General features: G+C 40.1%; 2 protein-coding genes, 1 non-coding gene and 1 pseudogene across 5 annotated transcripts; all 4 read left to right on the top strand.

The window, feature by feature from the left end:
- The first annotated feature begins 61,276 nt into the window (after nt 1-61,276).
- Nucleotides 61,277-61,378, top strand: LOC148036293 (U6 spliceosomal RNA). The gene has a single exon (XR_015691046.1). It is a non-coding gene; the product is annotated as a U6 spliceosomal RNA (small nuclear RNA).
- A 2,916-nt stretch (nt 61,379-64,294) lies between these two features.
- Nucleotides 64,295-140,307, top strand: LOC148036290 (DNA glycosylase/AP lyase ROS1-like). 3 transcript variants are annotated; one of them, XM_087678296.1, is made up of 19 exons: nt 64,295-64,528; nt 64,839-65,995; nt 66,196-67,551; nt 67,654-67,744; nt 67,866-68,961; nt 70,365-70,444; nt 70,540-70,624; nt 70,927-71,018; nt 71,224-71,292; nt 71,379-71,415; nt 81,212-81,294; nt 81,485-82,321; nt 82,454-82,490; nt 82,585-82,642; nt 88,398-88,507; nt 91,181-91,246; nt 93,837-93,941; nt 94,129-94,167; nt 139,629-140,307. In XM_087678296.1, the coding sequence occupies exons 2-18, from the start codon at nt 65,389-65,391 to the stop codon at nt 94,147-94,149; spliced, it is 4,830 nt and encodes a 1,609-aa protein (XP_087534422.1). In that variant the 5' UTR covers nt 64,295-64,528; nt 64,839-65,388; the 3' UTR covers nt 94,150-94,167; nt 139,629-140,307. The 3 variants fall into 3 exon arrangements, with proteins under 3 accessions (XP_087534422.1, XP_087534420.1, XP_087534421.1); XM_087678294.1 differs by having other exon boundaries at nt 64,298-64,528; nt 93,827-93,941; nt 139,629-140,304; XM_087678295.1 differs by having other exon boundaries at nt 64,298-65,995; nt 93,827-93,941; nt 139,629-140,304.
- LOC148036292 (uncharacterized) lies at nt 127,221-128,075 on the top strand. Its single transcript, XM_087678297.1, has one exon. The coding sequence runs from the start codon at nt 127,221-127,223 to the stop codon at nt 128,073-128,075; it is 855 nt and encodes a 284-aa protein (XP_087534423.1).
- Nucleotides 128,208-130,295, top strand: LOC148036291 (kinesin-like protein KIN-13A pseudogene; annotated as a pseudogene).
- Nucleotides 140,308-144,179: the final 3,872 nt, after the last annotated feature.

Below are 144,179 nucleotides of genomic sequence, written 5' to 3'. Positions count from 1 at the left end.
TTTGTATACAAGCCCTTGCTAAGAATGGTGTTGGATGGATCTATCCTTTGAAATTGACGATGGTGTTGGAGATCCTTCTTGGATAATGGGATAGATGGACGAGCCTGTCCTTGAAATTGACGATGGGGTTGGGCGGATCTCTCCTCGTGCCCTCTGAGGGTCGATACGATGCCTACAAGACATGTTGAGATGACAAGCTCAACACATGCGGACATTGATGATGGATCGCCTGGTTAGATGGGTCCACACGTCTACACTTAGCACGTCAGTGGTCATTATGACTCTCACATGGCCACTGACTCATTACTTATTATATTTAGGTTGTTACATCTATTTACAGCTGGCATAGTTATAGCGCCAGTCGACTAGTGTAGTTGGTTATGCATTGTTTGACTTAGTAGGCCACTTTCCTTTTATGTTGTATCTTATCTATACTTTGTGTACATTGAAAAGTGTGTAGAAGAAGAAGAAGAAATCAGCAAGAAAACGTTTTGGCCTCCATCTCTCTTCTTGTCTTTTGAGTGAGATTCTCCTTGTGCATTCTGTGTGTGTTCGGCGTAGCATCTTGAGCAACCCCCTCCACCACGCAATTCTTGACATGGTATCAGAGCTTCATCATTGAGAGAGGCTGATTGCAAAGGTTGAAGACAGCAGTTATTTTGGGCATCTGAGGCCGTTTCAGGGCCCGTTTTAGAGCCGCAAGGTTGAGGACAGCAGTTTCAGGGTACGCTGTGACTTCGGTTGTATCGACCGAAAGTGGGTGCACAGGTTACAGATTTCAGATCTGTAAGATCAAAGGTGTTTACCAGTGAGTAAACACAAGGTTTATCTGCAAGCTGGTTGCAGATTGCATGTATTGTTGAGCAGACAGTGAAAAAGGCTGTCTGGTGTATTGCTGTGCACTACAGGTCAAGGGTTGCAGAAGATTTGCTTGCTGTTTGGTATTATTCTTGTGATAATGGCAGAGAATAGTGGAAGCCCCATCATTGAGAAGCTCGACAAGAATAACTACCCTTCATGGAAGTTCCGTGTCACGCCCTTTCTTATTGGAAAAGGCCTCTACGAGTTCGTTTCAGGTGAAGAAAAGGAGGCGGAGGTGAGTGATCCTCCAACTGCAGAAGAGACAAAGGCACGAAAGGAATGGAATGCAAAAGACAAGAAGGTCATGTATTGGTTGTCTGCAGTAATTAACAATAATATATTGGGACACATTAGAAATGCAGAGAATTCATATGCAGCTTGGACCATACTTGAAAGTATGTTTTCTGTAAATACAAAGGCACGAAAGATTCAACTCAAGCAAGAGTTGAATACATTAAAGAAAGGGAAGATGTCTATCAATGAGTATGCACTGAAGGTAAGAAGCATTGCAGATGCATTGGCAACGATTGATGCAATGCCCGATGATGATGATTTGGTGTCGTCTACCTTGGGTGGACTTAACAATGAAAAGGCTTGGAAGTATTTTGTAACTTCCGTATATGTCAGAAAGCCATTTCCAGATTTCGATGAATTGGTCTCCCTTATGATCACTGAAGAGATCAACATGCAGAGTGAGACATCTGAAAGAAGTGGTGAACAGGTCCAAGCTTTCTACTCCAGTTCTGGAAGGGGACGTGGCAGGTTCTCTTTAAGAGGCCGTGGTACAGGACGTGGTAGTAACAACCAGCAAAACAGATTGAATCAGCAATTTGGCGATATGCAGGTTTCAGGAGGTCGTGGTAACTTTAGAGGCAGGGGGAGCTTTAGAGGAAGAGGTGGATGGCAGAACAGAGGTTCTAACAACTCTGGTATTGTGTGCCACTACTGTGGCAAAACAGGTCATATTGCAGCCCAATGTTATGCTAAGAGAGATGATATCTGCAGTGGTAAGTTGTAGCAAGGAAACTATGCATCGTCTTCACGACAGAATGAAGACAAAAATGAACGTTTGTTTGTTATGCAGTATATGGTGAATGCTGTTACAGGAAAGGGAACACATGAAGATGTTTGGTATGTTGATTCAGGTGCATCCAATCATATGACCAGCCATGCAGAATGGTTTGGAGAGATGCAGGATTTGCAGAATGCAGGTTATGTGCAGACGGGTGATGACTCATGCCACCCAATTTCACACATTGGAAAAGTTCCATTGTCCTTGCATGATGGTAAGACAAAGAGTCTTTCAACTGTATTACATGTACCATATATTACAAAGAACTTGGTGTCAGTCGGTCAAATGGTAGAGCAAGGGTTGCAAGTCAGATTTAATGCAAAGGGCTGCTTTGTAGAAGACTTCAATGACAAGTGCAGGTTGGTAGCAAAGGGAAGTAGAGTTGGACGTATGTTCACTCTAGATGCTAGAATTCCTACTATGAATGCGACTATGTATGCCAAAGGAAAAGGTGTTGTTGCAGACATTGAAATTTGGCACAAATGCATTGGACATGCAAATGTACAAAGGCTGAAATTAATGCAGTCCAAAGGGTTGGTTACAGGTTTGCCTACATTTAAAGTTGCAGAATTTCAGAAGGTATGTGAAGCATGTCAGTTTGGTAAGCAGGCAAGACAACCCTTTTCACATGACAGAGATGTAAGCAGAAATATCCTTGATGTTGTGCATACAGGCATTTGGGGGCCTACACAAAATGTATCTCTTGGAGGTAGTTCATACTTCGTCACATTCATTGATGATTGTTCTAGAAAGCTGTGGGTATATTTTATGAAGGAAAAGAGTGAAGCGTTTGAGCACTTTAGAACTTTCAAGGCTGCAGTTGAAAGAGAAACAGGCTTGAAAGTAAAGTACCTGAGGTCAGATGGAGGGGGAGAATACCTCTCAAATGAGTTCAGTGATTTTCTGAGGTCTCATGGGATAAAGAGACAGTTCACATGCAGGTATACCCCACAGCAAAATGGGGTTGCAGAAAGGAAAAACAGGCATATTGCAGAAGTTGCACGCGCCTTGATGGCTGAAAAGAATATGCCTAAGCATTTTTGGTCTGAGGCTGTTCATACTGCTGTTTATATTATGAACAGAACTCCCACAACTGTAGTTCATGGTATGACCCCCGAAGAATGTTTTACAGGTAAGAAGCCTGATGTTTCACACTTGAAAGTATTTGGCTGCATTGCGTATGTTCATGTGCCAGATGAGTTGCGGAAGAAACTGGATCCAAAGGCTGAAAAGTGTGTCTTTATTGGATACTCTTTAGAGCAAAAAGGGTATCACTGTTACAACCCTGTCACATGTAAGTTCAGAGTGAGCAGGGATGTCATCTTTGATGAAATGAGCAGTTGGTATGCATCTAGTGGTGATGCATTGGATGATGATGATGATCATGATACTCATGTGCAGGCTGAAAAGCAAGAATCACGAACTCTTAGTGGACCAAAGACATCATCTGGTAGTCCTTGGTCTGGGAGACTAAGGAGTACCTCTACATCTTCGGGTGCATCTAGTAGCACTACAGGTAAAGACAAAGGAAAGAATAAAGTGTCAGAAGGCATTGATGTAGTTCTTGATGGAGACTCTAGTGGCTCAGAGAGCTTAGATGATGAGCTTGGCATTCCTTCAGTGAGGACTCCAGGTGTGCAGAGAGCACGCGTTAATGCAAAGGCTCCATTGAGTGATCCAGTGATACGCAGGTCTAGCAGGGTGAGATACCCTGTTAAAAGATTTGGTTTTGAAGGTTATGCAGCTCACCATTATGCTTATATGGTGAAACTAGTTGAGGATATTGAGCCCACATGTTTTGAGGAGGCTGTTGGTCATGCTCATTGGGATGCAGCAATGGATGAGGAGATGGCTACATTAGAGGCCAATAAGACTTGGGATCTAGTATCATTGCCGAAGGGAAAGAAAGCTATTGGATGTAAGTGGGTTTATAAGATTAAGCACAATGCAGATGGTTCTATTAGCAGGTACAAAGCTAGGCTGGTTGCAAAAGGCTATGCCCAAACATATGGCATAGATTATGATGAAATCTTCAGTCCAGTTGCTAGGATGGCAACTGTCAGATGTGTGATTGCTTTGGCAGCAGCCAAAGGTTGGAGGTTGCAGCAAATGGATGTAAAGAATGCCTTCTTGCATGGTGATTTGCAGGAAGAAGTGTATATGGATCAGCCAGCAGGTTATGAAGATTTAGAGCATCCCACGTATGTGTGCAGGTTGAAGAAGGCGCTCTATGGGCTCAAGCAAGCACCTAGAGCATGGTCTGACAAGATCAGATAGTATCTTGTCAATATTGGCTTTTATGTTTCTGATCCTGATCACTCACTTTATGTGAGAAAGGGAGAAGCAGATTTGGTCATCATAGTCATCTATGTGGATGACTTGATTATTACAGGTGATAGTGATAGTGGGATTGCTTAAGTCAAGGGTTGTTTGAAGATGAAGTTTGAGATGAAGGATCTAGGTGAGCTAAGGTACTTCCTTGGCATTGAGGTGATTAGATGTGATGATGGTATATGGCTGTCCCAAAGACAGTATGGCTTGGATATGTTGTCCAAGTATGGTATGACAGCATGCAAACCACTTTCAGTTCCGTTGGAGCAGAATGTAAAGTTGAGTGCTGATGTTGGGGATGAGATAGAAGACCCTACTATGTTCAGGAGGATAGTGGGGAGTTTGATCTACATGACCATTACAAGGCCAGACTTGAGCTACGCTGTTGATCTTGTGAGTCAGTTTATGCAAGTACCTAGAAAGCCACACTTGGATGCAGTCAGACGCATATTGAGATATGTGAAGTCCACATTACATTATGGACTTTTCTATGAGGCAGGTACAGATGTACAGGTGTTTGGATACACAGATGCAGATTGGGCTGGTAGTATGTCTGATAGAAGATCTACCAGTGGATACATGTTCTCTCTTGGTAGTGCAGCAATTGCATGGAGCAGCAAAAAGCAATCTACAGTTGCTTTATCGAGTACAGAGGCTGAGTATAGAGGTGTTGCTGTTGCAGCATGTGAGGTAGTATGGCTACAAAAGCTATTGGCTGATTTGGATGTCCAGGTGGAAGGTCCAGTTGTCATTTATTGTGACAACATGAGCAGTATACAGTTGGCTAGGAACCCTGTGTTCCATGCCAGGACAAAACATATTGAGGTACACTACCACTTTGTGAGAGAGAAGGTACTAGCAGGTGAGATTGACTTGGTGTATGTCAGCACACAGGATCAGATAGCTGACATCTTCACGAAGGCATTGGGTACAGAGAAGCTTCAAAAGTTTCGAAGCTTACTTGGAGTTACAGAGATGCAGTTGAGCTTGAGGGGGAGTGTTGAGATGACAAGCTCAACACATGCGGACATTGATGATGGACCACCTGGTTAGATGGGTCCACACGTCTACACTTAGCACATCGGTGGTCATTATGACTCTCACATGGCCACTGACTCATTACTTATTATATTCAGGTTGTTACACCTATTTACAGCTGGCATAGTTATAGCGCCAGTCGACTAGTGTAGTCGGTTATGCATTGTTTGACTTAGTAGGCCACTTTCCTTTTATGTTGTATCTTATCTATACTTTGTGTACATTGAAAAGTGTGTAAAAGAAGAAGAAGAAATCAGCAAGAAAACGTTTTGGCCTCCATCTCTCTTCTTGTCTTTTGAGTGAGCTTCTCCTTGTGCATTCTGTGTGTGTTTGGCACAGCATCTTGAGCAACCCCCTCCACCACGCGATTCTTGACAAGACAAAGTTGTGCACTTACTAATGGGTGGATCTACCTCTCCGTATAGTGCACATGGTGCAGATGTTAGTGGAATTGTGACAGATGATTTTTTATGTCGCGAAGTACTTAAAAATAGCTAAAATTTTTGAATTTCAAGGGGGAAATAGACTTTGTCGAAGGCGGCGGTTGCAATCAGTATGATTTTAAGCAACAAGGCTCGAAAGTGCTTAAAAGACCCACTGGACGACAATTGGTGAATTTTCATAATTCTTTGGTGTGTCAATAGCCAAAAATTTCAAATTTCAAGGGAAAAATAAACTTCCTCGAAGGCAGCGGTTGCAATCAGTATGATTTTAAGCGGCAATGTCCAAAAGTGCTAAAAAGATCTACTAGACGACAGTTGGTGAATTTTCATAATTCTTTGGCATGTGAGATGAGACCCTAGGAGATGCCCGACAGTGAAGGACTTCAAGATGGACGCCCGAGATTTTTCAGACTATGATTTGGACACCGGATGCGAGAATGGGAGTGCCCGGGAGGCCAAGGCCAAGGCCAAATGTGAAAGGACTTTAAGGGAGCCAAAGGGCATGACTTTTGGAACTGAAAAAATGAAAATTGTGAGGAAGGGGGGGCCGTTTTTTTCCGCGCCATGATTAGGAAGGCGCCATTCTTCTTCACGCTTGATGGAGGGGCTATGGGCGCTGAAAGCAACCCCCCCAACCGACGACTGGATGCTTGAGATACACTTAATCTTCACTCCCCATCACTCCAAACCACGTGTCAATTGGCTGCCTAGTTGTGGAGATCAAAAACTAGTCTTTCTCTCTCCTCCCTCTCTCTCCTGCATAGAGGCACTTCATGTGGCAAGAATCAAGAAGAGAATCGGGTGATGGATGCTTGTCTAGGAGGCACCAGATTGTTCCAAGAGGCTGAGGAGGCTGAAGGCTAAAGATCTATGCTGAAATCCATGGCTGGTGGATCGATACAAAGTCCCAATTAAATATTCAAAAAAACTTGAAATACGCAAAAAGGCGGTATGCTCTATTTTATGAAAGAATTTTGCTTGTTTTTTATCGTACAAAGTCTAACTGGTGTGCGCATGGGCTGAAATTTTATTTGAATGTTCCTTGCATTATGTTTGAGGGCTGCAATCACTGTTATGCAGAACCTGTATTGATTTATAGCAAGTATAAATTTTCAAAATCCGAAAAAACACTAATTTTGATGAAATTTGATAGTTTCTTTGTTTTTGAGTGGGAAAAAAAGAGTGGACATGGGGTAAAATAAGGGAAAATGTTGAGTTTTTTTTCCAATGATCCGTCATCAGAAAAAAACCATAAAATGCCTATTTTCTATTAAAAATCAATAGAAACAATAGAGAAAAAATGAAAAAATGGGTTTTTTGCATTCGAAAAAAATAAAAAAATGAGAACTATGTATGTGAATGTCTGACGGGGCTGAACCATGAGGTTAAGCCTCAGTTTCGCCCTTGTCCTTTTGTGTTAAAGTGCATATTTATTGCTTTTACATACAAAAAATGAAATAAAAGAACCTCTACACCTATGCACCGTAGCAAAATTTAAACGCTGAGGGGGAGGATTATGTTATACAATAGTTTAAACGCTAAAATAATAAAAAGTCTGATTGTTCTCTTTATGCATAACATTTACAATACCGTTTATTTGAAAATTTAAACACTGAGGGGGCTTAGCATGAGGTTAGCCTTGGTGCTAGGTTCCTACAACGAAGCATTGCGTATTAGTGGAAATTTATTAAAAGGGCTGTTTTGCACAACACCTAGGCTGATTTCAAACCCTAATTGGTTGTGCACAAAATAAATCATTCACCATTGCATGAATCATATACACATGGTATCAATTCCTGGTATGCATAGCACTTGGTTGAAGTATAAATGGCCCACACTGGAGAGAGTGAGGCACCCAAGCTATAAGTCTAGACGGTGGATCCAAGGGGACAAGTAAGTGAGGACTGATACATTCCTAGAATGATATAATATTGGTACCAAGAGTGGAGTCTGTTTCGTATGTGTTATATGTGTTAGCGACGCCTCGAGGGGCCAATACCCAAGGTGTAGGAGGGTCGCAGTGGGGCCGCAGCAATCAGCTAAGGGGTGCCTCCTATGTTATTCTATGTGGTAAATTACACCAAAATGTGTAGGGTATCCCTCTGAGGAGTCTAAGGAGATTAAGGGTTGGACTACAAAACACAATACAAATGTAAAATGTATGTACCATGGTAGGGCAATGTGTCCTATAGTCACTCCTGACTGCGAGGCCGTGGGGTTGTCTTGTGCATGTTAGAGGTCTGGCTAATGCTATAGCCAGTGCCATGCCATTTTAGGTCCCATCAAATTGGGAGTTGGGTCAAAGACTACGGTGTTGTCCAACACTTGAGGACTCAGTTCATGCACCATTGTAGATGCAGTGCATGGCTTAGGAAAACAGGCCTGGAAGTCTTGGGGTGCCCTAAGCTGAAGTGGGGAATGGGGCTAGGTAAAAAATCCTAGGCACAATGATTGTGGCACTCGAATGATTAGTCTTTCCTTTTCTTTTCTTTTTTTAAAACTTGCATAAATATGATGAGAATCTAGTCTTCATCATCCAAGTTGTGAGAGGGTGGTTCTCGGGGCTTAAGAGATTTTTTAAGGAATTTTCAGCTCTGCATGTACCCTTTGAGGTTCAGATGTACTTGGAGAGTGGTGATGAAAAGAAATGGATGATTGCAGTGGGTGAAGCGACTATCATTTATATCTTCTAGGAGGGCTAAGCAAAAAGAGGGGAGTAGAGCAACTCACATCATTAATCTAGCCATAGCGCAGCAGTCTATGCCCTTGGGATTAAAAAATAGTGCTGGGAGGGGGTGCTCTTGCAGTATCGGGTCTTGCCTTAGTAGTATCCTAAGAAATCTAAGATAGTTACACATGGTGATGAAGGTGGGATCAGGGCAAGAAGAGAATTCATCAATGAAGCGGACTATTGAGGCATATAGGTCCTTTGACTTGAAGACTAGGGCTTGTTCGGGTTTAGTAGCATTCACATTATAGATCCATGGAAAGTCATATTTGCCATGGATACTTGGGTTAAAATCCACTCCTACCCTTCTTGGATATGACATGAAAGTTAGGTTATTCCTTTCGAATGGTAGGGTGTTACAAAATGCCATCTAGATGACCATGTTTACATCCAAAATGCACCTTCTCCATGTTGGTTAGCATTCACAGTCCTTTACTGCTCTAGGTATGTCAAAAACTTTTTTTTGCCTAAAATTTGCATCCTCTATCCCCCATAAGGTAGGGTTTTGTCCCCTCTCACATATCCATTTGTCTCCCAGCCTCCTTCCGACATTAATTACCTCTTCCACCACCTTGACTAGTAGTACTTTGCATAAGTTGGTGAGAAATCGAAAAGTAAAGTCGAAGGGCTTACAAGCAATCTCTTGTTATTCCCAGACTATGAGTTCAACATTAAATCTTGTTGGTAAGTCATCTTGGCTTGGTGGGATAGGTATTGTTGGCACTAGTGTTGGTTGAGCATTCAGCTTCATGCGTGATTGTTCTACCATCTATTCTGTCTTCCTTTTAAGTGCAGCTTTCCTTTCTACAAAGATGTCCACTTGTTTCTACTCTTCTAATCGAGGAGAAGGGGGCAGTGGGATGAGCTCTTCCTCTTGAGGACCCACCTGAAAACTTGTTCCTACCTCTTCCTCTTGTCTATTCTCCTATTGTACCTTCTCAGCGAACCCTAGGGCATCCACTTCTTGTGGAGTCAACCTTGCCCTTAGTAAATGACTCCTCTATTCTTCGAGACTAAGGTTGGCATCCACTAGTTACGCGGCATATGCAATCCTGCTCTCAGAGCCCTATGAGCAATACCCAGCATCCTCTTCAATGGTTCAATGGCCTCCCCTTCTTTTGTTTGAGTGATATCCAGGGTTGTGTTAAGGAAGGCACATTGTTGAGTCTCTAGGCTCACTTGAGCGGCCTCTGCCTTGCTCTCTGCTAACACTTCATCTCCTTCTGCACGGGCTGCTAGATGGCAGCGTGCCAAGTCCTTGACTCTTCTTTGATTATGATTAGCCCAATCTTCTGCTCTTCTTTTCATTTCATCAAGACTCTCCCCTTGCCTTTGGGCCAAGACCATCAGTCTTTACTCTTGATCTTCAATCTCTCTCTCCAATCTCTTTTGCTTCTACTATCCCAAGGCTACCTCCATTTTCAAATTTTCTATCTCTTTTTTATATTTTCATGTCCTTTCCTCTCTTGATGCCTCTAGTATCTCTTTGGCATCTTGGACATTCTTCATTTCCTCTTGCAGCTTTTTATACAAACTTTCCATCTCGTTGATACGTTGCTGCAACCTCACTAGGTTTTGTTTCTCCCTCATCAGCCTTGATTGCCACTTTCCTTCTTCTCCTTCCTTAGCTTTGAGCTTTACCTTCAACTCATCTATTTCTTTTTGGCACATAGCTACTTGGCGGGTCTTCTCTAATCAGAATGCTACAATAGACTCCTTTTGGGCTTCCAACTCAACCATTGCTTCCTTCTTATCTTCCTTTGCTTTCTCTAACTACAAGAGAAGCTCTTAGACATACTCATCATAGTTTGTAGGTGGCATCATCGTTGTGGGAATGGAGATCATGGAGGTCTCCACCCTCTACCTCTTAGGGTCATATGTCAACTCGACGTCTGCTAGCTGCTATCGGTCTCTTAGTTCCTGCCTTGGGAGTCCCCTCACCTACTCCTTAGGCCATTTCCTTATTCACCAAGAATTGCACCCAGGTCAAGGCGTTGCTAGCATTGATTTTAGGAGTGGAGCCTTGGGTGATTGTGGTTGTAGGGGTGGTGGTGGGCACTAACAATGGCATCAAATTGGTAGATATATATCCCTTTTTGGTCATCTTTCCAAGCATGCTATATACATCCCTTTTTGGTCATCTTTCCACCTTGTTGGCTAGCCTCTCCACCAACTCTAGGGTTAGCTCGACTTCCACCTAGCTAGCGTCTTCTCGTTGGTAGTGCCACAATTCCTGTCGAAGGTTTGGAGGAATTCCATGCACTTCTCGTAGTCCACAGCTTGGCCCACCTTGTCCACATACTTCTGTAGCTTACACTGCTTCACGAGTTGCTTGATGTGATGCCAGGAGGCATATTTCACGGTGGATTCCGTGAGGTTTTACGGTGGATTTCGTAAACTTTGATGACCGGGGCTCATACACAACATGGATTCTTTGTGCGAGAAGTTGATGGGGACGCCTGTCCTTTTCGGGCATTTCATTAATTTAGTGTGTACATGGGTGATTCCATAGCGGTTGATTCCCAAAATGCATATTAAATTAATAAACGTTTATGAGTTTAGAGTGCGCACTCGTAATAAATTAAGGTTAGGATTTATTTCTAACCAGTTGATTTATTTATGTAGCTGAAGACTGGTAGGTATTCACTTTTGTCGGTTTAATTGTATTATTTTACTAAAGATTGTGAATGCTTCAGTTGATGTGTAGAGATAGCAGCAATGGCGGAGGAAAGCATTGGAGTCTAGCGAGTATTCGACCTATGGATTATATTTTGATAGGCGCCACGCCTATATTTTATCATGTCTATTGAGGCATCGATTATTTATTATTATTTTGTATGCGCCTATGCGCACGGATATGTTATTTCTATTTGGGACATTGTGTTGGGCTTGCCAGACTCTATGGGCACCGTCCATTAGCTTTATTCCTATTTTTGTAAAAGCAAACTCAAAAGCTAAAAGCTTGTCATATTTTTGTAAATTGGGCTATTATTGATCATGAAGATGGAAATATACATAAAATACATGCTTTGTGAAGCGCTCACACAAGGCATGGGGGGAGATTGAACCCAATTGGTCTCTTGCTCTTGTCGTTCATGCTTTTTACATTGTAATTTGTGCAAAAATGTAGAGTTCATTGTTCTTGGGGACCCTCCGGGATTCACTACGTGAGCATACAGCGACCGATCTGCGCACCAGTGGTATCAAAGCGGAGCTAAGATCAAGAGCTTCCAATCGCTACCCATCTCGTGCGAAGACGGAGCTCCTGGAACGATCGGGCTCTACGGTCAATCTCGTCGCAAACCGTTGATACAGGCAGACTTCTGGCGATCAAGAACCCCTATTTCTGTCATCAGATCGCAAAGGACCGGGCTGTACAGGCGGAGGACCACTCTCTCATCTCTATCAACAAGTCGTGGATAAACAAAGTAATTTCTTCTCATCAAGCTTCAAAGCTTAAGATTAATAATCAATAAGCTTGGTTATAAGCTTAATAGCCACAAAATCGGCCCGTGAGGTCTCAGAATATCTCCGTGATTTTTGGTGACGGATCAAAACGCCCCCCCCCCACGACTGCGCCGTTTTTCATCAATTAAGCCCCCCCACTAAGCTTAATCCATTAAGCTTATCCCAATCAAGTCAGACAAGTTATATCTTAACTCTACAAGTCAGCAACTCGAGGTCCCATGCCTCATAGATCAAATTCTGCAAGTCAATTGTGATCAAGTTCTGCAAGTTCACTAAGTAGGCTAAGTTCTGCAAGTCTGCAACTCTGCAAGTCACATAAGTCTGCAACTCTGCAAGTCAGACTAGTCAATTGGAGTCAGAACTGACTTGTGCTCAAAACTCCTAGAAGGGTTGTTCCTGCGTAGAAATTCCAAACTGCAAAGTTGTTCGTTGGAAGGTATTGTACCTATACGCAGGTTTGCTGAAGTATTTTCAGCATACGAAGAAGGAAAAAACGCAGATTTTCTAAAGATTGAGAAAAAAATACCCAAAAACACATAAGCCTTGTAACCCCGAATTTGAGCTACGCTCATCCCGCTAACCTGATTTTGAGTGAGAAAGGTCTTTTGAGTTTTACAGGATGACGGAACCACATATGGATGATTCTATGGCTGAAGACGACTTACCTAAGCCTACGATAGAGCAAAAGCTGGACTTAATCATGATGCAATTGGAAGAAGAACGAAAGGCTAGGCAAGCATTGCAAGCGCAATTGGCAAAATTACAAAGAGCGTCTACCGACAAAGAAGAACCTCAAGCTGAAGATTTGATTCGACGTACCATCGACGCCACCCTTGAAGCTCAAACCATTCGCAAGGAATCAAAGATAAGTAAACAAAGTTTCAAATTTCGCACTTTCAAATGCATATGAGAAGGAAAGACTGTTCTAGCATTTATTAGTCAGTTTGATGACTATTTCCATGAAGAAACTTATCCAGAAAAAGATAAAATCAAGTGTGTTACTAATCATTTGGTAGACAGAGCATCACTTTGGTGGACTGTAGTACGCAAGAGCATAGAATGTCTTGCTACTTGGGAAGATTTCAAGAAGAAGTTCATGCAGAATTTCCTTCCACCGCAATTTCATGAGAAGGCTATCAAGCAATGGGATCTACTCCAACAACGGGATCGTGAGCCTATACCTCAGTATACAGAACGTTTTTGGAATGCACTCCTCCAGCTACGCATGCTTGAAGACGTACCAGAGACGACACATAAGCGGAAGTATATGTCTGGACTTCTTGGACATTACTATGGTGAAGTGAACATGTTCAAGCCTGCTACTCTTGAAGATGCCATTTCACTAGCTCATGACACTGAAGATAAGCTACGAGGTAGAGACAGACGACCATAGCAATTCCAAGCCAATGGTAATTATGGATCTAAACAATTCAATTTCAATTTTCGAAGATTTAATCCAGGTCGTTTCTCTTCATCATCTTTCCGCAAGAATTGGGCTAAACCACCTGCATTACCATCCAATGTCAATCCAAATCCTAAGCCTATTCCACAAGCAAATCCAAATGTACCTAGACTTCCTGCCATTGCAAATAATGTAACCAAAGCCAAGCCAATAGTATGCTATAAATGCCACCAGCCTAGACATCTCGCAGCAAATTGTCAATCAAAGAAGCCACCAGCTCATATCAACTATCTTGGAACCATGGACGAAGACGAACATGAGGATATGCCTGATTTCACTGAAGATGAGGACGACGCTACTACTACTTCCGATACTTTACCAGGTATGCCTACTCCACATTCATTATTGACTATGAAATGTTTGGTGCATGGAAAGGAAAAGACTATTTTGCATGATGACGATAGTACTCATGATTTTATTTCAGCAAAATTAGTAAAGGAATTGAAATTACAGACTGTACCTACGCATTATCGCATAAAAACTGCATTTTTAGGCACTAGGTATAATGGTACACAGGAAGTGCAAGACTCAGAGATTCAAATTGGCCAATACACTGAAAGAAGAAATTTCTTAGTTGTTCCATTACAGTCGAGTGACATTATTTTTTGTATGCCTTGGCGACACCAGCATAACCCAGATATAGATTATTCCACACACACAATGAATATTAATTTTCAAGGAAAAATCTATTACATTATATGGTATGCATGCATCTAATGTTTTTCCACTACTTTTGCATACTCAAGCTAAACGTGCATTACGCAAGAGTAGTAAATCCTATCTCATTTGGGTGAATGAATTGCAAGTAAAGAAAAATCATATGCACCCTAGGCATAAAGAATTTCGTGCATATTTTAAGGACTATTTTGCAGAAGACCTACCACCAGGTTTACCTCCTTCACGTTCAAAAGACCATAAGATAGATTTGATCCCTAGCACACAACCACCTTGCAAAGCACCATATAGGCACAACCAGATAGAGCAAAAAGAAATCCAGAGTCAAGTTGAGGAATTACTAAATAGAGGTTTGATTCGACCAAGCAGTTCTCCATTTGGTGCACCTGTATTGTTAGTCAAGAAAAAGAATAATACCTATCGTATGTGTATTGACTACCGAGCTTTAAATAAGATCACTGTAAAGAATAGGTATCCTATTCCTAGAGTTGATGACCTTATGGACAAACTGCAAGGATCTTCTATATTTAGTAAAATTGACCTTAAGTCTGGTTATCATCAGGTGAGGCTAGATAAATATTCAAGACTGCATTCAGAACACAGTTTGGTCATTACGAATTTCTAGTCATGCCATTCGGATTGACTAATGCACCTGCTACCTTTAATAGAATGATGAACCGTATCTTTTTGAAATATCAATATTGTGTAATTGTTTTCTTTGATGATATTTTGGTGTTTAGTCAAAATGAGAAAGAACATTATGAGCATTTGTCATTGGTTTTTCAATTATTGAAAGAAAATCAACTGTATGCAAATCCTGACAAGAGTGAATTCTTTAAGACAGAAATTGAGTATTTAGGTCATATTGTATCATTTGATGGAATTAAAGTTGATCCTAAGAAAATTGATGCAATATTGAATTGGTCTGTTCCTAAAAACGTGCATGAGTTACGCTCATTCCTTGGTCTTGCTAGTTTCTATAGGAAGTTTGTACGTAATTTTTCATTACTTGCTTTACCATTAACCAAACTTCTGAAGAAAGGAATTGTTTATCAATGGACCGAAAATCAACAGAAATCCTTTGACTTACTGAAACATGCATTAACCAATGCCCCTGTTTTATAGTTGCCTGACTTTAATAGACCATTCTTTCTAGTAGTGACCGATGTTAGTGGATCAAGAATAGGAGCCGTACTAATGCAAGACAATTATCCTATAGCATATTCTAGTTGTAAGCTGAAACCCTCTGAGCTGAAATATTCCACATATGACAAAGAACTATTAGCAGTTGTACAAGCATTAAGAAAGTGGAAACACTGCTTAATGGGTTCAGAATTTATGATAAAGACCGATCAGCAAAGTATTAGACATTTACTTAGCCAACCCCAAATCTCTGACCGTCATATCAAATGGGCTTCCTTCATTCAAAGTTTTCATCCTATCATTCAATACCAACCTAGAAAAGAAAATGTAGTGGCTGATGCATTGAGTAGAAGACCTGCCATTCATAATATTTCTGTCATATCTTTTGATTCTTTGATTGCTATGAAAGATACATATCACCAGGATATTACTTTTCATTCTGATTGGAATAAATTAGTTCAAAATAATTTCATTCCTATTGATTCATTGTCATATAATGATGGATTTATGTTTTATGAAAAGAGACTGTGTGTTACCATTCCATTTCGATCTTTTGTTTTGAATGAAATTCATTGTCCCCCATATCAAGGTCATAGAGGTATCATATCTACATTACGTATGTTAACTGAAGATTTTTATTGGCCGCATATGGATGCAGATGTATCTAACTTCGTTTCTGAATGTTTGATTTGTCAAAGAGTTAAGAGACATCATGGTAAACAGTATGGATTACTTATGCCTTTGTCTATTCCATCTAAACCTTGGGAACAAATTTCTATGGATTTCATTACTGGTTTACCAAATACTAAATCTAACCATGATATGATTTGGATAGTTGTAGATAGATTTAGTAAACAAGCATATTTCATTCCATGTAAGAAAACTTTAACAGCATCACAAGCAGCACAATTGTTTTTGAAAACTGCTTTTACTAACCATGGATTGCCCAAAGTTATCATTTCAGATCGTGATTCTAGATTTTGTAACAATTTTTGGATTACCATGTTTGCTAATCTAGGCACAAAGATTGATTTCTCCTCTGCATTTCATCCAGAAACTAATGGACAAATAGAAGCCACAAACAACACTATTTTAGATCTTTTACGTGCATATACTATCTCTAAACCTCAGACATGGGACAATCATTTGCATTTATTACAGTTTGCATATAACAATACACCGCACACATCTACAAAGAAAGCACCGTTTGAAGTCATTTATGGATATAGATTATCTACACATGTTGCATCTTTGTCTAATAGAATTCAGAGTGCTGATGATATTGCTAGTATGCATAACAGTGTTTTTGATGAGGTTAAGGATATGATTGTTAAAGCCCAGCAATCATATACCAAACAAGCCAACAAGAAAAGACAAGCCATGAATTTCAAAGTTGATGATTATGTTTGGCTGAGAATAGAAAAACGTAGACTGCAAAGTGTAGATAGACATCCAGTTGTTAAACTAGCTCCTAGATTCTATGGACCATTTAGAATCATTCATAAAATTAATGATAATGCATTCAAGTTAGAATTACCATCTCATTGGAAAATTCACAATACATTTCACATTAGTTTATTGAGACCATTTAGAGGCCAATTATCTGTCCACCCTGTTTATGAAAACCCACCTTTATTAGAGGAAGAGACTGAAATACTTGAACCAGAAGCTATCATAAACACTGACTTTATGACCACTAGAACTGGCCGAAGGTATTCTAGATATCTAGTTAAATTTAAGAACCATCCTGTAGAGGAAGCACAATGGATGCACGCTAGAGACTTAAATGCTTTCCCCACTCTGTTAGCTCCACATTGAGCTAATAGCAATTGAGATCAATTGCTATCCCACCCCGGGGGTATGATGCCAGGAGGCATATTTCACGGTGGATTCCGTGAGGTTTTACGGTGGATTCCATAAACTTTGATGACTGGGGCTCATACACACAGTGGATTCTTTGTGCGAGAAGTGGTGATTCCATAGCGGGTGATTCCGCAAAATGCATATTAAATTAATAAACATTTATGAGTTTAGAGTGCGCACTCGTAATAAATTAAGGTTAGGATTTATTTCTAACCAGTTGATTTATTTATGTAGCTGAAGACTGCTAGGTATTCACTTTTGTCGGTTTAATTGTATTATTTTACTAACGATTGTGAATGCTTCAGTTGATGTGTAGAGATAGCAGCAGTGGCAGAGGAAAGCATTGGAGTCTAGCGAGTATTCGACCTATGGATTATATTTTGATAGGCGCCACGCCTATATTTTGTCATGTCTATTGAGGCATCGATTATTTATTATTATTTTGTATGCGCCTATGCGCACGGATATGTTATTTCTATTTGGGACATTGTGTTGGGCGTGCCAGACTCTATGGGCACCGTCCATTAGCTTTATTCCTATTTTTGTAAAAGCAAACTCAAAAGCTAAAAGCTTGTCATATTTTTGTAAATTGGGCTATTATTGAGCATGAAGATGGAAATATACATAAAATACATGCTTTGTGAAGCGCTCACACAAGGCATGGGGGGAGATTGAACCCAATTGGTCTCTTGCTCTTGTCGTTCATGCTTTTTACATTGTAATTTGTGCAAAAAGGTAGAGTTCATTGTTCTTGGGGACCTTCCAGGATTCACTACGTGAGCATACAGCGACCGATCTGCACACCATGATGGCTGTCTCTTCCATTACTAAGTCTTTTAAATTCAGGATGTGCGTGAATTTGAATCGGCTATAGGCCCTTGTTTCCACTAAGAGGTTGTACTTTGCCTGCTCCTCCTTCAAGAACAGTAGCTTACTAGTTTTCTCATGTCCTGCCATTGTAGGTGCCTGTCATGAAGCCATGCTCCTGATTAGTTATCTTATAACCCTTATGGAAAGAAAAAGACTATGTGCTTATGGACAATTGAAATGCTTAAGAATAAAAAGAGACTTTTCCTTCAAGTTTCTCATTCCTTCCAAAAAAACCATGACACTTTTCCTCAATCACAAGTTGATTTTCATCCACTCTTTCCTGCTTTTGGACATTGATTGAGGCTTTTTTTCCTTGCATATCTCATTCACCTTACATGTTTGATTCACCTTACATGTTTGATTCACCTTACCCTCTCCCCTTTGGAATTGAGAAGAATCCTTCCTAGGATTAAGGTTTGAGAGGTGTTAAGGGCATTCAGCACATGCTCGCGGTGTTTTACTTTCACATGAGCCAAGGATAGAAGTTCGGATTGTATTCTAGCTTAGCATAGTAGTCCAAGTCAAAAGGAAAAGAGCCTATTTAAGTGATGTAGGTAAAAACATCCATGTGAGAAAGTCACCAGAGTTGATCTTGCTAGCAATGTGTAGCTCTTCTTCAATAAGGACTCAATCTAGGTGAGCGTGGCTCATGATATAATCTTCCAATGATCGATTGCGAGTGATGGCCAATATCCTAAAAGAGGTAGGAGCTACATAAGTGGGATCATATTTGGAGGTCCTAATGGTGCATCATTGCTCAACATTGGTCATGATTTGGCAACCTTCTTGTTCCCATTGGAGTCGGAGAGCATACTACTTGCATAAGAAGGATGAGTCGTTATCGGCTAGATTGCGGAGTTCATCCAACTTTTGGCTCGTGGCAGTAACTTTGCTCTTGTTATAGGAGGTGATCAGCCATTTTTTAAGGGCTTAGTCTCAAGATATCTCAGCATTGGCAATCAATTCCTCTATTGTCGCGACCGTGGGGGTTTTTACCGTCATGAATTCGTATTCCTCCCAATTGTATGGCATGGAGCAGACATCTGACGCTAAGGATGGATCAAGTAGACCTAATTCTAAACGCTCATAGCTCTTAGTAAGTAGGGTGAAAGTGGCATTTGAGTGCTTGATGTAGGTGACCAAGTCATCTCCTGTGTTTTTAGTTAGGTCTTTAGCCAACATGAGGATTGATCATCATTCATAGGATTGCTTAAGACCTGTTGGCGAGTAGGGTTGAGATGAGCTAGAAAAGGGAGCTTCTAGTGGTCGACTCTCAAGTCCTTAGGAGTACTGGTATCCTTAGGGGCCATGGGTTGGGCTTGCGGTTCAGAGGATGTGCTACACTCAGCTTGAAAAGTAGCTAGGTTACTAGGCTCCTTAGGGGTGGTCAAGTCAATGGGAATCAATTGAAGTTTTGGTCAATGGACTTGCTGTAGTGATGGTGCCTTAGTGATCTTAGGCTCTATAGGTTTAGTAGCTCTGGGCTCTACAGGCTTGGGTATGAGGGTCTCTTGGGGCCTTCTCTCCTTAATTGATGTTCAATCTTGCATGGATGAGTTTGAGGATGGCACTTGAGTAGTGCTCTTGACAGTTTTGGCTTTAGGCACCCATATCCAGGCATTGCCCTCGTAATAGCCCTATGCTTGCAACAAGGTTTTGGGAACCCATCACAGCTTGACCGTTTTTCTTTGCCTATATCACCTGTTTTGCAGCCTCCTAGCTCTTGGGTGTGAGTTTCTAGTGTTGCAAGGTCATGTGTGCCTACTTCTAAGAGGTGGGCCTTTGTGCTTAGGCACCCATTTGAACTCTGGTGCGTGGGCTTGAGCTTTGATTTCAGTGGTCTGCTGGCTTTGAGGTTTGGTAGGTTGTGATGAGTTACAATTCCCCTCCTTAGGCAAGGTGTTGGGTTGCTCTATTGGTGTCTTTATAGGCCTTTGATGGAGCCTCGATGCCCTTGCTAAAAGCCATGATTATCCGTACATTGCCAATGGCTAGATGGATAACTTGTGACCGATAGTATCTGGACATTGCACACATTGGCTGCTTCTTAAATGTACAATCTTAACAACAATTTTGTACATGCATCCTTCATATTTGGCAACTTATAAAAGATCATGGGCAAGCTTTCAGACTTGATAGAGATAGCAACCTTACACTTTCCCAAAAGTGTGTATGATTGGCCCCCATATGGGTTGAGTTTGGCATTAGTGGGTTGTAACTGTGGTCTATCAATTTGAATCCAATGATCCTAAGTCAAGATATTAAAATCATCTCCCTCATTGATCAATGCATCAAATGTATGTGTTTGTTGGGTAGTGATAGTCATGCGCAGGGAGGCCGAAGCTACGGCTTCCTCATCTTCATCTTCAATTTTTGTGATAATGGCCACTCGTACATTGACAAGGTTGGTTTGTCTATGCAAACTCCTAGCCATCATGCAGACTAGTAGTGAGGATGTGTCACTAGGCTTACCAATTGCCGTAGTAGCTTGCTCATACTCCTCCTTATCCAAGAATAGCATATTGATTGTAGCTAGCACATGTATCCAATCTCGCTCATCCTCAGGACAAGGGATATACTTGGTGAGCAGCTTGTACGATTTTCTAACTTGCGCATCACCCTTTAGCATGGTTGAGATGGTATCTAAGTCGACTAAAGTGGTCTTCCAAGTGTCCATCTCCAGTCTCACTACCTTCGTCCAATTTCCTAAGAAGATCAAATCGTTGCCCTAGTCCTCTATGACTCTTGCGCATTCCTCATCTAGGGTCAGCCTAACAAGATGTCATAGTCCACTCCCTTCATAACTATGAAGTCTACGAAGAACTGGACTCCCGCGATCTTCAGTGGCCAATCCTTTAGTACTATGAAAGGCTTTACTTTCATTCCGTTAGCCAAAGTGACATTGAATCTAGCATTCTTGACTGGCAGGTTATCCCAAGCCTGGAGCACTGCATGGCTAAGCACATTGACTCCTACTCCCGTGTCCATGATTCCCCTTCTTGTGGTATTGAGCTAGGACCGGTAAGACTACATGCATTTTAGTGCCTTCCCAAAAAGCATTAACATGCAAGGACTCGGGCACTAAGTGTAGTGTCAAAATCGATAACTATTTTACTGTGTCATACTTGTGTAAGTCAGTTTCACCTTGCTCCATTGGTCCTTCAACGCATTGCTCCAACCTTTGCCATAGTGTTGGATGCTGCCTAAGTAGATCTCCCAAGGGAAAAGTCACAGGGGTTGTCACTAATGTAGTGAGGAGGTTATCAGCTGCTTGCATCTCTCCTAATTCAACACTCCTTGGCCATTGGCCCTGGCTCGTTTGCTAGTCCATATAGCATCTAAGCTCCATCTCTACGGTACTGCCTGTGGTGCTGACACATCTCTCGATTTTACCCTTGCAGAGGTGAAATCGGTGTGCTCACACTAGAGAGCTCATCGATTTCATCCTCTCGGATGGGCTTAGCGTCTTTCAAGTGTTCTTGGGCCTCTTTCACCCACTCCTTGGCCTTCTCTATGGCTTTGAGCTAGCACTTTGGGTTGGGGTACTCCCCTACCTTGCCACTCCCCTTCCTTGCCATCTTTGGGGTGGATGCCACTGCCTCTACATCAGTGACTTTCTTTCCTATGGGCAGTGTCGTAGCACTCTCCATTTTAAGTGTGACCTTGGCCTTCGTCCTCTTCTTCCTTCACCTACGGCTCTTTTTCTTTATCAAGGCTACGTCTAGATTGCTAGGTCCAAGCAATGATATGCTAGCCTACTTCATTTGTGCATGAGTCATGATGTGTAATGGGATAGGTGTGTCATCTCTATCAAATGCCTCAACTCCAACAAGCCCCAATGGTACTAATGGCTCAATCGCTGGACTAGAGGATGGATTCTATTTAGGGAATTTGGCAAGCAAGTCAATGATTCCACACTCTGGGCACCTAAGATCGGCCTTTTCTCGATTAGCTTGCTTTTGTTCGGGGCAACGCAAGGAGATATGCCCTGGGTGATCGCAAGTCCAACAAGAAATCGATTCTCATGTCTACCCCCCTAAGCCTCTACCCCTACCTCTTCCTAACGCCATCACCAACACTAGTTGGTAGTCCATTAGGATTAGATTCCCCTCCTCATTGTATGAGACATAAGGGTTCATGTACACATCCTCATAATTTGGCTCCTCCATGTAGTGGACTAAAGCTTTGGTGCGCAGATCGGACGCAGGTAGCTCACGTAGTGAATTCCCAAAGGTCCCCAAGAACAAAGCACTCTACTTTTTAGCACAAAAACCAATGTAAAAACAAGCACGACATGAGACAAGAGACAAATTGGGTTCAATCTCCCCCATGCCTTGTGTGAGCGCTTCACAAAGCATGTATTTAATGTATATTTCCAATCTTTATGCTCAAAAATAGCCCAATTACAAAAATATGACAAGCTTTTAGCTTTTGAGTTTGCTTTCTACCAAAAATAGGAAAATAAAGCTAATGGACGGTGCCCAAAGAGTCTGGCACGCCCAATCTCAATGTCCAAATAAAAATAACATATCCAGGCGCATAAGCGCATACAAAATAATAATAAATAATCAATGTCTCTATAGACATAACAAAATATAGGCGTGGCACCTATCAAAATATAGTCCAAAGGTCAAAAACCCGCTAGACTCCAATGCTTTCCTCCGCCACTGCTGCTATCTCTACACATCAACTGAAGCATTCACAATCGTTAGTAAAATAACACAATTAAACCGACAAAGGTGAATACCTAGCAGTCTTCAGCTACATAAATAAATCAACTAGTTAGAAATAAATCCTAACCTTAATTTATTACGAGTGCGCACTCTAAACTCATAAACGCTTATTAATTTAATATGCATTTTGCGGAATCACCCGCTATGGAATCACCCATGTACACACTAAATTAATGAAACGCTCGAAAAGGACAGGCGTCCCCATCAACTTCTCGCACAAAGAATCCTCTTTGCGTATGAGCCCCGGTCATCTAAGTTTACGGAATCCACCGTAAAACCTCACGGAATCCACCGTGGAATATGCCTCCTGGCATCATACCCCCTGGGGTGGGATAGCAATTGACCTCAATTGCTATTAGCTCAATGTGGAGCTAACAGAGTGGGGAAAGCATTTAGGTCTCTAGCGTGCATCCATTGTGCTTCCTCTACAGGATGGTTCTTAAATTTCACGAGATATCTAGAGTACCTTCGGCCAGTTCTAGTGGTCATGTAATCAGTGTTTATAATGGCTTCTGGTTCAAGTATTTCAGTCTCTTCTTCTAGTAAAGGTGGGTTTTCATAGACAGGGTGGATAGGTAATTGTCCTCTAAATGGTCTCAATAAACTAATATGAAAGGTATTATGAATTTTCCAATGAGATGGCAATTCTAATTTGAATGCATTGTCATTAATCTTATGAATGATTCTAAGTGGTCCGTAGAATCTAGGGGCTAATTTAACAACTGGATGTCTATCTACACTTTGCAGTCTACGCTTTTCTATTCTAAGCCAGACATAATCATCAATTTTGAAATTCATGGCTTGTCTTTTCTTGTTGGCTTGTTTGGTATATGATTGTTGGGCTTTAGCAATCATATCCTTTACTTCATCAAAAATAGTGTTATGCATAACAGCAATATCATCGGCACTTTGTATTCTATTAGACAAAGAAGCAACAGGTGTAGATAATCTATATCCATAAATAACTTCAAAAGGTGCTTTCTTTGTAGATGTGTGCGGTGTATTGTTGTATGCAAACTGTAATAAATGTAAGTGAGTATCCCATGTCTGAGGTTTAGAGATAGTGTATACACGTAAAAGATCTAAAATAGTGCTATTTGTGGCTTCTGTTTGTCCATTTGTTTCTGGATGAAATGCAGATGAAAAATCAATCTTTGTGCCTAGATTTGCAAACAGTGTAATCCAGAAATTATTACAAAATCTAGAATCTCTATTTGAAATAATCACTTTCGGCAATCCATGGTTAGTAAAAATAGTTTTCAAAAATAACTGTGCTGCTTGTGATGCTGTTAAAGTTTTCTTACATGCAATGAAATATGCTTGCTTACTAAATCTATCTACAATTGTCCAAATCATGTCATGGTTAGATTTAGTATTTGGTAAGCCAGTAATGAAATCCATAGATATATGTTCCCAAGGTTTAGATGGAATAGATAAAGGCATTAATAACCCATACTGTTTACCATGATGTCTCTTTATTCTTTGACAAATCAAACATTAAGAGACAAAATTAGATACATCTGCATCCATATGCGGCCAATAAAAATCTTCAGTTAACATGCGTAATGTAGAAATGATACCTCTATGACCTTGATATGGGGGACAATGAATTTCATTCAAAACAAAAGATCGGAATGGAATAGTAACACACAGTCTCTTTTCAAAGAACATAAATCCATCATTATATGACAATGAATCAACAGGAATGAAATTATTTGGAACTAATTTTTGCCAATCAGAATGAAAAGTAATATCCTCGTGATATGTGTCTTTCATAGCAATTAAAGAATCAAAAGATATGATAGAAATGTTATGAATTGCAGGTCTTCTACTTAATGCATCAGCAACTACATTTTCTTTTCCAGGTTGGTATTGAATGATAGGATGGAAACTTTGAATGAATGAAGCCCATTTGATATGGCGGTCAGAAATTTGGGGTTGGCTAAGTAGATGTCTAATGCTTTGCTGGTCGGTCTTTATCATGAATTCTGAACCCATTAAATAATGTTTCCATTGTTTCAATGCTTGTACAACTGCTAAGAGTTCCTTGTCATAAGTGGAATATTTAAGCTCAGAGGGTTTCAGCTTAGAACTAGAATATGCTATTGGATGGTTGTCTTGCATTAGCACGGCTCCTATTCCTGATCCGCTAGCATCAGTCACAACTAAAAAGAATGGTCTATTAAAGTCAGGCAATTGTAGGATAGGGGCATTGGTCAATGCACGTTTAAGTAAATCAAAGGATTTCTGCTGGTTTTCAGTCCATTGATAAACAATGCCTTTCTTAAGAAGTTTGGTCAGTGGTAAAGCAAGTAATGAGAAATTACGTACAAACTTCCTATAGAAACTAGCAAGACCAAGGAATGAGCGTAATTCATGTACATTTTTAGGAATAGGCCAATGCAATATTGCGTCAATTTTCTTAGGATCAACTTTTATTCCTTCTTCTGATACAATATGACCTAGATATTCTATTTCTGTCTTAAAGAATTCACTCTTGTCAGGATTTGCAAACAATTGATTTTCTTTTAGTAATTGAAAAACTATTGATAAATGCTCATAATGCTCTTTTTTACTTTGACTGAACACTAAAATATCATCAAAGAAAACAATCACACAATATTGATATTTTAGAAAAATACGATTCATCATTCTACTGAAAGTAGCAGGTGCATTAGTTAATCCGAATGGCATAACTAAGAATTCGTAATGGCCAAACTGTGTCCTGAATGCAGTCTTAAATATGTCGGATCTATCTAACCTCACCTGATGATATCCAGATTTAAGGTCAATTTTACTAAATATAGAAGATCCTTGCAGTTTATCCATAAGGTCATCAACTCTAGGTATAGGATACCTATTCTTTACAATGATCTTGTTTAATGCTCGGTAGTCAATACACATCCGATAAGTATTATTCTTTTTCTTGACTAAGAGCACAGGTGCACCGAATGGGGAACTGCTAGGTCGAATTAAACCTCTATTTAGTAATTCTTCTACTTGACTCTGGATTTCTTTTTGCTCTATTTGATTGTGCCTATATGGGGCTTTGCACGGTGGTTGTGTGCCAGGTATTAGGTCAATCTTATGGTCTTCTGGACGTGATGGAGGTAAACCTGGTGGTAGGTCTTCTGCAAAACAATCCTTAAAATATGCAAGAAATTCCTTATGTCTAGGGTGCATATGATTTTCTTTTGTGTGCAATTCATTCACCCAAATGAGATATGATTTAGTGTTCTTGCGTAGTGCACGTTTTGCTTGAGTATGCGAAAGCAGTGGAAACATATGAGATGCATGCATACCAAATAATGTAATAGATTTTCCTTGAAAATTTATATTCATTGTGTGTGTGGAATAATCTATATTGGGATTATGTTGGTGTCTCCATGGCATTCCTAGAATAATGTCGCTAGACTGTAATGGGACAACTAAGAAATTTCTTCTTTCAATATATGGACCAATTTGAATTTCTAAATTTTGAACTTCTTGTGTGCCATTGTACCTAGTACCTAAAAATGCAGCTTTTATGCGATAATGCGTAGGTACTATATGCAATTTCAATTCTTTTACCAATTTTGCTGAAATAAAGTCATGCGTACTACCGTCATCATGCAATATAATTCTTTCTTTTCCATGTACCATACATTTCATAGTCAACAATGAATGTAAAGTAGGCATACCTGGTAAAGTGTCGGAAGTAGTAGTAGGATCATCCTCTTCTTCAGTGAAATCCGGCATATCCTCATGCTCATCTTCGTCCATAGCTCCAAGGTAGTTGATATGTGCTGACGGCTTCTTTGAATGACAATTTGCTGCGAGATGGCCTGGCTGGTGACACTTGTAGCATACGATGGGCTTGGCTTTGGTTACATTATTTGCAATGGCTGGGAGTCTGGGTATATTTGGATTTGCTTGTTGGATAGGCTTAGGATTTGGATTGATAGTGGATGGTAATGCAGGTGGTTTAGGCCAATTCTTGCGGAAAGATGGTGATGAGAAACGACCTGGATTAAACCTTCTGAAATTTGAATTGAATTGTTTAGATCCATAATTACCGTTTGCTTGGAATGGCTGTGGTCGTCGATCTCTTCCACGTAACTTATCTTCAGTGTCGTGAGCTAAGGAGATGGCATCTTCAAGGGTAGCAGGCTTGAACATATTCACCTCAGCGTAGTAATGTCCAAGAAGTCCAGACATGTACTTTCGCTTATGTGTTGTCTCTGGTACGTCTTCAAGCATGCGTAGCTGTAGGAGTGCATTCCAAAAACGCTCTGTGTACTGTGGAATAGGCTCACGATCGCGCTGTTGAAGTAAATCCCATTGCTTGATAGCCTTCTCATGAAATTGCGGTGGAAGGAAATTTTGCATGAACTTCTTCTTGAAATCTTCCCATGTAGCAGGACATTCTATGCTCTTGCGGACTACAGTCCACCAAAGTGATGCTCTATCTATCAGATGATTAGTAACACACTTGATTTTATCTTTCTCAGGATAAGTTTCCTCATGGAAATAGTCATCAAACTGGCTAATGAATGATAAAACAGTCTTTCCTTCTCTTATGCCATTGAAAGTGCGAAACTTGAAACTTCGTTTACTTATCTTGGATTCCTTGCGAATGGTTTGTGCTTCAAGAGTGGCGTCGATGGTACGGCGAATCAGATCTTCAGTTTGGGATTCTTCTTTATCAGTGGATGCTCCTTGTAGCTTTGTCAATTGCGCTTGCAAGGCTTGCCTAGCTCTTCGCTCTTCATCCAATTGTAGCATGATAAGATCCAGCTTTTGTTCCATGGTAGGCTCAGGTAGGTCGTCTTCAGCCATAGGATCATCCATATGTGGGGTAGTCATCCTGTAAAACTCAACAAACCTTTCTCACTCAAAATCAGTTAGCGGGATGAGCGTAGCTCAAATTTGGGGTTACAAGGCTATGTATTTTTGGGTATTTTCTTCTTCAATTTTCAGAAATTCTGAAATATTTCTGTCTCCGTTTGCTGAAAGTACTTCAACGAACTTGCAGATAGGTAAAACAGCTTGCTGCGAACAACTTTCCAGTTCTGAGTTTTTGCATACGAACAAGTCTTCTAGGAGTTTTAGGCAATAGTCAGTTCTGATTTAGTCTGACTTGCAGAGTTGCAGACTTAACAGACTTGCAGGGTTTTTGACTTGCTGAACTTAGCCGATTTGCAGAACTTGTAGGACTTGATTCCAAGTGACTTACTGAACTTGTCTTCTGGTGTGCGTGACCCGGAGTTTGCAGACTTATTGGCCTTCACTGACTTGCAGAGTATGGTGTGTCTTAACCTTAATTGAACTTAGTAATTAAGCTTAATAGCTTAATTGTTCACCACAGAAGCCGCCGTTTTTTATCGTGAAGGGGGGGGGGGCCGTTTTTTCTTCACACGGATTTTTCGGGACCCTCCTCTTGGCAACGATTTGACGATTTGAAGCTAATAAGCTTCTTTAATACCCTTAAGCTTTATAATTAAGCTTTTGATTAATAGGATTAAGAGCTTTTCTCACAGTTTCTTCACGACTTGTTCATGGAGTTGAGGGAGTGGTCCTCCGCCGACAGAGAGTGGTCCTTCGCGATCTGACAGTGGAAATAGGGGTTCTTGATCGCCAGAAGTCTGCCTGTATCGACGGTTCGCGACGAGATTGACTGTAGAGGCCGTTTGTTCCTGGAGCTCCGCCTTCGCCCGAGATTGGTAGCGATTGGAAGCCCTTGATCTCTGCTCCGCTCTGATACCACTGGTGCGCAGATCGGACGCAGGTAGCTCACGTAGTGAATTCCCAAAGGTCCCCAAGAACAAAGCACTCTACTTTTTAGCACAAAAACCAATGTAAAAACAAGCACGACATGAGACAAGAGACAAATTGGGTTCAATCTCCCCCATGCCTTGTGTGAGCGCTTCACAAAGCATGTATTTAATGTATATTTCCAATCTTTATGCTCAAAAATAGCCCAATTACAAAAATATGACAAGCTTTTAGCTTTTGAGTTTGCTTTCTACCAAAAATAGGAAAATAAAGCTAATGGACGATGCCCAAAGAGTCTGGCACGCCCAATCTCAATGTCCAAATAAAAATAACATATCCAGGCGCATAAGCGCATACAAAATAATAATAAATAATCAATGTCTCTATAGACATAACAAAATATAGGCGTGGCACCTATCAAAATATAGTCCAAAGGTCAAAAACCCGCTAGACTCCAATGCTTTCCTCCGCCACTGCTGCTATCTATACACATCAACTGAAGCATTCACAATCGTTAGTAAAATAACACAATTAAACCGACAAAAGTGAATACCTAGCAGTCTTCAGCTACATAAATAAATCAACTAGTTAGAAATAAATCCTAACCTTAATTTATTACGAGTGCGCACTCTAAACTCATAAACGCTTATTAATTTAATATGCATTTTGCGGAATCACCCGCTATGGAATCACCCATGTACACACTAAATTAATGAAACGCTCGAAAAGGACAGGCGTCCCCATCAACTTCTCGCACAAAGAATCCTCTTTGCGTATGAGCCCCGGTCATCTAAGTTTACGGAATCCACCGTAAAACCTCACGGAATCCACCGTGGAATATGCCTCCTGGCATCAAGCTTCGTTGTGGCTAGGTGGGTTATGAAGGGTCCCAGTGGTCTAGTTATGCCTATTAGGTTGATTTCCATCCTAGGAATAGCTGGTTTTGCATCATTGGGCATTGGGAGAGCTAATGGTCTCCCCTTCCAAAGAAATTCAATGGCTTATTCCCTAGGTAAGGTTGGTTGAAGGGTTGTGATTATGGGAGTCATCTCAGTAGTGTGCAATGCATGGCATCATGACGGCAATTCACATTAGGTCGGGACCCAGGGTCTTGACACTCAGTTGGTAGGTGGTTTCCACTATACACATTGGATGTGTGCATGCATTGGTCTCCTCACCATTTCTTGTAGCCTTTCTATCTCCATCTTCATCTTTGCTAGCTCATGGTTTTGGTTGGTGCTCTTTCCCTTATCTTGGCTACTTGGGACTGACCATTCCCTAGATGTGGTTGCCCTTTTTGAGGTTCTAGAGCTAGCCTTGTCTTGGTTTGTGAGCTCATAGAGCTCCTCTCCTTGAACTGGTCATCCACTCAAATGGCCTCTTTAAAGGCCCTAGTTAGCGCATCTTGCTACAAGCTTGAGTTGCCTACCAAGGCCTTGTAGAGTTCCTCACTTAGTATCCTGTTTTATGAGAAGACCGTGGACACCGCTCTTTTCATGGGTCATTCGTTTATTGGGATTCTCTTAAAGAAACTCCTCACATGGTCACATAATCCCTGATATCTTCCTTATCTCTTTGGTTCACGTTCATGAGCCATACGATCAGATTGTCCGAGTACCCAACCTTGGAGAATCTTTTAATGAAGAGGTTCTTGAGATGGTTGAAGTTGTTATGTTCTGCACATCCAAGCTGGTATACCAAGTCCTTCCCTTATCGCCTAAGCATAGGCCGAAGGCTTATGAGTGTTGTGTGAGATCAGTGAGGCCGTTGGCCTCACAGACCTGCTTGAACTACTCTACAAATCTGTAGGGATCATCATTTGGATGGTACTTGTCTAACTCCTTACCAACAACATGGATTTTTGATTGGCTCTTTGAGCCCTGGTTGACTCCTAGCCTTGTGAGCAACGAGATCACAAGTGCTATTGTGCTCTACTATGTGGATGTATTGTCTAATAGTCTCTTTTCATAAGAAGCTTCAGCATAAGATCTCCTTCTAGTGCTCTCTCTCTCTCTCTCTCTCTCTCTCTCTCTCTCTCTCTCTCTCTCTCTCTCTCTCTCTCTCTCTCTCTCTCTCTCTCTCTCTCTCTCTCTCTCTCTCTCTCTCTCTCTCTCTCTCTCTCTATGTTAGGTCCTAATCGATTTTTGTTTGCTAAGGCTAACACTCGCTAGATCTCTCGCATTTATACGTTCTGTTGCAAGCTTCTAGCTTGCTATTCCTAATTATAGGCCACTATGCCTTGCAAAGCTTCCCATGCTAGTCTCCTCTCCTCTTCAAGGTCTGCTATGATATCCTCGGATGGCCTACCCTGGTGGTCCATCTAGGTTTACAAGTTGTACTTCCTCACCATCTTTTAGATTTCATCTAGGAAATCCCTTAGATCAAGCTCTTTGTTGTGTCTACGGTTCGTGTTGGTCTTTGCCATATCTACAGTCTCTTATTCCACCAGGGTGTTGATGAGGTTGATTAAATCGAGTAGATTCACTCTTACAATGATGTTGGACCTTCAATTCATCTAGCTCCTATTTTGGGTCTTCCTCTTGATCCTACCACTTGGGATTCTTGGTTACCTGTCTTAAGTTTCAGGGTCTTTTCCTACTAGTGGATTTGTTCAATTTATTAAGTCTGAGTGAGTTCCTTATTATTTTCAGACAATCCTCAATTTACCGTCACTTTGTGTGTGTGCGTATGTGTGTGTGTGTGTGTGTGTGTGTGTGTGTGTGTGTGTGTGTGTGTGTGTGTGTGTGTGTGTGTGTGTGTGTGTGTGTGTGTGTGTACTTTTTCCGTGCACTGTGCGAAATCAGACTTTTAGCTTTTCTTCAGGTGCACTTCAAGTGTCAAAAAATAATGTGGGATGTAATACAGAATGGTAAATGCAGCTTCAACAGTTCCATCTACATTCTCAACCTAATAGGGCTTTAAGCTTAGTCATTGGCTGCTCTTGCTAGTCTCTAGGGTCTGGGCTGCATCTTTCCACTCAATCAAGGTCTAATTGAGGGTCTATAGTTTTGTTTAGCACTCTTAGCAAGGTGGACAACTAGCAAGTTGGCTAGTGTCATTGCTAAATCTACAATTCATTGGTTCTCTCATTTCTTGCACCAAAAAGGTTAAATGGCTATCTCTCACCTAGGTGACATGCCTTCGATCCTACATGGGTGTAGTGAGCTTACCTTAATGCATGAATAAGTAACATCCTCCCTCAAGCAAGCCTGTAACTCCACGATTCATGATGCGAGCTCAAGCATCCTCAAGCCTCCACCTCCAAGCTCCATCCTCCATCGTCGCGCATGAGAAAAGAGAAGAGAAGAGAAGAGAAGAAGAAGAGAGGAGATGATAGAGAGCTTCTTCTCCAAGATCCCTCACCCTCACACTCTCATACTCCCTCTCTCAAGCACACACAAGCAAGCAAGAAGGAGAGAAGAAGAGAAGAAGAAGAGTCCACTCTAGCCACACACCAAAAAATGAGCTTCTCATTCACTTTTTGAGTTTATATACAAAACCCTAATCCCTTTTGGGCGATCATCCCCTTTTTTACATGGCTACCTAGGCCCTCTTTCCTATTGTCCTCCTAACTTCCTTTCTATTGCCCATCTATCTTTTTAATTTGCACAGGAGGAATCCTGGTGCTCCTTTGTAGGATTTTGGTTGCGCCTTACATTCAAAGGTGTGCCTTCTCTTTTTTGGCACTTTTTGGGATCCGATGGCTGCGCCTTTGACTTCTTATGGCCATGCCTGCGCTTTTGGGCCCTTCCAAGTTTGATTTCCTTCTAAGCCGCCTCTTTCAACTCTCCCAACTTGTGCTTTTTCATTTTTTTAATTTTTCTTATGCTTTCAGCTCCCAACTTGTGATTTTTCATTTTTTTCTCTTTTTCTTGTGCTAAGGTCAATATTCTTCATTCGCTCTAATCATATATTTAGCCATTAATAATAGTACATAATCTTTGTAACATATCAATCCATCAAATACCAAAACTCTTGTTTTTCTTCTCTCATTGTGATAAGAAACCTTTGACATGTGACATACACCATCAATAATACAAAGAAAAATGACCTTCTTACTATCTCTCTTGTTGACAACAATACCTCAAATAGAAGTCTACACTCACCATGTTTCTTATAGTAGGAGAAAAGGAAAAAGAAGCTAAAACCAAACCTTTACTGTCATAGTTAGAGAATAGACGAATCGTAGTAGTAGATTTCATTCCATGACTCCATCTTCAACACATCACCATCAAGCTCTGAATTCATGATAGCATGTCTCATTTGCAAGTTCTTTTCCACATACTTTGTTGTTACTTACCTCCAAACATCTCCCATGTTTTTACCTCTCCCTTGTCAAGTGGCAAAGTTACTATTAAAAACTTTAAAATTTTTCTCATGGTTCCAAATACCATAGCAAGACTGCAAATCCTGCAATAGGGCTACACTTTCTACAATAGTAATGCACTTCACAAACCAAGTAGCAAAAACACATGGCAAACATGAGAGTTACCACTTAAGACTCCTATCCATTAACATGACTCTTGTCATTTGAAAAGTCAAATGAATTGCATTTACATTACTTATCCGATTTGTCCTCATGTGGTGACACGTCTAAGGTTAAGCATTTTCACACACCATGACTAGCCCACCCCCTAGTTTGGATCACAAAGTGTGAACAAACCTTTATTTGAAAATCCAAACCACATTTGACAAATACATGCTTTGACTTCTAAAATATTGTCAATTAGGATACCTTGGCATAAAATTGCTCATAACTTTTGATCTATAGCTCGGATCACCAAGTTTTCTAAAGGAAACTTGTAATTCCTTTAAAACTACCTATTAGAAAACATCACAATCCAATTTTAAAGATTTCAGCCCAAAAGACCTCTACACAATTTGCAATCCCACATTTTTGCATGTAGTCTACTATAGACATCAAAACTCCAAAGCACATATCTCCTACATAATTGCCCGGTTGGCCACCAAACTTGGCAGGGATCTTCATTAGGTGTACACCAAAATCATCCAAAAGCGCTAACCATAGTAATATATATATCTACTCTATGACTTATACACACACACACGCACACGCATGCACACACGCGCGCGCGCACACACACACACACTTAGAGCATTTGTATTTACATGATTGTGCAAATGTATTTCTTGAGATGGATGGTTGATTACCCATACTTAGTTCTTGAGATGGAATTTATACTTATCCATATTTACATAATGTGTGTTTACGTGAACTATCATATCTAGATCATTTTCAAACTTCTACTTAATCATAAAGGGTCCTTCATATCTCACTCAAAATTTTGTTTGAAAAGAAGAATCCGAACTATTGTCATATCTCATGACTAACATTCCCTTAGCAGGGTCCTTCCTTCTCGACTGCATATTAAACCATTCCCTTCTTTTCAAAATTTGTCTCTCATAACTAATCCATTGCTTGCTACCAATTCGGCTATAGCATATGCAGCTTTAGTCCTATGTGAACTTCCAATCCTAACTATTCCAATTGACATCTTATTATAAACTCCATTGCAGAAAACATGCCATTCATAGGCATTATAGCCACTTGACCACATCCGACATGAAAATGAATGAAACATGTACTCGTCTTCAGAATTTTCCTATAAGCCCATAAAGATTGAAGCAAATACTTGTCCCAATCCTTTGGATGGTCTTCCATCATTTTGAAGAGAATATTCTACAAAGTCCCATTGAATGATTCTACCAGCCCATTAATTGAGGGTAGTAAGGGTAGCAAGCCTATGCTTCGCATCTAACTTCATTGTCAATTCCTAAACTAGCTTATTCCAAAAACTAGGACCTTGATTTGTCACTATTTCCAATGTATCCAAAGCTTGCATCATATGTTCTCCATCAAAAATTGAATTACATCCTCTTTCTTACATTTTTTAGTAGCTTTTACTTCGGGCCAACTACAGGAAAAGATATAGGAGTTTTCTATTTTGGTACCTAGAAAAGGTCCAAAGAAATCCAAACCCCATTTCTCTAATGGTCTGTAGGCAACAATAGCATTAGCAGGTTATGGGATCAACACCCCCTTAGTGAATGATTGATAAGCATGGCACCTTTTACACCAATAAGCAACATTAGCACTCAAACTAGCCCAAGTAAGTCTACTAACATGATTTTATTTTGGTTAGCTCAAATCTAAAGTGACCTCCACATCCTTCTTCATAACAAGAAGATAAACAAGTAGGAAATTTAGATTTCTCCAATACTCTTCTTAGTACATTATCAACCCCTCCATATACAGCTAGTCATCTATAACCATGCATGGCTTTGATGGATTCCTAGACAACCCAGATCAAAGAGTTTGAAACTAAAGTAGCTATCTTGGAAGCTGAGAATGTGTCTTTAACTAAAGAAAAGAATGCAGCTCTTGTGAGGATATGATAGAGTCAGCTCGTAAGTTGGGTACTTGTGAGGATCAATTGCAACATTCCCAAGACATTGTTGAATCCCAGATTTTAAGTCGATGTACATTAACATGACCAATGCGTTTATGCCAGATATCAATATCAGCAACTACACCGGTTCCATGTGCAAACATTGCTGCACTCAATTCAGACATGTCTGCATCCAACATAAACATTCTGCCATTCTTCTTTCCTTTTGCTATCAAGCGACCTTTATTTTTCATATCCTCAACAAAGCATCCATGAGGATTAAATCTGACCTGCAAGCCCTGCTCAACCATTTGACCAACAGAAACCAGATTCTTGGTGATATTCGAGACATGAAATACATCGGACAGGTATTTCTTTTTCCCATCCTGCATAGACAAAGAAATTTTTCCAATCTGCACAATAGGATGTGCAGTATCATCACCAGTCTCCACAAATCCTGGTTTTTCCATTTTCCTTGCATGCTCCATCCATTCTGCATGACCTGTCATGTGGTTTGATGCACCTGAGTCAACATACCACAAATCATTGCTTTCTTTTGCACTTGTCACAGAATTGTTCATGTGTTGCACCATAAACAAATGCTCATTTCTGTCATCACCCTGTCTACTAGAAGATGCATAATTCCCTTGTTGCAATTTCCCATTCATGATGTCATTCTGCTTTTTATAGCAGTCTTTAGCCATATGACCCATTTTACCACAGTAGTAGCATTCAACATTGCTGTTTGCATTTTGGCCTCTTTGCCATCCACCACGACCTCTTTGGCTCCCCCTGCCTCTAGAGTTACCACGTCCTCCTCCATAGGATTGGTTTTCTTGAGTTTGCTACATATTTTGATTTCTGCCACGGCCTCCAAATCGGCCTCCTCTACCTCTGCCTCTACCTCTTCCAGCATTTGAGTAGAAGACAGTTTCTTTTGAAGTTCCTCCTGAAGAAGATGCACCACCATTTCTCTGCTCCTCAGAAATTAGAAGAGCAATCAACTCCTCAAAATCAAGAAATCTTTCACGAACTGAAATGGATGTCCGAAACTGTGCATAATCCTTTCCTAGACCATTCAAGGTCACAGAAACTAAATCATCATCTTCCACTGGCGACCCAATGGAAGCAAGTGCATCTGCAATCTTCTTCACCTTCATGTGGTAGTCATTGATGCTCATACTTTCTCTTTGCACATTATGCAACTCTTACTTGAGCTGCATTTTCCTGGCTTGCGTATTTGTGCTATACATTTTTGACACAGTATCCCATGCCTCCTTTGGCGTACTTGCATCCTGAATATGCACAATCATAGAGTCTGAAATACTGATAGACAGCCAGTACATAACTTTCCTGGCACTCTCATGCCATGCTTTGAATGCCTGCATTTGCTATTGATTGGGAACATCAGGAAGAACTGGTTCTTCTTCATTTCCTGCAACAAATTCCCAATATCCTTTTTCCATAAGGAAATTCGTCATTCTAAACTTCCATGCTTGGAAGTTGTTCTTGTCAAGCTTTTCAGTTACAATCTGTGAAAGAGAATCAGACGCCATTACAGAATACTGCAAAAAATTATGTCACTACAGAGAACACAGCTTCAACCTCATAAGGGCAAATCTGCAAAACTGACGAAAGTGGTATTTAACCATACAGTCACTTCCTAGTGACGATTTTGCATCAACAGGCAATAAGGATGATTCTGTAACTCCCAATGTCTCTGCGCACAGGCATACGATGCAATTTCTACAGTAACTTTTCACCGACCTGTAGAACAGTGGCTACACAGCATACAACTGGGCCTTTTCCTGAGTGCGTGCAGAAAACTTCCGCCTCCAAAACAGGCCCCGAAATGGCCTCAAATCAAAAAAACAGGGTCGCCAAGGGCTAAAGCCCTATTTCCGCAGCATATACTGCCCTCTTGCTTCACCGCGAAAGGCGTCTCAACCTGAGACAATGCACTCTTGCAATTTCCGGCTGTGCTACCTGCAGAGATCTGCTCCCAAAACAGAAAATGAAAGCAACATTGCTCCTCTTACCAGAACACCGTGAGCTTGGCTTGCTTTCTTGAGCTCCTTACCACGAACAAGGATCTGATACCATGTCAAGATTGTGGGAGAGAAGGAAGGAGTCTCACTTGTAGCTTTCTTGCTTGCACAATGGGGGAATACACACAAAGGTGGAGGCTGAAAACAATTTTCCTCTTCTTAGTTGTGTAAGCCAAAAAAAAGTCTCTTACAAAGAAATAGAAGAACCCTATATATCTCAAACCAAAGACAACTAACTAAGGTGGCATACTAACTAAGCCACGAACTAGAGTAGATAAGGATAGCTGTCATCTAGCTATTATTCATGGGCGGTGTACCAACCGCATCTACAACTGACAAGTCGGTGACATAAATGCACAACGGTCACCCTGGCATATCACGAGTGGAGCTCGATATCTCAACAAACATCTTATATGGTCACCTTATTAACTAGCTACATATCTTGAATAAGTCTCAAAGTTCTATTTTTCTTTGGTATGGTGAACCATCCATTGGAATAAGGGTGTGAAAGGTTTCAAAATGTTCATTTTAATCTTCTCATTCAGCAAATTCATGAGCTTAGGCAAGTAAGCTTCGGCACATATATAGATCACAAGCTTCATGGTATATGTGGAATGGTAAAAATAACAATGGAAGCCAAAACACTTCGATCCATATAGCCTATTTCATATAACTAGAACACAAAAGCTTTACCATGCCTAGATATCATCTACTCAAAGCATCTCCTCTTTGTAGGTAAGATAAATTTATTACACTCAATCTTTAGCTCTTTAAGAAAAATCGCAAGTAAATTTGTGACCAATTCCCTTTGGATCCCTTAATCTTGGCTATCTAGATACCAAATCATATATTTTTTCACTATCTCATGACAATGGCATTGCAACTAGATTAACTTTCTTATCCATAGTTTGGTACTTTGTCTCTACCACAACTTCAGTCCTTTTATGTAGACATAATCATTCTTTCTTAGAATTACTTAAAACATATCCAATGTGCAAACTGTATCATTTTTTTTCAGTCATATTTTAGATTTTAGCATTGCTAAATTTTCAACCATTATGGCCATAGACATTAATTCATCATATATGCTAGAGATGCTATTATCTGTTGCCAATAATCCATGCTTTTTCAGCCTTATGTATATATAGTCTTTTGGCCACAAATCCTTCTTGAGTTGAATATTAGAGCATGATAAAAATATGCAAGAGGAAAGTGAGATGAAGAAGCAAAGAGCACATACACAAAAACAATGGAGACTTGAATACACAAAGAGATAGGGCTGAAATCTTCTTCTTCATCTTCTTTCTTATTTTTTCACACAAAAGAACTAAGTCTACAACATGATAAAAGACTAATATAAAAGTACCACAACATACATACATGTGGTCACTAAATGTGAACCCATTAAGAAAAGAATAGATGGTACAATGAATGTGTCATCACAAAGGATGGACTACATGGGTGTAGTCTAGTTGTAGAATCACTAGCATATTCTCATTTCGGTCACCTAATATGCCAATGAGTAATATACTACCACATCACCAAGGTGATAGTGGATGCCAGCTCATGTAGAGCTTGACATATCAACAATTCCTCTCTTGAGCTCAACATGAGATCATGAACTCCAAGCTTACTCTTGAAGTGTTGAAGCTTCTTAGCTCCCAAGGCCTTGGTAAAAATGTTGGTAGCTTGATCCTCTATACTGACATGAACCAAGTCAATATCACCTACCAAAACCTGCTCCCAAATGAAATGGTAATAAACCTCTATGTGTTTGTTCCACACATGATACCTTGGATTCCTAACTAATTGAATGCTATTAAGGTTATCATAATAGATTATAACATTTTTATCCACTTGCATTCCCAAATCACTAAGTAGCTTGTGTAGCTAAGCTACCTCACATGCTGCGATTGTAGCACCTATGTACTCTATCTTCGTACTAGACAAGGAAATTGTTGGTTGTTTCTTGTTGCTTCAAATAATAGCAATACTACCAAAGGAGTACATATAACCACCCACCAGTAGACCTCCTGTCTAAAATACTACTAGTTGAATCTACATCTATAGAACCATGCAAGTCCAATAGCATGCCTGCACCGAATAAGGCATCATCCAATGTAGACTTGCCATAGTGCATTGCATCCAAATGTGGCTTTCATGGAAGCTACATAAAGTGACTCTCTAAACCTATTGTGTAATTTAGCTCTAGTCTATTGATCATCAAATAGATAATGCTGCCCATAATCTTTCAATAGATAATGACATCCTCAATCAAGTCATCCTCATGTGCGCTAAACTTAGCATTAATATCCAAAGGTGTAGAAATAGGCTTGCAATTAGCCATACCATACTTCTTCAACATGTTCAATGCATACTATCTTGTGACAACCATATATCCTCTAAAGTCTTGATTATCTCTATGTTAAGAAAATAGTGCAACTCTCCCAAATCTTTTATCTCAAATTAAATCTTGAGGAGACCCTTCACATTATCAATCTCAAATTCAGTCTCTTGAGGAGACCCTTTACATTGTCGATCTCTATCTCACTATCATCCACAATGATAAAATCATCCATATATATAGTAATGACCATAATGCAAGCATTAGTCTCACATACAGAGAGTGAATGATTAGCTTGTGCTCTATGAAATCCAATGTTGATAAGGTATTCTACAATCCTATTATCCCATGCCCTCGGTGCTTGCTTCATGCCCATACAAGGCCTTACAAAGCCTGCATACATAATCTAAATTATTCTCATTCACATAACCAAGTGGCTACTCCACATAAACTTCCTTTTGCAACTCCCCTTGCAAGGAGGAATTCTTAGCATCCATTTGATGCATGATCTAACATTTTGATGTAGCCACCGCTATGATAGCCCTTATAGTGGCCATTTTAGCCACTATAGCAAAAGTATCATCATAATCGATGCCATGCATCTTTGCATACCCTTTGGCAAGCAATCGTGCCTTATATCACTCAATAGATCCATTTAACTTATGCTTTGGCCTCATAATTCTATTTGTATCTAATAGCTTCCTCGCCTTCAGGTAAAGGCACCAACTCCCATATATCATTCTCCTTAAGTGTAGCCATTCTTGATCATTCTCCTTAAGTGCAACCATTTCTTTATCTATGACATAATTTCAATACTCATTATACAATGTATCCTCAAAATAAGTGGGTTCCACATCTTGCACAACCTTAGTCATGTATGCATAGTGATGAGCTGCATACCTATCATATGTCAATCACTATGTTGGCTTTCTTACTCTACTTAACCTGCATGAACTGGGATCATTACCATGTGCTTTAGCATCCTCTTGTGCCACACACCACGTGTTTTAATAGATGGAATGCCAAAATCCTAATGCAAGCTTTGCTAAAGCCATCTGAATTAACATAAACATGAGAGAAACTCGATAATGCATCTATCATAATAGGTGAGTCCCAACTTTCTCTTTACCTTTTCCTGACATCTAATACACTTGGTGGAATAACCTGTGACCTCAATCTACCACTTCAAGGTCTATCAACAAAACCATGACTATTGTTTATGACTGCTGACCTGTTTTTACACAATCGCACTCTCATGCTTATCAGTCCCAATTGCATTCTACACAATACTATACCAACTACTCATTTTAAAAAAAATATAATCCTTGATGTTATTTATTAGCTTACATGTAATATGCATACAACATCTAATATGCCACAAATACACATTTTTTTGCTTTCGGATCCAATTTATTATGCAACTCATCAAGAATATGTACATAAGCCATATATCCAAATACTTTCATACAAGACATATTTGGCTTTCTACCTGTGAACTTCTCTTTGGGTGTCATACCATGTATAGCAACAATGGGTGTCGTATTCATAATGTAGACTACTTCAACCCAATAGTAACAAGGTAAGTTTCTTTCTAACATCAATGCACAAGCCACCTCTATAACATACCTATTTTTTCATTCAACAACTCCATTTGCTACGGAGTATATCTACATGTATATTGCCTGCATATACCATTTTTTTGTAAAAAACTAGAAAACTCAAGAGAGATATTCTCCCCCCTCATCAAACCTTAGGCATTTAATATGCAACCATGTCTCCTTCTCAAACAAAGCCTTAAAATGTTTAAAGTGAGTAAAGACCTCACTTTTCTTGTACATAAAGTAAACCCATACTTTGCAACAAGTATGATAATCAATGAAGGAAACATAATACTTGCAACCACTCAAAGTTGCAATCTTTGTAGGATCCCACATATCAAAATGTATCAATTTAAGTGGCTTCTTGCATACATGCTTTTCATGTGAAAATGCATGAATTGCTTGCTTTTCAAATTAACATGATTCACATACTATATGCATCCCATCAATTCCAAACTTGGGTAAACCATCCACAATTTTTTTTGACTTCATGTCTTTCAACCACTACATAATCACATGACCAATTCCCTTATGTCAAATTTATACCCTCCAAATAAACTCCAGGTCTTCCTTGGCAAGCAAGGCAAGCACCATATGAAGGGTGGTCATCTTGACTACTAGTGAGAAGATCTCATCAAAGTCAATCTCCTTCTCTTGCCTAACTCTTGTAGCCACCAATCTTTCTTTTTACTTAAGCAATGTATCAAATGGAGATAGCTTCAACTTGTAGACCCATTTGCATGGCATTGCATGTTTCTCCTTAAGCAAACGAACTAAAGAATCCATCTTTAATTGCATAGCCTTCTTTCACTTATGATCATCATCCCTGAGTCATAGCATTAGCATAACCAAAAGATTCATTGCAACCTATAAGTAGTTTAGAGACAAATTGTATTTATTTGGTTGTTTAGAAACCCTTGTAGGCCACCTCAAAATTGGTGCACCAAGAGCCTATAGTTGTCCTACCTATTTATGATGCTATTCACCTGCATGTGACACTCCTATCTCATCATCATTAGCTAGCTATCCAAACCTTGCATCATGTGGAAAATGCTATATATATTGCTCATGTGATAGTTGTCTGTATTCTTGGAACACCATCTTGCAAATATCAAGTGTTATAACAGGCTACTTATACATCTTATCATCATTAAAATGACATCATGGATTTATATACTGCTTTCTTAAACTCAAGTTTCCATAAGCAACATCCCATTTCTCCTAATTTTCCATATCCAGGAAAGATACACTTCTTAAAATTAGTATCAAGCTTATTCTTTTTATCCTTAGGTACATGCATAAATGTTTTACAAGTACCAATAGCTACTAGGAGACCTATTAATCAAGTGCACTATTGTCTTTATAGCTTCAGCCCAAATTCTATTAGTGAGACTAGAATTAGAAAGCATACATGAGACTAGAATTAGAAAGCATACCATAGATCCTTTCTTGAATGGTCATATTCATCCTTTCAACCATACCATTTTGAGTAGGAATTTCAGGAGTTGTCAACTCTCTTTTGATACCACAACTTTCACAAAAGTTTAGAAATGCATGAGAAGTATATTCACCACCATTTAAGTACTGAAGATTTTCGCACGACTAATTCTCTACAAATGCAAAGAAATTTTGAAGCTTACCTAGTGCACCACTCTCCTTATGAAGAAGTTAAGTCCAAATCTTCCTAGTGGCATTAGCTAAATCAAAGTGATAAAATATGAAGCTCCAACCCCCAATGAGATTATAGGCTTAGACCCACACAATCACTACAAATCAAATCCAAGCACTTTGTTATTCTAGTGCCATCAACTCTCTTACAAGATTATTTTGTTTGTTTACAAAAAAGACAATGCTCTAAAAACCAAGATCAGAGAAGCTCAAATATAGAAGATAATTCAAATAGCACAAATCTTTTATTCAAGTATTGAAATTTATCCCAAACAGATATGCCATAAAGAAATCAAGGCTCTTCAATGATATAGCTACAGCATGGTCTTTATCCCAAAAACATGCAAAGGATATAAAATATTAAATTTATGCCCTTTGGCAACAATAATAGGCCCTTTGTAAATTTTCCATACATGATTTTCAAAGATCACTAGGTAATCACAATTGTCAAGTTGTCTAGGTCAGTCAAGCCTAGAACATATCACACATCAATGCAAGATAAAAGAAGATATGTTAGCCAATGACAAACATACATCAACTACACCAACAATGCTAGATGCATAGTTATTACCAAGATGAAAGCATCCTCGTATCCTAGAATCATAAGTAGTGAACTACTATATATGTAGAGTGACATTGAATGATACTCATGAGTCCAAAATCCTATTTTGTGACATGCCATTATACATGGTAACTAAGAATGCATTACCAAAAGAGAAACTATACAAGAAATCTCCATCATTAGTGTTAGATGCATTAACCTCTTCTATATTTAACTTAGACTTTTATTTCCTTTTACTATTATCCTAACCATGCTTATTGCTCTTTTTCTTGTTCTTCCCACTTATAACAATCATTGATTTTGTGTCTCTTTTTATTACAAAAGAAGCATTGCATATCCATCTTACTACGAGACTACTCCTTGACTTGCCTCTTTGGTGAAAGTTGTCCCTAATATTTGTTTAGCGAACAAAATATAAAAGATCTCCACAAATATTTGGGAAGATATTTTGGAACTATTGTACTAGTCATCTTTGATATTCTTTGTTAACAATTGAGATCTAGGCCCCCTTTAGTGCAAAATATACACAATTTTGAGTCACGTCACTATAAGGTTAAAGTGTGCATAATTGAATTCTCACATTAGGAATAAGATTCAAGTGCATGAAAATGAGGAAAATTTTATCATATGGCCACAAAAGTGGGCTAGATGCCCAAGGGGAAGATGCAAACCCTAACCCTAAAGAACTTATATATAAAAGAGTGAAACCACTCTCTATGACAGGGGTCACATGAAAGAAGCCTTTGAATCTATCAAGCAACACTAATTATACCCTAACAAAGTATCAGTCAATTGTGAAGTATCAAGAGAAGAAGCTGCAGTATAAAATCATCATCAAATTCAGTCTGCACAATATTAATCTGTTCAATCTTAACATTGGACTTGCTAGGGACAATGTTGTGATCATCATTTTTATCTTATGCTTTACCCTCGCCCTTTTTTTTGTGCTTATCCTTGCACATTTTATGGCACTACAGTCAAGTATGCCCTACTTTCCCACAATAATGACAACTCAATGAGGACTTATGGCCATGGGACTTACTACGATGTGACTGAGAGTAAGACTACTAAGAGTCTCTACCACGACGATCATTACCACCCCTACCATTATTGCCTCTAACTTTAAAGCATGAGAGGTGTGGGAAGCATCGGCATTCTTCTTGTTAACCTCTTCAATCTCAAGAGTGCACCCTCTATATCCTACAACTATAATCCATCAGTAGATATATTGGCACACATAGTAGCACGAAATGTATCTCATGATTCAGGTAGTATAACTAAGAGGAACAAGGGAAGAAAAGTGTCCTTGAATTCAATCCCCTGTGAAGACAAATGACTGATAATGGAATGGAACTCATTTAAGTGGGCTCACATAGAAGTGCCCTCCTTCATGCGAAGGTCCATGAGTTACCCCCAATACATCTAAGAAGTGGGGCTTTGTTTGTCATAAACATTGAGAATCATTTCCCATAATTCCCATGCAAACTTCCCATCAAAGACAACATTATAAAGCACCTGCCAAGAGAGGGATAATATGATGTTGGACTTACATAGCTCATCTAATTTAGTCCAATCATCTACAACAATAAGCTCGAGCTTGATACCCTTATGTTCCAAGAGCCTAACCTACATTTTCTACGCTAAAACTTGCTCGAATTGGGCCTTCTAGTAGCTATAATCGGTGCCATCCAACTTGTCAATATTTCAGATAGCACTATCAGTTGAGCTACCAACCATGATGAAGGTAAACAAGTGCACAAACTGTGAAAACACGCTATTGTAATTATTGCAAACAACCCTAAAACCATTACAAAATTAGGCTAAAAACAAGGGATACTAACCAAGTAATGAACTATCCACAAAGTGAATGCACATAAATATCAAATGAAGGTGACTACTCACATAAACAGTGGAGTAAACTGCAATTGTAGGATGCTCAAGATAAGTACATTAATAAAAGAGATCAATGCAAAAGAAGGGCAATCACTAATATGAGACAAGCTACAACTACTAAGAAATAGCTCCAACTAGTAGTAAGTGAAAATACGACTGGCACTGAGAACTTTCAAGAGTCAGTGTGTTAGAGTGAGATACATCCCATAAGCATAACCATCATACATAGAGTGGGTCTCACGAGTAATAGAATAGACCAACTAGAGGCACAACGGACTGAGCAATGTAACTGAAGCTTAGTACATAACCAACTAAGATGCATATATCACTTACAACATCGGGACGACAGAGATAGGTGTTAACCCAAAAGGAATGTCTAATCGGTCCACTAAGCATCAATTGTGTACATAAAGCATGACAAGAGCATGTACATGTCACCAACTCCCACGATCTCATTATTGTAAGACCCTCAAGCTCAATTATGCAACCAAAAGCTCAATGTAATTTCCAAATGTCAAGAAATGGCTCCCACAACTTGAATGAAAGTTGAATGCCAGACGAGCAAACAAAGCTCAAAGTATCATGTGGAAGGCATTCATACATCCAAGATCCAAGTAACATACATCTAGGAGCATCTTGCCCAAGTATCTTGCAAAGCTCTTATTAGAGCATCAAATAACCTTGCATAACAATGAATGACAACCAATGTCAAAATTCAAAAGCTCCAAACTCAGTTCAAAGGAAATTTGAAAGCATAACCAAGCATGTAACATGAACCATAAGCATCGACACATCACTCAGAATGATTGATAAGCACTCAGGAGCAATAGGCATATGCCTTCACTGATAATATAGCATTCAGCCATGCTTATTATAGAAACTTTATGATAGAAAATTGTCACAAACTATGAATCAATCCCAAGAGCTCCAACTAATGCCCAAACTCATGCCAGAGATGTCGGGGAATTTTCCAATGATTGTTAAGAGTCGGGAGGAGTGCCAAGAGCTGGATGATGAGGCAGGCTAATTAGGAAGGAGGGGGTAGCAAACATGCACAAATCACACTGATGTTTCTGCTCCTATTGCTGGTGTTGAGTGCTACTGAGAACTTACTAAAGCTTGGGAAATGGTCTTGAAGCTCTAAGACAAGCCTCAAGTAGAGAGAGCGACTAGGAGAGAAGTGGAAGCAAGATTCATATCTCAGGAAGAAGATTCCATGGCTACCATTGAAACTATGAGTTGAAGATGTTCTCCATAAGCTAAGCAAGGCCTAGTGGGCTCAAGCTCTCGAAAAAATTAGCTCTGATACCAATTGAAGTGAGTGAGCCTTAAAGTGAAAGCACAGAGTGGAAATAAGAGCAATGGTGGAAGGAGCAAGAGCAAGAGAGAGAGAGAACGACACACAAGATGTGGGAACACCAATAGTCACAATGTATGATTGACCTTCCCTTTATTCAAATATCACTAAAAGAATAAAGAATGAAGTGAGAGTAATGGGCACCTACCACCTGCAATGTACAGGTGTGTGGGTATGTGAGTATTGTCAATGTAACTAATACACGAGCAGTTAGGCATAGGCACTTTACCCCGAACAGAAAAATAATGTAACTAGCTATTTATGTGCATGCAAACTTTTGGTCCCTATCTTCTTGCTACTCTATTATCTAGTGTGAGAGTGAAGGAGAAATAGTATCTAGAGTGAGGGACATGGTGTCATGAAGCCTTTACATTCTTTTCTCTTATTGTTCATCCCATATTTTTAGTGAAATGAATGTCTGAGCGAGAGTGTGTGAAGTTTAGAGTGTGAGGAAGTGATGGGCGTCGAAACATCAAGTTTTCTCCTTCTCTTCATCTCCTCAAGCTCATTATTGGCAACTCCTCTCTTATGTGGATAATAATAGAAGCAAGATTGTGAGTAAAGGGCTAAGCATGTGGATTGTGGAGTGACACTTATCAGTGCATTACGACTACAATGTAGCAAATATTGGTAAGTAGGCTCGATACATTGGGCCTTGAATCGATCTAAAATTTGTGGTAGGTTAGTTCATTGTGCGTCTACATGTGAGTAGACTAGGCAAGAGAGAATCATATACTTTGTAAGTTGAGCCCCTTGAAATAGTAAGAGTGTATTTAATAGTCTTGCATTGAGCTTGTAGAGTGCAATATTTTGGTTCTATCATTTTGAGACAAATGATATATGGGCTAAGGAATCACTTACATGCAAGCTCACATTGGGAATTGGAGGTGGTGCATAGATGCCATAGATTCCAAAATCGAAACATGTATGAATAGTTAGGTTGTAAATTTTTTGCTTTTGAAATATTTTTGGTGTGAGATTCATAAAAAAGGGGTTTAGATATAGATATGATGCTTTAATTATTTTTGCTAAGAACATTAGAAGGAAAATAAAATGGGATGGGTGGACATTTAAACATGACTAGAAAACAAGGGTAAAAATATATAAAAATATCTTGATATTTACAACATGCATTGAACACCTTCACAAATTGCAAGATCCACCCTTGGGTTGCTAGGAGAGAGAATGTCAAGGGTACTCTATAGTTAGAGAGTGAAGCTAAAGAGATACTCTCATATTGGATAGGAAGAGGTGACACATGGGAATAAGGGCTTATATTTCTTTTTCTTTTTCTTGTAGTCTACCTCTAGGTTATTAATTTTTAATTACAAATAATAATAATAATAATTGATTAATTATTTTAGTGAGAGGGAAATCCATTAGGGTTAGTTCCTCTTTTTTCTCCTGATCAATGGTGTGCCCCCCCTGGTGTCGAGTTTTGCTACCCTGATGATTAATCATCATCTATTATGGTTGAGGAGGTGAATAGTCTTCAAGAGAAGTAGAAATATCTAAAGCAAACATGTTTGTCAATCACGAAAGTTACACAAGTTGAGTGGACAAGTGCAGCCCTCACAAACAACAATAAATTGATCAGGCATCTCCCTTCAAAGGTAGGAGATGGCATGGCTTGAACAATAGGCATCTCTTCTTGTTTGTAGCAATGCCATCACCATGATAATAGAAACATACTATAATTTCCATGAGCTATAGTGAGCATATTTTCTTCGACAAGTGTGTTGTCATAGGCATCATCATGAATGACAACCAATTAGTCTTGAACAACCAATAATTTGTCAAGCCGGGTTTCTATTCATAGTAACAAACTAATTGATCTTAAACAGTAGACAATTTGTTAGGCAAGACTTCTACCCATAGCCTCATCTTCACCTCCTCTCTTTATCCTCCTCACACAACCTCTCATCCTTGTATCCTTGCCCATACCAAACCCTTTTATCACCTCCTCTTCATCCATTATCCATGCCACCTATTTTTTCTCCATCAATATCTCCTCTCCCACCACATCTTTCTCAAACTAATCTTTGAACTTCCAACCTAGAAGTGGGCCTAATCAAAAAGTTGAAAATAATAACGTAAATTCTCAATCTACAAATCTTAATGCTCTATTCAAAATATTCAAGTCTGCTTTTTATCAATGTGGATAACTCAGTCATTTTCGAGTAAATTATTGAGTTAAGTTAGCATCCAACAACAACACTAATACTATAGATCAGCTGCACAACATTAAGGAGGTACTCGATTATGCACCCAATTGGACTATATATTCCTTACAACACAAGGTATCAAATGACGCAAAACCAAGTACACATGTCTCTTTACATGTGTTGCTTATGATGAAAGGTTTTATGAATGATTTTAAGGTTACTATCCTGTATGATGACTGTAGTTTCCATGATTTTATTTCTCAAAAATTGGCTAGAAGGTTACAACTAGAGACCAATTTTTTTTCTTAAAAAGTCAAGTATTCATTCCAAAGTGTGACTTCATAGTTGCACCTCTTCAATCATGTGATATTACCTTGAGTATGCCTTTTCGACATTAGTATAATCTAGACATTCATTACCACACATATACTATAACATTTGAATTTCAAGGCCAATCTATCTTACTGACTAGTGACCCCAAATTGAATTGTTCCCCCACTGATCAACAACGGTTAAGCTAAACAAGCACTTAGAAAACAACAAAAAGTGTGTGTGATTTTTTTTACTAAAGTTGAATCTTCCGAATTGACCACGCAAGAAAATTTTTTGGATTTATGTAAACATTTCTTTGATTATGATTATCCACCTAAAGTGCCACCATCTCGTAGAGACTTAGATCACAATATAGAACATTTTCCTAAGGTAACTGCACCACATAAAGCTCTATGTAGGCTTAGTCCTTTACACCAAAAGGAAATACGAAGACATGTGACCGAGTTGTGAGACAAAGATTTGATCCATCCTAATTCTTTCTTGTTTAGTGCACCCACTCTTTTGATTGAAAAGAAAAACAAAGCTTATAGGAGGTATAATGATTATAGAGCACCAAATAAAGTGACTATAAAAAACCACTACCCTATTAGGGAGGCTAAACTTTTTAGCAAAATAGATCTAAAATCAGGATATTATCAAATTCACACGGATTCAATTGATGTGTTTAGCACCACGTTCAGGACATAGTTTGGTCATTATGAGTTTATAAAGATATCTTTTTGTCCTATTGATGTACTAGCCATATTCACATAGATTATAAATGAGAAATTCTTGGTTTAGTAAGGTTTAATGATTGTTTTTTTTATTATATTCTTGTTTTCAACAAGTTAGAAGAGAAATATAAGTAGCGTCTTAAACATGTGTTTGACTTATTATATAAAAATAACTTGTATGCAAATCCTAATAAGGGTTTGTTTTTCCAAAATCAAATTGACTACTTAAGACATATAGTTTCTATTGAAGGAATAATTGTGCATCCGGAGAAAGTCCAAACAACAAAAGATTACATTATCCCTAGAAGTGTGTATAAAGTCCGATCTTTTCTTGACTTAGTGGATTTCTATCAAAAAAATTTCCAAAAGTTTTCATTTATTGTTTTACCTTAACCATACTGTTGTGTAAAAACATTGTTTTTGGGTGGGGTCCTAGCCATCAAATATATTTTCATACCGCAAAATACATTCTTACCCATGTAACTTCAATTTTCATATTACACTCCACATTCTACTACTGGTAAACCACCTTTTGAAGTTTTTTATGAAAAGAAATTACCTATTCTATGACCACTATAGCTACTAATATTCTAGCTCTACTAATACTTTAGAAAGAGTGACTAAAAAGATTATGCAATTAGAATTGAGATATGTATCTCAAGCAAACAAGAAATGCAAGGCCATTACATTCCAAGAAAATTATTTAGTTTGGTTTCATATTGAAAAGAGGAGATTGAAATCCCCTCAAAACGCATCCTAAAATTAAATTAGTCCCCATAGACAATGTGGGCCATTTTGTATTGTTCATAATATTAATGATAATGATTTAGATTGGACATTCCTCCTATTAATAGATTCATAATTCATTTTACATTAGTTTATTGAAACCTTTTAAGGGAACCCTACCAATAACTCCAATTGTAGATAATCCTCCATTGTTAGGGGAAGATACATAAATTTTAATACATGAAGTTATCATTGCCATGAGAGGACCACAACAAGAACCGATGATTAGTACCACATGTATTTAGTTAGATTCATAAACCATTGTGTTGAGGAATCCTAGTGGATTTAAAAAGTAGTGATAACTCTAGCTTATGATTACTTAATAGATGTCTACCACTTACAATTACATTAATGTTCGATGGATACAAATTCGCCACATGAGATAATGCACCGTAAAAATCCATGGCTACATTATTTTCATCATCTATGTGTATATTTGTCGCATGAGGTAGTGCATTTATATTTTGGATTTCTTGTTGATTTTTGCTACTATATGATGAAGGACCACAACATGGGATACTTCATTGGCAACATATTACGAGCATATTACACATCATGACTATTTGTACCTACAAACATAATTACTTGCTATAGTTGGACCCTACTATCTCCATCTTGCAATTCACTACAACATGGGAGTCAACTTCCCCTTGAACAAGGTATGTCTCTTCTTGCATAGGTAATATACTTAAATGGTATCTAGCAAAATACATACATTCATATATTATAGACTTATATATTAGTTATCAATGCTCTAGCCCTTAGATAATATATAATTCTATTTTTTTGAATCCTCCATATGAGGGAAAGGCATTTATGAATATATTGACCTAGTAGGTCATGGTTTTAACAATGGATGGTGATAAAGAGTAGCCAAATAGCTTGAGACAAACCTGAGGGGATTGGCACATTAGCAACATGGCTACATGTATGTGTAGAGGTGTCTCTAGGATGGGCTCTCATTTGGAAGCGGATCATAATGTGGGCTCTTCCACAAGACTTCTTGGGGAGAGCTCTAAAGAGGGTGAAGCCCTTGTCAATGTGAGATCAAATGGATCCCTCCTCCCTAAATATAAGTTTGGTGGTCAATTTTGGTCACATGCTCAACAAAGCATACATGAAACACTATATTTATTGTAATAGTTTGCAACTTATTTCACAAGCTTGGACATGCTAATATGGTTGCAAATGCATTGATTCCTAGACCTATTGAAATCGTTGTATCATATCATCTACTTGGTTTTCATCAAATTAAAAATGTGTGCTTGAATCATATTTCTACATATCCAATAGATTTTGATTTTTATATTGTTTGGCAAGATCTCAAAATAATGACACCACTATTTTTTATCATTATGCATAATGGATTCCTATATTATCAATTATATTATTTGACATCCAACTCAAAAGAAGGCATTCAAAATTATAATAAGCAATCATAAGTTATAGGGCTATGTGAAGATAAACATGCAATGGTCAAGTTGATAGCTTTTGATGCTCTTCTTGTTCTCATAAATTCACATGTGCATGCACACTACACCCTATCATCCTGAGAAAAAAACCACACGTGCACACACGCTCGTGCACGCACGCACGCACGCACGCACGCACGCACGCACACACGCACACACACACACACACACACACACACACACACACACACACACACACACACACACACACACACACACACACACACACACACACACACACACACACACACACACACACACACACACACAAAGCTACTTAAAGTTGTCAAAACCAAGATAATAAGGCTACACATGCTATATAGGTATATTACTACTAATGGATGACAAGAGGGTGGTAGGTTTATAACCCCTTACACCTAGCCCCATTATGAACATGTAAATGGATACAATGATGTCTAGTTTTTGAAAACCAGAGATATCTTTGTGTTTAAGAAAGTATGGAGCATCAAACCTATTGGTATCAAGCAACAATGGTATTTTCTTAACTTATATTAATGTTGTAAATCTTGTCAAAATGGAGGTTTATATGAGTGGACTTGCTATAGTTTTTCTTTTCTACACTATTAGTCTAAAAGTCATACATTGTTTCAGTCATGGAATCAAACAAGGTATGCTTATTCAAAGAGGTGATAGGGAAAGTAATTGGGTAGTTCTTTTGACCCCCTATAATGCAAGCCCATTTGTTTAGTGCTTATTAGTAAATAACATGTCTAGTTTTGTAAGTAGCATACATAACCCCTCATTCTCTTAGAACTATAACTATTCAAAAATGGAAATATAAAGAATCACCCTATAAAATATGAGTCTTTTTTCTCTCACACACACGTCAAGGTTCAAAACACTCAAATAACAAATCTTTTAGTCAAACCTCATGTAAAGAAAAGAGTTATTAAAAAGAGACAATCAAGTAGCACATATTTTTTCATATAGACCTTCAAATATACTTTTCAAATCTAGCACCTAAGCCCCATTACCACAATATTGGCAAAGATTCATGTAATAAACAAGTCAAGAATCTTCGAGGTTGTAAGAACATTCCCTGGTGAACTGATAGATGAGTCGAAGGTTGATGGCACATATTATAGAGCTCACATATAGTAGTAGAAAGCTACAAATAGACTCTTATAGAGTACTAAAAATTATCAAATGCATGAATCAATTGCCCCCAACTTTCCTAAATGTACAATATATTTTATTTCTTTCATGGATGTTGGGAGCAATCATAAGTACACTTTGATAAATGTGCTTTGAATGTAGAGTTTTAAGATCAAAACCTTATTGACCGTTACGTTTAAAAGGTGGACCTCACTTTAGAAGTGACGTATGTATTGGTAATACTATGACATTCTAGAAAGATCCTACAAACTCAAGGTTTGGGCATCTCAGCAAAGTTGATTCTCTTTTACTAATTTTCATAACAATGAAAAGATCATAGATTTTTGCCAATAAGCAAAAGGTTAATTATACATGTTACAAGTTGGCATGTACAGTTTCAAATTCACATAAGTCTATATATCCCTACAATGGGTTAGTAGACCTATACATCATGTAAGTTGAACAACAAAAATATCCTTATGAAGTAAGAGCTATTGCATTTTCCAATGGTTTAGTAAAGGAATCTTTTATGCTTCCAATGATTAGTCATTTGACAATTATTCATTCCTCCCTAATTAAACACAAGGCTAAAATCATTTAGAGATTTAAATTAAGTTTGTGATGATGTAAAAGGTTGATCAACATCTTCGAAAGTGGTAATTTTAAGGGTGGGTGGAATCTTGTGTTCCCGCTTCATTTAGACTTGCAAAGATGCAAAGAATCGAGTGAAATATGAACATGATGATTGACAAAAAAAAAGTAGACGTTGTTTCCAAATACAATTGGAATAATGTATAGATTGTTCTAAGGTTTCCAAAATGTATTAAACCAACAAATAATGTAACAAAGCTGTATCGAATATGGCCATTCAAAATATCAGGCAAGTGTAATGCAATCACTATAAAAAATGATTACATGCAATGGAGCTCCAATAGAAGTTAACCCTACCTCAGGGAAAGTATTCTAGAATTCTTCAAGTATTACATGTTCAATTCCAACAATGACAACGAAAGATGTTGTTAGGGATTTAAAAGGAAGATATGATGTGAAAAATATTGTATGGAAGCTTCAACTAGCTTGTATGGATAATACAAATGCATATTTTGCAACATGGGAGATAAAAGGATACTTGTAAGGAAAACACCAAAAGTTGAACCCAAGCCATCCTGAGAATTCAAGGACCCTTCAATGCCATTATCCCATTACCATGCATACGAAGCAAATCAATGTTTCATGGAGTCAATTGTTTTTTATTGGGTGCATGAATTCTCATCCTTTCTTCTCTCCAAAATTATGAGGAAGTATACGTACATTTTGATGTATGTGCTTTCTAATTTAGAGTTTCAAGATTAGGGCCATGTTGAATATTTCTTTTAAAGGTGGCCCTTACTTTATGAGTGATATATGTGACAAAAGATTATGACAAAATTATCTAAGTGACTTCGAACAATCCAACATTATTGCTTATCTATATTCACAATAAATGCATTTAGTAGTCGCATAAGTCTCAAAATCTCATGTAACTTGGTCGCCAAATCAAAGACTAGTGGCATGCATTTCCAAGTTGACATAAACCTTCCAACTTATAGCCAGGTTTGTAGCTCATTATTATAAGATTGAATACCATTAAAATAATCTATTAAATAAGAAAATTGAACACAAAATTTTCATGTGAAGGTCAATGAATGGTTCATATTTCACTTCGAATGGTTGAGGAAAGAGGCCATTATACTCCCAATGATTAATCATTGAGCACATGCAATAACCCTTTTTGGTTTGTAATCATTTGATTAGAGCTCTTTTTTTATCATTGTGGAATTTAGATAAAACACAAACATATTGTGTTGTGGAGAACATGTCTAATATTGCTTCTTGGGTGTTCAAAATAAGTTTGTGCTAGAGCAAAAGGATGATGAAGTTTTGAGTATGAGGACATACAATCTTGTTAATGAAACAAATTAAAAAACAATACATAATCATATTCTTAAAAAGTACAATGCCAACAAATAAAATCATGAACCTTATGGTTGCCTAACACGTTGAGAAAGAACAATGGTCACTACTATAAAGAAAGAATTCATGCAATTGAGGTCCAACATTATAGCCTAGAAGAACACATTTGCATTGAATCGTATGTTCCAACATGATGTCTATAATTTGTTAGCACTTCCTTTAAAGGTTATCTAAAGCTATCAAGTATTTAGGGATGAGAAAGATGTGAAAATAAAAGCACCCAAACCTTCAAACTAGAATTGCATATTATAAGAATCAAGAAGCTCTTGCACTTAAAAATGATTAAGCACAACATTCAAAGTTGAACCAAGGGACCCTCATGAGCCTATCATTTTATATTTGAAAGGCACAAAATCAAGCAAATGAATGACATATACGATAGAATCAACAATTTGCATTTTCGGCCCAAAAGTTTCATGGTATGTGGCATTAGTTGTTTTAATGTGGGGGATACACAAGATTTTGGAGTTAAAAAGAGAATTCAATATATTGATGATGTGGACATAAGAGTAAGTTTAAGGTTTTTCTTTATTGTGGTAGGTATGTGTATCAATATATTAGCTCCAAAATCTCTAAAGGTTGGTTATTATGAAGACGCTTGATTAGCCCCTCGTTAGGATGACACATGCAAAGGATAGACAAAAATTGAGTGGCTCCATTAGAACCCCCTTTTGAAAGTAAGATGACATAATATTCCTTATGAATATACATTATGACTTGCAACTCTATCTAATGGAAAAAGATAGCCACATGTCCTGACAAAGTGACTGAGAATAGATGCATTCGTACCCATCTATTACATCCACACAATCATTGCATATAACATGTGCTTAAATTCATGAAGTGTGTCCCAAAACTTGGGTTACGAACTTTAAACACCATAAACTAGCAATCACACAACTTCGAAGACTTCTAAATGCATGTGCTATAGTGCATAGAGTACATGCTGCTCGTTTTTAAATTGAAGTGTTGCATGTGAAAAAAAGTGAGCACTTTATGTAGTTTCTTGTGCTTTGATGGTGAGAGTTGGTTGCAGAATATGCAAGTCACAGCAAGGAAATGTAATATGCATTTGATAGGATAAGGTGAATAATGATTACTCGTGAATAACTCTCTCCTATATGGGCAACTACTAGGTTCTAGATGTGAACCACTCATTGTTTGACTTAGTAGTCGTAGAGTATAAAAAGTGTGATTTATCTTGAGATAGATACATATATGCCATTCAGCAAAATTCTAAGTTAAAGAAAGAAAGGTGGCAATATAATAGAGGTAATGATATAAGTCAACAAACACATGGTTTGTATTATAGACCTGTTTGTATGTTATGCATCCTTGGTCCATGTTCAAATGGGTTAGTTGTCAACCAAAAGTGTTTCTTTGACATGGTCAAGTTTTTATTAGTCCTTGTATGAGATGCCAGAAGTTAGAGCATTTGATGCACACCAGAATACTAGGAGGCCAAATTTTCAAGGAGAGCTTGCATGCTAGAGGACAAGTTGAAAAGGTGTTCTATAGAAAATGGATTGCTTCTAGTGGTCTTACCAAGTCAAAAGTGGTGGGGAAAAGGCCAATGAGAGAGGCTTTGGCCTTATAGAGAGTAAAAAGGGAAAGAAATTCATGACCTCTTTCCAAGTTGATTTTGGTCTCCTTTGATCATCTAGTCAAATATATGCTACATGTGTCGCCACTTTTTAGAGGGTTCGTGTTGGTATATTTTGGTGTCAAGAAATACCTAGTATTCCCTGCCAATGGTCTAATAGTTATTTCAAATAGTAAAGGACGTATGCTCTTTTGGTTATCAAATCAAGTTAGATTTTTGTGTGTGAGGCAAAACAATGGCATTGAAAAGATTCTATAAGACTATGTCATGCCCTTCCTTATATGTTATATTCCTTCATTAAATTAATAGAAAGGCTTATTTAAAACAAGTGAACGGGAAGAAACATGCCAATGCCTCTACCTGAAATGCCTTCCCATGTGCGTTGACAAGTGGCAACTAGTAGGGCACACATGGATAGAGGCCAAGTTTCAATACCCTTGAGTGGATGTGCTAAAGGCACAATTAGCTTTAGCTATACTTACCCTTCTAGGTTGGGATGAAGCCCAATTCAATAAGAGGGGCTTCCTATGATGAGTTTCGCCATGGAAAAATCAATGTTTCTTACCTTCACATTGAGCATTCCCAAAATTTTAGAAAATGCACGAGTTTGGAGAAACTTTTGCTTAAAAACAAAAGTTACATAACTTTTCCAACAATTTTGCATTGGTGATAGTCTATAAGAGGTTGAAAAGCCTTTTGTGGAATAGATTTCAAACTGGCTACTATAGAAATAGAACTATTACCATTTCTTGATGAGGAAGTGTAATAGAGAATTGCAAGTATGCATGAAAGGTGTGCCCATGTATATACCCACACTCAAACCACTTGAGCTACAATCTTCTTCACAAAAAGCCCCTTTCCAATGCAAGTTAAGGGTGCTTTTTGCAATTAAATATGCATATTCAAGGACAAAATGTTGCCATCTATGAAGCATTGGCCGTCACCTGAGATAGTGTTCACATAAAACCATCCTTTAGTGTTTTTTGTTCTAGGCAAGATTCTCAAGAAACTGGTTGAAATTGAAGCTGGCATGCTTTTTCTTTTTTGGCATTTTAGTTATAAAACAGGCTATTTCCCTCTGAGAGCAACTAGGGTTAAGGCTGTTCCTTTTTATGGGTTGGAGGGGGAAAAAAAGTTTTTAGGTGAGCAATGCAATGCCGGGAACTCAACTTTCAAGGCCTTTCAAATTACAAGCGTGAATTATAGGCCCACAACCATTTATTCAGAAAAGGTCACGTTGGGAAAAATCCCATCGTGTCCGCGTGTGCATGATGCAAAAAAGAAAAAATGAAAAAAAAAAGTGCAAAAGGCCCAAATTAAAGCTGACATTGCGAGAAATGGCAACACAAGCAATGCTGCGGATAATTGCTAAAAATGCAAGGCGATAAAAATAGAGGGTAGGAGGGGCTCATGATTTTTTCCCCTCGCGCGGCGGGGGGCTACTGGCGGGCCAAATAAAGGTGGTGGCCCCTGCACACGTGGACGTGACAGCCCCGGATGTGACACGTGTCATGCGCTGAAGTGGGGCGGAGGCTGGTAAATGAAAGGTAAACTGTCAAGGTTTGTTGGAATGATCGCATTTAAGTATATACATCAATTATTTAATGATTATTAATACCAATTAATAAACTATTGAATGAGGCTGATGGATTGGATGACCGGCTAACTGCAATGGATAGTCGCGACTCGCTCCCTTGCAGCGGGACACACACACGCGCATCCATCACCGCTCTCTCTCTCTCTCTCTCTCATACGTACATATATGTATATATATATATATAAGAACTTCTTATTGTAGGCCTAGCTAGCTTAGCACCTCAAGGTTGGAACTTGGGCGCATGGTGTTGGGGCTTGGGGGTTCAAGGGACATATCGAGGGGAGGGAAACTTGAACGAGCCTAGTCTACAGTCTAGGCAGATATATAATTATATATATATAACTATATATATATATATATATGCTAAGCTAGCTAGGCCTACAATAAGAAGTTCTTTAAAGCCTCGTGTGCTTTGTAAGTGCAGCGCCCTCTACTACAAAACGTAGCTCCACCCTACTCAATCTATGACCACAAAAGAGTCTTTTCAAGCTAGTCATGACTCATGATTTGTGTTAGGCTCTTGGACTTCCAGTTCAAAGCAGGAAGGAAGGTCAGTGGGCTCTTAAGTATTTGTCCTTGGGCTTCAAACAATTTATAGCACGTATACATGAAATCCTACGTAAAGAATCAACACTAGAGACCTTTCACACACAATATATTTCAATAAGGAGAAAATTTTTCCACTTCAAACCACCTTCCCACATGCCCTTTTGGAGTGCATCGAAGTCAATTTCAGGCAAAAAACTAAATAAATCCTCCATTTGCAAGCTGATGTCCTGTGTTTTAAAACTTTCACTTTTAAACAGAAGCTATGAAACCTTGTTTTAAAACTCGCTTTTAAGCAAAAGTTATGAAAGCTTGCCCATCATTTCTTAAATTTACTCGCTATCAATAATCATTTACCCACTACAAGGCATCACAGTCCATAATTTTCTCCTTCACACTTATGATTAATCTTTAGCATCCAATATCATTACTTGTGTGTAAGAGTGACCATCCCCAAATGGTGCTACAGCTTGGGATGTAATTTCAAACTCACGGCATGGAGCCCCTCTTAAAGCCTTAAACATGGTGAGTTTAGAGCAAATTCCCAAAAAAATAGGGGTAGATATTCATGTTGAGAAACTTTTGCTTAGATATTCATGTTGAGAAACTTTTGCTTTTTGATACAAGTGTGGGCTAAACTTGTGATTTCCAAAGATTGTGACTCCTTGCTTCAACTCAATACTATTTGCAACCTTGCATGCCTCATCCTTACACATATGACCACTGCAATTACAAGTTGAAGCACATAAACGTGGCTACATGTAAAGATGTCAAGCCTTCGTTTTATCATTCACTGGTGTATTTGGAGTTTTGAAACCAACTATGGGAAGTCCTCTAATGCTTGTATTCTCATTGTTGTGTGCATTAATAAGCCTAATATGGAGGGCAATAACCTAAGGTCTCAAATTTTTGCAACACCAAGCATCCCCTTTATTAGAACATAATTGAAACAAGATTTGTCCCTAGTCCTACTTGTCAATACAACCTTGCAAGTAACTTATCCATCCCCTTAAATAGAACGCACAAAGCCATGTTTTGGGCCTAGTCTTCACAACCAATAGAACAATCTTTCAAGTAAATTATCAATCCATTTCGAGTTTTTCTCCTTCTCACTTAAACCATCATGACAAAAGAAGCACAAACGAGCAAATTGTGGACCTATGAGCTCGTGCTATAATCCTTTTATTAGTTCATGTCTAACTCCTTGAGGTATCATCTTGAAGGGCATAGAGTCAAAAGCTTCTCTACCCATAAAGCAAAGGATATGGGGTTGTAGTTGTCATAATGATAGCTAAAAGTAATCAATGCATTGTAGTTTCAACTAATTCTATCCCTATAAATGAATTGATTATGATTATAAAATGCTTTCCATTTGCGCCAATTAAAACTACCTCTTACTCTAATAGAATAAAAAGCTTTTTCCCCCCCAACAAGTCAACCATGATGAATTAAGATTTTAAATTTTGGATCTCAAATTTCCATTGTAGTGAATTCTAAATTTCCATTTATAACCACCCTACTATAAAAAGCACTTCTTGGGCATGCCTTGTCCACCCATAATCTCAATTAAGATCAAGGGGAATTTACATAGTGGGCCTACTATGTTATATCAAATTACCCATCTACCATCAACACGAAGATCAAAGTTGCTTTGAACAATGGGTACCTTTGTACCTACATAACAATTGCCCTAATAAGTAACCCAAATCCATGTGTACAAATTTACTCTAATTAACTTCTTATTTAACCCCATGAAATAGGTGCTTGTTTTTAGCTTCCCAAAGTTTTTGAAGGTTTAAGATTCTAAGAGCATTGATGCCCACCAACTTGAGCTTTCCATCGATCGATGTCATTGAACAAGCTCTCTCCAAAATTGCAAAAGGGCATACTAACCCTATTCATTTCCATGAATCCCAAATGAGGCAAAGTCTCTTACCATACTCAGGATGCAACACAACCATCCCATAGGCGGTACTTCATAAGATTCCTCTTCAACACAAACATATTTTGCATTAGAAATGTCTCTTTTTCTTAACTTGCTAGCTCTTAGTAAATTCCCCACAACTATCCTCCAAGTAGAGACCCTTTCCTTGAAGGGTAGTTTCAAGGCCCCTATTCATTTGAGTATTTTCTTTTATCTATTATGGCATAACGTTACATCCCAAGTTTTATCAATTCTCATACCCATTGAAATTCTAATATTTAACAATGGCTTAATTTTCACCATGCATGACGTTGGCCATGATATTTTTGCCTCCAATTTCGAGGGGATGAACTCTTCCATGGGCTCCAAGCGCCCCATACTTGCAACCATAGATAGATTTATTCCTAAAATTTTCCAAACAAGCTTATAAACTCTAATAAGATTCCACTGTTCAAACCCAATTCAATTGGAGCAATCTTGTTATCTATATCAAGTCATGCTCAACTTTAGAGACATGTATCTTTGCATGGAAATTGATCTCCTTCAAAGCATCTTTGCTAGTGGTGGTTGAAATCTCCACATCCACAAAACATTATCTTCCTTGCACAACTCATGAGCAACATTATCTTGTTCATCTTTTAGAAGGTTTTTCCTCCATGAAACAAGAAGGCTAAAGATAACTCTAGAGCTCTTTTGAGGCATTTAATAAAATTGGAACGATATAGAGAAGATTACCATGGTCCCCGAGCAAGGGTGACTAGTTCAAAGCCCTAATTGCTTGGTGTTTTCAATTAAGTGCTTACAATGGTGATAAAAGGTTCATTATTGTAGAAGTCACCATTCCTACCATATTTCATTTGGTTGAAAGGGTGGTTTCTTTTTCCTTTCACAAATTCTCTATGCCTTTTTGCTCAAAAGGTGGAAGGTTGGCAAATTTTACCATACATGAATTGACAAGTTACCATTAGTTCAACCATTAATACTAGGAATTGATAAGTTAGCTTTATTTCAACCATCAATACTAGGAATTGAAAGACAAGCATGAACTACACTAATTATTCACAATTTTCTAGATAAAATACCAAACTTAATTGATGCATGGGAAAAAACCAACCTTTGGATGTACATGTGAACAAAGAAGTTATGCTTTTCCTATGCAAGATTAATAGTTAACCAACTAGTAATGGAAATCCTTTGAGACCTTTTGGCTTCAATGGGTACAATTGAGTATTTCAAACGAAGGATCCAAACTAGCTAATGGAAACCATTCACATATTGAGATTTGGAGCTATTACCACCACCTAGATGCTAATTGAGTTGGGAACCAAATCTCTATCTTGAGGTTCCACCTGGATCAGAAGTGATTCTGAACTTGAAACTTGAGTGGACCTTAGCAAATTACAAGGTCCAACATGTCACACACCACTACAGATAATTAGAAAACATAATCATGCTTTCCTAGAGGTTCCTTTTCCGTTTGGATGGACAAAGAACTTGGCAGTCACTTTTTTTTGGAAGCCAACCATTTCATGCCTGCGCAGTTGCTACAAACGAGCTGAAGACCATCGCAGCGGGTGGGAACAAGTGCTTAGGAGTGGGGCCATTCCTATGGACATCGGGCCCTGGGGTCCTATAGCAGGGGTCTTGTGTTTGGGTGGGTGTGGGTTCGTGGATTCGGCCGACAAATCGAGATTCGAGCATCGTGGGCTCGCAAATTTTGGCTGGATAAAACATTGTAATTATATGAGAATAATACCACAAATAATAATGGGCATTTCTTTCCTGTCGGGCACTTTCTCATTGGGTAAAACTAGTTCCGGTCCGTAATGATGGGTTTTGGGTCTAAACAACGAGTCTGCTCTCTCTCTCTCTCTCTCTCTCGGTGTCTCTGTAGATTGCAGATCATCCGCTTGTTGTTTGTTGCCGGAAAGCAGTAGGCAGATGAGAGTTTTAATGCTTGTTAAGTTTTGTGTGTGTGTGTTGGGGGGGGGTGGGGGGAGAGAACTGTGGTGGTCACTGTTACAGTCTACAGACCGGTCACTGCGAGAGGAGGAGCAGAAAAGGGGCAGAGTGCACGGCCAGGCCCTTCTCGTGACAGGCTGGTGTTAATTTCTCATTGGGACCAGGGCAAAAGCAGCAGAGAGAGAGAGAGAGAGAGAGAGAGAGAGAGAGAGTGTGTGTGTGTGTGTCCCCTTTTCACACCCGTGAGATCAAGGACCCCTCCTCCATGATGGTCTTAGGGTACCGCAAGCATGCCATTTGATTTAACAGGGAAAAGAATTTGATGAGGACTAGAAAAGGGCTCTCTTTACAAGGTTTTTTGACTGTTGTTGGATAAAAAGCCAAGGCCTATATGACTACTTTGAACCAAACTTAGCTGCTAAGAAACTCCATATGATTCGATACAGTAAAGACGAGGGGGTTTCTGTACAATCTTTCATCGATTAAGCCTGATTGCATTATTGCTAAATCCCCATTTGTGACAGAGAGGCTGATACTTTCTACGCAATAGATTAGTTTTTGCATTCGCCCTGAATTTGATGACAGAGAAAGCAGATTTCACTTACAGAAAAATGCTGCAGAAATTGGACATCTAGATAGACATTGTAGAGTATGGCAGAGTCCAAGGAACCAAGACTAAGACTGGGGAACTAGAAGGGGGAGACTTTCCGTCAATGAAAGTTTTTTAAACATTCTGATTAACCAGTGTGAAGTAAGAGAAGCAATGAGCAGCGTCTTCAAGGAAGTAAAAGTTTCCGTTTTGAGTAACCCAAGCCTCACCCACTTGGGTGCCCTCACATAAATCAAGGAGAAGCATTGAGAGCAGAGCTTCCCTCTGTTTTGTTTTAGTTTGTTTGAATTAAGCCGAGAGTGCGGGTGGGTGCTAAAGTTGAAGCTCTTGCTTTGGAAGAACGGTGGGCTCCTCCCATCATCCATGTAAACACAGAGAGAGAGAGAGAGAGAGAGAGAGAGAGAGAGAAGGAAGAAGAGGACAGCAGTCACAGTAATCGAGGTGCTTAAGGCCCCACCAGAGGCAGGGCACTTGTACTGACTGCAGTGTCTCCATACTCCTTTTCTCTCTCCGGCAGATCCAGAGGACCTCTATTATATCCATGGCTAAAACAGTAAGCAAGTAAGCACTTTCTTCTTATTTTATTCGTTAGTAGGGTCAGAGCTAGGTCTGATTTGAGGCTCCATTCGTGGGGGCAGAGTTCTTTTTTGCTGATTAATCATGGGGAACAAAGACTTTCGGGGTTTTTCTGCTCATTAATTGCTTTGTATCCCCCCTTTTAAACAAGAACAACTCCATTGCATCACTGATCAAGCAATAGTCCTTTCGGATCTCTCAATTAAGCTTCAGGAACTAACACCCACCCACCTCTCTCTCTCTCTCTCTCTCTCTCTCTCTCTCTCTCTCTCTCTCAACACACAATTCTTCAAAAGTGTTCACGACTTCACCTTTCCCCTTCATCCTGCTTTTGGTAATCAACCACTTCCTTGTGTTTTATATTGGGCATCTTTCTCCTCTCTTTCCTTTGCTTTCATCCCGAGTCCCTACCCTCATCTAAAAGTCTCCTCCAGACAGCCTCCCCCACCCCTCAATGTCTTACTGCCACTTGTGACTGCCTGCCCACCACCTACTTGGTAGGAAGCCCTTGTTTTTACCTTTTCCTGTCTGGTCCTCTTTGTCCCCCCCCCCCCCTTCTCTCTCTCTCTCTCTCTCTCTCTGCTGCTTGGGCAAAACTGCCCAAAATCGGCACCTTTGCTCCTCCCCCCCTTTTCCCCCTCTTCCACTGTTCTTCCAAACAATCATCTTAGCTCCAGTCTGCATCTTGCTCGGTCACCCCTTAACTTGGTGCATCTGGATTTCTCAAGGTTTCTTGTAGATCTTAAAATTATGCTCCCTCTTCAGCATGGAAGATGTAGAAGATTCTGAAGGTAAAAGAAAAGGTGGCTTTCTCAAGTCGCTCATGTTTATCTCTGCTAGGCCTGCAGTAGAATTCTGCTACAAATTTCAGTTTCTGTCATAGATCTGAGCATATGAACAACTAAGTTACTAGAATTAGCCAGCAATTCTTGCATTGCACTTGACTACCACCTTTTTCCAAGACATTCTAGGGATCTACAAAATTCAGCTGAGAGTTTATGGAAACTTAAAGAGAAAAATTCAGTTCAATGTCAGGTTTGACCAACCTCTAGCCTGCTTGCAAGATTAAGTTTTGCCTTTGTTGGGGTCTTTTCTCTACAGAGACGGTGGCAATAGGACAAGGAAAAGCAGAGAGCCCAAATTTCTGGGCAGAGTCAGAAAGAAAAGCAGAAAGCCCAAATTTCTGGGCAGAGTCAGAAACAGGGCTCCCAAAGTTCAGAGCACATCCAGGAAAATGGTTGGATTGTTGAGCGGAACAAAGACAATGAAAGTTGTGTGGAAGTTTTGAAACAGCAGGTGGAATAAGTTGCTTTGAAGTTTCCCAGCTAACCCACATTGGTAGAACTTCGCTGGGACACAAACGTGGCATTTTAGCTACTTCAGTAAGAATGTCTGCATGTACAATTTGACATGGACAGTTCATCTCTCTAAAGCTGTGTCAAGTTAGCAGACAGTGTCAATGCTGTGCAAGAAACTGAACTACCCCTGAATGTAGAGGAAAAGAGAGAAAGACCTTAGGTGTGGAAGGAAGCAATCATTTTCTAAAAGTTTCAAGTTTGAAACAAGATTGCTCAAATTATAATGAAAAGTCACTTGCAAATGGTAATGGGCTTCAGTGTCCAGTAGGAGGTGAACTTGGAGAACAACCAGCATGACTGTAGCTGAGCCAAAGGAGCAGGTGATAAAAGTCTCTGCATCAATGCAAGATTTCTCGGATTTGAGTGATCAATTCCAGAAATTGTCAATGGAGCAGGAAATAGATCTATTTAGCCTCCCCTGCAAGAAACTGCTTGAGGTTGTGTCTCAAACTCCACTATGGGACCATAGCCTTCAATATGGTGCAGTGCATGAAAATGAGCTGCAAGGATGGACCCATATGACTACTCGTGGTATAGCAGTCCCTCGGCGTGCCAGCATTCATGATAATCAATTGCTGGGTGAAGCTGGACACGTAGCATATCCTCCAGCCACGATCAGCCAGTACAGTTCCACTTTTCCATCCACAAACACACATAGTTTAGGTTACTGGAACTGGTCTCATGCTCATGTCATGGAAACTTTTCAACAATCTGGAAGTGCAGCTCCTTGTCCAGCCACCATCAGTTGGTACAGTTCCACTCTGCCCTGCACAAACACACAGGTCCTAGGCTACCGAGAACAATCCAGTGGCTGTCATATCAAACCTTTTCTCCAAAACCCTCGAACCGAACTGTACAATCCAGTGGCTGCTGATGATAACACTCCTGCTTCCCATACAGGTATACGAGCACGTTAAAACCACAAACCAACCAAACTGTTGAATCTTTCTGCTGAACTATACTAATGTGTATTATATATCTCATTCAACATGTTCTCCTTGGTTATCTGTTCAAGGAGCACAAATCATGTAATTTCAGCTTACATTCTGCATATTTCTTTATTCCATCAACTTGTTTCTTTATTTGCTTTGTTTTAGCAGAGCCACATGCATCTCCTGAATCTGCCAGAGATGCAGTGCCACAATCAGAATTGCAGGTCAACAACATCACTAGGGATGCATTGTCAATTACAGGAGATCAGCAATCGGTGTGCATAACAGGTCATGCTTCTGAACCATTGGGAGAACCTGGAAACAAGCACAGGTCATTGTGCACTTCAGATGGGAAGCGATTGAGGCTATCTCTTGTGCGTTCACAGGCAAGAACAGGGAGGGCACTCCTTGATGAATGCAATGATGTAGGAGAATTGGATCTCAACAAAGAGCCTCATCAGAGGATAAGAAGAAAGAAGCACCGCCCCAAAGTTGTCCGTGAGCCCAAAGCTCGTAAAAGGCGCCAACCTAAAAAAGAAAAGGATATGTCTAAAGGGAATGGACTACCCAATGAAGGACAGCTGGCTTCTGATAAAAAAACTGTAGAAGAAAGGTGTCACTCTTATGGAATTGATGCAGTGCTTCAGAACGAGTCTATGCTGCAAAAGCAGGAGGATCTTTTACAAATTGTGTTAAGCGAATCAGTGAGTACTGAAAGTAACCTTTCTCAGGAAGGAGGAGCCAGCTTGGTCTTGAATAACAGCTGTGCAAACGATGCAAATGTGCTTTCCTTCAATCAAAAGGAGGAGAACCTCAAGTTTGCAGAAGCTCAAAAAGAAATTTGTCAATCTGAGGAACAAGGTGCCAGTGGATTGACAATTGTACAAAACTGTTGTAATCCTTGCCAGCTCTATGACTTTTTCTCTCAATGCAAGGCAGGGGATTGGCCTGTTCCTCTTGATTCAAAAGAATCGTTACAGGGCAATGAGCTTGCCCTATGTTCTCATCACCCTGATAGACTAACTACTACTGAGACCAGTGAACAAACTGTAGGCAATGAAATGCTATTGCCTGGCCAAAGGAAAAATGATGTTGAACATTCAGACTCACACCACAGTAACCTGGCATTGACTCTGATGTCACCAGATGCAGCCTCCACCTCAAATGAGGTTTCTTTGACACGAAAAAAACTCAAGCACTTAGCCAGGCAACAGAGACCAACCAGCCTTCAGCCGTCCCATCCCCCTACCTTGGGACAGGAGACCACGTCAACCAACAGTCTGCAAATGGTTCTCTACAATCAGAAAAGAGAGATTGTCATTTCTGGACAGGCAAGGTCATCTAAAAAAGTCCGTGCAAAGGTCCAATTGGATATTGAGACCCAGAGGGTGTGGCTACTACTTGAAAATGGGTCGACAGTGCAACCAGATAATGATGCTAAAAGAGCACAAGAATGGGAAAAGGAGAGGACAATAATGAAAGAGCGAGTTGAATCATTCATTGAAAAAATGCATGTTGTCCAAGGTTGGTACTTACCTTTTTTTTTTTTTTTACAAACATTCATTCAGAGTTCCCAAAGAAATGCACCTGGAACAAAGGGTTCTAAAGACAACATTCTGCATGCAGGGGATCGTCGCTTCTCTCGCTGGAAGGGATCGATTGTAGATTCTGTGGTGGGAGCTTTCTTAACTCAAAATGTATCCGATCATCTGTCAAGGTACAAGATCACTGTCCAAGTCTTTCAAGAGCCCATATCAATATAACAGCAAAATGACAAGCTGTAGGAATCACAATATTATTGTTCAATGCTAAGCTAGTTCATTCATCCTCTATTGCAGCTCCGCATTCATGTCTGTTGCTTCTCGTTTCCCCCCTGCTCCAACAGTGCCCACAGGAACACAGACATCCAAGGATGAGAATCAGTTTCAACATGGCACAGAAGATCTGTCTTTGATTCTGGAAAGGGTTTCGTCTGCTTCAGCAGGAGACCATTCTTTGGATAATCAATCACAGCTTAACCTTAATAATCGGGATGAGGAAAGCACCACAACAGCTGGGATTGGTGTGTGCGAGGTTACCGGTCCTTGCAAACAGATTGATAGCTGCAAGCAGTTTGATTCTCATTGGCATGATGATGAGAGGTCTTTACGTGCCACAGCTGAAGGCTGTCATGATCAGTTGACCAACACACCTGATTCACATGCCTCCAGAGCAAGAGAGTCAAGCTCTTTAGCTTTCGATGATGAAAGGGACTCGAGCTCTGTTATTGAAGACCTTAGAGATGAAACTGATGTAATGAGACAAGATTGGAGCTCAGTTTTCCTCAGATCTACAGTGTACAGTAGGCCTAATGTTTGCAGGAAGCTAAACTTTGGTAGTTTGACAGGGAATCAAAGGCCCGAGTCAGATGCTGTTTCTAAAAGTGTAGAAGTAACTAACTTTGCTCAAGTACAGAATGTAGGTATAGGATTAGATGCCTTTAGTGATCAACAAAGTGAGTCTAGTGCTGCAGTAGCATTATCCAACTCTGTTCAGAGTGGACAAGACTCAAACTTTCAACTAGCAATGGCTCAGGAATGTAGCCTGGAAATGGGAGTACAGCCTGGTACAGTTTCAAACCCTTTACCTGCCACAAGCTCAAAGACAGGTAAAAAAAGGCCTCTCTCCCTCAGTAGCATAAGTGGAATTGAAAGAGCTCAGTTAGAAGCAAGTCAAAAGGGACGGAAAAAAAACCTTCATCGGGATTGGGAATCTGTAAGAAAACAGGTGATTGAGCTCTGGAAAAGTAAAAGATGGGATTCGAGTGAAGATCAGTGGGCAACAAGCCAGCAAGATACAGTAAACTGGGATGCTGTCAGACATGCAGAGCTTGGAGAGCTAGCTGAAACAATCAAGGAGCGTGGAATGCACCATGTTCTCAGTGGGCGAATCAAGGTACAATTTAGGCGAGCTTTTGATGTAACTAAATTGGAATTTTGACTCAATAATTCACATATGTCCTATTGTTTTAATGCTTATATTCTCTGTGCAACCAGACACTGGTATATAATTAGCTTACTATAGTCTATGCTAAATCCAATTACTAAGACTGATAATCTATGTTTCAGGCATCATGACCTGCCCCATGGTATGTTATGTGCTGTGTAATTGTTTTTACTTTGCTCAAGTTTGGCTGCTCACAGTTTGTGTTTTTGCACAAGGAAGCTGTCTAGCCAATAGGGCTCCATGGCTCCCTGAATTATCCAACTTAAAAACATCAATTTACAACAGTCATTATCTCATCATCTGTTTGTACATGATGTATGCCACTTGACATTCTGGAGTCTCTTGCAGACTCTTGCACTGTTGACTTTCCAGATCACTGCCCCCTGATTGGCATGGATGGTCCCAGGACTGTAAGCTACAAACTGTAGCAGTAGATGAACAAGGGGGGCCAATTTGGTGGCATGAATATCTACAGCACTCAGCTGTGTGCATCTTTGCATCTAAGGGAGTTTGGGAAGGAAAACTGCATGCTTGCAGAATGAAAGGGAGTCCATGTGTGTGTACTGCAGTGCTATATTGGCAGTGCAGATCAACGGGGAAGGCTTATCAGTTATATTTGGTGTGCATTGTACATTCAGTATTATGTATATGATTGCTGTGTGTGGGTTGAGTTGTTTGAACAGTATTGAGTTTAAAACTAAAAGATGACACTTTGAGCAACTAACAAAGCTCATCATGAGTTCTGGATCACATCCAGTCATACTTCATCAAGACATTTATATTGCCATTATTCTCAGCATGCATACAAAAGTTTAGCTAGCTGTGGCTGGCATTGCCTGTTCTTCTTCCTTCTGCCTGCAGCTAGTCTTGAAAGAGCATAAGCAGTTTTTGCTTCAGCCTATGTCAGTCTCACACCATTTTGAAGTAAATCTAGCTATTGAGATTGTATTTTTTGACCTGTCCTTAGCCATTGTGTTTACTAAACATAGGAAAGAAAAAGACCCCTGGAAGGAAAAAGTCATTTTGGACCCTTCATCAGGGGTTTTCTTTCTGTTGCAGTTTATGTTTCGTTTTACTTTGAACCCAGAAACACTTGAAAAACATGTGTATAGCTTAATAACATAACTTTTGTGCATCTTTCAAGGGTAATTTTTTCATTTGTGATGACAATTGTAAAACCCATAAGATGTTTTTAAATCAAGAGGAGACAACATGTATGGCTCATTTTGGGGGAAAATCATTTTCAAGAGTCAAGCTTCAATGAAGATTGATGTTGTTACCACAAAGTTTGTAGCACTCCTCCAGAAGTTGGTTCATAAATAAACACTAACCTGGTGAGTTGTATTATTCAGGCTTTCCTCACAACACTCTATGAGGAACATGGAAGCATTGATCTTGAATGGTTAAGGGATATTCCGACTGAAGATGCAAGGTAATTGTAGATGTTTGCACCTATCTATGTCAAAAACAACAAAAAAACTTTTTTTCTAACCACGTTGGCTCCTCTCTTTCTTGAGTTTCTTGCAGAGAGTACCTCATGAGTATACATGGACTAGGAGTGAAAAGTGTGGAATGCATACGTCTTCTGACACTTCATCATTTAGCCTTTCCGGTTAGTGTTTTGCATGTGCAATGTGGTAAAAAGTTGTTTGCTCTGCAAGACTGGAATTTCTGGTAACCATGAGACTTGCATCAGTTGAGATGCCAAGATTAAGCAAGATGAATGCACATCTGTGTAAGTGCTGCCGCAAAATCAACGATACTGTTGTTTGCTGGCCAATTGTTTCTGAAAGACTACCACTAGTGTGTTATAAGCTTGAAAGTGTTATTCATGATACTTTTCAAAGAATGACACCCAATGGCTGTAAGTATGGATGCTCTATTGTTGAATATGTTTTGTGAATTTGGAACTAGGTGGATACAAATGTGGGACGCATATGTGTAAGGCTTGGTTGGGTGCCTATAGAGCCTTTGCCTGAGGAACTTCAATTACATCTTCTTGAGTTGTAAGTTCAAACATCTTGCAACTGCATATTTTACCTCTCCTGTTAACTTCTAGCAGCTCAGATAGAACAATAAGAATGTTGAGCATTAATTAATAAAGCATAACTTTTGTGCACATGTCAAGCTATGCAAATCTGAAAATCTCTGATGTTTTAGCATGCTTGGTCAGGTTTCTTTGACATGTTTTCTCCTAATGTGTCATTGCAGATATCCGATTCAAGAGTCAATACAAAAGTACCTATGGCCTCGTCTATGCACACTTGATCAAAAGACATTGTAAACTCTCTTTCCTAGATGGTGTTTAGCAATATACTTTTTAACTATAATTCAAGCCTATTATAACATTCTATGGCCTTGTACAGGTATGAGCTTCATTACCAGCTGATCACTTTTGGAAAGGTCTCTCTCTCTCTCTCTCTCTCTCTCTCTCTCTCTCTCTCTCACACACACACACACACACACACATTGGACACACATGTACTTTCATAGGCCACATTGGCCTTTTGCAAGCGTTAATATTTCTTTCTTTCTTTCTTTCTTTCTTCACACACACACACACACACACACACAAAATGGTTGTGATGTGATGCTGAAAAGAAACATGAACCAAAGCACTACCACATGCGAGAAACTCCAAATCCATAGACACACACCCCACACTATAGCTCAGTAGATTGTGAAAATAGGTTAATGCTCTCATATAGAACAGAAGATACAACCTCATTATAGATCAAAGTTGGGTACAACATTACAGTCTTTAGACCATGATTGGTGGAACACGGTAAATAAGGGCATGTCCACAATACAATTCACTCAAATATAAACTTGATGTCAATAACTTTGGGGGGAAACTAGGCAAGGTCATGGCCTCACTTTAAACACAAAGCAACTCTCTCCTTCAAACTTGATAGCTCTTTCAACCTCATAGTCTTCGTCCAAGTAGATCATACTCTAAAACCCAAGGGTCACATGACACAAACCAATAGCATCAACAGCACAATCCTTTGCAACCTTCCAAGGTAGTGGGCAAGTAGAAGCTCTCCAACAATTCTTCAGGGAGCCCTCTACGAGCAAACATGTAGCCTTCTCATTCATTTCTACCGTCTTCTTCTTGTCCTCATCCAACACGTCCTCTCTTCTTCACAAACACAGCCACCTTGGCTTCTCTGCGTCCTCAACTTCTCCATACAGCACTTCCACTTCCAACTCTTCTCAACCTCCTTCCTGTACTCCACAAGCTCTGCACACTTGCCTTCATCGATCCCCCCCAATGAACATCGCAATACCACCCCCTCCTTATACTTGTTGAGGGCCAGCACTTTCTCAAAACTTTTTATAAAGCTTTCTTTAAAGCTTCTTGCTTTAAATCTTCATTTATAGCCTTAACTGTGGCTCCTACAAAGCAGCACCATCTTGATTTGCCTCCACAAAAGCACGCTAATCATAGTGTTGATGCAATCATTGTCAAAAACCATGCTAATCATAGTGTTGATGCAATCACTGTCAAAAAGCACACGCTCTATTCCTTCTATCCCACCAAGTGGTTGCCTTCATGCCACGTGATATTCATGTAATCATTCACATCAACACAAGCCATTCCATCAACCTGCATTAAACTCCACCACAGCTGCCATGTCATCATGGCTCATTGGCCCCCCCTGGAGTGAGTATAGATGCTGCCCATAATCCAAGATAAATCATGCTAGCCATACCTCCAAAACCTTGTCCACCATATAGTGTCAATAGCTTGGCCACACAAGTATGTGTTCTTCAAGATCCATATAGTCCATCCATGTTCCAAGACATACTCTGCATACTTTAAGAGCTCATGACATCAAAAGATGAACACATCCATGAACAACTAGTCCAAACCATATGCATAGCCTTGACTAATAGGTCTTCATGCTATAGAATCGTAATTAGTGATGATACACCCATCTTGGAGCTCAAGTTATCAATCCTCAATGCTTGAATCACCCATCCAAACTCTTGACTCACAAATGTCACAATGCCATGTAAAACCTTCATCGGCCAATAGGAAAAACCTTGCCACACTATCCTAGAAAACAAAAGCTCCTAATAACTGATTTTCACATCCTTCATACTGTAGGATGCAAAACTTGTCCTTCCCACTTACACCTTAAAGAAAAAGCCTCACAGCAAGCACAGAAAGAATCTAAGCACCATGCCAAACAATGGTGAACCTCAATTTGAGGTTACCTTGTCACTGTATCATCTTCTAACCACCCATACCCAAGGCACTACCTTGCTTTTGCCAATCACAATTGTTGTGCATAAAGGCGGATCGTAACACAAGTCTAAATGCCCATGCAAAGTCATACATCCCTTGTCAACCAAAAATGACAAAAATCCAATCAGTAGAAGAAGTGAAATGCCCGATATTCCTCCTCCAATCCGCTTAAAGCAAACCTTTGAAATATCTAATGATTAATTTTGGAATATGGCTGCACACCCTAGAAATGTAATGCCCCTACAAGCCACTAGATACAACTTAAAACAATGCAAAGTTGTCTTCATGCAAGTCTTGGAGAAAATATAGTACTTATGACTAATGTTCAGTTTCCTTAGCTCAAGGGTAAGCCCTCCTCCCCAAAAAAATTACACCATATGATTGGTCCTACTTAAATTTTTATTGGCTAAATTTTATCAGGTCCCAAACAGCCCCAAATCATTATTTTTAATCAATTATTTCATTATAACAAGACACATTTTGGCAAAATGACTCTACAAAGGGAGTCAGTGTGTGAATCACCCCTTCTATCCCTAACCCTAACTTATTCTACAAATCTTGCTGCCCACTTTCAGTAGCTAGATTGCAACCAATGTCCACACCCTCCTGCTGGTGACTTCACCCCCACTGCTGCTGGTCCCTCCACCTTCCTGCTGCTTCAGCAAGTTCAATGACTGCTGTACTCCTTGCCATCTATGGCATACTGTCTTCTTTAGTTGCAGCCTGATGCCATCATATCCAGCTTGTTGCCATCATTTGCAGCAGGTCATCACCTTCAGACTGCTGTTACAGCAGTGTTCCTGCTCTCTACACGCTCAGCATCTGTTCTACACTGTCATCCCCATCATTCACAACCTTTCAACTGCTGGTTGCTGCTTGGCATGTCACCTGCGGTAGGTGGACACTGTTCAGCTGCTGTCATGACAGTCATTACTGCTGTCTATCAGAAGTCCAGCAGTCAACTTGGACAGCATGCCATCTCCATTAGCCTTTAGAAATCTTCATTTGGCAATCCAGCCTCAGCAGTTTGTGTGCTGCTGCCTAGTTGCTGCACCTGCTATTTTGATCTTCTCTGAAAAACTGTTGTCTTTTGACCCATCGTTGCAAACCTAGTTCTTGTCGATTGGCTATATTGATTATCTTCCCCAAGCCCGGTCCCCCTGGCACATTAAGAAATCTCACTAGCAATGGATTTCTTGCTACGAAGGTTAACTTGTGGATTTTTCCTGGATGGAGCAATGAGAAAAAACAGAGTCTCCAATTAAAATGAAACTTTGTTTCCTCAATGACCAAAGCCAAACAAGCAAGTTGTGTTTCACTCTAAGCAATACCATTTAGATATTACAGACTTAACTTCGAGGACTTTAATTGCCATTCAGTTGATAGCATCGTTTCTTCAATTGTTGCCTATATGAGAAAGAGAAACAAGATTCAGATACCATCTTTGTACGTACAAGTCTGTTGTGTTTAACTCACGCCTATGCTCACAGAGGAGTGTCGGTGATCCGCGGTAGGACACTAGGGCACATTTTACTCTCCTTGTGAGAGGTTTCCCCCCAATTATATTATCTTCTATTTTATGTACTTATGTTACACAATTCAAGCACTTATCGTGTTTTACAACTTTCGGGTGTGAACGCACATTAACAACCCTAAGGTTTAAGGGTTGTACTTTGTACTTTCATTACACTTTTTTGGTAATCGTTTTGGGAGTCGTGCTATGTCTTCACTCTCTTCACTATCAATTGTGTACTCTGAGCTAAGCTTCAATCCTCCATAGCTTACATTTGGTATCAAAGCTTAGCATAGTCCAGCTCAGCCTCTGTAGGCTCACCATCCCAAGCTAGTCAATTCATGCTCCCTGCCTGTCCAGTTGTAGCCATGCCGACTGCAACTGTAGCCATCTCCAGCCCCTGACTGGAGGCTCGCCACCCTATAGATCACCCGCCTAGTCCACTAGCAACGCTGCCAAAGCTGCCCGCCAGTGTGCTGCCTATAGTGCCTCCCTCGTCCTTGTCCACGACTACTAGCCGCCACACGCCATCACCTGCAATACCCGCCACCTACAACGCCTGCTCTGCATGTAGGTCCGCCCCCAACCGCCAACTACGCTCTATTCACCGCCGCCGCTTGCCCTAGCTCCAGCGCCGTAGCTTGGGTGCCGCCTATCCCAGCTCATCCAGTTGCGCCTTCTGCTCCAACTTCTAGCAGCTCCACTACCTGGTTGTCAAATCCACCATTGGCCACCGGCACCTGTCGCAGGACCATCAGCATCAGACCTGCCAACACAGAAGGTAAAAGGAGGCATTTCTCTATTTTTTAATTCAATAATTTGAATCCCAACAAAAGGTGTTTTTTTGCTCAAGCAGTTTCGTGACTTGGACACACTTACTGCAAAGATTTTGTAGGAAGTGGGCTAGAAATTTTGGGCCTTTTCCGTTTAGTGTAGACATTGGCACATGTACTGCAAATTCAGTCTAAAAGACTGAAATCGTACATTTTGAACAACAAAATTTTGGGGCTTTTGCATTTTTTGTACTATTGAGCACTGTTTGAGCATAAATGTTTGTGCATAGGACAGCATGTACATTGGACAGTTTTGACAATATGACACAAATTTGTCAATTACAGCGTGGTGTATGTTGTAATTTTTAGAAATTTCCAAATTTCCATGTTGTTCCGGCTTGAGCTTTTTCTTGCTCTTATGCTCTTTGATACAATGAGATTTGCTATGGCCAATTAGGGACAAAGTGATGTGTTCACATATGTATCCAAGGAGGATAGATTGGATGGCAATAATTATTCTCTATGGTCTTTCATGATGAAGAATGTGCTGATTGCAAAAAACCTTTGGGATTATGTTAGTGGTGAAAAAGTTCATCCTAGAGTTGTGGCTCCTACAACACCTCCTCCTGGAGGACGTGGTCAAAGGCCCGCTCCAGCTCAGCCACTTCCCCAAAGATCAACAGCACAAAAGGCTTGGGACACATAGGCTGCTCAAACATTGTCACTGATTGCATTGGTAATTCAACGGTCTAGAATCCCACACATACGGTCTGCAACTTCTTTACGAGAAGCATGGCTCACACTTGAGCAAATGCTTGCTGTAAAAAATGAGAGGCATCTCTTTCTTGAAGAAAGAGCGTGAGAATGTGAAGATGGATGAAGGTGATGCCATGCACGATCATCTTAACAAAATTCAAGACTTGCGTGAGTAGTTAATGAATGTAGATGAGTATTATTTGAATGCACACTTAATCGCTACTACTCTAAATTCTTTGTCGCCCTCTTATTTGGCCTTTCATATGGCTCTAAATCTCACCATGAGAATTTCTCTACAACCACTTCCCTTTCTTCTGTTGATTAGTTTGCTCCTAGAAAAAGAGCAAACAAGAAAGAATAGTGGGATGGATGTTTTAGCCTCTAAATAAGATTTTATGGCAAGGCAAAAGGGCAAGCACAGTCGGTCAAAAAATGCTCTGCAGAGTTTTAAAAGTTCAGATACTTCACAAAGCAACAAGAAACAAAGGGACACGCAAGCTAAGAAGGGCAAGTGCCACTATTGTAAGAAGCCAGGTCATTACATCACAGAATGTAAGAAGCGCATTGCAAAGGAGGAGGAGTTAGGAATGTTTGTTTCTGATGCACCTTCTAGTGCTACAAAATCCACATCTTTTGTTATAGACCGTAACTAATGTTTTTACACTTGCAGTTATAACTCTTCTTGGGCTGAAAGAGCATTTAGCTCTATTAAGGATGCTAGCACTTGGTTATTTGACAGCGGTGCTTCAAGCACATTAAATCCCGCAAGGATTTGTTTTCCTCCGTTATTACAGCTCCTGTTGGCAAGTCTGTGCAGTGTGACAACAATGCATCTTACCCTGTTAGAGATATTGGGGAGATTTTCTTAAAAGCCATTGATGGCTCTACTCTCCAGTTACAGGATGCATTATTTGTGCCAAGCATAAAAAAGATTTTGTTGTCCATTTTTTCTTTAGAAAACGTAGTATGCAAGTCACATTTGATGATAACAAATGTATGGTTGAGGATAAAGAATTCTTAGCTTTCATTTTGATTGGCACATTATGTCATGGACTCTATGAGTTAGATGCCTATTCGATTGATCAGTTAGTTTATTTAGCATCTACTCTTAATCCTGCTATGTCACAGGCAAAGTTATGGCATGCTCGTATGGTGAAGCATGCCAACTATGGCAATTTGATGCTTATGCAACGTACTCGGATGCTAGATGGCTTACCTCTCTTGAAAAGACCTCCTGAGTATATTTGTGAGAGATGAATTTTGGAAAAAATACATCAATTCTCGTTTTCTCGTGATGTTGCTTTTAAGGCAACCGCCAGATTATAGACTGTGCATTTGGATGTATATGGGCCTATGCAAACAAAGTCATTGGATGGATGTTATTATTTGGTCACCTTCATTGATGACTTGACTCGTCTTTATTGGGTCTACTCATTAATGAAAAAGTCACTGTATGATATATTTTTTGCTTTTGTTGCACTTGCTGAAAATCAATCTAGCTGTAGGATTAAGACTCTCTGTTCAGACCAAGGGGGGAAATATATGTCTTCCTTGCTGAATAATTTTTTGAAGCAAAAAGGCATTGTCCATCAGTATACTACTGGATATACTCCACAACAAAATGGGATTGTAGAAAGGAAAAATCGTTCACTCATGGAGATGGCCAGATGTATGCTGAAAGCTAAGAGTCTACCACATGGCGTTTGGATGGAAGCAGTTATGTGTGCTTGTCATGTTTTGAACAGGTGCCCTACCAAGGCATTAGAAAATGTTATGCCTTTTAAGACTTGGAATAGCCGGAAACCTTCAGTTGGCCACTTTCGTACTTTTGGGTGTCTTGTGTATGCTCATATTCCCGAAGTACTAAGAAAGAAGTTGGACAACAAGGCTGTTAAATGCAAAGGATATAGACTATATGATTCTCTTTCCAAGAAAGTCTTTGTCAGTAGGGATGTGGTTTTTGATGAAAAATCAGAATTATCCCTTGCTAGTTTATATATATATATATATAATATCAAGCTGCAAATGATGTATTTGAAGGGCTGCTGTCCATTTTTTTTGTGATACAACTAGAGTTTTGGTAAATGAAAACGATGTTCAGCCAGCTGCTCTATTGAGCAACGCAAAAATTCAGCCTATAGCTGACCTAAACATTCAGCAAGATGCTGAATTTGAGGCTCACTAGGAGCTTGTACATAGTTAGGAAGCTAGGTGAATGCCTAGATGGTACTTGTAGACTATGAAAGATAGTCATTTGGATGCTCTTATTGCTGGTCATACTAGAAGACAAGCCTATCTGCATGATCATGCTAATACAATAGAGTTTGTTATGGCAACACACACTCGATGATGAGGAGCTTCAATGTTTTGATGATGCACAACAAAGTGTGCATTGGATGGCAGCAATGCAAGCTAAGTTTGATTCTATCATAAAGAATCAAACATAGGATTAAAATAACATTGCTTGTTGGAAAGAAAGCTATTGGAACGAAGTGGGTCTCTAAGCTAAAAATAAATGCGGATGGATCCATTGATAAGTATAAAGCTAGGCTTATGGCCAAAGGCCATGCACAAAAGAAAGGCATTGACTATGAGGAGACATTTGCTCCTACATCTTGTATGACTACCATTCAATCTATGGTTGCTTTGGTTGCCCATCATGGTTGGACTGTGCACCAACTTGATATTAAGAATATGGAAAACTTCAAGAAGAAGTGTATGTACAACAGCCCATTGGTTTTGCAATTGAGGGATCTGAACACTTGGTATGTAAGCTAAAAAAGGCTTTGTATGGTTTAAAGCAAGCTTCCCGAGCGGCTTACAGGATTGCAAGCCAGTTTGCACACCAATGGAGACTGAACTCGAGCTATTTTTACATGATGACAGTGATTTGTTTGATATCCATACATATGCTCCAGCAGATGGATATCTCATTTATTTATGCTACACAAGGCCAGATATTCAGTTTGCAGTTTCAACCCTAAGCAAACATATGCACAACCCACGCATGTCTGGTAAGTTGTGAAGCGTGTTTTTTGTTACTTGCAGGGTGCTAGGACTCTTGGACTGCTTTATGCTGAGGGGGGCCACTGCAACTACATGCTTATAGTGATTCACATTGGACTGGTGATTTTGATTCACATTACTCTACAAGTGGTAATTGTTTCTTTCTTGGCTCATCTTGCATCTCTTGGCTTAGCAAGAAACAATCCATTGTTGCCACATCATCTTGTGAAGCTCAATACAAGGCAACTTTCACTACCGCAGTTGAATGTGCATGGCTGAGACGTTTGTTGGCTGATTTCGATGTATCTATCATAGAGCCTACTCCTTTGTTTACTCACAATCAAAGTGCCATTGCAATGGCGCAGAACCCAATGTTTCATGCGCACACGAAACACAAAGATCCACTATCACTTTGTCAGAGAGGCTACATGCAGGAGATATCAACCTTATCTACTGTCCTACCACAAGTAATGTGGCAGACATCTTCACCAAAGCTCTTCCTTGCGACAAATTTGAAGCATTTTGCAATGCTTTAAATTTGATCTCCTTTGGTGGATGATCACAGAGGAGTGATCTGCAATAGGACACTAGGAGACTTTTTACTCTCCTTATGAGAGGTTTTCTCCCCGATTATATTATCTTCTATCTTATGTACTTATGTTACATAGTTCGGGTACATATCATGTTTTACACCTTTTAGGTGTGAACACACATTAACCCTAAGGTTTAAGTGTTGTACTTTGTACTTTCATTACACGTTTTTGGTAATCGTATTGGGAGTCGTGCTGTTTCTTCACTCTCTCACTATCTTCATTGTCAATTGTGTACTCTCAACTGAGCTTCTATCCGCCATAGCTTACAAAGTCATGTAGAAACAAGAAAATATATTACTATTGCAATCCTTTTTTGCATAAAGTGGCTTTGTAGCCAGGCATCAGTATAGCTTGTAGTGGCAATATAAAAGCAACAGGTGGACAGCCGGTTGAGGTCATCATTTTGCCATAATCTGCTACCTGATCGGGCTTTGCTTTTCAGGCAGAACACCTCAGCTACATTTTAGGATCCTTTTCAAGTACAAGACACTCTTGAAACTGTTCTCGACATCTCCAAAACCATTCTCAGCTCACTCCTGCCCCTCTCCCTCAGACAGAGAGGTTTGAAGACCCTTTGTATCATCTACACCTCTTTGCATTCACCTTCGTTGAGCATTCATGAGATTGTGTTCATGTTATTGTCATATTGTTTGCCTTTCTTTGTGTTTTCTCTAGCATTTCTTTGCATGTATCAGATTGACTAACACCTAAGTTTTTAAGCCTTGATTAAGAGCTATCCCCCTTAGCCTTTTAAGCCTTGATTAAGAGCCATCCCCCTTAGAGGCTATTACTTTGGTGCCAATTTCCCCCTCGCTACAAGCCTTGAGGAGTGACAGCAATGGCTTGCTACTTTTTACATTCCTTTCTTTTGGGGGGAAAACAAGGAAACAAAGTTCCAAGTGAAAAGCCTAGGGAATAGCCATTTCCTGTTACTATGTTGTCAGGTCATCATACCCACCAGTATAAGATTGTTCTTTAACCAACAAGCAGACTGCTTGTACAGGTCTACATCCAATGTAGATTTACTCTTAATAATTCGCCATTATGTGAATGATATCAGTTCATGATTCAGATTTCAAAATTTGCTGTTTTCTTTCTCATTTAAAAATATTCAGCATAGAGTCAATTTGCTGCTGCATCATAAGCATTGAATACTGTCTCAGCTTAACATTTATGAAAATGGTTTTTGAGAAAACATTAGCAGACTCTCATTATCATGATATAAAGAGAAGATTTGTGTTGCTTATTTAATAAGTTCTTTAACAAAATTAAGTTGACACAGAGCATGATGCATTTGATGTAGGTCTTTTGTACAAAAAGTAAGCCAAATTGCAATGCGTGTCCTATGCGAACAGAATGCAAGCATTTTGCGAGCGCTTATGCAAGGTGTGATACGTCTTCCCTTTCTAGAAAAATCAGCCTGAGAGAATTGCTTGTATCTGCATCACATATCTCAGTCTATATTATTTAAGATCAGTGTAAGATGGACAAGATTGTGGGTGCATACTTGGGGAACAACAAAATGCATAGGGAGATCTTCCTACATCAGAAACTGAAGGGTTAATTATGTTCACAGTGCCAAACCTCTTCTAACTGGTGCAAAGGAATCAAAAACAGAGACCATCTGTTCTTCCACAACCATTGAAGCACTTCCTGCTCCAGAACAATCAGGCCCTGGTTCAGAGGCATTAGCACTTCCTGCTCCCATGGGATCAGCCAACAATACAGGAGCTTGTATTGAGTGGTCTCAAAATGAGTTCTCAGCCGTCAGTTTCTCTGGAGGGGCCCCTGTTGTTGCAGAAATAGATTGTAATACAGATCTTAGTTATACAAGTCATGACGTACCAGCTGCATATGCAGAAGAATTTTATGTTGAAGAACCTCCCTCACCAGAACATACATACGATGATATTTTGGATCTTGAAGATATGGGTGACAAAATACAGTACATCTATAATGATGTTCATGACTATTGTGATGAATTAATAGCCGACAATATTTCTCTTGTTGATTCCAAAAAATCATGGACGACTTCAAATTATCAAGACAGCTGCTCATCTCAGGATGTAAAATGTGTTGAGATACAATCCCGCTTCACTGCCAGTCCAGAAATAAATGCGCCACTCACAGTGTCTGAAAGCAGTAAGTCTGCTCCTCAAAATCATGGAATGGCTGCAACATCACCAGTTTCTTGTCATGATCACAGTCATAATAGCGAATTAATTGCAACATCACCATTACCCTCTCATGACTTGCCAGTCAGTGGCTCCAATGTTATGTCTGAAAAATCCTATCAGAATACCATGGTTCTTGCAGAGACAGCATCAAACGCCATTATAGCTGTGCCTGAAGCAGCACGGATTCCTGCTCCAAAACTGAAAAATGTTGGCCGTTTGCGCACCATTCACTATGTGTAAGCTTGCTTTAAGTTCCGAAATTCTGCACTATTTTTCTTCAAACATTAACTCGTGAGGTTTTCCTTGACACCTACTTTTAATACACAAATCAGCCTATTACCAACATATAGATTATCTTATTCTTGCAGATATGAGCTACCCGACGCTCATCCACTTTTACAGAAGGTATTTATTCCTCAGAGATGCTGTGCTCTCAAGATTTTAAACCAGAGTTGCATCAAATGAAGTTTTCTTACTATAGACACTGTCCTTGAAACAGGTAGATGCCCGAGAGAGAGATGATCCTTGTTCATATCTGCTTGCAATCTGGAGCCCAGGTTTGTTCATTACTATCAATAAGCTTCCGTTCTATGTAATGTCTGCTATAATGTTTTTGGATCTTTGCAACATAAAAAATTTCTTATGCAAACGAATTCCTATGTAATGTCTATACACCCACTATCATAATGAAGACCTATAAAATTTCTTTGCGACCTATGAAATTTCTGGATTTTTGCAACCAATAAATTTTCACATACAAAGGAGTTTCTATGTAAAGTCTGCTGAAATGTTTCTGGATCTTTGTGACCTATAAAATTTCTTTGCTTCCAATCTATGTAAGGTCTATTCACCAACTATCATAATGAAGACCATCGAAATTGGCTGGCACATCAAGCAATCCCATGTGCTGAGGCATTGTTGCTTCTATAGAGTGCTATCAAATGAAACTCTGTTATCCCTTGAGCTCATGGGGTGTATTACAGATTGTACAAACACACATTAAAACAGGAGGGTCAAAATTTCCCAAAATGTCATTTTGGAGCTTTGATTCAGTTTTCATTGTCAGGAAATTTGATGGTAACTCCTTCCACAATCCATAATGTGTGTCATGTATCTTTTGAGATTCCTTGTGCCCCTCCTCGGTCAAGGGGAGCTATCAACAAGTAGTTGTAATGTTCATAAAAAATTATTGTGCACTCACCAACAAATACATAGCAGATACACAAGCAGTGGAGCAAAAGAGTCTAAAATCTCCCTCAAAAGCCAAAGTCAAAAGCACATGATTACAAAGTTCAAGATGGCTCTAGGCCATCATATATAAACTAGTTACAATGGATTCAACAAATAGAAAAGGATGAGTGTGCAAGAGGCACCCCGGTACTAAACAACACACAAGATCAAGAGTCTTGATGAGATTTGGCTGCATGGGTCTAGGCCTTCGCTGCCAATGTCTCCAATATACCATCTTCAAAGAAGTCTCCTAGCACTGCAAAAGGATTGGGCCACCGAGGATCAGCTGGTTGGGGGGGGGGGGGGGGGGGGCGCGGGGGGAGGGGGGTGTGTAACCTAATGTAGCGTCAACTCACTTTTCCAATCTACACCAAGCCTCTCTCTCTTTTTTTTAGTAATGGGTTGTTTATATTAACTACGAAAAATGTTACAGGATAACATGACTACAAAGTTCAAGATGGCTCTAGGCCATCATCTATACACTAGTTACAATGGATTCAACAAATAGAAAAGGATGAGTGTGCAAGAGGCACCCTGGGACTAAACGACACACAAGATTAAGAGTCTTGATGAAACTTGGCTGCATGGGTTTTGGGCCTTCGCTGCCAATGTCTCCAATACACCATCTTCAAAGAAATCTCCTAGCACTACAAAAGGATTGGCCCCCGTGAGGAGAAAGGTCCATCTACCGAGCAAGAGGTAGAACTTGGGTACTTGCAATCCCACAGAGTAATCACTCAACCATCAACATCAAAGGCCATCAAGGCTGATGGATCATGAGCGGGTTGTTGCCGTTCCAGCTCCTTGGGAGGCTGTGGAACCTTGGGAGTAGTGCAAATTGAAGTAGTCTACTAAGTAAGTATGGAGAGGCTCTAATGATGAAGAAGGATTAGTAGGTACTATAGGCACAGAAGTCTCCTTGGCTTTTCCTTTAGTGCAGCAAGCTTCCATCCATCCTTGTGTTCCAAGATCTGAGGGGGGGAACTGGGTGTGGTTTTGCGTGACTGGGCTCAATAATCTATTGCTCAGTAGGATAGGGGAATGCATTTTGCTCTTTATCCGTAAACTAATCCACCAAGGTAGTCTTTCTATCTGGACACTCTACAAAGAAATGACTCAGTTGACCACAAAAGAAATAGTGTCCAATGAAAGTATCCCCCTTGAGGGGAAACCAAAGAGGTCGTATACCATTGCAATTGAGGTACAACAAATAGGGCCTCTTTTTAGCTGTATTCCAAAGCATAGACATCCTGTTACTATTAGCTTCCTTCAAACTAGGGGGAACCAACACATGGCCGACAACAACCATAGCATCCTTGAGAAGGACCCAATAAATAGCTGGGCATCACTCCACTTCCAACCATATCAGGCATGCTTGCTTGAGTAGACATCGAAAATCTGCCATTGGACGCCAAGAAAGAATACACACCAATTATTTAATGGCTAGATCCTGCTAAGATAACTTGAGAGGTGACTAGGGGATGAGAGAGAATGTTGTAGAGAGAAATTTCAGAGTTTCATTGTGAGAAATGCTGAAAATTTGCTACTACCCTACTCAAACAGTCATGAAAGCTATCACATACAGCTTAGAACCACCAAAAAGACAGCTACCCCTTCTTGTCTACTGTCATCTATACCAAAAGAACTTTGGGTTGCTGTCACTTGTTGCTCTTGGAGGTCTCCAAATTGCTGTCACCTATTGCAGGAATGGTCCTTGGTGGTTACAAATCACATCAGCAACATCTCCTTGCTCTCTAATAGTTTATTTCTTCTCACAATGACTAGAATAAACTTCCACCAACCCCCAAAAACGTTTTTCCTACTTGGATGGGCAAATTTTTCCAAGTGGCAACCTTCTAATTCCATTTTCCAATATTATCCAGCCTATTAAATTAATTTTAACTAATTCTAAAATTTAATTTAATAATTATTCTAGCACTTAGAAAATAATTTCACCAACCAATGATTAAATTGGCTAGACCAATTTGTCTCCCAAATATATTTCAGCAACTATTGACCCTTGGACTGGCATTAATTAATTAATTAATGTCTAGTCTCCAATGTTACCACTGACATTAGTAGCCAATATATTAGTCTAGACCGAAATCTGACTTTGGATACCATCTAGTACATGTCTTGCATAAATTCTTATAACTTTTGCCTTTTGCCACCAATTGACATCTCAGGGTCCCAAGTCCCACACTATGAAATAATTAACTCACACCTCACATGTACAAGTCACATTAGTACATTTGATTAACTTTTAATCAAATGCTAAGCAACGCAATAAAATTTCACGTCCTCGTGATACTTCCACTTTAGCCAAGTATCCACAATGAGCCCATCAACTTTCTTCTGGTTATAATCGGCAGCAGTTGCTTGGCTCTTTGACTTTGGTAGTATCTTGGGTTATGATGGTATTCCATCTTCTCATGCCGTCTAGACCTTTGCATGATAGTTTTTCTACACAAAGTTTTACTAGGGGACATATCAACACCTCCAAAGATGGGAGATTCAATGTATTGCCTACCCTATATCGACACATTGATTTTACATTGTCATTGACCATCAGCCATACCACTAGCAAATATTATGCAACTATATTGCTTTATCAAACCCTTTCACTCAGGCAATGTAGTCAGGTATAATCCATCCAATCTATGAACTTGGTATGGTATCAAACGTACACAAAAAAATCTCAAATCAAATCCAATGTTTTATACGGTCATTTAAAAATACATAGATAATTAAGGGTTAGGCTAGTAAATATTACTTGTTTTAACATGAGAGTGGCTATCCATAAGATAGAGTATCACAAGGTTTTATCCATCCAATACTAATGCAATTTACAAACTGCAAATGTCTTTGCTTCAATTTTAAAAAACGAGTCATGAACATGACGAGAGGTTGAGACAAAATGTAAATCCAAGACTCTAATTACAAGTAATTTCCAAGATCCAATTTTATTTATAAAATTGAAGACATGTACAATGGATTTTAAAAAAAGCTAGCTGCAATGATGGATCATGGTTCATAGATCACAGTATAGCAAGTCACAAGTGCCAAGTGGCAAGTACAAAAAGTAGTAGATAGTAGATACAAAAAGAAACTTAAGGTGAGCTGTGTATAATGGGAAGGCTTCATGAAGAGGCTTAGGCATTGTAAGAGAAGTAAAGAATATAGAGATATAGGTAGAGGCAGGTTGAGATGTAGGAGTATATAATTTAGCCATAGTTATCAGAAACAAGGAAACAGAAAGAGAAATGGTAACAAAAAGGGAAACATAAACAAAAAAAAATTGGGGTTTCAAGGAGTTTCCAATAACTATAGGGATGAGAAAGGAAAAAAGGGAAAACACAACAGAAATGGAAAGTTGAAACAGCAAAAAAGTGGAGTTTCAGGGCATTTCCAGTAACTATGAATCTAATGTAGCCCTTCCCTGCTCCCCACCCTTCAGTGCCTCCTCTCCCTCCCTCTTTGTGAAGACGGTAGCTACTTCCTTCCTCTTCCACCTTGAACACTAGCTATCAAAGTACTTAAACCAATCAAGAGCTGGCCGACATCATGCCAACTTTGTTTTATCTGAGATAAGACACACACTGGAACAACGCAGGGGTGGGTTCCAAGTATTAGCCAAAAGAAGGGGCAAGAGCCATGCTAGTGTTTGTCCCATGTGCAATTAGGATAGCTTGCAACCCTAATGAACAGCAGAGCTTGATGGCATGAGATTCTCCTCCTCGGTGACCCTAACAAGGAGGACCAACCGAATGTTCAAGTAAGCAAGAGCCCAAACTTTACACAAACACGTGAACATAGGTGTCCAACCAAGTGATGCAGAAGCACTAGGCCATCACCTTTAGGACTGACATCGTGCCAAATTAATCATAATCAGTATTGAGCTCAGGTTTTTGCCACATGGGGACAAACTATCAGTATGAACCAAGTACTAACCCCCACTGAACTCCGATCAGCAAATGCAGAAAAATGCAGGGCAATGAACTTCCAGTGTAACTAAAGAATATAGAGCCTGTTACAAGTCCCATTATTATGAAAGGACAATGTGTCACATACCCAGCTTTTTCGCCAACCCTGGCAGTGCATTACAAAAGACCCACAAAAAGTCCACTGGCATTACCTATGACGAGTGTGTTTCATAAAAGCACAAACCAGTCTCCACTGTACCACATGAACCAGCTGCCTGTTATAAAAGAGAGAGGAGCTTTCCAAAAGTTGTGGCACCTATCAAAACGGATTCAAGAAGGAAACCCACTGCCTAGGAAACACCATTTCCAAAACATGCCTCCAGCTGCTTTTTAAACCAGTGAGTGACCAATTGGTGAGGTCCTTAAACCAGAATAAAATAAGATTGCAGCAAGTTTGTAGAATGTGAATGATAGTCGTAAGTTTGAAGATAGAACCTTGATGATTGTACCAAAACTCAGGGCAGGATGCTATGCATTTGTGGGAAAATTTTCTATCCTTCCAAGTACAAACACAGTTCTTCAGTTGACATTGCCATTGGCTGTGCTCGAAGAAAGCATTGGTGATGACCACTGCACATTGCACAGCACTGGGCAAGAATCCTGTTAATACTCATTGACGTGTTATATCTCAATGGTTGTAGCCAAAACATCTTTATACGATTCTCAGAACAATACATTTTCAGGAAGTGTTTACTAAATTTGGAAGTCAATTTGCCCTTTTTTCTACTACATGCAGGGCATGTGCAAGCAATTTTCTACCCTCCAAAAGTCTGCTTTCACCCTTTATAAGTTTCTTCAAGAATAACAAGTGTACCTGCAGTTTCTCCTTCTCAAAGTGTCATTTATCCAGCCATCCCTGCATTGATATAAGGTCCCTTTTTATATTCTGCAACCACTGACACAGTGGATAAATAATATTCTTGTAAAACAAAACAAACTTCTATGGCATAAACTCTGCACATTATATTTGGCATTCTATAGTTAATAGTTGCATTGGCTCTTTAGTTACTGCAACTGAGACTTTGCATGTTGTCAAACTGTTCGAAGATTGGGTTCTGAGCTATGAATATTCAAGAGATGTATTATGTGGTTTATGCAGATGAAGTTCCAGAATCTCAACAAGAAATTGACGAGGTTTGCAGGGATGAAATGCATACATCTTCCTCTAGCAGCAGTTCTCCTGATGAAACCGTTTCAGGCACTTTGTTGGTGGGATACTCCTTTAAACTATATTTTTGTCCTTCTGTAGACTCCTCTAAACAGTATTATGTCTGCAAACGTGCATTTCTGATTCAAAATCTAAATCTAAATTAGACTTCCTGCAATTAAATTGCACACATTGAGTTTGATATGAAGATTCAAAACAAAACGGCCAGTACATACCATGCATTAATAACACTCTGTTCAAAATGTGACTTTGTTAAGCAACTACATATGCAGGCTTTCCCATAATGATTTCCAATAGCCAATAACCTTTTCAACATCCAAAAACAATCTATCACCAAAAATTGGGGTGTGCCTCCATTTTGACTTTGTAAATACACCATCACTATTAAAGAGAAACATTTTTAAGTTTCAATTATTAACTTCGACCATCCTGAAGTTATGCCTCTCACTTAATAAGGAAAGGTGAACCCTTTGCATATAGTTTGACACAATTCATCTTCAAATTAGGTAAAGGGACCAATAGAGTGACATTTAACAGTCCCTCAATGGATCCTTTTTATCTAGATTAGTTATATACTAATTTTTTAATAGTTGAACTATATACATCAGATACACTCAAATAAAAAAAATTGTAGTATTTTGATATTTTAATCTAGTCCTAGTTATAAACGAAGAATTCACTAAAGAGTGGCAATGCGGGGCAAATAGAGTGATACTAAAGGATGTATTGTTTTGAGGCTTTACAAAATCCGAAATATAAAGAATTTTACATGGCTCAATTCTTTGACTTACATTAAACTTATGTTTAATATATAAGATTTTGTTGCATAGCTTCAAGTGGGTAAAAATGATGCATCTTTTGTCCAAAATCATCACTAAATTGGGGTGGATTATGTTTAGCTTTTGGGGAGCATCACTTTATTGGCCCCTTTAGCCTAGATCCCTCTTAGAGAACGAGATCATGACTTACTAGTCATAAATGTCTTTGGATGTACATTTTGCCTGTCAGTAAGGAAACATGAACCATACACATATCATTTGATACACAATTTCTCTTTATGAGATCACTCTCAGAGAAAAAAATGTCATGACTCCGTAGTTATTAACAGTATTTGGTAGAGAGTGATAAATCATGACTGACTCACTGTTCTTTGAAACCCAGCAAGGGTCTTAGTCGCCTCTCTTCTTACTCTTCCACCCTTCACTTGTTTCCTCAAAATTTGTGGACTGCATTGGGGGAATTCATCCATCGTTTGCCACCTTAAGAAGGATGTGTGAGGTAGGCCTGAGGCAGAGGCTTTACCTTGTCACATCCTCTGAAACTAGTACAAGGAACCAAACTTCTCGTGAGAAAAAATACCACAAAGCTGCATCGGACACCATTTGAAGTCCTTTGAAACCATGAAACTATAGAGAATCTCTTTTTGAAGCCTTATGAACAAACACAAAAAACATTTCAAGAGATTGACTCCAACAGTTATCCTCCATTAAAAAAAGACATACTCAAGTGCTTGTGCAATTGAACCAAGACCAAGAAAGTCATGATGGTTATAGAATGATTATTCACATTGATTTCAAGTTCTCATCTATTTTAAGATAGATGACATGTCAGGATACTCTAGTACGATCTTCAACTCTCTACAAGTCATCCACATCAGACTTCAGCAGGAGGTTGTACTTGCATGTTCAATTTCCGGAGGACTCGATGCTGGTCAATTTAGTCAACTGGTATCTATTTGTACCTTTCCAAAAATCTAGAACCATTCCTTAAGGTAATACAATCCTAAGTCTTTCATAAATGATCATGTTAGTGTCTTAAGGTGATACAATCCAGAGTCTTTCATAAATAATCGTCTGTGTCTTGCAGCTGATATTTTGAACATAAAATCCTCACAATGTTTTAAGGTGATATGATCGTAAGTCTTTCATAAATGATCATGTTAGTGTCTTAACGTGATACAATCCAGAGTCTTTCATAAATAATCATCTGAGTGTCTTGCTGATGATATTTTGAACATAAAATCCACACAGATCAAGTTTCAAATGCTTTAGCATCGAAGTCCACATGTGGTTAACAGTCTATTCACTTCTAACAAAGCCTGAATTTTGTCTTTTAAATTTGTAATACAAACCTTAATCTTAAATTATCAAGCCCAATCAGTCCCTTGAATTTATTGATCAATATTGTTGCTATCCAGACTTAATGTTGCTATGTGAAACTACTTATAACTTGCATTGGGCCTCTCAAAAGTAAATGCTCATAATACTGCAATAGGTTTGCTTTTATAGTTCTTAGCATTCAGGCTCATTGGCTCTTCTTTTCTGATGAATTAGCACTAGGGCCAATTGAAATCTGGACACTACAGCTGGCATCTACTTAAACAGTACATCTACTGACTAGTTCTTAGCATTCAGGCTCATTGGCTCTTCTTTTCTGACGACTGAGTACTAGGGCCAATTGAAATCTGGACAGTAGAGCTGGCGTCCACTTAAACAGCTACTGACCCAGCAAGCTCATATCTCAAATGATGTGTGAGCTGGTGATGTAATCAACATATCCCAAAACATTCAATAGCAATGTCAGCTTTTATTAGGCCATTCAGATCAACAGTTCATGTTTGCCTTCTGGTCAGCAGGTTAATAATGTTTAAGTTTTTAAAACTTTTGCAGAACCAGTATCTCTTACTGATGCTAATTGTATACTTGACTTGGCAGATTCCATGCAGAACTGCGATGCATGGAAGCTTTCCACTAAATGGAACCTATTTTCAAGTTAATGAGGTATAGCTTTGATAAAACTACTATGAACATGGTTCCCTGACATTGATGAAATGAATCCCATTAAAGACATTTCTGCAAACTGAACAATGCATCCAGATGTAACTACATGCATGTGTTCAACCATTATAAAATGAAGGCTTCATGTGTTCACTTAATTTATACCACAGAAGCCTCAGTGACTAGGTGACTGTTTGTGATTATTTTTAAGATATGAACACTCCTTTTGACCAGTTGTTATTGTGTCACAAGGAATTGTTCTCTTCAACATGGCAATTGATGCACTTCCTGGTCTTTATCCTCCACACATTGGGCATGTTCACAGTTAATCAGAAGATAACCTATATGCCTCAACCCACCTCGTAGTTATGTGAACCACATGCCAAAAGCGATGGTTGGGACTGACTGAATATGTAAGATCATCATAGAGGTTAAGTTAGATGAATTAGAAACAATTACTTCACTACTAAGAAGGGGGTATTTAAGACCTAGTAAACCCTCCTCAGCTGTATCAAACTTGCTGATGAAAACAAATTGGAAGTACTCCTTGGTATAATCGAATAAGTGAGGTCCCTCATGTGAGGTCACAAATGTTACCACCTCATAGATATGTAGATCACATACTAAAAGCAATGCTTGGGACTAACTGAATACATAATATATGCTTTTGGAAGTAAAATTTGGCTGGTTATGTGGCTGGTAAAACTTGTGACCTCAAGTGAGGGACCTTAAGTATTACTTCCAATGCAAGATATATAAATCTATCCTATGGTGGTAAAGCATCTAGAAAACATTAGCACAGACATGCATCAATACTTCAGTTTTTCCAAAAAAGTCCAAGTTTCTTAAGTATACTTAAACATTTAAAGCTTACTAAGATCAATAATAAAAAAGAAGTCGAACCATATGTACACCACATACATTTCTGAACTCTTTTGAGCAGAGAACTATCACAACTCAAAGAGGGAAAAAAATGTGCATTCTTTTTGGTAAAATGATTGTTTTCCTTTGAGATTTACAAATACCTAGGATAGTGCATTAGATCTGGCCACTGAGTGATCACAGATTATGGTGGACCCATGCAATGATTCAGAACAAAGGAAGTAGGCATTTCCACCTATTAGACCTGATTGGATGTCTATGACAGAAACTCTCCACATCATGGCTAGACTCATACAAAAAGTGGCAACGTGAGTTAAATCCGCAAGATAGCTTCCTAGTGTCCCTCCATTTAAGTCTTGCCCTTCTTCATAACATGTAGTTGGACGCTTGTCTTATGCTGCTGCACTTTGCCCTTGTATCTATTTTTGTCTGTAAAAAGGGTTCCCTTCCTCCCATTCTACAGCAAATATCTTGCTACAGCACCTGAAGATCGTACTGAAGTTATTCACAGCCATCTCCCTTTTTATCTTCCATCTCTTCATCATCAAGTCCCTCTATTTCCCTCTTCTATAAATGCTGCTTTTCAGAAGAGATATATAGATACACTTTCAACACCCTCTGGCACATTTCTACTACTCTTCCTCAATCAAGATTGTAAAGAAAGCTATGTCAATCTTGATTGTCACTAAGCTTAGTTCTAAGGACTTCGGTTGAGCAGAAATACATTCCCTGGGGCCCAGGGGGAGTTGTCCTACTTGAAATATTTAGTCATGAAAAAAACTAATTATTATAATTGTAAATACACTCCATTCTACAAGGTATTTACAAGACAAGTGATGTTCCATACATATCTTGTTGAAATTAGAAATCCCACTCCAGCAAAATTTAATGTGTCTCTTGCTCATCACCCAATGTAGTGATGGTACTATTGTAAATCTATTCTATATTATCAGTATGCAAGCTTCATAATCAGACAATTCAACTTTCCCATGTAGGTTCCACACTTTGTTTCAATTTTCTCAACTTGGTATTGCAAACATTTTGATATGTGCTGGTAGCCAAATTAACCAGGTGGTGGTATACTCTTAGATCTTCAACTTCAATGTAGTGATGGTACTATCATAAATGCATTCTCTATTCACTATGCAAGCTTTATAATCTAACAATGCAACTTCACCATATAGCCTTCACATTCTGTTTCAGTTTTCTCAACTTGGTATTGCAAACATTTTGATATGTGCTGGTAGCCAAATTAACCACATGGTGGTGTGCTCTTAGATCTTCAACTTCAACTGCATTAATCAAAGCTAGTTAAGTAAACTGTAAGTAGAACAATCTCCACTTGAGGTTTAGTCTTGCAATTAAATCATCATGAGTATAAACATATTTATTAAATCATCATGAGTATAAACATATGTATTGGCTTCCTCAAACGACTGTATTGAATTTCTCAGGTCTCATTTAAAAACTTTTCTCCTACCTTCTGAAATACATTACTAAGTCATGACACCCAACTTAGTAAAGTGTATGGCAGCCACATAGGCTATCTAGGATAGCAGTTTTAACTCATTAAACTCCCCCCTGTCATTTTTTGATCCCTTCTGCATTAAGTGGCACAAGAAAATAGTGAAACTTGTATAATGAAGTGTACAACTCTTCAAGCTTTGTATTCAAGATGGTCACATGCTGAGCTTGTTGCAGGTGTTTGCAGACCATGAGAGCAGTTTGCATCCTCTTCAAGTTTCTCGCTCCCTCCTATGGAATCTGCCACGCCGTTTTGTTTACTTTGGCACATCAGTACCAAACATTTTTAGAGGTTAATATACCTTCAGTTGTCTACATTAAGTGAAAGACAAGGAGCTGGTTAACATTATTAATGATAATATTTTTTATGCCAAATCCCGAGTGGATGTTATTTATGACCATTAAAAGGAGTCACGAGATACTTGATTTTGTGTACCAATTATAAAGTTTTAACCTCTGAAATTTCACTTTGTAATCAGGTTTATCGACAAATGAAATAACCAGCTGCTTCTGGAGGGGTGAGTGCAGTGCTTATCTTCATTTTACTGGTCAACACAGCCTTGCTAGATGTCTTGCAATTTATTAGTTGATATATATGTTGAGCTTTTTGGCTACAAAAAAAAAATGAGGACAATAATATCAGAAACTAGGTTGATATAAGAGGTTTGACTTTGTCCAATCTAGCTTGATTTCAAGGGTTTTAGCATGTTATAGACTTTTCCAAACGGAACTACAATCAAAGGATCTCAATATCAAAGCCGAGGAAGAAATAACGATCATTCCTATCATCAAGAGGCTATCAGAACCTGCGAAATGCATGTATTGCAACACAAAAGTTGGGCATTGTCTCGCATAAGCACAAACAGATGAGACTAATTGCCTATGAACTAAGTGGAGATCTGTCAAGTAGATCAGAGTGTCAATGACATAAAACAATGTGAATCATTAAAATCTGTGATGCCAATTCTCTATGCAGACTGGATAATCACAATGGGTAGACCTCCCAGGAGGGACATTCGCTGCTTTAGGAGGTATTTTGATACGGGTCCTTTCTGGAAGTATGGCACACATAAGTATTACTATGGTTAAAGAGGGTAACCAATAATTATCTTCCAATCTTAATGCTTTCCAGCCATCCTGTCTTTCTCCTGGAGATGCTGTTAAGACCTGCCCTCATTCGTTGTCATAAAAGCTGGCTGCTTGCTTCTCAGCTGTAACATGCAATTTCAAATATTTCTAAGTGATATCTTGTTTGTAGTGTATCAATGTAACAGCTTTCTTTGCTTGGACAGGCTTGTGGACTTTTTTGGCCAACTAGTGTAGTGATGAGCGTGCAATGGAATGCGAGACAGAAATGGAGCAAGAGTAGTGTTAAGAGTGAGAGTGGGAGTGAGAGAATCCCAAGATGAGTGTACCAGAAAGTCATGGTACACAAAGAATAAAATGTATTTATATGTTAGGGTACAAATAAGGGTGTGTTCACACCCATATAAGTTTATACACATGGAGATTAAGGGACTTTACACCCAACAACCTCCCACTTAAAGGCCCGAAGTGGTAAGCTAGCCAACTCCCACTAATCGGATGCAATCTTGGGTTTGGATCTTAGCCAGTGTGACAAGACCATCATCCAAGACTTGTCGAATGAAGTGGTACTGAACATCTATGTGTTTGGTACGTGCATGAAACATGGCATTGTTAGCCACACATACGGCACTTTGGCTATCACAACCAAGCACTGGAGTACGCGAAGAGAGACCAAAATCCTTGACAAACAAACAAGCCAAATAGCTTCCTTAGAAGCTTCTATGGCTGAAATACATTCAACCTATGTAATACTCAGTGCCACAATTTTCTGCAACCGTGAACACCAAGAAATAGCCCCACCAGCCAAAGTAAAGACATACCCATTGGTAGATTTTCTAGTGTCAAGATCTCCTACCATGTCCAAATCACAGAATCCCTGCAACTCTAGTGTACCCTTTCCATAGCATATACACTTCTCTCGTGTACCTTTTAAGTATCTAAAGATATATTTCATTGCTTCCCAATGTGGCTTGCTAGGGTTAGACATGAATCTACTAACAACTCCCACTGCATGAGCAATGTCAGGGCGAGTTGCAACCATGGCATACATCAAAGAACTACAAGCTGATGCATAAGGTATGCCCTTCATAGCACTAGCAATTGCATCGTCCTTTGGGCAATCAGCTTTGCTAAGCTTTGTATGTGGCAGTAAAGGCACACCAAGAGACTTAGTATCAACCATATTAAATCTATCAAGTACTTTGCTAATGTACTTGTCCTGTGAGAGAAACAACAAGTGCCACCCTCTATCTCTTTTAATGGGCATGCCCAAAATGTGTTCAACTGCCTCCAAATCTTTCATCAAGAAGGATGAACTCGGCTGCCTTTTAAGAGCATTCAAAGTACTCTTATGCTGTCTTGCAATCAGCATGTCATCCACATATAAGACCAACAAAATAAGGCTTCCATCAGCAGCCTTTTTAGTGTATAAGCAGTGATCTGCACAATTCCATTTAAATCCATGGCTGGGCATGAAGGTATCTAACTTTTTATACCACTGTGTAGGGGCTTGTTTCAGCCCATATAAGCTACATTTCAGCTTACAAACCAAATGCTCTTTCCCTAGAATAGCAAAACCTTCAGGCTATTTCATGTATAGCTCTTCATCCAAGTCACCATGAAGAAAAGCAATCTTCACATCCATCTAATCCAACTCTAAATCCAAGGATGCAGTGAGAGCTAAAAAAAACGAAGCATAGTCATCTTCACTACTAGTGAAAAAACCTCTTGGAAATCTATGCCTTGCTTCTGTGTATAGCCCTTAGCAACCAAACATGCATTGTACTTGAACTTCCCATCAATACAATTCACCTTGTAAACCCATTTGTTAATCCATTTGTTAGGGATAGCTTTCCTATTCTTGGGCAAAGGTACAAGCTCCCATGTATTATTCACATATAGAGACTTCGTCTTTTCTTCCATAGCAAGTTCCCACTTTCTCTTGTTTTCACATGATTGTGCCTCTCTAAATGTCAAAGGCTCACCTTCATCAGTCAATAAAATGCAATCCAAAGATAGTTGAAACCTCTCTGGCTGCCTTCTGACACGTGTAGACCTTCTTACCCAATGATCTGTATTATTAGGCAATGGGCCTACATCCTCAAGTATATGCACACCATCACCCGGTGGCTGATTTTCAGCATTATCTTGCCACTGTAATTTGTTTTCAGTATGTTCATCTTGCTGTCCTATTCCATCCTGTACATCTATTTGTTGTCAATTATCTTGTGGCTATAGCACAATAGGTTGCTGCTCATTTTCAACACCAAAAGAAACAGAATCTTCAAATAATGGTTGGCTGTTCATGCTGAAATTTGACCTTCTTTTTGTCAAGGTCACCATGTGTAGCATTTTTCAGCAACTTTGCCTCATTAAATACTACATCTCGGCTATGTACAATCTTCCTATCTTGAGGATGCCAAACTCTATAATCCATCTCTCCCTCATCTCCATATTCCATGAAGATGCCCTTGATGGATTTCATGTCTAGTTTAGTCCTTTGATTTACAAGAACATACACAAAGGCATCACAACCAAAGACACGCAAATGGTCATATGAAGCAAGTTTGCCAAACCAAACCTCTTGAAAAATGCCATTTTCCAATGCACAATTGGGAGAGCGATTGCATACATAAACTGCAGTTTTAAGAGTCTCTCCCCACAACTACTGCAGGAGATAAGATGTGGACAGGATGCATTTGACTCTCTCACAAAGTGTGCGATTATATCTCTCAGCCACGTCATTTGATGCAAGATTGTGAGGGATTGTCAAATCCCTCTTAATGCCATGCATCTCACCAAAAAAAAAAAAAAAAAATCATTAGAAACATACTCACCCCCATTATCCATTGCTATAGCTTTTAACTCAAGCCTTTTCTATGTGGTAACAAAAGCATGAAACCTTTTAAAGGCATCCAACACTTCCTTTTTGCTCTTTAACACACACACCCATGACTTTCTATTGAAATCATCAATAAAAGTGACAAAGTACCTCACTTTTAGTGATGGGCATATCACCTGCTGCTGCCATAACATCTACATTATTACATGAAGTTACAACAAGTATTTCTCTAGTGTCAGAGAGCTCTTCAATGACCACACTAGATGCAACATTTGCCTTTGCAACTTCTTTTGAGAGAAAGCTATCATCCTTCTTTTTCTTTCCTTGCTGTTTCTTTCTTTCTTGCTCTTTCTTGAAATACCAATAGTCGAGCTTTTTATGCCCTTCATGCCTACACTGATAGCAAGTAACATCTTGCTGTTTGCCCTTGCTTTTACTCCTTTTGCCTTTATTTCCTGCATTACCCCTCTTCTCTGACTTGCCTCTAAGATGATAGGCTGAACCACTGCTTTTTCTACTGGACTTTCTTCTCATCTCCTCACTGAGAATGGAGCCCCTAGCACCATCAAAGGTTAAAGCAAGGTTGTTGCTTAGTGAAACAACCAAATACTCCTAGCTATCATGCAATGTCATCAACAAGAAAATAGCCTTCAATTTATCATTGAAGGGCTGTAAACAAAGTCCTGCACAACTGACTCAAAATCCCTGTGAAAGCACTCAAATGCTCAGATGCTAGTTTAGACTCATCCAACTCCATGTTCACAAGCTTGCGCATGAGACACACTTGATTCACTGGAGTTGTGTTTTCGTAAGTGTCCATTAGCTTTTTCCATATGGCATAAGCCGTATCAAGACGCTTAATGTTTGTAAGTACATCATCAGACACAACCATTTTAATCTATGCAATGCCCTTGTTGTTGAGTCTAGCCCAATCCTCATCTGTCATAGTTGCAGGCTTGGTTTCCAAGAGAGCATCATCACAATCCTTGAGAAACAAAATGCCTTGCATCTTGTCCTTCCACAAATCAAAACCAGTGCCATCAAACCTCTTGATTTCAAGAAGGGATTTAGTGCCACTACTACTAGAAGCATTAGTGGCCATTGTTCAGCAAAGTGCCAAGTACCAATACTATATTTTATGACAGTGAATACTAGGCTGAATATTCACTTAATTTTAGCCCAAAATTTTAGGAAATAAAAGCAAGATTTGATCCAAATACATGTACAGCAGTAGAAAGGATAACTTTCTTCAATATAACTGAGATTTCAACATACGATCCATGCATACACCACTGCAAGGTGACTCCCACTTCAGCAATATCACCAAAAATACATTTGTAACAATCCCAGATCTGCAAATGATCACTAAGACTGCTACACCATGAATATTCAGCAATACATCAACTCAATAGGAATTGCCAAACATGTGTACTATATACATATGTGTCAAAAGCACTTCTGATACACAAAAAACACCAAAATTCTCTGCAATTTCTTCAAAATCTAAATAAGTGGGAGATACCAAACTTGAATTTCACTACTTATAGCACCAAGATTGCTTCAGCAATGTCCCCAATGTGCATTTCACACATCAATTTTGCCAAAATTCACAAATTTCAGCAAAAGCCCCAAAACTTCATTGACCAATCTGCCCCGATTACATTAAGATATGTTCCTGAAAGCATAAAACACGCAAATTTAGCAAAGTTTTGCAAAGCCCCAAATTTCGCAGGTCCAAATGTGCACCAATATCAGTAAAGTCGGCTCGGCTGAGCAAAATTTCACTGATACATGAAAAGCCCCAAAATTTTCAATGCCAATGTGCACAATTTCTGCAATTTACGAGTCCAATGTCACTGTTATGTATGAACAGCATCAAATCTGGAAAAAGCCCCAAATTTTCGAGCATAAATATGCACAAGTCTAAGAACTTGTGCTTGTGCGTGCGAACCCCATCAGTGAGAAGGGGAACTAATTGCATAAATTAACTTTCAAAAAATCTGCACAAAAAAAAACTGTCAAACGTGGCATCGTTGACTTGCCTGTTGTGGCATGGTCTCCGCGAGGCTTGTCGCCTCATGCCTGACCTGTCGTCTCCACACCTGACCTAGTCTACTCGTCGCCTACTCACACCTGACCTATCATAGCTCACGCAAGTCACACTGACTACCACCTAGTCTCCGTCTAGTCACGATAGCTGCCGATGGGCTGTCAGCTTGCTGCTGAGGACATTGTCGCCTGCCTGTAGAAGTGAAGACCTGCCTCCTTTACGCGCGCGCTGGAATTGACTCGCACTGTCCTCAGGAAGCGGGCACACCTTTGCCGCAGCTCTGATACCAATTTGTTGTGGTGAGTACACAATGGAATGCAAGACAGAAATGGAGTAGGAGCAACGTTGAGAGTGAGAGTGAGACAATCCCAAGATGAGTGTACCAAAAAGTCACAGTCCACAAAGAATAAAATGTATTTATATGTTAGGGTACAAATAAGGGTGTGTTCATACCCGAACAAGTTTATACACGCGGAGATTAAGGGACTTTATACCCAACAACTGGAAGGTGAGATATCAACTTGTATTTTACTCCCAATGCATTGACCAATCACCAATATTTACCGCATTTGATGTAGTTGTTCTTTTCTCTTTTGACCAACTAGATGCGACTGTCTCAACAGATTGACTATCATTGTTCAACATAGTAGTCCTTGGTCAATAATGTCAAGATTTGTCATCTCAAACCATTTCATCTAGCTTTTTTTGTCAGTATGAAATCATACATTACTTCAAATTGCCTCTCAAAGGGTCAACATCCATTCAAGGTCTACATGCTAGAAGATAAGCCACAGCATGGACGAGTCCACTACCAAGGATAAAGAAGAAGAAAGAAAGCTCTCCAATAGGAGAGGCTTTAGATTTGGCAACACAATTCAGCAGGATTAACATGTTAGGGTAATGCACCTCCCTTGAGCCCCTTCATTCGTGGAGGTCAATGAAGTGTTTGCATCTCTCAATGTATGAGCTGAATTGTTTTGCCAAAATTATGGTGTGACATTCATTCTCTTGCCGCCTTGAGTTGTCCCAATGTCACGGGGTCATGAATTTTTAACTTAATGCTCTTGGAACGGCTAAGTGGGGCACAAGTGTTGTGCACATGTGAGATTAAGTGGAATGCAGACAAACAACCCTAGCTTGGGCAGGGGACTGGGGTACACGCAAAAGTTGTGGTGGCAAGTGCCAATGGATTACCTAGGACAGATCTTGGTCAAAAACATTTAATAGCCCTTGGAAAATGGCATGCCTAGTCCTCTTGCGCATAATACACCTGCATTCCTTGCCCCATCATTGAGTCTCTTCTTTGTTTACTGCATTTTTAGGGGAGAAGTTCTCCACCCTTGGACATGCTCCTTCCCTTGTCTTTGTCTTTCTCCTTCTCACAATAGATTAGTGCTCCCTTGCTTCCTTTGTATCTCTTCTCAAAAGTAAGGACCAATTTCATGGCCCTTGGAGCATGGATGACATCTAGAGAACCAAATTCACCCTAGTGGACTTATAAAAGTTGTCTACAAGCTTCTATAGTATATCATTGATAGTGAAAAAGCAAGATTATAGAAGGACATCAAGAAGCACTTCTATTGAAATCACTCACATAAACATTACATTGTTGCAAGTTGTGCTCAATTGCAGTAAAGTGTTTGAAAATTGTTGAGTGCATAACAGCCCAAGTGATCATACCATCAGACTTCACATAAGACTTCTAACACAAAGCCAGCCCCATCTTGGAGACTCTTTTGTTCATAATGGATTTTGGAACCTTCAAAATGCCAAATGAAGGGAAAGTGCATGTGCATCAAGGATAGACAAGTTGTTCGTCATGCTTGAAGTTGAACTTAGGGATGGAGAGCAGCTTGGCAATTATTGCTTGCTCCTCTTCATTCAATGATCTCAAGTCCAACCATCCATCACCAACAATCTCTAGTGCACTCAGTCCAAATAATGCTTGACACACATCCACTACTTCAAGATTGTCTTGCATCCACAAAGAGTACCAATGAGGTGCTTGCAAAAGACCAAAATACTCTTGTAAAACTCCCAAATTAAGATTCTTGCCTCCCCCCGAGCCTCCTTGGATCCCTACTAGGAGCCAAGCCCACTCTTGGCATGGATGAAGGGTAGAAAGAAAAAGGGTTAAGGGAAAGGATGAAAAGACATGAGAAGGGGAGGAGAGAGTGCTCCCCCATTTGAAGGTGAGTGTGCTTGCTCATATGAAGGTCCTCCATCCTTACTTGTCAATAGTGAACTAGGAATACCTTGATGGCTCAAACTCACTAGAGGCATCAAACTTAAAATCCATGACAAGTAGAATAACAATCATGGCTTGGCTCTACAACCAATAGTGCTCCATTCATTCCACCTTCCAATTCAACCATTATCTAGAGAGCATCAATGTCCTCCCTACAAAGTTGGGAGAATTGAGAAGAGTTTGCTCTCCCTATGTGGACTAAAAGTGTTTTGCTCACTTTGTTTCAAGGTGATCTCTTGGCAAAGAATCACCACCTTGTGGACCTATATCACCAAGTCTTTTGGAAAGATGCCATCACACCCTTGGATAAGTACAAGTAGAAGTACTATTGGCACTACATGATTGTTTTCAAGCAAGGTAAAAAGGCAATATTCCCAAACCTTGTGGTGCACATGCACAATCCAAGAGAGAATAAGAGAGAATTGTGAGTGAAGGATGCTGTGATACAAGCAAATAGATCAATAACAATAAGAATATCTAGACACTGATTGTTATCCAAGTCTCTCACAGAGTTCGCAAGAACTTTCATACAATTACTCTCTCCCGAACACCATGTTTTCTACCACATATATGTTGGGAATGGACCTTGGGCCTTGGGATACCCACCCTATTGCACCATTGTTTCATTCAAAATAGCACTTTGGCACACATTATCTGCATAGATGTTGGAAAAGTGTTGCAAGGGCCAATGAAATTGGCCAACTCACTACTCAAAGTCTATCATGACTGCCATGGAGCCCTAATGCCCGGCCAACCTTGTCACTATAATGATGCTATCATTCATTTGTATTGCAATTTGACTTGGCTACATCAAACAAATGCCTCATCAACCTATCTATTGATCCCCACCTACCAAGGCCAACTCTTGGTCAAGTAACCTATAGCCACATCAGCTACAGTCTAACCCACCATCTGTGACATCACCAACCTTCTCTTGATCAAGTGTGAAATAGAGGCTGACATGTGACTGTATAACTCTGGACAAAGAGAGAAGATCTACTAAGTCAATGTGTCTTATCCAGCATGAACCTTTCCTTAAGCAGTTTTTTCAAACACTATCCCCACCATAGCTCCTTGTTTCAGGAAGCCACCATATCCTGTGAATATCTTTGGTTTCTTTCGGAGGTTTCTTTAACCCTCAAAATCAAGGGGATCAATGCTCACAAGGCCATCATCAAGTCCTCCTTGTAGTCTCCAATCTAAGACTTCACTAGCAGTCTGCATTACTTTTGCCGATGGCCCAATTACCCAAACTCCCTTTGTCAATCTGAAAGGATAAAGAATGCTCCATCACCAAACTAGTGGACAAGTGTAACTAAGAAAGGAGAGTGAAGAGCAACCAGAAACTGCAGCAAATCACTGGTTCCTAAAAAACCCCAGCAGGCCCTGATTCCAATATCCCCATCCCCCTCTCTCACTCTCTCTTTAGAATTAGCAAAAGAACAAAGCAGCAATGATACGCTGACATAAACTCAAAAGCCCACTGCCCATCAGTTGTCTTTCTATGTATACAGAGGTAATATATATCTGGGGGGAAAAAACACCATGTGCGTATGTGCCAGTGAGGCAGCCTACGAATAGGTAGAGAACTGCCCTCAAGATGAATTCAAATAGTCAACTGTTGGTACAACTTGAGAAATTTTGGTAAATTGTTATTGTACATTGTAAACAAAGGTAAGATATAGCTGGAAAAGATCATCATGTGTATGTGCCATTGAGGCAGCCTACGAATAGGTAGACAACCACAGTCCAGATAAAAGTGAAACAGTCAATGGTTGGTACAACCTTCAGAAATTTTGGCAAAATTGTTTCTATAGATTGCCTTTGTATATGAACCCTAACCTAATGTATCAACTAGCGTATCAAGTTAAAACCCTTGAATGTTTCAATGGTGAGGTAAAGACGTAAGTGTACAAGATTCTATGGCAAACAATGTAATGGCCAGTCTTGGTCAATGATAAACTTGAGGAATTGGAGTTTTTTGCACAGATAGAATTGAGGGTGGTCATTGTCAATGATTCAAGAGTGCCCGAACCTTAATTCATGGGCAGCTTTTCTCAAGTATATTGTATCACCAACCTACTTCTCGTACAGAGTCGCACCTATTTATCTATTAAAGGAGGGTGTGCGGCCACATTCATGTGAGTCATAGTTCTTTGTCTAGAGAGAGGCAACCTGTGGAGTGTGAGCTTGTACTCAAATGTTGATCTGCTTGATTCTCACAGTGGATTCCTATGTACAAACTATGCATTGTATCTTTCATTGTCTGTTATTGATTATTGCTCTTCTAGCATGGTATCAAATGTAATAACTTGGGACTACCTCTCATGCAGCAACATATGCCTACATTGACCTATCGATCCCAAATGCCCGATTGCGACATTCTTCTAGTGTTGCCTCATAGTCCTGCTATGTGTTTTGCACCTCTGTCTAACAATATTCATTGGCCAGCAACAAGTGGCACTTGTGTGTTTCCACATGGCATGCTATCGTATGAAGCTTTTTCTGCATTAGGAGAAAGTTGAAACTGATCTTGGCTGGCCCATGTGTGGAACTTTTCTCCCCCCTCAAATTTTTCATTGCCAAAAGGTGATTGAGGATGATGCCATAATGAATAAACTTGATGTTTGATGGAGAGGTCTTACCAAGCTTAGAGATGGTACTCCGTAGTGTCTAACTCCATACAAGTGAGCAATAAGAGACAAAATGTTCAAGAATTACAAATGATGCATTCAAGCTTGATGAGAAGCTTGTTTTGTTTTTTCCTTATTTTTTATTTCAAAAAAAAGGAGAAAGATTAAAGCTATAAAGATTTGATGAAAACCTACTCAAAATATACCACATTTTGCCAAATTTTATGATCAAAAAATACTTCCAAAATCCACATAGAAATAGCCCCTTTGGCCCTCAAAACGGCCAGTTCATCTCTCTACCAATGTAAAGAAGGTTCAATCTAAACTAGTTAGTTTTCAACTACATCAAGTAAGCTGAAATGTGAACACAGTCTTTCTTGACCTAGTTTAAAATTACTAGTTTAGCTTGTTCGCAACGTGAGAACAATTTTGCAAACTAGCTCATAGTTAACCAATTCAGATTTGATGCCAATGTGAAAACAGCTTTCTTTAAGCTTCCATCTTTTTCAATCTCCCTCTCTTGAGCTCGAGCCTGATCCACTTTTCATTCAACCTTCACCTACACTTTAGCCTACTCTCTCTCTTTCCCTCTTCCTCTCGCACTTTCACCTTAATCTACTCTCCATATTCCTATTCCTCTCCCCCTCTCACTTTCAAGTTTCATCCACCTCTCCCTCTCTCTCTCTCTCTCTCTCTCTCTCTCTCTCTCTCATCCAAACCCACTCTTCCTTCTAATGTATCTGAGCTTGATAATGAGGAGTCCCCATGAGTTAGTTTCTATCATGTCATTTTGAGTCCTTTTATGAGCATTAGGTGATAGCATGGCAAATGACCTTTTGTATCTTTTTGGAATAGAACATGACTTGAGTTTCGACTCTTATATGGCCTTTCAAGTGTTTTCTAAACTCACCCATCTCTTCTATTAGGCTCACATGAGCTAGTTCATGAGTTTCTGTACAATCCATAATCTATGTTTAACTTGCATATTTTATATGTGTATAAGCTGATTTTATGTATAATTTTATATTTTTTAATGAACGTTTGAGGAGACAATGTATTTTATTCCTAAAATTTTTGTGTACATTCAATACCGTACATATTCACATATCAAACATATCGTAGGAATCATATGAAACCACCCTAACTACGCAATCTCCTGTTTGTATATGTAGATCCTCCCAAACTTTAGATGTTTTGCTTATGGGACGCAAAAACTTTGGTAATCTTTGAGTTTTGGGGCTGTTTTAATGAGCTAATGAAGATTTAATGTGTAATGCATCTTTTTTGGCTTAACACCCCCTCTCAAGCCCAAAACCAAAATCAAAAAGGGACTGCAAGTATAGCTCAACCCATAGATCCCCAAGGCATCCCATCCCAGAACAGCCAGGGCATTGGGCCAACAGTGCACATCAATTGCCCAAGGACCTATCAAGACTACAATGGCAATGATTATCTAAACTCAGAAGCCCAAAGGGTCAAGACTACAAAGGCAGTGATTATCTTAACCAAACGGTCATCCCAAAGAGGACAAGGCATTGGACAAAGGGTTCATCAGCTGTTTTAATGAGCTAATGAAGATTTAATGTGTAATGCATCTTTTTTGGCTTAACACCCCCTCTCAAGCCCAAAACCAAAATAAAAAAGGGACTGCAAGTATAGCTCAACCCATAGATCCCCAAGGCATCCCATCCCAGAACAGCCAGGGCATTGGGCCAACAGTGCACATCAATTGCCCAAGGACCTATCAAGACTACAATGGCAATGATTATCTAAACTCAGAAGCCCAAAGGGTCAAGACTACAAAGGCAGTGATTATCTTAACCAAACGGTCATCCCAAAGAGGACAAGGCATTGAACAAAGGGTTCGTCAGCTGCCCAATGGCATACCAAGACCTACAAAGGAAATGAAACCACTTTGAACTTTTTCTTTCTTTTTTCTTTGTGGAAGTAATTATGCCCATGGGGAAAAATAAATAAGGGGATGGTCAGATCCAACATCACAAAACAGAAGATTATCCCAACTATCCATCCAAGGTGTCAATGACAAAGAAAAGGGGTAAAGAAGTATGAAAGTGTGGTGGTAATAGAAGCACTGGTGGAGACACCTCAAGATCCGCTCGAGAATGCTCTACAAAACGAGATGCATAGATGAATTAGAAGGCCAACTTCTGTTGTTGATAATGAACCCAAAAGAAATGATCTAGAGGGACATACTCCACATACTGCTCAAAAGTTGCCCACAAAAGTTCCATTCTAGATTTTAATCTCTCAACCTTCGCTTGAAAGAGTAGACATAAAGAAGCATTACATTGAAGGGTTGCCAAGTCCGTAGTAGAAAGAGAAGGTACTACTAAAATACTAGGACTTGGGGGAATGGAACGAGATTGTGCTAATTTATCTTGCAACTCCTTAATCTTCTTGGCCTGATCATCCATAGTGGAGTTGGTGGGTTGTAACTCATCCGTCTAAACGGTCATTACAGCTTTGAGTTCCTAGACCTCATGAGTAAAAAGATCCCTCACAACAATAACAAAGGTCGATTGATTCTTACTTGCAATAAGCTACACTTATAGAGATGCTATCTCAGCCTTCTGGGATTCCCACAACTTGATAGACTACTCCATTTGGTTGAAGACATTAGTCAATGTTTCTTTAGTGGAGCTCAGCTTAGTCATGGCTTTATGGAGTTCATCCTTAGGATGTTGCATATCTTCATGGAAGGATAAATATAGCTATTGGACATAGGTTGTGATTGCTAATGCCATAGATATTGAATATCTTTGCACAAGAATGGAATAGCATCGCCTGCCACAAGGCGATGGAGGGAAGGGACTATGAGTTCAATGTTACCCTCTCTATGTGCCAAGAATAGATTAGAACATGTTAGAGAACTTCCTAATGTTGCAAGAACAATCACTGCAGAGGCTAAATCAAGTATTGTGTTAGCAATATACTTGAAGCATTTGCATTGGATCACTAGAGAAATAACAAGAAGCATACAATAGTTGCATGGACATACAATACAATAATAGTATTTCTAAAATCTAATATTTGCTTTAGTTACTACAAGTAAGACTAGAGATCTGCATGTATTTAGAGCAATGGTACAACAATATACAACAGAAAAATATAATATCTTATTAGTAGACTACTAACGAGCAACAGGAGTTCCAAGCATATAGCAACACAAAAATATAACAATAGTAGAGTTGCAAAGAAGAAACGGTGTTATACATCCTTGTTTTATTCCACTAGAGCTGCAAGTTGTAGAATTCCAAGAATTTACAGCAATGGCATAAAGGACAACAACCACACTAGATATAACCCTTTTACAAAGATGATGATAATCATGCAGTGCAAAGGGTAGGTACAACAAGGAAGGGAGGCCAATGTCGAGGACAAATGCTGAAACCTATAGATATAAAGTGAAGAGTAGGTAACCCCTCTCAACCATGGATGTCGATGCCAAAGGAGGAAGAGGAACCTAATGTTGGTCTTCGTGTGGTGCCATGAACCATGATGAAGGATGAAGCTAATGACGAGGGTAGACCCAACACCCCTTAGCCAAAATAGTCCAAGGAGAATTAGCTATTCGGTACGTGAAACACACCCGTACTCAATCTTGGGAGAGGACTCCCATGCTGACCAAGTGACATAGGCAAGCCTGGATCTCAACCTCAGAAGAGGGCTCCATGCTAGTTGAGAATCACCAAACCAAAATAGCAGTCCACGATGCAAATGGATCTAATGGATGAAAAAGGAAGACTTGACACTCCCCAATCTCAAGAGATGGCTCCAATGCCGACTAAGTGTGGTAGGCACAACCACCAAAGTAGCAACCCACTTGACATAAAAAAGAAATAAACTAGTGGAGAAACAAATGACATTAAGTGACAAAAACACCTCAGCTAAAAAGAAAGAAAGACGAATGCCAAGATAAGAGAAAAAAGATGCCCAAGGCCCGAGGGAAGACCCACTCTCAACAGCCTTGGAGTGGTACTACCACTATCGAAAGAGGTTGAGGTTGGAAATGGGGGATTGGATTCAAGTTTCAACTTTAGTGTGGGTAAAATTCTTGATTGTGTATAGTGTGATTTTTGGTGTTGGTCTAATACCCTTGGCTAATGAGCAACAATTGTCATCTACATGGCCACCTTTCTAACAAAAGGTACAGAATGTATTCTTTTAAGGCAAGAATGCCAAAAGGATCTTTGTGATTATTGGAGTTTAAAACTCCCTTTTTCCTTCAAGGAAGAAGATGAAACATTAGCATCAAAACATGATCAATGTTTAAGATCAATTGATGAGGGTGGGACATGGTTTAAATGTAAAAGGATTCCTTTCTACTCCTTGAGTCCTTCAATGAAGGAGTTGGCTCATTAGCACAAGAAGAGGGTTCATGTGTCTCAGCAACCAGGGAGGGTGGTACAATGTGTAGGAGGGGAATTTCCCACACAACAAGACCAAAGGACAGAGAGTGAAACATGGGCATTCCCAGCAACAAAGCACTAGGGTGCAAAGAGATACATCTCTAAATGTCTAGTGATGGCCTAAAATCTCAATGTGCATTGAAGACAACGTAGCTAAGATTGGATAACCTGTAGTAGATATAAAGTAAGTTTCTAGATTGAATGGAGCTAAATGTAGACATAAGAGCAAGAAAAATAAAAATGAAGGTGAAGCACCAAACTCAAATTCAAATAAAATACACAGCCCTTGCCCACATGGACCTTGAGTTCAAGTTATTGATAGCAAGTGATCCCCTTCTTGATGCTACCCACTATAGGTGCCTTGTTGGCTCTTTGATCTAGCCGATCCACACTCCACTAAACATCTCTTTTGCGATGGCTTTGTTGTCTCCTTTCATGAATACTCTTATGCAGGCTCATTGGAGAGCCCCATTGTGCTTCCTGTGCTTCTTATAGGGGACACGATCCTATAGGATCAAGTATGGAGAGGGGGCCACTTTTTCTAGATGGAGTGACTCTAATTGGGTAGGTGATGTGGATATGAGACAGTCCACTATAGGTTATGGCTTCTCCCTTGGATCGGGAGCTATCTCTTGGAGGAGTAAGAAGTAACCTATTGTGACCCTTTCTTCTACATATACACGGCCATACCAAACTCCGAAAGAAGCTCAGAGATGTACCTTTGCTAGGAAAAAATGACCTATCACATGTGATAGATCTCCAATTGTAAACGCCCCGAGCAACATAGTATGCTTAACAATTATGATTTTCGCTTGTTTTCGAGATTTAATATAAAAGAGAATGAACACTTAAAGCTGAAAATGAAAATTACTCACAAAATTACAGCCATGAAAAAGTAAAAGTAATGGAGACAAGATTGAGGGTTGAAGATGGGCAAACCCCACCCCCCCCCCCCCCCCCCCCCCCCCGAAGGAATGTATTTCTACTCAACCCAAGTCCCTTAGGGAAGAGCTCAGTTACAATCAACCTGAGAGTGAGGAGAAGTAATTCTCACTCTCACAAGATCATGCAAAGATGTACAAACACACATGCATTATCTATTATGCAATGATAAGAACTGATTTCTTTACAGTATGAGAGAAGAAAGAGGGGAAATCAGCCTTTCTCCATCGTTGATCAGCAGTACATGGATAGGGCTTGCTTCTTATTGCTAAAATGGAAGAAAGAGCTCGAGAAGGAGCTGTAATGAATTTACAGGCTTGTTGTCTTGTAAAACAACAGTGATAGAAGAGGGAATATGGAGGAATTTGATAATGAAGAAGTGGGGGATGATGATGGGATCTGTGGGTGCTGTACATGAGTTTACAGCAAAGAAAAATGATGTTGAATGAAGAAAAACGAGCTCTTATTTATAGGAGAGGGAAGAGCTAGTACAAAAGGGAAAAGTGGAGTAGCACAAGACAAGTGTCCAGCCACATGTCATGAGATGTGACAAGTGGTGGGACACTTGGAAACTTGTGTGACAAGTGTCTTGACGTTTCTTCTCTATGGCCTTCCTTTTTGGGCTGAATACTGTCAAGAATAGAAACAACCAAATTTAGTAAGCACAGTCAGGGTACAGAATTTACTATTTTTAGAATGTCATCCTTATTTTTTAGGACTAGCATTTTTAGGCTAATTCGAGGCTCCTAAAATTTAGGGACCTCCTAAAATTTAGGGACCCCCCAATATGGGTGTCATATGAAAGCTTTTTTTGTGTACATCGCAAAAACGGTATCAGAATCTTCATGTGACTTTCCTATGCAAAGAAATGTGCATTTCAAGCTTTCAGCCCACACATGCACATTATACAAGCATTTCATGATCATGCCATCTTGTTGATTGTAACTGTCTGTTCTGGCGGATCTAGCCCACACTTCAAGGCATCAATCCTTTCTGTATGCGAGTCTAACCCTGATATGCGTGAGTTCTGGTCACAGGCGCCCAATCGGGCCATATAGGTAAAAGTGTGAACTATCTTTTCTCTAACCCACCGCGTGAGTCCACCATAACTTGTGACCACTCATCAGTGTGGCTAGCTTCAATGCACTTTTCTTTATATATAATTAGTGCAAATGAAACAAATTTAATAAATCATTATATAGACAAATTAATGAAAAATGATACAAATTCTGTTTCTATAGAGTTGTAACAGCCCTCTGGCTTTTATTCAGCTGTCCTCAGCTGAAAAGCTTCTTGATATGGCTAAAGAATGTCTGGGTAATCCTTCATGAATTTTTCATCTATCCACTGTGCATCTGTTGTGGGTAGATTCTTGAATTTTAGTAAGAATTTTCGTGTCACAAGGCCACTTCTCGTGGTTCGATCCTTGTGAAACAAAATCTATTCAGGTTCCAAGAGTTGCTCTGTTTCTTCAACTTCTGGGGGATCTTCAGTAATGGGTTCCTTTGGTTCTGGTCCTATGTAAGGTTTTAGTAAACTTACATGAAAAGCATTGTGTATTTTCCAATGAACAGGAAGCTCAAGTCGATAAGAAACTTCATTTATTTTCTCAATCACTTTGAAGGGTCCAAAGTATCTACTGGAGAGCTTTGGAAAAGATGAATTTTGACCGGAACCTTGTTTGAGTCTGCTTTTATCAAACTTTAGCAAGACATATTGACCTTTTTCAAAAGCCAAAGGTCTTCTTCGTTTATCTGCTTGCTTCTTTTGTCGCTCTTGGGCAACTTTGATAGTGGCTCGAACTTGATCCATTGCTGTTTTTAAATCTGAAGCAAACTCATCAACAACAAAAATCTTATCTTTAGTGCGAATAATTGGAGGAGGAATCACTTTACCCTGTACTATTTCATTTGGAGCTTTCCCTATGGATGAGTGCACTGTATTGTTGTAAGCAAACTCCAATAATGGAAGATATTTCTGGGCCCACCACGCTTCCGCTGCGCACTCTGATACCACTGTAAACGCCCCGAACAACGTAGTATGCTTAACAATTATGATTTTCGCTTGTTTTCGAGATTTAATATAAAAGAGAATGAACACTTAAAGCTGAAAATGAAAATTACTCACAAAATTTCAGTCATGAAAAAGTATAAGTAATGGAGACAAGATTGAGGGTTGAAGATGGGCAAACCCCCCCCCCCCCCCCCCCCTCCCCCCCTCCCTCCCCCCCCCCGAAGGAATGTATTTCTGCTCAACCCAAGTCCCTTAGGGAAGAGCTCAGTTACAATCAATCTGAGAGTGAGGAGAAGTAATTCTCACTCTCACAAGATCATGCAAGATATACAAACACACATGCATTATCTATTATGCAATGATAAGAACTGATTGTTTTATAGTATGAGAGAAGAAAGAGGGGAAATCAGCCTTTCTCCATCGTTGATCAGCAGTACATGGATAGGGCTTGCTTCTTGTCTCGAGAAGGAGGTGCTGTAATGAATTTACAAGCTTGTTGTCCTGTAAAATAGCAGTGATAGAAGAGGGAATATGGAGGAATTTGATAATGGAGAAATGGGGGATGATGATGGGGATGGATGGGTCAGTTTCTGACTATCTGTGGGTGCTTTATATGAGTTTAGAACAAGGAAAAATGATGCTGAATGAAGAAAAACGAGCTTTTATTTATAGGAGAGGGAAGAGCTAGTACAAAAGGGGAAAGTGGAGTAGCACAAGACAAGTGTCCAGCCACCTGTCATGAGATGTGACAAGTGGTGGGACACTTGGAAACTTGTGTGACAAGTGTCTTGACACTTGTCTCTTCTCTATGGCCTTCCTTTTTGGGCTGAATACTGTCAAGAATAGAAACAATCAAATTTAGTAAGCACAGTCAGGGTACAGAATTTACTATTTTTAGAATGTCATCCCTATTTTTTAGGACTAGCATTTTTAGGCTAATTCGAGGCTCCTAAAATTTAGGGACCCCCCAATATGGGTGTCATATGAAAGCTTTTTTCATGTACATCGCAAAAACGGTATCAGAATCTTCATGTGACTTTCCTATACAAAGAAATGTGCATTTCAAGCTTTCAGCCCACACATGCACATTGTACAAGCATTTCATGATCATGCCATCTTGTTGATTGTAACTGTCTGTTCTAGCGGATCTAGCCCACACTTCAAGGCATCAATCCTTTCTGTGTGCGAGTCTAACCCTGATATGCATGAGTTCTGGTCACAGGCACCAATCGGGCCATATAGGTGGAAGTGTGAACTATCTTTTCTCTAACCCACCGCGTGGGTCCACCATAACCTGTGACCACTCATCAGTGGCCAGCTCCAATGCACTTTTCTTTATATATAATTAGTGCAAAGGAAACAAATTTAATAAATCATTATATAGACAAATTAATGAAAAAGGATACAAATTCTGTTTCTATAAAGTTGTAACACCAATCCAAGAAAGAAGTGTAGGATCCCAAGATCCGTCATGTCGAACTCCTAGCCCAAATCATCTGGATTCGATCAACCTCTTGCATGTCGCTCCCTATGATATGTAGTAACGGGTTAGGCACAAAGATCGAGACAACAGATGTTCCTTAGTCGCGGAGAAACAAAGAGAGTGAGAGAGAGCAAAGCAGAGAGTGTGCACGTTTTTAGGTACAATGACGAGAGTGTACCTTTAGGTTTTTAGATAGATATATATATGTGTAAGTACAAGTACTAAGGGTGTGTTCACACCCAAGCACATTTAAAGGCACGAGGCCTTTATTCCCAACAACCTCCCACCTAAAGGCAATGTGCCTTAAGAGGAGAAAAGAATCAGCTAAGTCTAGATATGTACAAAGTTGAAATACATATATCTATCCAACTCCCATCATCTATTGGCAATGAGCAAAACCGCTCTGCTGGAACACCCTTCATGAGAAGGTCTACAGGATTATCATCTGTATGCACTTTGACAAGCTCAATGCTATTGTTGTCAAGTACATCTCTAATGAAGTGGTACTTCACATGTATGTGCTTTGTCTTTGTATGAAAGACAAGATTCTGTGCTAGCATGATAGCACTCTAACTATCACAATGGAGAACAAGTAACTCTGTGATGCCAAGCTCTCCCGCCAGACATAAAAGCCATAAAGCCTCCTTACATGTCTCAATGGCAGCCACATACTCTGCCTCTATAGTAGACAATGCAACACACTCTTGTAGCTTGGAGATCCAAGAGACTGCTCCTCCTGTGAAAGTAAACACATACCCAGAAGTGGACTTCCTGCAATCCGCATGATCAGCATAGTCTGCATCCGTAAAGCCAACAACAAATGCCTTCTGCTTCCCAAAGTAGATGCACAACTCCCTTGTGTCTTTAAGGTATCTCATAATACCTTTCACTGCATCCCAATGCTTCTTGCTAGGGTTGCATACCAGGGCGTGTAGCAACCATAGCATACATCAAACTACCAACAATTGAACCGTAGGGTATTTTGGGCATTTCAGCCTTCTCATCATCAGATGTAGGGCTGTCCTCTGCACGGAGTTTCACATATGGAGGCAATGGAATCCCAATTGTTTTCCCCCCCTCCATATTGAAGCACTGCAAAACCTTGGAGATATACTTCTACTGAGATAGATAGAGTAAGCCTTTTGATCTATCTCTGAGTATTCGCATACCAAGAATGTGATTTGCATCACCAAGATCCTTCATGTCAAAGCTGCCATGAAGACTTTGCTTCAGTGATTCCAAGGCATGAGCATCCCTGCCGGCAATCAGCATGTCATCAACATACAAAACCAAGATAATCAGACTGCTATCTGCTGCCTTCTTGGTGTACAAGCAATGATCCACTTGACTTCTATGAAAGCCTTGAGACTGTATGAATGTATCAAACTTATGATACTATTCTCTTGGTGATTGTTTCAGCCCATACAACACTCCTTTTGAGTTTACATACCATCTTCTCTTTTCCTTGTTCAACAAACCCTTCAGGCTGCTGCATATATATGTCCTCATACAAATCACCATGTAAGAATGCAATCTTTACATCCATCTGTATGAGCTCTATATCTTCAGCTGCAACCAAGCCCAAAATGGTTCTCAATGTAGTCATCTTGACTACAGGAGAGAAAATCTCATCAAAGTCAATTCCATGCTCCTGCTTATACCCCTTTGCAACCAATCTTGCTTTATACTTTGGTGAGGAATCAAAAGTGACCTTCATCTTGTAAACCCATTTGCATGGAAGTGTTTTCTGCCCTTTAGGCAACTGCACCAAGTCCCAAGTGTCATTTTTCTCAAGAGATTCCATGTCTAACAACATGGCTTTATACCATTTCTTACTATCCTGTCTTCCCATTGCTTCCGTGAAGCAAGACAGTTCACCACTATTTGTCAACATGACATAATCAGCCACATTGTTTGCACCAAGAACAAATCTGTCAGGTTGTCTGGTAGCTCTAGATGATTTCCTAACCCAATGGTCATTGTTTGCTGGCTGTTCCTGCAAATTACCATTTTCAGCATGCTGTCCTGGCATTTCAGCCTGCAAATCAGCATTAACAGTTTGTTGTCCTGGCTGTTCGTGCACATGTAGTGACTCATTATCATGGGCAATAGCTGGCTGATCATTTCTAGCATCATTTTCTGCATTTATAGGTTCATTTACAGCAAGTATTTGCTACTGTACAACGGGCACATTTTGCTGTCCAAAAGGTATTTCTTCCCGGAATACAACCCTACGGACCTCCTCTGTCTTTTCAAGTTGTTTATGCATGCAATCTGCCCGGAAGATAATGTCATTGCTGTGTACTACTTTCCTTTTCTCAGGATCCCACAATCTATATCCCATTTCACCCTCGTCACCATATCCTAGGAAAATGCATTTACAGGACTTTGGCTCAAGTTTGCTGTGTTTTTCTCTACAAATGTGCACAAAAGCCTCGCAGCCAAACACTTTCAGGTGAGCATATGAAGGTGGCTTGCCCAACCACGCTTCTTGGGGAACTCCCCCCCCCTCCAAAAAGACCTATTTGGTGACCAATTAATTAAGTGCACGGATGTCATAACAACCTCTGCCCAAAAACCATAGGGTAATGCAGCATGAGACAGCATCGTACGAACCTTATCCTGTATGGTCTGATTCATACGCTCTGCAACTCCATTTTGGGATGGATTATGAGGGACAGTGAGCTCCCTCTTTATCCCTTTGCTGTCACAAAATGCTTGAAAGGCCTTGGATACATATTCACCACCATTGTCAGAGCGAAGACACTTCAGTGTCTTATCTGTCTGATTTTCAACCAATGCCAAGAATTTTTTTAACTTGTCAAGCACTTCATCCTTGCTACGAATAGGATAAACCCATACCTTTCGTGTAGCATCATCAACAAAGGTGACAAAATATTTCTTTCCCCCTAAAGATAATCCTGGCATCTAACATGCATCTGAATGTACTAACTCTAGAGGAGAAGATTTCAAAGAAAGCTTTTTATGAGACGTCTGTGCATGTTTACCATAAATACAATGATCACAATGCTCGAAATCAGCATCACGAAGACAAGGCAAGTAACCCAAACGAGAAAGCACTTTCATTCTTGTTTGACTCATATGTCTCAACCGGCCATGTCACAAAGAAATGCTTGGCTGCTCGGTCATGGCAACAACATGGTCATACACACTAGATACATGAAGTGGATACAAAGTATCACTCTTCCAACCTCTGGCAATTACTCTAGACCCCTTACAAATCTTCCATTTTCCATCACCAAAGGTGGCATGAAAACCATGATCATCTAGCTGCCTTGTGCTAATCAAGCTCTTCTTGAGCTAAGGTACATGCCGTACATACTGAAGTGTAAAGACAGAGCCATGCTGAAACTATAACTGCACACTGCCAATACCTGCAATGTCACATGCATAGTTATTCCCAAGATGAACAACACCATGTCGACCCCCTGTATAGTCAAAGAACCACTCACGATGAGGGGTGACATGAAAGGAAGCACCTGAATCGAGAATCCAAGTATGCATGTCATCATCTGCATCTGCAAGTAAAGCATGTGCACCAAAGTGTGAAGAGAAAGAGTACATCACTCCTACTATCACTGTCATGAGTGACTACATTCACCTCTTCAATTTTGACACTGCTCTTCTTAGGCTGACTACCTTTCTTCTCTTCCTTGCTATCATCTATCTTCTTGCCCTTTCCTTTCTCTTTCTTCCATTTGTAGCAGTCATATTTAAAGTGACCCTTTTTGCCACAATGATGACATTCAATATCTTTGCCACGTGATTTACTGCGTCCCTTGGTATCATATTTGCCTTTCTATTGTGATCTGCCCCTAGTATGCAAAGCACTGGAAGACTTACTGGATGCATTGTTCTGCCAATTCATTTCTTCCATAAGTGCAGCACTCTCTACATCAACATACAAAAGGATCACATTAGAATTGTTCATAGCAGTCGTGAATGTATCCCAACTCTCTGGTAGAGTGCAAAGCAAGAAAATAGCCTTAAATTCCTCATCAATCATGAACTCAAGGCAACCAGCTGGCTGAAAATGGAGTTAAACTCACTCAAGTGAGTAGACATTGCTATGCCCTCTTTCATACGCAAATCCATAAGCTTTTCAGCCAATACACTTTGCTTGCAGCACTTTTCTGTGCATATAGTTCTTCCAGTCAAGTCCATATAGCATATGCAAAATCCAAACCTTCAATGTTAAAACAGCAAGACATCAGAAATCGATAGCTCAATGCTTGAGCATGCAAGCTCATTTAACTCATCCCAATCTTCATGTTCCATGTCTACGGGTTTTGCCCCTTTGGTTTTGATCGGCTTTTCTTGCTTCTTTTGCAACAGGATATTGTAGCATTGCTTTTGCCAAACTGCAAAGTTATGTGCTCCTTCAAGCTTCTTTATGTACATTAGATTACTGCTGTCATTGCTGCCAACCACATTTCTCAGCCCAAATGTGACCAAAAAACAGCAAATGCAAGCCCAAAACTGTCACCCAAGTGACCAAGGTACAAACAAGTACCAACCAGCAATAAATGACCACGTAGAAGCACAGATTTCAAATCTGTAATTAAATTTTCAAAAGCACCAAACCATGTGGTACAGCATTCCACAACTAATTACAGTTGTTCGAAGGGCATATACATCACATTACATGAGAAATCCCAAAATTTTAGCTGCATTGTTGTACATGTACCCACGGGCATAAAATTTGACATGAACGGTCAAAAGCCCCAAAATTTTTGTGCTCAAAGCATCAACCACACATCTGCATTTTTCTCTGTCATGCATAGAACAAGCCAATTTTGCCAAAATAGAGCAATTTCAGCAAAACCCCCAAATTTTTTCAAGTGTTGTTGTCCAAATTGCGTGGAATTCAACCTGCATGTACATAAAATAACCAAATGCTGCACAGATTTTGCCCAAACTGCAAAAGCCCCAAATTGCACGAGGTCCAATGTGCATCAATGTCAAAAAAGTGGGTAAATTTCAGCTCAATTTGTGCATGTACATGAAAAGCCCCAAATGTCGGAGGCAGAATGTCACAAATTCCTGCAATTTTTGAGGCAAATTGTCTTATCCTGCATCACAATCCCCAAATTCGAGAAAAGCCCCAAATTTTTGGGCCAAGATTGCACAAATTTCAGTGAAATTGACTCGTCCAAGAAAAATCTCACTTACATTTGAGAATCCCCAAAAAAATTTATGAGGCCTGCACATTCAATGTCTATAATTTCTGGTCCAAAGAACAATGCAATGTGTGTTGGGCATAAATTTGGGAAAACCCCCAAATTTCAAGACACAAATTTGCCTTTTGTGCTTGTAGGTGTAAACACCCAGTAAGGGGAAGTAAATCAAACTGAAATTTTCTGATTTCAAATTTTTTTAAAAACGAGCATTGACTGCCCATGGTCCGTGCAGCTGCGTGACGTCCGTCACTCGTGCAAGCCCCCCCCCCCCCTCACGTGGTCACTGTGCAACACGCCTCCAGTCCTGTCAGCTGCTACCTCGTCAGCTGCCGTCTCGTCAGCAGCCTGAACCTGTTGACTGGTGTGCTGCCCGCTGGTCTTGCCTGACTTCGCTGCAAACGTCACTTGCCGCTGCCCGTCGTGACCACTGGTCCACGCTGGACCTGCTATCGCCTGTTGGACCTGCCGTGATCCTGCCTGCCTCAATCGACTGCTAGTCTTCAGTACAACCTGTGTTGAAGGAGCCTTGTGGCTCAAGCAACGTGTGCCATGGTCTCAGAAAGCTCGCGAAACCTGCGCTCTGATACCAGCTTGTAGTGACGGGTTAGGCACGAAGATCGAGACAACAGATGTTCCTTAGTCGCGAAGAGACACAGAGAGAGAGAGAGAGAGAGAGAGCAGAGAGAGTGCACGTTTTTAGGTACAATGGCGAGAGTGCACCTTTAGATTTTTAGATAGATATATATGTGTGTAAGTACAAGTGCTAAGGGTGTGGCACGAGGCCTTTATTCCCAACATGATAATAAGGTCATCAATATACAAGATGACCAAGACACACCTATCTCCCTCAAGCTTGTAATAAAGGTTGAGGTTTGAGCAATGGAAGCCACTGTCCAAGAAGAATTGATCAATCCGTTGATACCAAGCCCTAGGAGCTTGCTTCAGGCCATAGAGGGCCTTTCGCAACTTGTAAGCATGGTCCTTCCCTACACAAGAAAACCAAGAGGCTATGAGACACAAATCTCCTCCTCCAAGATGCCATTGAGAAAGGCCAACTTCACATCCATTTGATAAACCGACCAATGGTGATGAGTGGCTAAAGCCAAGATAACTCAAATAGTGGACATCCGAGCTCTCGATGTGAAAATCTCAAAGTAATCCAAACCTGCCGGCTGAGAGAATCCCTTGGCAACAAGCCGTGCCTTATGCTTGTCCAAGGCCCCATCTATAAGATACTTGGTCTTATAGACCCACTTCACACAAATCATCTTCCAACTCTTCGAACAAGGAACCAACTCCCAAGTTTGGTTCCACTCAATAGAATCGAGTTCAACCTGCATAGCATTGTGCCAAACATCTTGTGCAAGAGTCTCATTAACTATAGTAGGCTTATGGTTCTAAAGAATCTATGACATATGGGCATAGATCACACAAAGTGAACTATTCTGCCGAGCTTGAAGCCTAGCTGACCTGCGTGGGCCAGAGGCGTATCAGGGAACTAAGTAATCCCTAAATCCTACATGAGCCGCTAATACCACCAAGGAATGTTGATAGGCTCAACCTGCTGCAAAGGAGACTAAGAGACCTCATGTATTTGTAGTAAAGCACCTGTCTATGGAAGAGACTTGCGCTCACTAAGGAAAAGTAGATCCTCCTCATCCGATGAAGAAGACTCCCCCTCTAATGGCTCAATTCCCCTAGAAGAGATCTGAGGAGATGAAGGGGTAGAAATACTCAATGATGAAGTAGTAGATAAGGAGTCGATCTTTCAAATTTTCGAGTCATAGAGCCGATAGCCCTTCGTGGTCATGCTATAACCAACGAAGATAAGCTTCATTGACTTGGGGTCAAGTTTGTTGCCTCGTTTCTTCTTGTCCACATGGACATATGCCTTGCACCCAAAGATATGAAAGTGGAAAACAAAAGGCTTTTTCCCAAAGAAATCCTAGTAGGGAGTCATATCCTCCAATACTAAAGTAGATGACCTATTGTGGATATGTAACACAGTAGCCATTGCCTCATCCCATAAGGAATGGGGAAGACTCGCAAAAGTGGGAGTACATCTTGCTCTTGTACTCCAAGAAATAGGGCCACACATAGATAACTAAAGTCGTCAACAATCAGCATAAGATACTTGGCCTTTCCAAGGGAGGCCGTGCCCATAGGTCCACAAAGGTCAATGTGAACCAACTCTAGTGGGGTAGATGCCCTCCAAGCAACAACCTATGGATAAGGCTGCCTATGTTGCTTACCCCTCAAGTAGCTAGGGCATAAGGTGTGAACAAGAGGGAAATCTAAAAGTCCCTCCACCATCTTCTTCCAAGAAGCCCATTGAATAGCATCAAGGTTCAAATGCCCATAAGGAGCGTGCCAAAGCAATCCAAGCTCGTGGAAAGACCGCGCAGCAAGGGCTTCGAGTGTGTAAAGTCCACCCTCCTATGTACCGGTCCATAGAGCAACTCCGAAACATGCATCCTTCACTATGGCTGCATCCTAGGTAAATATGACTCAAGTATCTAGTTGTATAGGACCATAAACAAACAAGAGGTTAAAGCCCAAATCTGGTACATAGAGAACTTTAGCCGAAGAAGATTCAAGAGTGTCTATCGGGCAACAAGGGAATGGTCCCTATTCCATGCACAAGGACTGAAGAATTGTCACCAATGGTGACATATCCCCCTCTAGATCTCGTCCTAAAAGCCAATCCTAGATAAGTCATGTGGTAAGAGGACCCACTATTGACGAGCCAAGGCTTCTCCTCCAAAGAAGAAACAAGTGCCGTATCCTCCACCTCAAACAAGTGTACAAAGTCAGACGCTGTGGTAGGAGGTGTGGCCTTCCAATCCTTGGACCCCTCATCCTTGGAATCATCCTTCTCATTCTCGTGCTTCTTAGCTCGGGACTTCCCCTTCTTCTTTCCTCCCCCTAAACCTGCAATAAAAAGCCTTTGTGGAACTGGGTACATGGGTATCTATACCTTTGAGCCGCTCATCATGCTCAAGCCTAGCGGGGTAAAATCCTCCCAAGAAAGTGTATCTCGGGTTCTCGAAGTAAAAAGACCAGTGTAGAATACATCGAACTTTGGAGATGGCAACTAAGTTAGTAGAATCATGGCTACGTCCTCGAAAAATATAGTTCATCCAAGAGATGCAAGCTCATCTCTCATGTCCTCCAATTTATTGATGTGATCCATGAAAGGAAAATCGTCAACATTGAGCATCCGAAGTTTCTTTTCAAGGTATATGTGGTGAGCAAACGTCTTCTGATGGCAGAGAGACACAAGCTTCTTCCAAACCTCCACAAGGGTCTTCAATATACAAACATGCACAAGGATGAAATCCTATAAGCTCATAAATAGAAACGATCTAACTCGAGAGTGGGCCAATCCCACAAGGCAACATGATCCATCCTCAATCCAATAGCAGGATCCTCCATGGGACGGGGTACGGGATGAGAGACAAACTCTAAGGAGTCGAAGGTGTCAAGGATACACTCCACCTTATATGTCCACAATGAATAGTTGGAACCATCCAAGCAGTCCTCCTTGGGCAAGGAAAGAAGCATGGGCATCTGCACAGAGGGTGTCATCAGGGGCATCTTAAGACCATGATGTCGGGTTGTGAGAAACATGAAGGGAGGGAATAGGAGAAGGCTCCAAAAATGATGATTGTTGGGTATTTCACTCACGCCTCACTTACGCCTACGCTCACATAGGAGTGGCAGTGATCAGTGGGACATTGGGGCACTTTTTACTCTCGGTAGGAGAGGTTTTTTCCCCCAGACTTATGGTATTATTTCGTATGTGCTTATGACACACACTTACGGGCACTTACCGTGTTCGGGTGTGAACACCCCACTACAACCCTAAGGTTTAAGGGTTGTACCTTGTACTTTCAATTTACACTCTTTCAATCTATTGCATTGGGTGTCGTGCTTCACTCTCTACTGTCTACTATTTTTCTATGTTGAGCTTCGATCCTGTCCTCTCTTACATTTGGTATCGAAGCATTGGCTCTGTTCATCTGAGGTTCCGTTCAGCTCAGCTCTGCTCAGCCATTGGGAGCTTCTGGTTCAGTCCAACTTTACCCCCCGTCAGATTCACCACGACCTGCAGCAGCTCGATCTGCTTCCTGGAGCCGCCTAACCTTGCTCCTGCAATTTTCTACCCTGTGACCTGTGCCCACCTGGAACAACGCCAATCTTCTCCCTCTCGCCAAGACTCTGCTTGGGCCCTTGCCTGCTCAGTCGTTCCTCTTTGACCACACCACTCCAGCCTTTTGCGCCCGCTCGCCAGTCTTCAAACACCTTTGTGGTATTGCGCCACTTCTGCCTACTGTGTCGCCTGCCTGTACCACCTAACGCCTGGAGGAAGTCGCCCCTTGCCCTGCAGCGCGCCACCTACCTGGTGCCCTTCCTGCGTGCCACCAGCTGCTGCATACGACTGTAGCACCTCTGGCCCGTCACGCCTCAGCTGCACATGGTCTAATGTACATCCAACAAGAGTATAGTAGAGAGCTTTAAAAAAAAGTCAAGGAAAAATGACATTTTTAATCAATTTTTTATTTCAAAATTTATTTGCAGGAAAGCATTGTGCTTGGCAGCATATCTCTGCATTTGCAAGTGTCTAGGACACATTTCACGCAGAGATTTTGTGAAATTTTGGGACTTTAGTGTCTTTAGAGGACATTGGCACATGTACTGCAATTACAGTCATTGATAGACTATTTTGAACAAATCAGGGGCAAGAAATTTTGGGGATTTTACTGGTACAGTGTTGCTGAATATTGATTGCACGTTGGACTACATGCATAACAGACAGTTTTGACAAAGTGCACCTCTGTACACTAATTGCAGAAAGTTATTTCCTGCAATTTCTAGAAATTTTTCCAATATAGTCCTACTTCGACATTGCTCTTTTGCATTTTTTTGGTAATTGAAAATCACGGCAAATCAAGGAGGAGATGTTTTCACCCATGTATCCAAGGAGGACAGATCGGATGGAAATAACTATTCACTTTGGTCCTTCATGATGAAGAATGTACTTGTGGCCAAACATCTTTGGGATTATATCAGTGGAGAAGAAGCTCGACCTGGAGTTGTGGCTCCAGCTACTCCTCCTCCAGGAGGACATGCACCACGGGCACCTCAGCCTGCTCCACTTCAACCACTTCCCCAAAGAACAGCAGCTCAAAAAGCATGGGATACACGGAATGCACAAGCTTTGTCATTGATTGCATTGGCAGTTCAGCAATCAATCATCCCCCACATTCGTTTAGCAGCTTCTTCGTGAGAAGCTTAGCTAACTTTGAAGCAAATGTTTGCAGGCAAGAATGAGACTCGCATCTCTTTCTTAAAGAAAGAGCTAGAGACATTGAAAATGGATGAAGGTGATTCTATTCAAGATCACTTGAACAAAATTCAAGACTTGCGAGAGCAACTCATGAATGTTGATGAGTACTATTCGGATGCACAGATGATATCTACCACTTTGAACTCATTACCTCCTTCGTACTTGGCTTTTCATACAGCCTTAAACCTCACCATGAGAATTGTTGCGCAGCCAATCACTTTTCTTCAGTTAGTCAGTTTGCTTTTAGAGGAGGAGCAAACACGGAGGAATAGTGGTGTAGATGCTATAGCCTCTGAGCAGGCTTTTATGGCTAGACAGAAGGGCAAAGGCAGCCAAGTGAAGAATGCTCTGCAAAGTTCTGGAACTTCTTGCACATCACAAGCAAACAAAAAACAAGGGGACATGCAAGCCAAAAAGGGCAAATGCCATTATTACAAGAAGCTAGGCCACTACATCATTGAGTGCAGAAAGCGCATTGCCAAAGAGAAGAAAAAGGAGTCAAGGATGTCTGTTTCTGATGCTCCTTCCACTGCTACTGAGTCTGCATCCTTTGTTCCAGACAAGGACTATTGTTTTTACATATGCAATTATGACACCTCTTGGGCAAATCAAGCATTCAGCTCTATTGAGGATGCAAGCACTTGGTTTTTTGACAGTGGTGCTTCTAGGCACATTACATCTTGCAAAGATTTATTTGCATCTGTTCATGCAACTCCAGTTGGCAAGTCTATACAGTGTGCCAACAATGCATTATACCCTGTTAGAGGTATTGGGGAGATTGTGCTGACAGCCATTGATGGCTCTATTCTCTGCCTACAGGATGCTTTATTTGTGTCATGCATAAAGAAGAATTTGCTCTCTATCACTTCTTTGGCACATTGTAGATTGCAGGTCACATTTGATGATGACCGATGCATGGTGAGAAACAAAGAACACGACTTTGGTCTTGACAGGCACTTTATGTCATGGGTTATATAAGTTGGATGCTCTTTCACTTGATCAATCAGCGTATTTGACATCCACTCTTACTCCTGCTATGATACAGGCAAAGTTATGGCATGCTAGGATGGGGCATGTGAACTTTGGCAGCTTGATGCTCTTACAGCGTACGCAGATGCTAGATGGATTACCTCTACTGGAGAGACCTCCTGAGCACTTGTGCGAATGATGTATTTTGGAAAAAATGCATCGTTTTTCGTTTTTCTATGATGTTGCTTTTTGAGCAACAGCCAGGTTGCAGTTAGCGCATTCAAATGTATGTGGGCCTATGCAAACAAAGTCATTGGGAGGATGTTACTTTTTGGTTAATTTTTTTTGATGACTTTACTTGATTTTGTTGGGTCTACTCTTTCATCAAAAAGTCAGAAGTGTATGATGCATTCTTGGCTTTTATTGCACTTGTTGAAAACCAGTTTGCTTGTTCCGTTCGGACCGAGGGGGGGAATACCTATTCTCTATGCGGAATTCCTTTTTGAAGCAAAATGGCATTGTCCATCAGTACACTACTTCTTATACTCCACAGCAGAATGGGATTGCAGAGAGAAAAAATCGGTCACTCGTGGAGATGGCCAGATGTATACTGAAGGCAAAGAGCTTACCTCACAGTTTCTGGATGGAAGCCGTTATGTGTGCTTGCCATGTTTTGAACAGATATCCCACCAAATCTTTGAAGAAAATTACACATTTTGAGACTTGGAACAGCCGAAAACCTTCTGTTGGACACTTTCGTACCTTTGGGTGCCTTGCATATGTTGTAACAAGCGGGATACACACCGACTAGGGTTTAGACACCCAGTCACACTGACCAGGATATACAAGGTGTAAGAGCCCCAGATTAGGGCAACCAGTTACTATCAAGATCACACTCTTCACCTTCATCTCCAACTTCCATGGCTTCCTTCTCTAGCTTCCATGGCTTCCTTCTCTAGCTTCCATGGCTTCCTTCTCCCTTCTCTCCTCTTTTCTCTCTTTCTCTCTCCTCTTCTAGTCTTCTTCCTTCTTCTTGTTCTCTTTCTCTCTCCTCAGCTCTCCTTCTCTCTCCTCTTAGCTTCTTTCATTACAAGTGGTATCAGAGCTTAGGTATTTGGTCCCTTCTTATTTCTCTTTCCTCATATGCAGTTATATTTTACAAAAAAAAACTAGTCACACAGGTACTGCAGCAAGGACAAGAGCTGTAAGAAGCAGTGATGGAGTATCACATGGTGCTAGCAGCCTTTCTTGGAGATCGTGCAGAGCTATGGCCAAGTTGGAGGCACTCAGGCCAACTTTAGTAGCTCATCACAAATTTTGAGGTAAAAATTTAGGGATTTCTGGTTGAAGTTGGCTCACAGGAGTTAGAGAAGAGTAAAACTACTGCTACTTTTCAAGAAAGACCTTTCTCTTCTTCCCTCAAGCTTGGTGGCTGCCATGGTCTCTCTTTTGATGATATCTCCCATTCCTTGCTCCAAACCATCTGCAACATCTTGAGGGAAAGCTTCCTTATGCTTTGCTCTATCATTCAAGCACCCTCTTGAGGTGGATCAGTTCAACCATGTGGGAGACATCTTCAGAGAAATTCATACTGGTTTTTCTTGCCTCTGGCTTGCAAGATTAACTCCAGCATTGCTGGTAGCTACAAGATATCATGTCGTGGTCTTTCTTGGGTGGCTTCCTCAGGTTTCAGGCCAAGAGAGTCACTTTGTGTTGTACTCGTCTCAGTGCATGTGATTCAAGATTGCTCACTCTGGCTGGTAGGTGAGCGTGGGCATCAAACTGTACAAAAGGGCTCCCTGAGCAGCCACTGTGTTGAAGGACAGGATTGTATTCTCTATTACCCCAGCATGCACAATATTGTCGTTCCTTCTCATCATGTTCCTATTGTTCTTCCCACAACCCCTGTGCCTTCTTTCCTTTCTGAAGCTGTAACTGTAAATCCAGAGGAGCACGATGAAGTTCTAGCTATTTTGGCAGACGAGAATCAAAATGCTTGTGCTTTGTGTGGCGAACCATTTGAAGACTTCTATAGTGACGTGACAGAAGAAATGAGGGAGTTCCAGACAGGGATAACCCCAATCATATTGCAGACATTAAAATGGAAGGGCCAGTAGAGAGAGATTCTGAAGCCAGCAAGGTTCCAGCAAACAGACGGTTAGAAAGTGCAGTTAGCAAAGGCTTGGGTAATTCAAAGGTTGTATCTGATAGGAGATCAGAGACTGGTAATGAGAGAAGGTCAGAACACCTAGCTGGATTGAATAGTAGATCAGACAGTGGGGTTTCAGATAGAAGATCAGAGACGATTGCTCCTGTAGAGGGTGATGAAAGAAAACCTTCCAGGATTCCCTTGCGCAATGCAGATTTCGAAAGAACGAGGACAACAGCTCTGGATCAAGATTTGGACAAAGAATTGTGATGAGCCTTATGTAGGGGATGGGCAAGGGATTTTCAGGAACTCTGCAGTTGTGCCATCTTCAGAGGTCTGGATGACCCAACAGGATGTATATAGAGTAGGAGGAAGACTTCCTGAGCTCTCTTCTCTCCCTTCTCAGCAGCAGCAAGTGATGGATCCCCTTCATCATCTTCATAACCATCATCAACAACAGCAAGGAGCCAGCTTTTATTCTTTCTTCTCCTCGCCTGAAATGGCTGCAGATCTGAAGCTCTTTGTTCCTGCCACTAGTCAAATCACTCAGGCATGGCAGTCTGCCTCTTCTTCCTCGGGCATGTCAGATCTGATGCAGGATTATGCAAGGCATGGTGTGCATGGCTTGGAAGATAGAAGGCTTATAATGTCCAAGAGCAATGGAGGAAAACATTCTGCCGAATTGTTCACTTCACCTCCTCGGGGTTTCGGAGAACAGAATGTTGTTGATGGCTTATCATCACCTAAATTGCGTGGGGAGATTAGCGCCGGGATATTGGACCCGCACTCCATCGATGACATAGAGCTTCTATCTGAGGATGCTGTTCATGAACCTTTTGAGGCTTCTCCAATTGCTACCATTTCAGAGAAAGGCTATGCAAATGAAATACTATGGTCCACCAGCAGACCACCAATCAGCAAGCTAAGAAATAATAGTGAAAGTAGTCCTATGAGAGTGGCCATCTTAGAGAAGGGCATTACTGGCAGCACAAACAACCTTGCAAGAATCAAAGTTGTGGTGCGAAAATGACCACTCAACAAAAAAGAGAGAGCTCGGAAAGAAGAGGACCTTGTGACAATTGATGGGAATGGATGTTCACTTACTGTTCATGAGCCCAAGTTGAAGGTGGACCTTACAGCCTATGTAGAAAAACATGATTTTATGTTCGATGCTGTGTTGGATGATCAAGTTTCTAATGATGAGGTCTATCGAGTAACTACGGAGCCAATTATTCCAACCATATTCCAACGTACAAAGGCAACATGCTTTGTTTATGGGCAGACAGGCAGTGGGAAGACTTTCACCATGCAGCCTCCACCTCGAAGGGCTTGCCAAGACATCCTGGATTTAATGCATCACCCAACTTACAAGCACCAGGGACTGCAACTATGGCTTAGTTTTTTTGAGATCTATGGAGGGAAGCTGTATGATCTTTTAAATGAACGAAGGAAGCTTTGCATGAGGGAAGATGGTCGCCAGCAAGTTTGTATTGTGGGCTTGAAGGAATTCCCTGTCTCAGATGTTGATCTTGTAAAAGATTATATTGAAAGAGGTAATGCATCAAGGAGTACAGGATCAACTGGTGCCAATGAAGAGTCTTCAAGATCACATGCTGTTCTGCAGTTGGTGATAAAAAAGCATTCCAACAAGAAGGAAGAAAGGGTAGGAAAGCTGGTTGGAAAGTTCTCTTTTATTGACTTGGCTGGTAGTGAATGTGGGGCTGATACAACTGATAATGATCGCCAAACAAGGATTGAGGGTGCTGAAATTCACAAGAGTTTACTTGCTCTTAAAGAGTGCATTCGGGCAATGGACCATGAGCAAGGTCATATTCCTTTCAGGGAAAGTAAATTGACAAAAGTTTTACGTGATTCTTTCATTGGTGACTCTCGAACTATCATGATCTCATGCATTTCTCCAAATACTGGCTCTTGTGAGCACACTCTTAACACACTCAAATATGCAAACAGGGTGAAGAGTTTATCCAAGAACAGCACTTCAAAGAGGGATCCCAGCCCAAATACAGTTGTGCAAAGTCAAAGGGAGCTGGCAACCAGTTCTCTTCCATTGCTATCACCTGAAAGTTCTGATCAGATCATGGATAGCAGGGTTGCTGAGACTAGTAAGAGACCTATTGATCAAGCAAACTGGCAAGGAGATTTTGATGGTTGGTCTGCACTAGCATCTACTCAGGGTCCTATAACCAGGGAAGACAATAGAACACCATCGTCCTCTAATGATAAAGATCGAGCCATTTTGAGGGATGGCATGTCTAACAACTTCAATTACCAATGTGATTCTTCGACTGACAGAGTTGACCAAGAGAGAGTTTCTCCTCCTGGACACAAAACTGTAAGGGATGACAAGACATTAAAAAATCGTGCATGGATTTCGACTGATGAAGGCGGAATTGATAAAAATGGTGCAGTAGCAAGACAAGCTTCAAACACGGAGGACAGTATTCAAAACATTTCCAATTCCAGGTCCAGGGATACTCCAGGCATACTGGTTTCTCAAAATGGATATGACGGTCATATAACTGCTATACTTGAGGAAGAAGAGGACTTAATTGCTGCCCATAGGCTGGAAGTGGAGGACTTGATGGAGAAAATGCACCAACAAAGAGACAATAGTATCTGCAAAAACAAATCAGTCCTGGCTCATAGTTCTAGTTCCTTTGCTCACTCTTCGCATCCCCAAATGAATGCATTGAACGTTGCTTTACAGCGACAAGAAGCTCTCCGAGCTGCGAGCCACAACCAATTGATTGAGCAACACAGTCAGTTCATGTCTAAGTTGGATCGAGTGATCTCAACCATCTCAGTCACCAACATGCAAACCATGGCAATCAATGACAAACTTGCAGCCCTTACGACTCAAGTTGCTCAAATGGCTACAATTAAAAGGACAGATCAGCATGATTATGTGCAGCAACATGGGCATTCTCATGGACATTATGGGTATCTTGACCACTGGCATGGTTTGGATGTGCAAAGGCAGCATCATGTGCCTACTTATGGTCAGCGTGTATATGATGATTGTGCATATTTTGAGCAGCAGCATGCATCTGATGACTGTGTATGTCCTTATGAGCTACATTCTAGTCACATACATGGACAACCATCTGGACAGCCTTACGTACTTGGGCAACATCATGCAAATGTATACGAGTATGTACATGGGGAGCAACATCATCATCAGCAACAGAGTGATCGATATCATCAACCACTTGATCATTACTATGAGTAGCATGTGCATCCTTATGAGGAACATGATGCTTCTCATAAACAATGCCATGATGAGAGCATCTCACTGCAGCCTCATGAGCAAGTGCCCCATCAGCCCACGGCCCTTAATTTTGAATGCCCAGTAGTAGCCACACATGTGGGACTCATGGACATGAAATGCCAATGGGTTGATGTAGTGAATGATGTAGTGATTGCCACCTCATATGCTCCAGTTCTACATGGCATAGTAGTTTCCAATGAGTTTATGGACATTTCAATGCATGCTACCGTATGGGCTAGTAAGGATCTTCTGTCACCATCAGTGCTTGAAGATGACACCATGAATTACTTCTATGATACATTGGATGCATTGGATCACAATTATCCTTTTGACCCCGGTGGTAGTACGATGATCCATGCTTGTATGGATGACCCTTATGCTCTTGATGCTTATCATGTAGGTTATCCATTTGATCCCAGGGAAGAAATGGGTTCAGAAAAGCCCTACCTCGATCAGCATTTTACCAGTGCAGCCCTCCTCCTACTTCAACGGTGCAATTTTGACTGAGGATTAGCTAACTTTGCCCTAGTCTGCATTGCAGATAACTTGTAGATAGCACACTATTCTAGAACAGTTTTTACCCTGCATTAATGGAAATCAAGTGTCACCTATATGGGCTGAAAGTACTCGTCATAAGCTCCATTTTGACATGTGATACACCCTATTTGGAGCAGCCTATTAAAAGTTATGACCTGTTTACTTCAGCAGGCCGGTCCTGGACAGGATGCTGTCCCTAATCTTTACCCACCCAATTTTCATTGTCAAAGGGCTCAAAGTAGTACTCTGCAATCCTCCCTTAGCCACCCATCACTCCCCTCTACTTCTTGTTTTTTAGGGCAAAAACCTTCAGGGTGGGGATGGATTGTAACAAGCGGGATACACACCGACTAGGGTTTAGATACCCAGTCACACTGACCAGGGTATACAAGGTGTAAGAGCCCCAGATTAGGGCAGCCAATTATTATCAAGATCACACTCTTCACCTTCATCTCCAGCTTCCATGGCTTTCTCTTCTCTCCTCTTTTCTCTTTCTCTCTCCTCTTCTAGTCTTCTTCCTTCTTCTTGTTCTCTTTCTCTCTCCTCAGCTCTCCTTCTCTCTCCTCTCAGCTTCTTTCGTTACATATGCACATATTCCAAAGGTACTCACGAAAAAGTTGGATAACAAGGCTGTTAAATGCATTTTTATGGGATATAGCAGTGAGAGTAAAGGCTACAAACTCTATGATCCTGTTTCGAAAAAGGTGTTTGTCAATAGGAATGTACTATTTGATGAAAAATCAGAATTGTCCCTGGCTGGTTTAGATACATATCAGGCTGCCCGTGATGTATTTGAAGGGCTGCTACCCATTACATTTGGTGATTCAGCTGGAGTTTCAACAAGTGAACTCAATGTTCAGCCAGCTACTCCTTTGGAAAATGCAGAAAATCAGCCATTGGCTGATCTGAATATTCAGCAAAGTGCTGAAACTGAAATTCAGCAAGAGCTTATGCACAGTCAGGAGGCAAGACAAATGCCTAGATGGTATTTACAGACTATGAAAGATAGTCATCTGGATGTATCTATGGCTAGTCGTACTAGAAGGCAAGCTCATATGCATGATACTGCACATACCATGGAGTTTGTTATGGCAGCAAGCACCCTTGATGAAGAAGAGCTTGAATGTTTTAAGGATGCACAACAGAGTGTGCATTGGATGGCAGCAATGAAAGCTGAATTGGATTCTATCACTAAGAATCAAACATGGGATTTGGTGTCTTTGCCATTTGGGAAGAAATCCATTGGAACAAAATGGGTCTACAAGCTGAAATGGAATGCAAAAGGATCCATTGACAAATACAAGGCAAGGTTTATAGCTAAAGGCTATGCACAGAAAAAAGGCATTGACTATGAGGAGACATTTGCTCCTACTTCCCGTATGACGACCATCAGGTCTATGGTTGCTTTGGCTGCTCATTATGGATGGATTGTGCATCAATTGGATATTAAAACTGCATTTTTACATGGGGAACTTCATGAGGAAGTATATGTACAACAACCCATTGGTTGTGCAATTGAGGGCTTGGAACACTTGGTCTGCAAGCTGAAAAAAGCTTTGTATGGTTTGAAACAAGCTCCTAGAGCTTGGTATGCAAATATAGATGCTTTCTTGCTTAGCCAAGGGTTCATAAACAGCTCATCTGAGTCTACCCTTTACGTATGTAAAGAGGGGGGATCCATGCTGGTCATTTGTCTTTATGTTGATGATCTCTTGCTTATAGGGACACATGCTGATCAAATTTCAGCATTTAAACAAAATTTGCAGCAAACTTTTGACATGTCAAACTTAGGGTCTTTGCATTATTACTTGGGCATTCAATTTATACATGATGCTAGATGTATTGGGTTATCACAGTCAAGATACATTGGTAAACTTCTTGAGAATTTTGGCTTACAAGATTGCAAGTCAGTTTGTACAACAATGGAACCTAGACTTAAACTGTCATTACATGATAACAGTGATTTGTTTGATATACACACATATGCTCCAGCAGTTGGATGTCTTATTTACTTATGCAACATTAGGCCAGACATACAGTTTGCAGTTTCAACCCTAACCAGATATATGCATCAGCCACGCATGTCACATTGGCAAGCTGTTAAGTGTGTCTTCCGTTACTTGCAGGGTACTAGATCTCTTGGATTGCTTTATGCCAAGGGGGGACCACTGCAGTTACATGCTTACAGTGATTCTAATCGGGCTGGTGATTATGATTCAAGTCACTCCACTAGTGGCAATTGTTTCTTTCTTGGCTCGTCTTGCATATCTTGGCTTAGCAAGAAACAGTCCAGTGTTGCCACATTGTCATGTGAAGCTGAATAGAAGGCAGCTTTCACTACCACAGTTGAATGCGTATGGATTAGATGCTTGCTTGCTGATCTAGATGTATCTATTACGGAGCCTACTCCCTTGTTCACTAACAGTCAGAGTGCCATTGCAGTGGCATGGAACCCAGTGTTTCATGCACGCACGAAACACATTGAGATACATTATCACTTTTCAGAGAGAGACTACATGCAGGTGATATCAGCCTTGTCTATTGTCCTACCACCAGTAATGTGGCAGATATCTTCACCAAAGCTCTTCCTCGTGAGAAATTTCGCCATGCTTTAAAATTGATCTCCTTTGGTGGCAGATGATCCTTGTACTCTCGATCACTCTTCACTCCAAGGGGGTTTGTTGGATATTTCACTCACACCTCACTTATGCCTATGCTCACATAGGAGTGTCGATCATCAGTAGGACACTCGGGCACTTTTTACTCTCGGTAGAAGAGGTTTTTTCCCCCAGACTTATGGTATTATTAGGTATGTGCTTATGACACACACTTACGGGCACTTACCGTGTTCGAGTATGAACACCCCCCTACAACCCTAGGGTTTAAGGGTTGTACCTTGTACTTTCAGTTTACACTCTTTCAGTCTATTGCATTGGGTGTTGTGCTTCACTCTCTACTGTCTACTGTTTTTCTGTGCTCAGCTTCGATCCTGTCCTCTCTCACAATGATGGCAACAGCCGCACCAGAGACAAAGGAGAATGCCCAAAATCAAAGAAGCAACCTACAAAAGGTGAGGAGTCTTAAGATGCCCTCGATGGCACCCTCTCTATACAGGTGCAAATAATCTAAGGGACTGCAATAAATGCAGTCCAACTGCATAGGAAAATCCGACAAATAATGAGGTGGCATCTTGCATAGTATGGATGCAAGTAGGCACTAACAAGAGGTGTAAACCGACTGAAAAGGGCCTAAAACAAGAGAAATGCACACTAAAATGCCAAAGCTTCCATATCTCCATCAACTCTGACAAGGGCTTACAACAGGGGGATGACAAACTGACAACACTAAAAGTGGCAGGCTAACAGATGGCATCAACAAGATGGGGCAAAATGCAGCCATAGAAGTCACAAGGCTGAAGGGCGATAACTGGGGATGACCAAGCCGTAAGCTGAATGAGACGCCTAATGGATGGAGACTGGGAAGAACTAGGGTAACCTACAAAACAAGGGATGAAGTGAGTGGCCAAGCAACCTCCTATTTGTAGATGTGGATTCTCCTAAAGTTTAGGTGTTTTGCTCATAGGACACAGAAACTTTGGTAATCTTTGAGTCTAGTACTATTTTACTAAGGTGATAAAGAGTAGTATGTAATGCATCTTTTTTAGCTTCATGTGTGTTGGTAACTTCAACTCAACTAAGAGTATACTCTTGTACTACATGCAGCTGATTTAGAGCTTCAAGCTCTTTCTTGCTCGCCCCTTGTTTGCGCACAATATGCACTGGCTTGCAAAATAAATCAATAGGTTGTTTGTTATGAATAAAGAAAAATACATGAGAAACAAAGAAGATGCAAGAGAGGAGAAGAGAGTGTGTGGCTCTAATTCTTAACAAACATGAGGTTAAGATGGATTACACATAAGAAAACCCATGATATAAAAAAAGTAAGATGAAAGCATTACATTACTACTACCTTTGTAAATATGCAAATTGATACAAGCAGTACATTACACTTGGACACCTCTAACTAACAGCTCATCATCGTTATCCATCCACATGAATGCTCATCTTTCCACACTCTTTAGTCATAGTCACATTTGCCTTTATATTTTTAAGACACCACATACATAAATACATAAATATTTCAATATCCCATTTTCCCACCTCCTATGAATTTGAATGCCAACTTTTGTGTTTTACAAGGTTGTTTGATCAAATTCACAAGGAATCCCATCTTCCATATTCAGAGGGATCCTCAACTTCCACCACTCAAAAGGAGAAGCAAGGAGGTGGGAAGAATAACAAGATCGAGTTGAGTAGTAAGAAGCAAAGTAACTCTCTGCAAGATTGAGACCAGGCCGGCAAAACGTCCCTAAGAAAAATAGATACATCCAACATCTAGCCATTTTGATCATGAGTCAAAGACCAAGGGCAAGCTACCCAAAAATCAATCATGTTCCCCACCTAGGAACTCTAGCACATCAAGTGAGGGCCCTTCTACCCCTCAATTTTAAGGGGATCATGCTCCAACACCTATGGCTTATCCATGCCGCCAAGATGCCTGTAACACTAGTCACATGGCTTCATGACTACCCCATTAGCCAATCCCCACCACACTAAAGGATTCTTTGATAGGTCCACCACCCCCATAGTGGACTTTGATCCTTAGGTGCTCATCTCCCTTGAGGATAAACTAGATGCGGCATTGTCTCCTACTTCCGAGTCGCCATCTATATCTAGTGTGACGCAAGAAGCAGCCAAGCACACTTTACCCAAAGACATTTTGATCAAGAGGATTGTGGAGCATCACCCCTCACTCAATTCAAATGTCTATGACACTGATCAAGCCACTCCCACTGTTCCCACATATAGATCTTCTAATTCTACTAAGGCTAGCTTTAGTTTGTCTCACTATTTTGTACATCACGCCTCACTCAATTCAGATGTCTATGATACTGATCAAGCCACTCCCACTCTTCCCACATATAGATCTTCTAACTCTACTAAGGCTAGCTTTAGTTTGTCTCACTATTTTGTACATCACGCCTCACTCAATTCAGATGTCTATGATACTGATCAAGCCACTCCCATTGTTCCCACATATAGATCTTCTGATTCTACTGGGGCTAGCTTTAGTTTGTCTCACTATTTTGTATATCTTTAGCTTGCCTCCCCTTTGAGAGTGGCAAACCTTCTTATACTAAACATAAAAGCACCTAAAAGCATATTCTTTTTAAGTAGTGCTAGGTGTGTTCTATGGTCTCATATCGTACTTACACTTATTGCCTGTGTTTTTGTTTGGAACTCACCCCTACAAGGACCTACCACTTTGATCAAAGCAAAGACTTGGATAGTTCGACACTCCTATTTTGGTGGCTTCTCTTTGATTGGGCTTCAAACTTCCAAAGTGGCTCTAGAGATCAGTTGACTTGTGGCACTTGTACTTGACATGGGATCAAAGATTATATCATAACTTTATGGGGTACTTGATTCTTCTTGACTAAACTAGAGAAATACCACAATGGGTGTCAAGGTCAATCTAGTGTTTGTGTCTAGGTGGAATTCTATTATTACATAAAAGTATCTAGCTCTATATGTGTTGTGGTTTTTTGATTTACTTAAAGTGTTGAATTAGAAGTGAGTGTTAGTTTCTACTATCCTTTATTTGCTAAAGGTTGGTTTCTTTGGTTCTCATTGTCAGATCATCACCAAATCTCTAATAGTGATAAAGTTACATTGGTTGGTTACAGTTCAAAAAATTCAACATATTGAAAAGTGGGAAATTGGAGATTGCTCTGATTCTCAAGGGTCATCATCCCTAGACAATCGAGTGGGGCTGCGCTCCCCATTGCTGCCTCATTTGCTCCTCTTGGCACACATGCCGTTGGACATGTGGCACATAGACAGCCTCATCCACCCCCACCTTACAATAATCTTGAAGGTTTGGGTGACTAGTCTACAAATGCCACTCCATTTGCACTCTTTGCATCCATTCTAGGGTCTCCTCTTGCACCCCCCACCTACAACCCTTTCCCCATCTAGGACCAAGCTGTGTACGATGAGTCCCTTGCCTAACTATAGGCTTAATGATCCACTAGGTAAGGTCATGTGTGCAAATTGGGGTACCATCTAGACAATACTAGGACATAGGTACTCATGGGTGGGCAACCCTTAAAAATAAATACCCGAAAGTGTGTGGTTTGAGGGATGTAACCCCACCAGTGATACACCTCCACTACCCAATTGTGGATAGACGTAGGCTCACACAAGGGATATGTATCTAAGAACCTTGGTCCTCCCGATGTAGTGAATTGTGTCAAAGGTGGATGCGTAACGTGAGCAATAGAATGAGAGGGTGGAATGGGTGGAATGTATGTGTAAGAAGTGACTAGGATTGATTAGATTTGAGTGTACAAGGATTCACCAAAAGAAACATCTCCTGAATTTGCAAATAAACGAGAGGTGTTATTCTTTTTCTTCTTGAGCCATCTTTATTAATATTCATGTACCGGTACAAGTCAAGGTTATTATGAATACTTGTATCCATAGCATGCAGATCGAGGTAAATTGGGAAGGACCAAAAAATACGACTTGTTTACCTTTCATCGATTCTAATAGGTTCAGACTGAAGAACAGTATGTACCCCATCTCAATATGTTCTCCTTGGGCTAGAAGTTCTAGATTCTTGTTAGCATCATGTCCAAGCTATTGTACACCGCCCTCTTGGTTGAAGATGGAATCGTTTGGATGGTATTGCCGAAGAATGAGCAATAGGAAAGATGAGCTTTGAGACATGCTCATATTTTGACCATCTCACTTTTTCCTCCACTTTAAGATTGCCATGAATTCATTAGGAGTGATTGAACACATCTTTTCCATGTTTAAAAAATCAAGGCATGGAAGAATCTTGAATTTTAGAAGGATAAGCAGTAGGAATAGACGGTTCTAAGGCATGTTCATGTTTTGACTATCTCTCACATTCATTAGGAGTGATTGAATACATCTTTTCTGTGTTAAAGTAATTAGGGCATGGAGAAATTTGCATTTAAGAAGGTGGTTGCAAGTCTCTCAGAACCTCCATGAAGAAAGGTGTAGGAACCGAAGGAAGCTCTTGAGAAGACTGTTTTGGAGATGGTGGATAAGACATCTTTCCTTCTTGCATTCTCACTTCTCTTCAATGTCAAGTTTTCAAATCAAGGCTAAGGTATCTTTTAGTGTACCTAGCTCTAATACCATGTAAGAGATGCTTAAACAAAGATAGAAAACTCCATGTGTTTGACAAACATAGTGAATGCAATAGAACTTAGTGTGATGAATGAATGAATGAACGAATAATGAAACTGTATGCCAGTATGATATAATGGTCCTCAAACCTTCATGTCTCAAATGGATTGGGGAAGAGGTAAGCTAGAAGGGAGGTCAGAGACACGGATGACAGCTCTAAGAGTGTGCATATGGGTCCTAAATTGCAACAGACAATCACTCATAATGTAGGCCCAGACTGCTGAGAATGCATGTCTAGTTGAGAAAATGATGACATCAGCTGATAGAATCAGCAATTGGAGACTTGGCGACAGCAAGGCAGCCTACCCAGCTGGGAAACACAGATGGCCACAATGTTAGAGACCTCCAAGCAGCAAGCACAAGGCTGAGGATCATAGGCCACAATTGAAGGAAAATCACCAGGCATGAATCATCAGCAAAACTCAAGGTATCTGATAAAGACGGACTGCTGACTGTGCCCGCACAGCTGGCAGCTCTGAAAACACAGATGAGAAGCAGTCAGAAACAGGTCGCCTTGCTGGGAAAGATGAAAACACAGCTGAGCAAGATGATGTAGATGATGTTGATGCTGAACAGACTCCCCAAATTACATCGCCTGGCTGGTGGACTGCATCAAACAAATAAGGCAGCACTTGGGAAGCACCACAAACTGAGATATCTGCCAGTGGAGGGGTGTAGACAGTAGTGGGCAAGATGAGGGCTGATGATAGCTGTCCAGAATAAAGAATGTGGAATGGAATGCATCCACATAGACTCCTATTTATAGAGGATTGGGGGTGCATGTGACCTATTGCCAAAAATAAGCCATTTACTGATAGTTATTCAGAACTAATGTGCTTCTGGGGCTGGTTTCAAGAGAATCATGGGTTTATGAAAACCCTAGATTTAGTGGCTCAACATCAAATACTTTGTTTCCACACAATCAGCCAAGTTTTCAGTACACCATCCTTCACTAAGTGACAGCAAATGGCAGAATATCACATTGCAGTGACACTGTGCCTCTTTCTACATCCAGTATATGCAATGTCTTTAGGAGCTGACTTAATTCTGTGCAACAGCCAGTTGTATGCTCCTCTTGGTGGGAAGGAAATGAAGGGTAGACCTTGATGATTGACCATATGGACATTCGTAACTTCCTTTATAATTTTTGAGTGTCCCATAATATATTTTACCACCCAGTCAGAGATTTCTCTAAAGCTCATATGGGTGTCCGTGTTAGCTTCATCACAAGTTATAGTCTCAAACCTAGGTTAGCATATATCCATAAACAGTCGTTTGCTCTAGGTTGGAAAGTGTAGAAATGCTTTTGTTTAGACAATTCTGTAAAGAGTTGAAAATGTGGAACTCTATTTTGATAATTACAGGTTATAAATATTTACATAATCTGGCATCCTTTTACCATAAACCCCCAATATCATGTGCATGCTTATAAAACTTTGTATAACTGTCCCCTCTACATGATTGATTTGTCTTGCAGGACACGTATGCGTGAGGGGTTTTGACCGCAAAACACGTGCACCAAAGCCACTGGTATGCAGATTGCACTTTCCAATCAGCAAACAACAGAAACCAAGGAAAAGATAAGGTCACAGTTTTGAAGCATTGAAGGAGAAGCCTTATACTTTGAACATATACTTGAAGCCCCAGCATGGCTTCGTGATTCAAAGGACTGCCACTTTGTTATTGTAAGCTAGGCAGGCGGCCCATCTGTCACCACACCTCAATTGAGTAGGGTGAAACATATGCTGAAACCCGCCCCACATGGTCATCTCAAAATCATTCGATTTTGTAAAAAGTACACAGAATAAAAAAAGCAATTTCTTGGTCTGTGATAATCCATCGTGGAGGAAGGTAAAATTTTTCCTCAGAAGATGTATAAAAGAACTACTCCCCATTTTAATTCTTGATACAACACCCTTATGGTGTTACAGTGAGTATTACTTGAGAGCAGTATTTCCTGCTCTCCACATTCAAATTTGAATGATTGAATGGAATACAGTGAAGAGAGACAAAATTCTAGATCGCCAACCTTTGCTTCTCATTTTTCTTCCATGTCACCTTTGTATTATATGCCTTCATGCATGCGCAACATTCAAGACAGAAATTCCTACCATTGTGTATGGTGTAATTAGTTGACCACAACGGGATTGATAACATTTAAGTCAGAAACTCACATAAATGCAGCAGATAGAGTTTCCTTCTGATGAACTACCTGGTCAAATGGTACATTTAGGCTACCAAAAAGTAAGTGCACCTGGTCAAACGCGATCAAATAAAATGTCAAAAAGGTCTAAATTTACGATGACTGATAAGTAATAAAAGCAAAGCTGTGCCCCTACAAATGAATCCTTGCAACGAAAAATCAAAAGCATAAGCCAGAAGATCATATTGCAACGGCAAACTTAACAAGAACAGCCTTTGAGATTACTTGAACGGTAAAAATGCGACAGCAGCAGCCAGTGTTTTTGAAATTTATGTTCCAAAATATTATCATAAATTGAAACAGTGAGAATGAAGCAGCAAACAGAGCTGATCAAGAATTAAGCATGCATATGTTCAATCTCATAAAAAGCCAGTCAGTTATGTAAAAGTTCAAACCAACTAATCATTTCTGAGGATCAACCAGATTAGCCAAAATGCTTTAGTATAAACTTGCATGTTTTTGAAGTAGAGATGCATAAGTCCAAACACCATATTTATCCTCCCTCTATATATGTTTGCACAAGGTTTCCTGCATCCATTTCCATTAATCAGGCTGTCAAATATTCCACCAGTGTCTCAAAGGTTAACTACTCACCAGGAAACAAATCTGGAGTCTTATGAAGCATACTTATGCCAGTGACAAACATGCTAAGTAGTATTCAGACCTTTTCAGAATCAAACAAAGGAATATCTACTTGAAGCTGAAGCATAATTTTATTGGAACAGTGTTAAAATATACCACATGCAGACACAGAAGGCATTCACAGCACCAAGTCTTAACGTCCTTTAGCTTTTGAGGCCCATGTTAGAGGATGTGTCGCATGCCAAATAGTCGAGTTCAAAAAGTGGAGCATTAGGTTGCCTTCGTGCAAGTGATGCTTTGCTTTAACAAATGTGTGAATAGGCATGGAAAAGGGAGGACTAGGAGCTCTTTTTACCCCCCTGAGATGACTGGGGCAGGAGTTCAAACACATGATTCATTGGTGGGGTCACCATGTCAAAATGCCATCAAAGCAAAGTGCATGATGTTGAGAAACCACTTCTTCAGTTCACACACTTCATTTAGGGTTTCGCACTGACAGCCCCAAAAAGGGCTAGTGTCCACATTTTGGCCATTTTTTTAGTGGGAACCCACACAATGGTGCACCACCCTAGACAGCTTATACCTATAAATAGACAGTCACTTCATTCATTTTTCTAACACTCTCACCACTCTTCAGTCATTCTTCAACCCTCTTCCTCCATCATCAAACATCCTTCCCTTCTCTCACCAGCCCCTTCCACTACCCTCACACCCCTTCAGGAGGACATTGCGATTCGTGGCTCATGGCTGCCTTCACCTTCCCCTTCTACTTCAGGCACACTGTTCCACCACCAAGCCTTGCGTTTGGAGCATCTTCCACCTAGTGTCACCATCATCTGCTTGGTGTCAACACCCTTCTCCATCAAGCTCCACCTTCACCTACGTTTTTCAGTGTGGAGATCTTCTCCTTGCCTAGTTTCATCATCTCCAGCTTGGCATAGAATCGTAACCTCTGGCGACAGTCCACATCACCAAGCATGAGTGATTTCATCACTTGTCTATCACAGGGGCTACTGGGACTTGCATTTTTGCAGCCTGCCTTCTCCTCCATCACTTGGTGTCACTCATCTATCACAAGGGCTGCTGGGACCTACGTTTTTGCAGCTTGGCTCCTCCTCCATCACTTGGTGTCACTCGTCTATCATAGAGACTGCTCGGACTTGCATTTTTGCAGCCCGGCTCATCTTCCATTATCTGGCGTCATCGTTATCCACCTGACGTGAGCATCTAGGCTGCTCTACCTGCATTTGGCATGTCTGATACTCTAGGATCTGCATTTTGCTGCCCAAGTTACTCCTCATCAGAGAACTGCGGTTCGCTCCCTCAATAGTTGGTGATCATCTTCCACATCTCCGACGGCATTAGAGAACTGTGGTCCGCTCCCTTGATAGCTATCTTTCACATTCCAGTGATTATTTTGATAGTCCACTGCCCAGAGGACTACATTTCACACCCTTCATTGTGCAAATTTCCCACAAGTGCTACCATCTAATTCAAACAAGACAATGCAATTATCTTCTGAGCTTCGACTCCGATGTATCAGCTTTTCTTCTCATAGCATGATTCAATGCATCATCACCATGTTCTTCTTATATTTCTAAGTTTCTCTTCTCTCTCATGTTTCCCGTACACACTCTGTGTTACTCCCCGCAAACTCTAGTCTCTACATCATCGCTTATTTTGACATGGTATGAGAGCATACATATTATTTTTGACATGATATCAAAGAATACTTATTATTTTTGACACATGAACAACAAACAAAGAATATGACAAGCCAAGTCACCAAGCAAAATCTCACAACCAATGTGTTCCAAGTGTGTAACAAAAGCAACTCTATCTCTCCTAGATGAAAAATGTTTATCACAAGAATAGGCTTGTTGAGACCACTTTCCATGGGCTTTTGTGCAAGACCAATGCTTAACAACTCCCCAAGTTGTTGAAGTGTGGTTGCATCTGCAATAATCGATCAATAGGTGAAAGATGAACAAGCATTTGAATCATCTTTGAATCTAAAAGAGAGGAACCTCCAATTGGGCATTCATGTGTCTAGTGAAAACCCAAAAGGTCTAATAGTCAAATTGAGAAAAATCATGGCTACTCATTGGAAAACCAAGGCTCATAGCACAAATCGAACACTAATATTATTGAGTCAATGAATCAATTTAATCAAGTGATAAAAGAATGCATCACAACCATGCTTACAATCATGGAAAAGGATATGACCACTCCTGTCTTATATTTGCAAAAAGGGTTTGTTACTACTCATTGAGTGCCTCCTGCAAGGGTGGCCCTGTGCAAGATCCCATGTGTAATTTACCTAGCTGTAGCAATTTGACTGAAGCTAGTTTCGACCGTGACTCATGACACTTGAAGCATGTCTTGCATCATCCAACTAAAGTAGTCAGTATGGAGGTTATACGAATGTTTGCTTCAAGAAACATAACCAACTTGGTGAAGATAACATAAAGTAAAATTAATCTTAAGACACATTGTCTATTTTACAAGAAGGCAAATGCTTGGTCATCCTAGAATGAATTATGTTGCCTAGATAGCTCATGAAGTAGAAGATGGCAAAGATAGCATAACAATTGGATATTAATTTCATTTTATTTACAGCTTTGAATAGAATGGCACTTGGGAAATTGTGCCTCAGTCCATTCATAGGAAGATGATTGGAGTCAAGTGGGTCTTTAAGACCAAGTATCATAGTGATGGCACTCTGGATAAGCATAAGATGCATTTCATTGCTAAAGGATTCGCACAACCGCCTAGAGTGGATTTCTATGATACCGTTGCAGGTACAACTTGGATGACTACCATTAGGGTCGTTCTTGCCTTAGCCAACCACAGGAGATGGCCAATTTATCACCTTGATATAAAGTCTGCATTCCTTAATGGAGATTTGAAGGAGAAGATCTATATCAAGCAACCTCTTGGCTTTTCCTCATCAAATGGCAAAGTGTATAGATTGAAGAAGGCCCTTTACAGCCTCGCACATGCTTGAAACAAGAAGATAGACTCGTTCCTCTAAGGAAAGTTAGGGTATCAATATTCTTCTACTAATCCCCAACTTGGATGTCCACACCTCAACCAACGTGCACATGTTGTTCGTGCTTTATGTGGATGATCTCATTTTGAGAGGTGACCATGCTAAGAAGGTCACATAGATTAAGGAGGCACTACACGAGACGTTCGAGATGACAAATGTGGGCCTTCTCCACTTCTTTCTAAGGGCTTGCT

Source organism: Lygodium microphyllum, chromosome 5 (assembly GCF_053477565.2).
Source record: "Lygodium microphyllum isolate KBCC chromosome 5, Lygodium_microphyllum_v1.1.10, whole genome shotgun sequence".
In the NCBI taxonomy this organism is placed as follows: domain Eukaryota; kingdom Viridiplantae; phylum Streptophyta; class Polypodiopsida; order Schizaeales; family Lygodiaceae; genus Lygodium; species Lygodium microphyllum.
This window is presented reverse-complemented; position numbering and strand designations above follow the sequence as displayed.

What these genes read in the sequence shown, in the direction of transcription:
- LOC148036290 (XM_087678294.1), top strand. Translation starts at nt 65,389, where the DNA reads ATGACTGTAGCTGAGCCAAAGGAGCAGGTGATAAAAGTCTCTGCATCA. An exon ending in TTCATCATTTAGCCTTTCCG is followed by an intron (nt 70,625 to 70,926) that starts GTTAGTGTTTTG and finishes ATTTGGAACTAG; the next exon opens with GTGGATACAAATGTGGGACG. An exon ending in CCGTTTCAGGCACTTTGTTG is followed by an intron (nt 88,508 to 91,180) that starts GTGGGATACTCC and finishes TTGACTTGGCAG; the next exon opens with ATTCCATGCAGAACTGCGAT.
- LOC148036292 (XM_087678297.1), top strand. Translation starts at nt 127,221, where the DNA reads ATGAAAGAAAACCTTCCAGGATTCCCTTGCGCAATGCAGATTTCGAAA.